General features: G+C 42.1%; 1 protein-coding gene and 1 long non-coding RNA gene across 4 annotated transcripts; one reads left to right on the forward strand and one right to left on the reverse strand.

Annotated features, from left to right (window-relative positions):
• Positions 1 to 39,605: 39,605 nt before the first annotated feature.
• SEL1L (SEL1L adaptor subunit of ERAD E3 ubiquitin ligase) lies at positions 39,606 to 100,233 on the reverse strand. Of its 3 annotated transcripts, none has more exons than XM_039257015.1 (21): positions 100,066 to 100,233; positions 94,410 to 94,447; positions 93,360 to 93,591; positions 78,516 to 78,683; positions 77,040 to 77,145; positions 76,042 to 76,204; positions 73,553 to 73,606; positions 73,405 to 73,464; positions 71,717 to 71,798; positions 71,204 to 71,358; positions 67,885 to 67,941; positions 65,430 to 65,498; positions 64,055 to 64,132; positions 62,922 to 62,984; positions 62,644 to 62,731; positions 62,186 to 62,334; positions 61,262 to 61,427; positions 60,623 to 60,697; positions 58,953 to 59,125; positions 45,147 to 45,223; positions 39,606 to 40,003 (listed from the first exon to the last, which is right to left on the reverse strand). In XM_039257015.1, the coding sequence occupies exons 1-20, from the start codon at positions 100,133 to 100,135 to the stop codon at positions 45,182 to 45,184; spliced, it is 2,088 nt and encodes a 695-aa protein (XP_039112946.1). In that variant the 5' UTR covers positions 100,136 to 100,233; the 3' UTR covers positions 39,606 to 40,003; positions 45,147 to 45,181. The 3 variants fall into 3 exon arrangements, with proteins under 3 accessions (XP_039112946.1, XP_039112944.1, XP_039112945.1); XM_039257013.1 differs by lacking the exons at positions 39,606 to 40,003; positions 45,147 to 45,223 and adding exons at positions 51,938 to 52,425; positions 54,481 to 54,609; XM_039257014.1 differs by lacking the exons at positions 39,606 to 40,003; positions 45,147 to 45,223; positions 78,516 to 78,683 and adding exons at positions 51,938 to 52,425; positions 54,481 to 54,609.
• A 260-nt stretch (positions 100,234 to 100,493) lies between these two features.
• Positions 100,494 to 109,457, forward strand: LOC120248614. The gene is made up of 4 exons (XR_005532622.1): positions 100,494 to 100,595; positions 102,564 to 102,632; positions 103,523 to 103,641; positions 109,220 to 109,457. It is a non-coding gene; the product is annotated as an uncharacterized LOC120248614 (long non-coding RNA).
• The last annotated feature ends 30,937 nt before the right edge of the window (positions 109,458 to 140,394 follow it).

Genomic DNA, 140,394 nt, shown 5'->3' on the forward strand with positions numbered 1-140,394 from the left:
CAGTGCTGGAGATATAAATTGTAAAGTTATTACCCAGAATGGATCGAGTCAACTAGAGAGGCTGTAGCGAAAGAGGAGGGTGGCTCAAGTTCTCATCTTCAGGGCAGTGTGGTGGTATACCACACGACTCAAGTCCAGGGCCCTGTGACTCCAACTGGATAGAAAAGAGGAGGGAGCCCAAGTCAGGAGGTGCTACCATGCTCTGCTCTTCAATATATGGGCACGTGGGGGCCAGAGGTCCTAAACCAACCAGGTCGTTCTATACCCGGCCACATGGAAATAGAAAACGAGTTTGAAGTGGGGCTTTCTCCATGAGACACTTTTTCTCCAGGCTTGGAGAAAAAAAAATTGAAAATGCTTCTAAAGAACTCACTAAATCCAGGGGCAAATATCTTCAGTGCTAACTCTATCAGCAGGAGAGGGGCAGGTACCAGGCATGTTATAACAAAGGCAGGAATTTCCTGAAACCACAGGCAATTTTACAATTCTGAATAACTATGAAATGAGACAAAGTGGGTGAGAGTAGTCAGCAGATTGCAGCATTATTCCAAAAGTAAGGTCTGCACATTGTTATCAAGAAGCAGCAGAATGAGGAAACAGTGAGCACCCTGAAAACAAAGTCAGGTGCTTTGGCAACTCTCCTGGAGCCACCAATCGTTCTTCTGCACGGCTGGTTGCGGAGGCACAGGCCCAGGGAAGGGCAGCAGCTAGACTGGCTCCCTCTTTATTAACAACGATGCCCACAGACCTACCTCTCCCCCAGCCTATCCAAGCACTCTTTATGTGCAAGCTCACTTCTGTCATCCCACAGATGAGGCACATCACCTCCTTTGTTCCTCCAACCAACATTATAAGGTAGGTACTATTAGTAATATCACCAGTTTGGAGATGACAAAAGTTGAGAACAGACTGATTAAGTAACTTGCTCCAGGTCAGGGCTCTAGTAAATGGTAGTGCTGGGATTGTAACCCAAATCATTCTAAGTTCTGAGATTGTTCTCTAACAATCCCTGACTCATTCGTTCTCAACAAGCACTGAAAGCCTACGATGTGCCAATCCCTGACTGTGCTAGTTTTAGGGACAAATAGACAACAGAATCCAAAAAGGCTAATTAGCCAACAGTCTCATACTCATGAAGGACTTGAATATTATTAAAAATATAAGTATACAGGGGCGCCTGGGTGGCTCAGTCGGTTGAGCGGCCGACTTCAGCTCAGGTCATGATCTCACAGTTCGTGGGTTCGAGCCACATGTCGGGCTCTGTGCTGACAGCTCAGAGCCTGGGGCCTGTTTCAGCTTCTGTCTGAATCTGTCCCTCTCTCTCTGACCCTCCCACACTCATGCTGTGTTTCTCTCTGTCTCAATAATAAACATTAAAAAACAACAACAACAACAGAAGTATAGAAGGGCACCTGAGTGGCTCAGTCATTTGAGCATCCAACTTGGGCTCTGGTCATAATTTCACAGGTCATGAGATCGGGCTCCACACCATTCTCATTGCTATCAGCATGGAAATCACTTTGGATCCTCTGTCCTCCCCCCGCCCCCGCCCCTCCCCCGCTTGTCTCTCTCAAAAATAAACACTTTTAAAAATGGAAGCACATATTTAGTCACAGAAATATACTGAAAGGACTGAAAGAGGTACCTGCTACAACCTTCAATTCATGTCCTGTTACCAAACCATTCTGCCTAGAGAGTTCAACGAATATCATTCATAACTCCCATAGTTATCTTGTGTGTAGCAAAATTATATTTTCTGGGTTTCTGTGTGGGTTTCTGTGTTTTTCTGTGTAAGAATATGCATTAAAGGTTTTAATTTGGTTAAATTCAAATACAAAAGAAAGGTTATAATATTTTTCTAACCCTGTCTTAGAACTCTTTCAGTCCTTAATATAATGGGAACCTCTGAAAAAGGAAGGAACATAGGTCTCTCTCTAGTACCTTTAAGAGGTCCTGAACTTGAATGACAGCATGGGTTACTATGGAGGATGACCAAAGGTCACAGGGGTAGAGGAGCTTGGGGAGGCTTCCTAAAAGAGTCTCAGGAAGCTGAATAGTGCACAGATTCAGAGCACAAGCTTTGTGTGGAGTCATGCAGGCCAAGCCCGTCACTGTTCAGTGTAATCATGGGAATGTCTCAAACTCTCCAAAGTTTCAGAGAGTCCTATAGGGATAGAAAGAGATGCTGTGTGTAAGACTTTCAGCACATGAATGATAGGTATCCATTAACGTTAGCTCTTACCATTAGTATTTCTACTAAGGATGAGTAGGAGTTAGCATGGCAAGGAGGGCAGGCAAGAACTTGCTGATTTCATTCCTGTGGTCATGGCATTCAGGAAGTGAAAGTGGAAGGAAGAGGGAGACCTTAGAAATTTGGGGAAAAAAGGAAGTAGTGGTGTGACACAGGAAATGGCCCGGCCAGCTGGATGGGAGGTATTATTAGTTGGCCTGGAAATGTCTCTGGAGAGAAGGTCCAGGACGCAGGGACATTACACAGGACAACTCTGGGACTCCATTTGCATGACTGTCTAAGTGAGCAATGTCTGTGGACATAACCTGTGTGGCCGAAGACAGCACTGGCCTGGACAGGTGCCCCAAGGGTCCTTGCACCGTGGCCACCACAGCTACGTAGCTCCTCCCATTGCTGCTGTGTCCAAACCATCTGGGCTCCTTCAGTAAACAGGGCAGTAGTGCGACCAGCACCGCCACCAACCCTTTTGGGCCACATGGAAACCATATCTAAAAGGGTCCAGTTGTGACAAGAGTACCTGAGATTATTCCAATCTAGTGGCAGCAATGTGGGACCTTCATTTTAGAAACTCCTGCCAATGCTCCCTCTATCAAGAATGACAAGAATTAGAGGAAAATCAAGCTCCAGGCCACAGATCTCAAGTTTGGTGGGTGGCTCTAAATGAGGTTATCTCAGTGCAGATTTAGCTGTTAATAAACACAGAGCTTTATTCTCTCAGGTAGAAGGCAGAGAAAAAAACTATTTCCCTGTATTTCCCTCTTTCACAGAAATAGGACTTTCCTCCTGGGCTGCACTGCCCACCCCCCTTTACTCTGTCTTGGTCACGGAAGTCCTCAGCATCTCTCCCTCCACTCCCCCAGATGCCCTTACCAGCACTCCATCCCCTGGCACCCTAACACCCCCACAGCACCAGGCTGCACAACTCTGGGAGGCGCCATTCACATACATACGATGTGATGGGGAACACTGGCTCCTTATGGGAATACTGCCCCCAGAGCCGTGCAATCCAGCAGCCTGCGCTCATCCACCACTCATTCCCACACTTCAGGAAAAGCAGGAAGATGATAAATGTTCAGGAGAAAACCCTGACTGGGAAAGAAGATGGAAGTAATTGTCTACAGCCATAGGGATCCTTATGCTTCTTCTTCATTCAACAGAACAAAAGAAACCATAGTGATAGGAAATATAACCCATCGGGTTATATTTCCTGGGTGATCAGAAGGATGACAGCTGTACAGAGGGCAGAGAAGGGCCCGGTAAATATCCGAAGGAAAGGAGGAGGGTGGATTAGTTGGCAGTGGAGGTGGACAGGAGTTTTAATTGGGGGTAAGCTGACATTCAAGGATTATGAAACAAAAGGGTAGATACAGAAAATGGAGATCTGGTGCCTAGAGAAAAACAAGGGGTAGAAGGTTAGATTTGGAACACGCATACACACACACCCCCCCCAAAAAAAGATGATACATGAAGCCAAGGAAAGGAACAGGTTACCAACAGAGGAAAAAGACAAAAGAATAGGGCTAAGCCCTGCAGTGTGTCTACATACAGGAAAATGGGGAGGTGAGAAGGAAAAAAGGGGGTGCCCAAAGTGATAGAGCCAGACGATGAGAGAAGAGAAAAGCCAGAGGCCATTGGGTTCATGAGAGCAAGAAAACTCTCAAGAAGGTATGTTTCTCTAGTGTCAAATGTTGTACAGAGTCATGACGGGGACGTGGATGGTCACTGCCGACCCTTCAGAAGGTTAACTGAAGTGACAGCTCCTTGAAGGATGGTCTGTGTCCTTTCTCACTGTATTCCCAAAGCTCACGGCCAGCTACACAGAAGGAAGGCAGCAAGTGTTTGTGGAACAGGGTAAAGCAGCTAGAAGAGAAGGCCTATTGCAAAGAGTTAACAATATACCATGATTACTGTTTAAAGTTTAATGACCCTTAATACAACTTTGTAAAGGAAGGCAAAAGGCTACCAATGTACACACTGTTAATCCCCATTACAAACTCCTATGGAGGAAGTACTTTTTGCCTGGCATGAATTAAAACTCACTTTAGATAAGGAGCAAGAGATTTCCTGGGATCTTCCCTGTCACAAATTCTTTGAATGACCACAGCAAAGTTGCAAAACCTTTCTGCTTTTCTTCCCCACAGATGTATTAATTTGAGATTAATATAAAATTGTTTGCAACCTTGAAAATACTTAAAAGATACTTTTAAATACTGAAAAGATAGGAAATCTATTTAACTAGTCTCAAACCGTGAGTCTCACACGTTGCACAAAATAAAACACCTAGCAGGTAAACACTGCTTCCATGGAAGGGTTTTAGCATGCCTTCCTATCTGTTTCAGCAAGTGTTAAACTAGCCTGAGATTTACCAAAAAAGCCCCTCCTGAAAACCCAATAAAACCTTTAAGGGCTAAAAAAAATATATCACCTTACATTTGTTTCCTACAAAGAGATTAACTCCCTCTCATTCTCAAATTGTACTTTGAAGACAGAATAATAACTACAGGAAATACCTTCTGATAGCTTATTCTGTAAGGCACTGTGCTAGGGGTCTTCCAGGCATTATCTTATCCAATCTTACAACCGTTCCACGAGCATGCTATTGTTAATGCCTATTTCCAGATAAGGAAACTAAAGCCTGGATCGGCTAACTTTCTCAAAGCTACACAAGTTGGAAGTGGTGAAGCGAGGCTTTAAACGCCGAATATGTCACACACCCTCACAGGATCAATTTTCACAGCTGTATCACTGACATTCAAAGATATGTGTCTGATTTTTTTAATTAGAAAGATGTTTAAAAATAGGAAACCACGGAACAGATGGCTAGCCTACACAGGGACCAGATCCATGGGTTCCAAATGATGGACCTTTTACTACTAATAGACCCATCTGCCCATTCCCCCAAATGAGGGCAGCCAGTGCTACATGAAAAGGGAGAAGAGGGGATGTGTGACTGAAGGCTCAGACTCCCAGCTAGGCCCTGTCAGATCCATACACTAGAGCCCATCTGATCTGTTCCTCTCCCTTCTTGTACCTTCACTGGCCCCTGTTTCTCTAGGGAAAGTGTCTTAGGGTGTGGTGTGTTCCTTAGAAATCAGAACCTGAGATCACGCTTCTAGGCCAGTGCTTTATAGTAATCCTGGGGAAGCTTGAGTTAGAAAAAGAAATGAGACAGCAAAATCAAATAAAAACTGGGGCAGGACCAGTCATAGCTTCACGAGAAACATAACTTCTCACTCAGTCATATGGGATACCCCCAGAGAGGCTGGTAGAGACTACAACCTCCCAAAAGTTTCCATTGAAGGGAGTGATGCTCTGAGAGGAAAAGTATCTGCCATCACCTGCCCCTTTCTTATTCCCCACTGGGCCAAGGTTCATTCCATGGTGACCCAACTTCCCCACTTTTGGGGTGTACCATCTTGCTCCTTCAGCAGCAAATAGGGAAGCTAGATCCTGTACACTACAGGGTAGTGTTTCATCTGAGTCCAGAAGTAGTGGGAATAGGCCCCACATGGCCTTCGATGGTAGAATGGTACAGTCCAGCAGAGCTGGTCACCAAGGCAACCCAGAAGGAAGTGGGGTTAAGAGGATTTCAGGTGGTGTGTAAGAGGCAGCCAACAGAAGAAGGTTAAGCTTAGAAATGAACCAGTACTGGTATGCAATGCCACATTAACAGAAAATGGAAGAGATAATCTAATAAATCTTCTTGGATTGTGGGTTATTTGTGCTCATTGATCTTCTGCAGGTTCTGAGAACTCTGACTGTTACAGGACATCGTCCATTCTTCAGTCATTCAACAAGCATTTCTTCAGCATCTCTTATTGCTAGGCATGTCCTAGTGAAATTCTTGAGATAGAGACAGGGCTAAGAGATAGAGAGAAGGGGACAGGCAAATAAACAGATCATCACAACACAGGGAACCCAACAGTGCCATGAGTACACAGAGGAGTGGCACCTAGTCCAATCTTGGGGTCAGTAAAGAATAACTGAGGGAAGGTTATAGCTGGGCAGGGGCTTGAAAGATGAACAGAAATTAGTTGGGGGCAGGGAAAAAGGAGATTCCAAGCTGGCAGTATGGCATAAGAATAAAACAGGACAATGCAACTTAATTAGAGGGTGCCATTTTACTTAGCCATGTTTAAACAGTTGTGTTAACATGCAAAACCACTTTGGTACCAAAAGGTACGTGCAACAGACATCCGTGTCTCTCACATCATCCACAGACCTCCCTGCCACCTAATCCATTCTTGAACATCCCTTATCACTGACCCCAATCCTTAGAGTATGTATGAATCAGCAATGGGGTAGGATCTGGAGATACGAGTAAGGCATGGTGTGAGGGGAAAATGAGGCTAAGAAATGAGGTCAAGTTCAAGGATGGCCTGAGATTCGGGGGTGGTATTAGGAATGGGGCAGGAGGCAAGGATGGGGGTGATGCAGAGCTAGACTGTTTTGTACATGACTTAGAACCTTGAAGTATAATAGTTTTTTAAATAAGTTCTTCAGCTTAAAAACAGCTATAATAAAATGTGATACATTCATACAAAGTGTAGAAGAAGAATGAAAGCATGTTGTGCTTTCTGAACTACAAGCAGCTCAGTTCGAGGAAATAAGCTAGGAGAGAGTAAGGCAAGAGTCTGGAAAGATGAGACGTCAGAGGGCCTTGTAAGTCATGCCAAGAAGGTTGGATTTTGGAGGGCAATGGAGAACAATTAAACAATTTTAAATGAGGAAATGATGATTCAATCATATTTCAGAAAGATCATTCTGGAAGCAATGAGGAAGATGGATAGAGGGCGGGAAGACCAGCTAGTAATTACAGTGATCAGGCATTGCAAGATGAGAGATAAACAGGAGGGATTTTTTTAAATGAGCCATTTAAAATGAAAGATCATCAAGACATGGGGATAAAGTCTATTTGAAGCTCACTTAGATTGAGGGAGTAGTAATGTGGTCAGTGGATGAAAAAGATCCTTAGAAGACTGGAAAGGTTTCTGGCCATTCACCGGCCTTTAGAAGAACTTTATAGGGAAGAATGACTGAGAAATCGTAGGGACATGATGAGTTCACTTTTAAACCCAGTGAGTTTGATGTGCCTGTGGGACCACAGCACGGAGATGTCTTAGGGCCTGTTAAATGGGTCGAGAAGTCAGAAGAAGAGAAGTATTGATCATACAGATTAAAAGGTCATTGGCAGCCATTGGTTTGGAGTGGGTCACCTAGAGAGAATGTGTAATGTGAGGAGAAACAAGAAGCAAGGGTGGGAAGGTCAACATTCACGTGTGGGGCACTGGATCAACAGCCACGTGGGAGTTCACTCACTGTACACGCCTGCTCTCTCACCATCATGAAGGCCGGCATCAAATCCAGCCTTCCATTGCAGGAAACATCAGCCTGGTTTGCTTAGAGCCCAGAGGAAGACCAGGTAAAAGAGGCATTAGTGTTCACTTCAACAAGCTAAACTCTTCAGGTCGTACAGAGTTAAGGGATTTCTGTGTGGGCTCAAGGACAACAGAAAGAGGAGAAGAAGCATTAGAACCGCAGGGATTGTGTATTTCCACATTTCCAGCTTTCCAGCACTGGGAGAGTGAAACCTTCCTCCCCTTTCTTGTGGCACGGGCTTCTGTGCACCTGAGATGTACCCATTTACACCAATACTTCAACTACAATCACGTGTCATCCGCTAGGAAGAGTTCTCTAGTTAGGGTCAAGGCCAAGATGTGTAACTCAAACTTGAACATCTCTCCCTAGAACTGGTTCTTAGCTTTTTTTTTTTTTTAAATACGGATCTCTGGATCTGTCTGAGGTATAATTTAAGCCAGAGACCTTCATCTCGAAGTAAATATACATACATGCAACATACTTATGATTTCTGCTGCTTCACAGACACCTTTGCCCAAGTCCCTCCATGGATCCCCTATGGGTCTCTGGACTCCCTGTTGAAGGCTCCACCCTAGAACAATTTATCTAACACATGTCACTTTCAGAATGTTGAAAACAAAACTAACTCATTCCAGAAGAGAGCACAGCAAAAGGAAGCCAGGCACTGTGGCTTCCACTGACCCTGAACTGATAATTCCTTATTTCCGTTTTCAGTAATGCAGAGGATATCTCCTTCTCTTTTCTAAGAATCCCCGTCCTTCCCCCCAACAAAATAAGACTACAGGCATAGAAACCAAAACAACGCAGGCGAATGTGAAAACTCAGGGCCTCTGCAGCAGGCCGCGTGAGGAGCATTGCCAAGGGCCCCAAGCTGATCGTGACACTATCCTCATGCAGCCATGCCCTTACAAGCAACAAACATCCCTAGTTCAGGTCGGCTGACTGAGGCAGTGGCAAGATGGGGTCTCCAACTGCTGGGGACAGTGGCCAGGAACACAGCCACACTCGGTGGGCTTGGCACAGTGTGAGAGTTGCCTGAGGCCTGGCTCTGCTCTCCTAGAGCAGGGTCTTGGGTTGTGATGAGTGACAGGTACGGCTGACATGCAGTATAGTTTTGAAGGCTGTAAATTTATTTATTTATTTTAATGTTTATTTATCTTTAAAAGAAACCGAGAGACAGAGCATGAGTGGGGGAGGGGCAGAGAGCAGAAGACACCGAATCCAAAGCTGGCTCCAGGCTCCGAGCTATCAGCACAGAGCCGAACGTGGGGCTCAAACTCATGAACCGCAAGACCATGACCTGACCCGAAGTTGGAAGCTTAACCAACTGAGCCACCCAGGTGCCCCAAAGATTGTAAATTTAGACAGCAGATAAGTTAGAAGTGCTACGACTTACAGGACAAAATAATCCTCGTTACAAAATGCAAGCAACTCGGCACCTTTCAACGGAGACAACTCACCCATCTCCACACTCCTAGTAAATTTTCCTCTTCTGCATCTATTTTCTTATATTTTCTATGTATATTTTATTACAAAAGGAACACACTCTCACTAAAGAAAATTTGGGAAATATAGAAAAGTATAACCACCACTGTATTTTTGAAATGATGTGATTTATTTCATCATTTGCATGCACCTTTTCAGCTTCCTAGGGACACTTGCATTGTTCAAGGGTGAGGCATTCCTTTTTGGGGGGGAGAAGGGCTGTCACCAAAGACAAATGGGACAGGATCCTTTGACCTTGTGACTTTCTGGGCTCTCACCTCATGGCCAAGAATTATTTATTCTATTGTTTTTTCCAAGTTGATGGAAATTTCCCACCATTTATGCCTATTCTCTTCACTTCCTCAACCTGAAAGACCAGAAAGAAAAATTTAATCACTGGAAGCTCTTTCCTATTATTTTTTCTGCTTCGGTATTTCAAATGTTTTCTTTCAGCCTTCACACCACCCACTGCCATCTGGAGAAGTTTTCTCAAAAATTCTAGCAGGGATTTAGAAACCAACCACACCGTTACATGTATTTGGTCCCGCCACCACTAATAGTTGTATTTCTTTCGGTGGATGTCTCACTGACAGTAACTCTTGCAAAACAGAAAAGCCACAAGTGCAAAGCATATAAACCATAAGTTCAAACACAGCAGACATGCTAATTAAAGAATCCAGAGAAAAGACTTCAGAATTTGATTCTCCTTGCCTCTGGATTCTTATGTAGCTTTGAGAGGGAGACTTTTTAAAAAATAGATTCAGAATCATATTATTTGCTGAGTGAAATCAAGTTTCTTGAATGCGTTTTCCAACCAAGTGTAAAAACTGGAATTTAAAGCAGTGAGGGAGAGGGGCGCCTGGGTGGCTCAGTCAGTTAAACATCTGACTTCGGCTCAAGTCATGATCTTGGGGTTCATGGGTTCGAGCTCCGCGTTGGGCTCTGTGCTGACGGCTCAGAGCCTGGAGCCTGCTTCAGAATCTGTATCTCGCTTTCTCTCTGCCCCTCTCACGCTTCCACTCTGTCTCTCTCTCTTTCAAAAACAAACACTAAAAATTAAAAAAAAAAAAACAGTAAGAGCATCAGTTAGTTTACTAGACAAAAGTGAGAGCCTTCTCACCTGCCTCACAGTGGTAAAGAGCACACATGAGGTTAGTGTAAATGATATTGAAATACTGTCATTGCTAGGATATCCATTTTTTTTCTGTTTCAGTTTTCTCTGAATACTTGTGTATCTGTGATTCATGTACCAACTGCCACATACACAGGCCAGACTTGATTTCTGGATGCAGTGTTTGAATTATGCTTTCAGAGAAAGCATAAATGGCTGAACTATTGTGTGGAATTTATTGACTATCTTCCTGAGATCTTTTACTTTTAATAAGAACAAAAAAAATAATAGCAGTATGGGTTAAATTAAAATGTGGTTTTCAATTTAGGGGAAATTCAAAGAGCTTTAAAAATGTGTGAGCTGTTACCGCTCCTCACTTCCAACACGCTGGCACGAACAGTGAGAATTTTACAGTGAGAAAGCGAGGAACAGCTTCATAGCACTGACACAGCTACATGCACTGGGCCCTCAAACCCCTGAGACGGGCATTTTTACTACCAGTTACCATCTCCAGATAAGGAAACTGAGACTCAGATGGTAAGTAGTTTGCCCAAGGGCACAAAGGTAGGAAGAAGTCAAGTGGTATCTGACCCTAGTTTATTGACTCAGTAGTCCACGCATCGCAGAGCTCAAATGATAAACTATCCAAAGAAAATGCCAGCATCAAATGGGTCCACACTTCATTTCACTCTAGCAAGTGAAGAAAACAAACCAGAAAAGTAGAGCCGTCTTGACTTTTCGACTAGAGCAGGAATGTCCCCAGATTCAGCCCTAGAGCCCCTTCTCTTCTTGGTCTAGTTTAATCCTTTCATGGCTTTAACTCCCATCTACAGCCAAGGACCCCTACTGAGATGTTTCCAGCCCTGACCTCTCACCTGATGCCCACTGAGTGGCTTCACTGCCGTGTTTAATAGGCCTCTCAAAGGTCACATACCCATAACTGAACAGCAACGTTCCCTCCAAAGTTGCTCTACCAGCAGCCTTCCACATCCAACTCAATGACAGCTTATATTTGCAGTGACGTTGGTCAAAAACATCAAGTCTCCCTGGACTTCCCTCTTCTTCCAACATGGTTTCTCTCATGTTCATTTTATAAGAAGACCGTGTACAAATAGATTTCTCCTATGCTTCTTTAAAACAGCAAGCTCCCCTAGTGCACATAGTAAGACTTCATTTGCACATAAGCCATCAGGAGCACCCTTCCCAGAGCAGTTAAGTGGGCTTCATCAGTCATAGCGCAGCCTACCTACAGGAAGTGATGTTCACCTATCACTTTTTTTTTTTAACGTGCTATTATGTAACACTTTCTATCTCCTAGACATGGATCTCAAAGTGCTTTATGACTAATGAGAGAATTCATGTAATCCTCATAGAAACTCTCTGAAAGAGACACCACTAGTCTCCTCTTTCTGTAGATAAGGAAACTAAGATACAGGAGATTAACCGGCTTGCCCAACACCACACAATTCAAACCTGGACAGTCTGGCTCCCGGGTCCATGCTCTTAACCACTTCACCATGCTCCATCCACGAAATATACTTTTCCCCCTGTAAGTTCAGAAATGAACCTATACTCTTATCTTGCTTTCTTAAGGCCGGGGCCCACCTCTGCCAAGTTCCTGGCCAGAACTGACTGCACCTTCTCTGTCCTCTTCACAGGAAAGTGGCAACGAAATGACAAGGGACCAAAGTTTCTTGTCCCACGAGCACCGGGCTGTGATCAGCCGAGTCATCTAGCTGAATCTAAGACTTGACAGCAGATGACCCTACCTCCTTGGAACTGCCTCCCCAAAGCCTGCTCGGGGATCAGGAACTGAAAGCCAACCAACAGCAGAGCAGGAGAGCTCCAGGCCCTCCAAGTGCGATGGATGGTGCGGCTGGAGGGGCTGCTTTGGAGATTACTGCCCACCCAGGCCAAGGAGGCTGCAGATGAGTGACTGGGATGTGCTGAATGTACCCAAATAGATCCACCCAACAGACACCCCCCTTTTAGATACTACTTTAATATCAAAAATATTAAGGAGAAAGAAACAGGTAAAAGCCCTATTTTCACTTTCACTTGTCAGCCCTGCTGACAGTGAAGCCACAGAGCAAAAACAAGGACAGTTCTTCTGGCAGGATCCCCGTGGGTGTGCCTGGAGTGCACAGATCGCCCCCATTAACTCTTTGGAGCACTTCTCCTTTTGTTTCCAGAAATAATAGTGTCTAAGGGCACAGCTTCTAGAACTAAGAGATTAAGAGGTGGGGGTCAAAGCCCTATCTCCACCACAGCCTCTGACAGATTACTTAACCCTGTTGATACTACTAATCCCCCACCTCACAGAGGCAAAAATTGAGATAATGTGGAGTAAAATGCTAGCAGAAGACCTGGAACACAGTAAAACTCCATGCGTGATGGCTACTTACAGTAATTTTGATAATCTCAATAATAAAAGTTGTTCACACCGTCCAGCTGCTTAGAGGCTTAAGTGGAGGGAAAGTAGGGACAAGGAGTGATGTAGAAAAAAATTAATACTTTATGTTTGGCAAGGATGGGAAAATACAATAGGAAATCTGTATTTGTGATAGCTAAGGTTCCCACATATAAAGAACACTTAACTGAGTAAGCTCACTGCCTATGGATCACCCTAATCTTAGCCACTTAACTATGGTATTATAATTTTTCTCCTTTAAAAACTTAAGTCGAAAAAAACAGACAAATATATTCCGTTTCTAAAGCAAACAGAGGAATAAAATCTGTTTTCATTTAAAGCATCTCCTTTTTTTTTTTTTTTAAAGCAATTAGCTAACTTCAAAGGGCAACCAATGGAGTGATTCTATCAAGCTGGCAAGGGTCTGGTGTCTCACTTCAAAGTTTAGGCAGATTGAAAGCCTCTGATAGACCTGCTATGCTGGCTGGCATCTGGCATGAAAAGTGCTGAGAATACCAATTCATTCAGATGGTGTGTGTGCACAGACCCACAGCACTAAAATGGTACCTCTTTCAAAGAGAGCCAGGGTTAAGCCTGAAAGAGAAGGGTGTAATCGTCCCACCCCCAAATTAAAATTAATGAGGGTTGCTGGGGTTAAGGCTGAGGGCCTCCCTGGGATAAAAGAGTGATGGAGAAAGTCCTAATTGGATGGAAGGGGCCCCAAGTGCTTAGTGAATATCTGTAAAGCAACTTAAGCTGGACACCAGGGGAGGTGGGACCAGTGAGCAGAGGAGTGCCAGGGGAGGCCTGCGCGACTTTAAACAAGCCGCCTGACCTTCCCTGGTCATCTTGCAAGCGGAGTAAGACCAACCCGCCTGCCAGTTTGACAGAGTTTATGACAGGATTAAATTTTATTTATAAAGAGGTTTGACATTCTTAGCTCCAAAGTGGTTTCCTATTAATAAAGTGAACATATAAAGAGAACAAATTAGAGTCCAGAGTACTCATTTGCTAACAAATCACCAGACGGCTTCATTTCTCAGAATATTGGAATTAGATGGTCAGATGGAAGTCAAGAAAGGAAGATTTTAAGAAGTTGTCTACCTCACACTTCCCTGAGGAAGTCTTCTACTTGACTCCTTTGCTCTAGACACAGAAGTCTAGCCACAGATCTGGAACAAGCTTGTGTGGACCTCACCAGAGCTGAGGTCCATTCCCTAAAACCTGATGTGCCCACCTAAACTCCATTTCTACTTCCAATTCAACACAACTGCTCCTCCATGAACCTTCCCAGCCCGGCAAAACCTCAGAAAGATCCCGTGTCTCTGAATTCACAGCTTGTGGCGCCCCCTTTAATTACACAGTTGGCCCCACTATTATTTGGCTACTATTAATTCTTTCACTCCCAGATTAGAGGCTGTCTCCAAAGAATAAGCATTACATTTCTCTGAATTCCTCACAGCTTCCTCAGAGCCTTGCACCCAGAAGATGCCCAGTGCCATTCCCATGAAGCCACCTTCCAAAGATTTTACTGGGCCATTAGCAAGCAGCAGATAGCTTCACACCCATTATAATGACACTGCACAAAGAACATCAAGCGTCTCTTAGCTGTTACCTGTTAGTGAGGCTATCTCAGAGCACACGTCTGGGGTAGTTTGAGGCCAGCTGGGATGATGGGGGTGTACACAACGAACAGAAAATTCAAGGGACTTTGAGTTTTCAATCTTGCCCTTCTATCATCTGTCTATAGAATTTTGGCCATTTGTTTCTCAGTAATCATGTTTCAGAAAAATGACGACAGTGCAAGAAACTTACCTCTTGAAACTGCTAGAGATGTGAAAAATATATATATGTGATACATTTAACACTTATTCAATATAAACACATAGAGAACATACTATTTATGTAGTGGGTTAATGTGTATTTTTCTTAAATATCAAATGGCCGGCTAAATGCTATCCAATGGGGAAGAGTAACACTTTCTAATGTGTTAGATTTTAGATCCCTCCTGGCTAGTTTAAGTCCCTTCTCTCACTGGCTCTCACTCAGGCCTAGGATTTTGTCTGCTACATCTTTGGCAACTTTATTTTTTTTAATGTTTTGTGTATTACTGAGAGAGAGAGAGAGAGAGAGAGAGAGCAGGCGAAGGGCAGAAGGGGGACAAAAGATCAGAAGAGGACTCTGTGCTGTCAGCACAGAGCCTGATGCAGGGCTTGAACTTAGGAACCATGAGATCATGACCTGAGCTGAAGTCAGCCACTGAACTGACAGCTATCCAGGTGCCCCACAACTTTAGATGAAGTTTCCTGGAGACCTGAGCCTGAGGGAGCTACATGGTTTCACTATAGAGCTGACCAAGGGAAGGCCAAGTCTGCAGGAGGAAGCGAAACAGCTGGCTTGCCAAAATTACCTGGAGAGGGAAACAGACCAACAGAGATGGCCTCAGGCCTCCTGGCCAGAGGTCATGGTTCCAAACCTTCTCACCCACCTCTGGACATACGCAGAATCCTAGGGAATTCTCCCGTTTCAGAAAGAACACCTTTAAGGTGTGATCTGTCAAATCTCAATTAGGAAAAGAGGTCTTTTCAAATATTACTCACTTCATTTTATAGCTTGGGCCTACCACGACATTTCTTGTTTTATACAAATTTCCTATGCATACAATTTCTAGTATAGTCTATCCACATCCCACGCTACCTTGAAACAAATACTGTAACCTGCTGGCCAGCACTCAAAATCTTGACTCTGAAAGTTATTTCATATATTCACACAGTGTGGGCAGGCATATCTCTGACTATCTGGTCCCTGGTAGAGTCAAAATTTTTTCCACATCTAGGATTGAGAAAAATAGAGTAAAAAAAAAAAACAAACCTTCACTATGTTCTATTTCTTGTGTCATGTTGTGCACGCCAACATATTTTCTCCTTAACGTCCATTCTTGGAATGTTCTCTCATTACAGGGGTGGTGAGTCACAGTGAAAGGAATTGATGGGACCTGCTCCACCCATTAGTATAAGCTAAACTATGGACATCTTGAATTCTCAGGGGGTTATTTATCTTGGGAGGGTTGATCCCAATTTGCATGATCATATGGTACAGACGTATATTCATGAAGATGACCTCAAGTGAAGCAAAAAATTTCTTGTCTTTTTTACAATTTGGCCAAACATCCACCCAGTGGGCAAACCCCAGTTCCAAAAGAATTAAAATTAGAAGGACAAGAAGTGTGATGGATCAGACAGAGACTGTAATATGCTGAGCTGACAAACTTAAGTGAGATGGCTGGAGCCAGACAAAAGGGTGTGTGCTCAATGACATGACGCTGGTGGTGGGGTGGGGGTGGGCAGTTGTAGTCAGGGCAGAATTACAGGGGATAAAGTAGCACTTGTATGTGTCTTCTGTGACTCCAAGCTCTTACTGCGAGAATTACATCTGCAATTTAATATAAACCTAGGGACTCAGTCACTCTTATAGACCCCAATGCCACTGCCAGCCTTCAGCAAATCTGCCAAATGAAGAATGCTGAGACCTTCCAGACCTCTTCCTCCTTCCATTAGGCCTTTCTCTTCAGGCCTTTCCCTCAACCACAGTTTTCTGAAGTGGGGGGGGGGGGGGGGGCGGGGGGGTTAAGTTGGAAAGTTGTCAAGTGAGAAAGTTTGGTGTTTGACAGTGAGCCCTGAGCGGGAAACTGGGGAGGGGGGGGGGGGGGGGGGGGGGGGGGGGGCTCAAGTGAGCACAAAGCAGAAAGAAAGAAAGAGAGAGAGAGAGAGTGAGAGAGAGAGAAGGACGGCTCATGCTCACCTGAACTGGGTGAGCTCACCCAATGTGGGGCTCAAACTCACAAACTGTGAGATGATGACCTAAGCAGAAGTCAGAAGCTCAGTCAGATGACTGAGCCACCCAGGCACCCTCCCTCAACCACATCTTAATTTCTTCCTTTAGTTCAGTGGTTTGCAAAGTGTGGAAGTTGGTTTGGCAGCATCAGCATCACCTGAGCACTTTTCAAAAATGATAACTCCCAGGCGCCACCCCAGATCTATTGATAAAGAAACTCCAGGGGTGGGACCCACAAATCTATGTTTTCTCAAGGGCTCCAAGTGATTCTGAGCACACTAAAGTTTGAGAACCGCTGCGTTAGATGATACTATAAAATAATGACTTTGGGATGAGGCAGCATGTACAGTTTAGGAAAGGACTTACAAAAGAGAAGTCATTCAAGTGCCTAGAAAATAATCTTCTAACAGTTGAATCTCGAGTCATGTGAAAGATAGTGAGGGAGATTTGAGGCTGCTGAATTCACTGGGGGCACTCACCATCTTTCCCTTTTAATCCTACCTATTTTGGTCTTCTCCCCATATTGCCACTAGAGACAGGTGTTTGGCCTGAAAAAACTGACCATGTCAAACCCCAGCTTAAAACCCTTCAATGGCTGCTCCCTGCCCATAGGATAAAGCCCCAACCCACTGGCACATGTCCAGGGCCCTTCATCATCTGCCTCTGGGCCACTTCCCTTGCCCTGTTCCCTTCTGCACTTTCCCACCTACTCAGCCATTCCTCACTGTCTGCAGAAGGCTTATACTCCCCCATACTCGTGACATCGGGTCTGCCTATGTGACTTACCTTGGCCAACAGCATGAGAGTTGAAGTAATCTCTGCTAGGTATCTCTCAGCAGGTATCAAGGGCCATATTTTTGTTTTATCACATATTTTTGTTCCCTTTTTCCACTTTCCCATAAATGAGATCAGTATTGCCACAGGAAGAGGCTGTTTCTTAGGCCTCTGGGGATCTCAGAAGGAACACAGGTAAGGAGCAAAACCACAACTGACCTACGCTGGACACGCAGCCTAAATGACAAATACACCTCGGTTGTTGTAAGCCACTGAGATTTGGGAATTATTTCTTATTGTGCCTAAGCTGACCATCACAGCACATTTGATCTCCCATAAACCCTCTGCCTGGAATGTCTGTCTCCTCTGCTCCACCTCGCCTTACAACCCCACCTCAATCCTATCTGCATAAGAGACTTGCTCATCATTCTTCACTCAGCTCAGGTGTTATCCTCTCAGTCAAGTCTTTTTTTATTCCCAGATATAACTGATCGGCTCTCACCTGCAGGATGCCCTTTGAATGTCACAGCCCAGTAGCTACGTCCCTGGGACTTTCCATTTATTAGCCCCATCCTTAGAACGACTCCTCTTAAAAAAAGAAAAACTGAGCCCTCATTTTACAGAGTGGGAGACTTTGGTCAGGAAAGCGAAGCAACTTGTCCAGGTTTCCCAGCCATCAGCCACAGAGACAGAGTTTTCACCAAGGGTGGGTCTGGCTCTGATCTCAGCAATCCTTCCTGTGCCCCACTCACCTCCCTCCCTCCTCTATCAGCAAGCTTTCAGATCCTCCTACAGTGGTGGAGAGAGTAAAAGTCTCCTTATCAGCAACTAAAAAGGTTGTGGAATTAATTTGACACTTGAAAGACTTGCATCTGGAAGTGGGCTTCTTACCCCCTGAGAAGATAATCGCTCTCTCTAAGTGGATGGATTTATTCAAAGGCTCCTGGCAAATCAATGCACTGGAGCCTTTGGAGAACTGGGGCACTCTGTGTGCACCTTTCCCAGGTAGTGTGGCGCAGCAAGACAGGTGGACGCCCACTGGCACTGCCCTAGGGAACCTGTGGGAAGGCCCTTTCGGGTTTGCCGCAAGGTAGGATGTTAAGTAGCAGAGAGTTCAAAATTCCAAGTATGTCGACCTCATATAGATGTTTTAGGTAAATGAACAAGGAAAAGAAAAACAAGGACAATAAAGTGACACAGTGGCAAAGAATTGAACCAGACCACCCAAGTCAGACACCAGAATAACCGCCTAAAGTAGGAACTGCAATTTTAGGTTTCTATGAGCTGCTGGCATTTTGCTGTGTGGTTGAGCTTTTTATTTGTTTTTCTCGTCTTCGCTCTCTCTTTAAAGTTGTTTCAGGGAGGAGTTTGGAAAGTAAAAGAACCTTCAAGTCCTCCCCCATCAGACATATTAATAAAAGATGAGAAGCAACAAAACACCAAGATATTCTCCTCACACAACATTCATAACAACTTTTTCAGGGTTCACAAAGCTTTTCTCAGTTACTAGTTGGAATCCATTTATCTCTCTTACCATTCCAATGGAGGTTTTTTTATTCCCTCTAAGGACGTTATTACATTTAAATGATACCACCGGTAACATTAATAATAGCATTTTCCCCTTTGAGTTTAGAAAGCTGTTTAGAGCTCCAGGGGCGCCTGGGTGGCTTAGTTGGTTAAGCGTCCGACTTTCGCTTAGGTCATGATCTCGCGGTTCGTGGGTTCGAGCCCCGCGTCGGGCTCTGTGCTGACGGCCAGCTCAGAGCCTGGAACCTGTTTCAGTCTGTGACTCCCTCTCTCTCTGACCCTCCCCTGCTCACGCTGTCTCTCTCTCTCTCCTAGAAATAAATAAAACATTTAAAAAAAAAAAAAAAGAAAGCTGTTTAGAGCTCCAAATGGTCACTAGGCCAGTTAGGACACGTCTGATTTACTCTTCAAAAGACCATCCACTCCGTATAACAAATACTAAGAGCCAGCATTTACTGGGTACTTAGTGTTGTGCTCAGTGTTTTTCGGGCACTGGTTTATTGTATCCTCAAAGCAAGGCTATATAAGCAGGTGCAATCATTTATGACCACCTTACAGATTAGGAGAGTGAGGTACATAGAGCACGAAGGACCCGCCTGAGAGAAAGGGTGTCTCTCCCTTTCAGAGGCCAGTAGCTGCACAAGACGACAGTTAATGATTCACCCACAGCCCTCAGGGAGCGCCTTTCAGTAAGGGCAACCCATGCATAGTCTCTGTGCGTGTGTCTGTCTGTCTCTCGTCTTCAACTCTCCCTCACCCGTCTGTCTGTCTCTACCTCGCTCTCTCATCTTCAACTCTTTCTCACCCAGAGAGAGGCGGGTGTCCAGCAAATTGCTTGGCAACACGCAGAGGAAACTCCATCCAAAGCCCGGGTCCGCTGGGTCCAGGACGCCTCTGGGCGCTGTCCAGCGGGCAGCGCGCCTGAGGGACCAGGCTGGGGTCCCGTCTCCGGACACCCCGAAGGTGGGGCACAACGCCAGGGCCGGGATGTCGCGCGGTGGGGGGAGGGGTGGGAAAGCCACCGTCCCCAGGGACACCTGTTGTCGCCTCCCCACCCCGGCCAGTGAAGACGTCGCGAGGACTCACATCTCAGGGGAGCCACCCTCGGCAACGTCCGCGTACCGGTGCGGGGTTCGCAGGTGTCTTCCCCCACCCCTGCCGCCCCTTGGTCCGCCTCAGACGGGCTCACCTCACTCCCTCCCACCCCCGGACGCCGGCAGCCAGTGCAAGTGCCGCGCCTCCGCGGGGCTCCGGCGGACGCACGCGCGGAGGCGCGGGGGACACGCGGGGCGAGGGGCAGCCCCCGCGGCGCTAGGACCTCGCGGCCGGCCCGCCCCCGCCCCCGCCCCCGCCCCCACTCCTCGCCGGCTCCACCTGCGGAGCCCCTCCGGCGGGGCGCGCTGGCCCTCCGCCGCCGGGTCCGGGCGCGGTTACCTGCGACGCCGCCCGCAAGGTCCTAAGTGTCGGCCGGAAAGTCGCCGCCGCAGAGCCCCCGCTGCGGCCCGAGGGTCCTCGCCCAGCCCCACGGCTCCCGCTGCCCTCCGTCGCGGCCGCAGCGCCGCCGCCGACTCCGACTCTCCAGGCTCGCTCCGCGCCCGCGGCTCGGGGCTCCTCTCCCGCAGCTCCCGATTGGCCGCGGCGCGCGCCCGAGCCGCGCCCTGATTGGGCGGCCGCGAGCCGGGGCGGGGGGACGGGCCCGGCGCCGCCCGGACCTGCTCAGGGTGCCCCCCGCGCCGCCGCCTCGCGTCCGCGCAGCGCCTCGCGGCCGCGCTCCAGAAGCCGAAAGCGGGGTCCCGCCCTCTGCGCCGAGCGCGGTCGGCTGTCCAGGCACCGGGCGCGGCAGCGGAAAGCGGCGGAGTAGCGGGGCGCGGGGGGGATGGGTATCGCCTGGGAGTCTCTCCCACACTCCGTACCAAGGCTGGACTCCTACACGCGGTTTTGACTCCGTGTTTAATTTTACACTTTTTACTGTAAAAAGGACGTAGGACGCAGGACTGGCTTGTAAACGGTGGGCGCCAAAATGTGCTTGTGGACTTAGAGTGGACTTGACGCATCATCCCTATGTGGACCAACCAGAGTTCGTGAAGGGGAAGCAACTTGTGCGAGGTCTTCGGCTTGTCAACAAATTAGTAAGAGGGAGAAAGGTGGTGACATAGATCTTCACTTATAAGGAATACCTAGCTAGGGAGATGAGGCTGAATAATTGTGGTAATAGTAATAATAGTAATAATGCCCCTAACGTTTCCGTGGCACTTATTATTTGCCGGGCACTTTTCTAAGTGCCTTACATATATTAATACAGAAATACAGGAAGACAGCTGACATAAGGATGTCCACCTGTCCTGTGAAATGTGTGGACAAGTGACATCGGTTCTGAGTACGAGAGATTTTTATCCGGAAGACACCCCAGCAGTCATTCCGCACTGCGGTGAAAAGGCAGAAGGAAGAACGGAGAGAGAGCATTGGAATTTAAAATTGTTCCCATCTTCTATTTTTCCCATAGCTCTGTAGCCCTCCGAACATTTTGTCTCAACGGCACTGGGCCTTTCTTTCTTTCTTTTTAATTTATTTATTTCTGAGAGAGAGAGAGAGAGAGGCAGTGTGAGCAGGGGAGGGTCAGAGAGAGAGGGAGTCACAGACTCTGAAACAGGCTCCAGGCTCTGAGCTGTCAGCGCAGAGCCCGACGCGGGGCTCGAACCCACGACCGTGAGTTCATGACCTGAGCTGAAGTCAGAGGCTTAACGGACTGAGCCACCGAAGCGCCCCAGCACTGGGCCTTTCTAAAGAATGAGAGCAACCACTATAAATCAGGATGCCACCAGAACTTTGTTTTTCCACTCATAAAAGGACCCCCCCCTCCCCTGCCCCCTAGCATTCAGGTAACCGTGAGTAGAAATAATTAGCACAGGTTATATTTTAGCACTTTTGACTTTGGTTGCATTCCTACCTTGAAAGCAAGTGTGTAACCATTTTCCACAAGTATCTCCCCTCATTCTATCCTCCTATGTTGACAGGACCCTAGAGGGAGAAATTGGGTTGGTAGAGAAATAGTTAAACCCAGAGTGAAAACCAAATTGACCTACTCTGAATAGCCTGATTTTTACCCTCATGTATGCTTAAAGTCACTACTTTGAGGATCCCAAGACCCTTGGAGGAAATTAGCTCAGTTTTCCCAGTTTGTATCAGTGGACAAGCAAGCAGCTCACTCTGTACTGAAGGGATGGCCTGGCATGGGTAGAGCCTTACCTGGTAAGAACACCAGAGCAAAATACACTGTCAGCATGGCTCCTGTACCAGCTACATCTCCAAGCTTCAGAAGCACATGAAGACGTTGGCCCATCATTTCAGTTGCTTACTTTTCACAGTGGTGGCTTTTGCCAAAGCAGAAGTTCCATTTGGATTGGTCACCCTCTCTCTCCAAAGAAGAAGGGTTATTTTAGCTGGAGAACTAGGTTGACCCAAGATGATGTCTTAAATTCATAGCCCTGGTTGGATCACACTAAACTTAGCTTTCTGAGGGATGAGAAGTGAAAGAAGAATCTGGTTTCTACTATGTCCACCCTGGATTGGTCTTGTGGGCAGGAACTTTTTGTGTATCTGTCTACCCCTAGTTTCTTTCTTTTTTTAACTTTTAAAAAAATGTTTATTTATTTTTGAAAGAGAGAGAGAGAGCGCAGGAAAGGGGCAGGGGGGGTGCGGGGAATAGAGGGTCCTAAACCAGCTCTGTGCTGACAGCAGAGAGCCTGATGTGGGGCTTGACCTCACAAACCGTGAGATCATGACCTGAGCTGAAGTTGGACTCAACCAACTGAGCCATCCCATTTCAACCCTCCCAAAATGCTTTGCTTAGTTGTGCCTCCCATGTTGCATTTCTTCTGTGGCAAATCCTATTTATCAGTCAAGACTCAACTAAAATGTCCGTCTGTGAGGCTTTCGTTAACTCTCCCAGGCAAAGATAGTGATCCCCTTGCCCACGTTATATTCTTATTACAGCACAAAGCAACAATATTCTAGTGACCCATTTACATGGCCACCCCTCCAATTATTTATTACCAATGCCTGGCCTAGTTCATAGAACTCAGTAGTAAGTACTCAATAAACTTGAACTGATGGACTAAAATCCCTTACAGGCTAATAGGGTGGCATTAAGGAGACTTGGGCCATACCCCTAGGCTATTCAACAAGGCATCCTCAAGTTCCAGGCTAGATGGACATTTGATGTGAATCAAAGTGATCATCTACCCAGTCTAATAGGGAAAGGGTAGTTTCTGTATGCCAGGCACTATCAGGTAAAGAAAAGAATAAGGTCTCTCTCATATGTACACAAGATGAAATGATGCAGCTGGTTTAGAAAATAATTTGGCAATTCCTCAAAGAACTAAATACAGAGTTACCATAAGACCCAGTAATTCTATTCCTAGGTACATACTCAAGAGAATTTAAAACATATACCCATTCAGAAACTTGCTCATGAATATTCATAGGAACATTATTTATAATAGCTGAAAAATGTAAACAACCCAAATATCTATTAACTGGCAAATAGATAAACAAAATGTGGTACATCCGTACAATGGAATGAATAGAAAGGAGTGAATACTGATATATGCTACAACATGGGTGAACCTGGGAAACGTTATGCTGAATGAAAGAAGCCAGACACAAAAGGCCACATATTGTGTGATTCCATTGAGATGAAATATCCAGACTAGGCAAATCTATTTAGACTGAAAGCAGATTAGTAGTTGCCAAGGGATCAGGGGAAGGAGGAATGGAGAGTGACTACTTAGTGGATATTGGGTTTCCTTTGGGGTTGATGAAAATGTTCTGGAATTAAATAGTGGTTATGGGCACACAACTTTGTGAGTATATTAAAAACCACCGAGTTGTTAAAAACAAAGCAAAACACACATAGCAGGCCTTCAGAGAGTTTAGAAACCATCAATGAAAGAAATGTTAGTTAAATCCTAAAGTGTTAGTAGCTAACAGTGCAAAAGTGTAGAGAAACAGAAACACCTGTCCTCTTTTTTTTTTTATTTTTAATGTTTATTTATTTTGAGGGACAGAGAGAGAGACAGAGTGTGAGCAGGGGAAGGGAAGAGAGAGAGAGGGAGACACAGAATCCGAAGCAGGCTTCAGGCTCTGAGCTGTCAGCACAGAGCCCAATGCAGTGCTCAAATCTATGAACCATGAGATCATGACTTGAGCTGAAGTCAGACGCTTAACTGACCGAGCCATCCAGGTGCCGCTAGGACTCTCTTAAATGTACACATGATGAAATGATGCAGCTGGTTTAGACAATACTTTGACAATTCCTCAAAGAGTTAAACACGAAGTTACCATAAGACCCAGTAATTCTATTCCTAGGTACATACTCAAGAGAATTTAAAACATATACCCATACAGAAACTTTGAATATGAATATGAATATTCATAGAAATGTTATTTATGTATGTAAAAGTGTAGAGGAACAGAAAAGCCTGTAAAACACAGTGAAAAGTTGGTTTGTCTCTCCCTCATGCTCCCACCTTCAGTTACTTAGAGTAAATCTACTCCTTAGATCTGCATTGTCCAGTTGAACATTCTATGATAATGGAAATCTTCTTTATCTGAGCTACTCAATATGAAAGCCACTAATGTGGTTAGTGCAGCTGAAGAACTTAATTTTAACTTGTACTTAAATTTAAATAGCCACATGTGGCTAGCGGCTACTGGCAGTGTAGCTTTTGCTGGTTTAGAGGACTGGAAGCCATCTTATCTGGAAGTTTGGGATAATACTGGAGGATATACGAGTGGAAGAGTCAATGTCTTTATGTTCCATAGCCTGACCCAAGCCTCTATCCACTAGAAAGCCTTCAATAGGATCTCACTGCTCCCACCCTTCTCCCTTCTATGAACTTTTCATGAACTTCAGTCAATAATACAGCTTTTAGTTTTGTCTTTATGGCAAAGTGCTTTTATTCCACAAATATTTACGGAACACACACTACGTGGAATTCTGGGAAGAGGAAGGATTGTAGACAATGTCATCCAAATTCCAAAGGGTTGGTGTTGAGAAGGCCGACAGGGAGAAGGGACAAGATAAATCCCTTATAAGTACCTGGCTCCTTCCTTCCTTCCCTCGAACACACCCCATTAACACATACACATACTCTTTCATGTGGGAGATCTTGCTATTAAGATGCTGAAGTGATGCTGAAGAATCCTTAGTTAGATTTCCTGTTTCCAACTCCAGCCTTGTAACATCCTTAACTCCTTCAATATGCCTTTCAGTTTATGTTGATCTTTCCCTGCTTTGAACTTCCACTGAATTTGAAATCAATAGAATGTAATGACTTTCTAAGTGTTCTTCCTTATAATGTGGTGTCCGCACAGCAAGATTCATTTGTTGCACAAATGTTTATTGAGCTCCTGCTTATTTTTGTACCAGAACATTCCTAGGAGCTGTGGATAAAAACAAAGACAGGGTCTCTGGGCAGTTTAGAGCCTAATGCAGAGGCACACAAAGAAACTGTTCTGCAAAGTTTGTCCTAAATGTATAGGAAGTTCACTGAAAGCACAGGACAAGCAGCAGCTGGGTGTACACAGAGAAATCAGGGAAAGCATCTCAGAGGAGGTGACATTTAAGCTAAAGAAACTTGAAGGATAAGTAAGAGTTTTAAAACATTTTCTTAAATTTAATTCATTTATACTGTTCACTTTCCAAAATTGGATTTGGGGTAGTGTGTTAGAAGTTTTAGAGACCAGCATTTGAAAGAATTAACAACAAGATCCAGCTCAGTATCTGTGACAATGTTTTGCATTGCTAACAAGGGTCCTAAATGGACAGTTATTCTTACTGCCCTCAAGGCTTATTCCTGAGTGAAAAAATTATATATAGTATATACATGGTGTGTGTATATATATATATATATATTACATAGCACATTATATATATATACTAGATATAGAATATGCTATATACAGAATATACATAGTATATATAATATACTATATATAATATACAGAGTGTATATATATACTACTTTATATACTATATAAACTATATATATATACATATATATATAGTAAGTCTCTCTGATCTCAAGGAATTTAAAAATCTCGCCTCTACTATTGCAATATCTTTCTTAATAGTTTCTTGTGCTTAATCTTATTTTCTTCTTTTCCTATTATCCCAATCTCAGCCATCTATGCCCTGCTGTCACCAATCTTTCCATATCCATGTATCATCTGCACCATTATGTACTTGTTTCTTTACATTGGCTCTCATCTTGCTCAACTTCATTGAAAAGGAATTTGTGTCTCGTTATCGTCAGTGAAAAACTAGTATCACTTGCCATAAATAGAATGTTAACCACAAAAATAATACAATGAAAGTAAAACTACATTATCTCATCTTAGCTGGATAGTGTTGGCTGCCAAAAGTTCTGAGTTTGAGGCCCTGCAATTTCTTTCATAAAGAAAAAGATTATCAAGATTTAGAGAGGGTTAAAGACATACCAGCACCAAACATTTCTCCTTGGTTAAATCAAATTGATTGAACGAGAATTGAAAAAAAGAATAACTCCTGGGGTGTTTGGATGGCTCATTCAGTTAAGTGTCTGACTCTGGCTCATGTCATGATTTCACGGTTCATGGATTCAAGCCCTGTATTAGGCTCCACAGTAACGGTGTGGAGGGATTCTGTCTCTCCCTCTCTATTTTTCTCTCCTGCATTCACCCTCTCTCTCCCTCAAAATAAATAAACTTTTAAAAAATTTAAAAAAAGAAAGAAGAATAACTCTCTCACTACATAAGCCAATGAAATTTAATGTCCCTCTTGCATTCCTCTTAAAACCAGCTTCTGCACCAAATAAAGTCCGCTCATCCTGGGCACCACATACTTGTAAACACTGCTCTGATCCATCCCCATCAGAATGATCTAACTCAATGCTATCATTTCTCTCTCCTATTCAAACTACTTCAATGGCTCCTCATTACCAAAGGGAAGAAATCTTAGTTCCTTACCATGAGGTACAAGATCTCCTGGATCAGGCTTAGCCTACCTCTCCACCTTCAACTTTTGTCATCCTACACTTTAACTTTATGCCACCAACGCTGAACTTTTTGTAGTTCTCAGAATGCACCATGTATTCTCATGTCTCTGTGCTGTTCCCTCTACCCGGTATGCTGTTCCCCAACTACAACATCATCTTCCATTTCCCTTCTCTGCTCATTTCTATTTATCTGCCTAGTGCCCTGCACACACACACACACACACACACACACACACACACACACTTCAGCTATAACAAGATTCCTTCCAAAACCACCTCCCTCTTTCTTCTGGGGCATCTTCCTCCACTGCCTCACCCATGTGTCTCTGACAAAGCAATGACAAGTTCTCACATTATTACAACCGACTGGCCTACAGGTGACCTATGGAACCAAGGTGAACCAGCCAGAGTTCCTGAGAATTTCCTATCAGGAGCAAAAAATTGGAGTCACTCTTTCTCTGTTTTAAGATGCAGGGAGAAACAGAGGCAAGCAAAGCAGAGTGACAGTCTTCCAAGCCCACAAAGGTGCCTCTTCTCTTATGCCTTCCTGCATCTTTTAACACTGGACCCCATGACCAGCAAGTATCTTTGTAAACTTGACATTTTGGTGTGAGAAATAGTGTATTCTGTCTTCTTTGCCTGTTTTGATTATTCCATTTACCACCTGATGGGAAGGGAAACTTAGAACATAGCAACCTATTGATATTGTGCCCTAAATAAAGTCAATATTGAAGGGGAAAAAAAGCTTTTAAGTTTTAGCTGCTTCACCATGAAGATTTTTTTAACCAAGTTTAATCCTAAGAACTTTAAAAATGTGCCAACTGTAAGAGCTCTCCTCTGCTACCGCCCCCCCAAGGATAGAACTAGAAATGCACCCCATAAATAGCAACCACCAAGGGGGAGGTGGCATCTGGAGATGCAGCAGGAAGGACTGAGGAACACACAGAGAGGAGGGTCAGAGGGAAAAGGGAGGTCCGGGAGAGAAGGACCTTAGGAGTCCCATCTGTCACTGAATCTTTGTGAATGAAAAGGAAGCTCCATAAAGAAATGGTTTCCCACCATCCATGAACTTCCATCTGTGATCAAATTTGGCCAGATAAGACTGACTTCTTGTAGGTAGTTGATTGAACCCATGTACTCTTTCAAGTGTTAAGAGGCAGCATGGGGTCATACCTGTATATTTATCTCATTTCTAGACTGGAAGCTCCTTTTCAAAAGAGATTCTTTCAATCTTGGCATGTGAGCATCAGCATCTAGCCCACTCTTGAGTTGGACTTCAATATTTATAGTCTATATTTAAGTTAAGAATGCTTCCCAGCTGCAAGTGTCAGAATAACCAGTTAAAATGGTTCAAGTGGTAAAGACATGTAATTATTGGACACAAACATTCTGGATGCTGGCAGCCCCAAGGTACAAGGCTCCGTGATAACTAAAGGACCTAGGCTCTTTCTGCTCTTCCATCCTTGGCTTTTTAGCTTTCTATTAGGCTGATTGCCTTGTGAATGAAACATGGGTGCCACAACTCCAGGCTTCTCCTCTTCGGAAAAGAATGTACGAGGAAAAAAAGGAAGTGGACTGAGCTGGGAAGGAAATTTTCCTTTATCAGGGAGGAAAATCTTTCTCAAACACCCCTTCCTCCCCATCTGGTGAAATTCTCCTTATATACCATTGGCTGGAAATGAGCACATGGCCATCGCGAGCTGCAAGAGAGGCTACAGAAACTAGTACAGTCTAGGACTTTTCCAGCCATAACTGTGAGAAGTGCTTGTAGTACTACTGGCAGTATTGCCTTTAGGCAGGCAACTGGGGCACTGGCTTTCCCCACAATTTTCTTATTTGTACCCCAGACTGGTTGGGGCTAACAGTGCTATGCAGATGGGATATTCTGAGCATAGGCTAGGACCCAAATGTGCCTCTTTCCCTCATTACTATTTCTTGGTTGAGGCACTCTTGGACCCTCTATTCTGCACATGGCATTGATCAGGGACCCTGAAAAGCCAGTTAGATTCATACCCATGGGGTCTTTTGAGTTGCGTGTGGCTGGATCCTTCATGCAGGAGCGTGACCTGGACATACCGCCTCGCTGGCCTGTGTGTCACTTCTTTTGCAGGATCGCACAAGATTGGGCGTCCAGAATGATGCTGGCATGCTGATTTGGGGTGACTCTCACGTCATACAAAGGATGAATTTAGGGCTCTGGGCTATATATTTTAGCGTGAGCTGTATATGTGGGCCCACACACTGGTCTTAATTGGCCACGTCCCACTGCTGTGCGGTCTCTGCCCTACCTGAGGGAGCAGGAACGGGGCAGGTGTTCTTCACTCTGCGCTGGCACCCAGGGCAGCTGCCCCAGCCTCTCCATCGGTTCCCCACCAGGTTTTCAGGGTGGTCACGCCGATTTCCTCCTGGAGATTTCCAGCCCATTGCTCCACAATGCCAGCACGCCCTTCTTTCTGGTTGGTGTCCTCTTTTGCCACTGACCAGTGCAGTGACATCATGCCATCCCTGGTCGGTCTTCAGCCATGTAGACAAGGGATAGTCGTTCCTTGTGCTCTTCTCATCCATCTCCTCTTCCCCACTGGGGGGCAGTGCGTGCAGGCAGGGGTGTAGTCCACACTGAAAAAGATCACATTCTAAGAATTCTGTGGAGTTCGAGAGAAGACCTGGCTGGAATAAGACGTTTTCTACCTTGATATGGTTTCTGGGAGAGTCAGATGAAACTGAGTCCCAGAGACTCCTTTGTGGTCTAGACAACTGCACACAGATATTAGTTATTTTTATTAGTTTCACTTGAAATATAAGAAAACTAAAAAGGAGGAAAGCTAAGTGACACTCCATCCCCCTCCCAACCAAGATGAAGAGGCACGATGGAAGTATTTTTGAGAGAGAGAACTCTGATTTCAGACGACCTGGTATTGACACCCAGCTCTGCCTTCTTCCAGCTGTAGGGTGCTAGTTTGGTTTCTGGGCCCCAGTTCCATATTTATAAAGTGGGGATAATAATTTACGTACATCAGAGGATTGGGGTAAGCATTAAATGAGGAAATACTTATAAAGAACTTAACACTGTTCCTGACGCATAGTGGGTACTTGATAAATACTAACTATTATTCCTATTTTACTACACAGATATTTGTCACAGAGCTACAGATCTCCTGGATTACGGCCCTGTTGTGCACTAGGGATATGTCAAAAGAAAGCATTTTCGAAATGAGACCACAGAGACCGCACCAATATGTTAGGGTATCTGGCATTTGAGAGATAAGCTAGCACCAGGTGGGTAGGAGCACAGAGCTGGGAGCCAGGAGGCTTGGGTTTGAATCCAGGCTCAGTCGTGTCATAGCTGTAAGACCCTTGGCAAATTGCTTCGCCTCTCTCTGTGCCTCAGTCTCTTCATCTGAAAAATGAGTCCTTGCGAGGAGTGAATGAGTTAAGGTACATCAAGTGTCTAGGATAGTGGCTGGCACTTGGTGTTAGGAATTATTCAATACTATTGACATTAGTATTTTGAACTCATCTTTAATTCAAAATAAAATGTGTTCTTAAAAGTCCCACCCAGCTTTTATTTCAAGGGGCCTACATTTTAGCGACTGAAAAAAAAAAAGCACAGAGATAAACCCGTGTCTGTGCCATTACCTGTGCCATCCCCTTTGAAGTCTCTCCTCTGGCCCCATAAAACCATTACACGTTCTCCGCTGCCCCAGGGCCAGGGCTGGTTCATTTACACCCCCATCTCTCAAACAGGACTCACGCCTACTTTTTACTCATCTGTGTATTTCCTGACATTCTTGATAAATATTTCTTTGATGGAAAGGTGGAAGAGAGTAAGGGGAATGTTTGAAACTCTTGTATTTTGCAGAGAAACACGGAATTGTGGTTGGTAGTGGAACGGACCCCCTTCCTCCCAGTAGATGAAAGGGCCGGCAGAGTACTGTGGGAGACAGCACCTCTAAACACCCGCAGGAAAACACGCTAAGAGTATCCAGCCATCCCATCTTGAACTAGAGGAGCTCCAGCTCTCATGGCTGCAACGGTCAGGTAAAGTGAACCCAAGTGGGCTGCGGACCCAAGAAGGCGTTCGTCTGAATCCACCATCTGTCATTCGGTGGCTGGTTGGTCTTCGAGCCAAACATCCGAGCCTATTTTCTTACCTATAAAATTAGGGTAGTACCAGCCTCAAGGGGTAATTTGGATGATAAAATGAGACAGTGCAATACCTGGCACATAGGAAGTGCTTAATTAATGTTAAGTGAATGAACAGTTCTTAAGACAACTACAACTACAATAAAAACAAAAAACCAAAAACCCAGCACCATCATTGGATGAAGCTGTGTCACCCCTGAAAGCACAGCATTGTTTGAAATTGTCCATGGCTCGTCCTTTTCAGCATGTCATTCCCCAAACCATCTTGTCTACGACTTGTCCTTATCCTCATATTGTTCCCCAGACCGTCAGGGAGGGCTTCACATGGCTTCTCAGACTCTCAGTCTGGGGTTAATCTGCGATCAGGAAGCCCAGGCAGGCGGACCTTTGGCAAACACCCTCCCCAAACCCTTCCCCTCTCCAGCTGGCCGGGAGAAGCTTTGCATTTGCGGCCTCCGTGGCAATTACAAGAACCTACTCCCTCTTATTGTTTTTCTTTTTCTAACGATGGAGCAATCACATGGTTTCTACAGGAAAAACAACTCTGGAATCAGAGACCGACTGTCTGGATTGAGCCACACACTTTCTGGTCTCCGAGTCTGAGTCCCTAGAGAGAAAAGACCTCTGATGCTGGAGGGGAAGGGGGATGAGCTGGACAAAAAGCATGGCCAGAACATGCTCACCACAGGCAGGCCGACTGAAGGGTTCTGTTTCAGGATTAAAAACACTATGATCCTAACTAGGAGCTCGTGTTTACCGAGTGCTGAGGACCAGGCACTTTACAGGCATTGTCAAGCTTAATCATCACAAGGATCCAAGAAGTGTGTGTTTTTTATCTTCGTTATACTGGTGGGAAGAATGAGGCTCAGAGAGGGGCCTCTGAGGGGCACACAGGAGTCAAGGGCTTTGCTAGCATTCCACACCTTTCTGCAAGCCCCCAGAGCCCATGTGTTCAGTCTCCTAGCCTCCCCAAACCCTAAAGAGCACACAGATCTCCTGGGATCTCCGGGAAGTGCAAAGTTCTGATTACTAGGTCCAGATTCGGGCCGGAGACTTCGTGTCTCTAAGAGACTTCCAGGGAGTGGGGCAGATCCAGGGCCTTAAACTGCATGGGTAAGGCCACTGGTCTCCAGCCTGGGCTGTCCATTGGGATTACCGGGCGCTTTCGAAACGCTGATGCCAAGGCCCGGTCCTAGAGATTGCGATGTGATAGGGGACAGCTCTGCCCAGGACTGCCAAAACTCCCTGGGGACTGACTGCATGTGCTACCAGGGTTGAGACACCCTTCCCTGGAGCTGGGGCTGATATCTGCAGGCTCCCGAGGCTCCGGGGTCACCCGGCGCTCCCCTCTCCCAGCACAGAGGCTCTCCGGGCTCTGAGGTCGCCCTTCCAGAGGCCTCTCTCAGCAAACTCCCAGCCTAGGACCAGCCCGGAGCCGCCACCTGTTTCCTTGAAATAGTTCGCAGCTGTGCTGGTGACCTCACCGCCCTGGCTCTGGCTCTGGCCACGCTGAGATCTGGAAAAGTCCTCCTCCCCCAGTCGTTTCTTCTAGTCGGCCTCGGGCTCCCCCTTGCGGCCGGGCGGCGGAGGGACAAGAGTCTGGCGAGGCGGGCGCCGCAGGGCTGGGGCGGGCGGAGCTGGGAATGGCTCGGCTGCACCAGGGGACCCCAGCTGGCCCATCTGTGAGCACAGCTGGCAGCCTCACCCTTGCCTGCCTCCCCAACACTTGGGAACTGATGAAATCACAAGTTCTCCTCCTCCCTTTAAATGATGTATAAACAAACAAAAGTTGGAGCGCAAATGAAAATGGAAAGTACTCGCCTCTTCCCTTTATGCTTCCCAGAGGTGACCATGGCTAGCCGTCGGCTCATATTCATCCGGGCTTTTTGCTGTGCCTAAAATATGTATATTTACACACACACACACACACACACACACACACACTACTGTTTTATAAACAGAAATCATCATGTAATATTTTTCCAACACCATCTTGGGTTATCTTTTACACACACACACACACACACACAAATTATTTTAGTGTGTCTCCAACTTGTCTGGAAATCAGAATGTCTTGGGGGCACTTTTGAAACGTAGTCTCACCCTGGACCTGCTGAGCCAGAATTTCTCAGAAGCCTGAGAGGTTGTTATGGATTTGTATTTTAATAAGTGTCTTGGGTGGTTCTTCTTCTTCTTATTTTTTTTAGAGAGAGAGACAGCGTGAGCAGGGGAGGGTCAGAGAGAGAGGGAGATACAGACTCTGAAACAGGTTCCAGGCTCTGAGCTGGCAGTCAGCACAGAGCCCGATGTGGGGCTCTAACTGATGAACAGAGAGATCATGACCTGAGCGAAAGTTGGACGCTCAACCGATTAAGCCACCCAGGAGACCCCTTTTTAATTTTTAAAGTTAATTTTTTTATTTTGAGAGAGAGAGAGAGAGAGAGAGAATGAGCTGGGGAAGGCCAGAGAGAGAGGGAGAGAGAGAGAATCCCCAGCAGTCTCTGCACTGACAGCATGGAGCGTGATGCAGGGCTTGGAATCACGAACCCTGACATCATGACCTGAGCCAAAACCAAGAGTCAGACGCTTAACTGACTGAGCCACCCAGGCAGCTCCCCCTTTTTAAAAAAATTTTTAAATTTTTAGACGTGCCTGGCTGGCTTAGGTGGAAGAGCATGCAACTCTTGGTCTTGGGGTCATGAGTCTGAGCTCCCTGTTGGGTATAGAGATTTCTTCATTTAAAAAAATTTTTAAGTTGAGATATAATTGACATATAATATTGTTTTAGTTTCAGGTGCAACATTTCAGGTGGTTCTTATGGAAAATGTCTTGTCTTTTTAATAACTGCACATGCCTGATGCAAGGATGTACCATTGTTTATTTGCCAGTCCTCCATCATTGAACAGTTAGGTTGTTTCCAGTATTTTCTTCAAGCTATACACAATACTACAAACATCTGCACATTGTACAGGGAGCTGTGAATGTGTTTCTGAAGGATAGTTTCCCAGGAGCACAATACCTAAATCCCAAGCTTCCTTGGAACTTCTTTTCCCATCTCAGAGTGCTTATGTTTGGAACATGGGACCTCATAGCAGAAGAGAAACTGAAAACCTGCATAGTCAGGACCAGCATTGTCTAAGGAAAATATAATGTGAGTCATATACATCACTTACAATTTTCAGTAACCACACTCATTTTAATATCTTTTATTTAAGCTGATAAATCAAAAATAGCGTCTCAACATATAATCAAATGAAAATTATTAATAAAATATTTTACATCTCCTTTTCATGTTAAATCTTTGAAAATCGGTCTGAATTTTATACTCAACAGCACACCTCACCTCCAACTAGTCACATTTCAAATGTTCACCTGTCACATGGGGCAAATGGCTATTGTATTGGAAAGTGCAGATCTAGATCTTTTATTTTACTGGGGAGATAATTTTGGGGGACAAGAAACAAACAATTGTATAGCAGCCACAATCTACTTATCCATGAAGGGGCACTTAACATTCATTATCGTTAAGTGAGGGGTGAGGTCTCTGCAGAAGATTAAGCTGAATAATATTTCAGGTTATGGGGCGCCTGGGTGGCTTAGTCGGTTAAGCGTCCGACTTTCGCTCAGGTCATGATCTCGCGGTTCATGGGTTCGAGCCCCGCGTCCGGCTCTGTGCTGACTGCCAGCTCAGAGCCAGGAGCCTGTTTCAGTCTGTGACTCCCTCTCTCTCTGACCCTCCCCTGCTCACGCTGTCTCTCTCTCTCCTAGAGATAAATAAAAACATTAAAAACAAACAAACATTATCTCTTCAGGAGCGGCTGGGTGACTCAGTTGGTTAAATGTCTGACTGTGGCTCAGGTCATGATCTTCCAGTTTGTGAGTTTGAGCCCCATGTCAGACTCTGTGCTGACAGCTCAGAGCCTGGAGCCTGCCTGGGATTCTGTGTCTCCCTCTCTCTCTGCCCCTTCCCCTCACACTCTGTCTTTCTCTCCTTCTCAGGAAATTAATAAACATTTAAAAGAACAACTTAAAGACACTGTCTCTTCAGAACAACCCTATGAAGAAGGCAGGACATTGTTACAAGGTGACCCGTGTTTCATCTTGAGGTTGATAATTTGTGTAGATCACAGAGCCACCAACACAGAGGTGGAACCAGAATCATGTCTTCAGATTTCAGGGCCTGTGTTTGTTTTGTTTTGTTTTGTTTTGTTTTGTTTTTTAATCCCACATATCTCTCGACGACAGTTATTCAAAGCCCATTCTTATATTAATGGCGAAGAGAGACCTGGCAACAAATTAAGTGAATTATTATTAGAAGTCACATCCTCAATCGAATCTAAACAGTAAACCATTCGGTAGACCGGTGTTTAAAAACGTGTGTGCTGACGCCGCCTGGTGGAAGTCAGAGTTATTGCAAGCCACTAGAAATGCCTTAGAGGGCCTTCCTAGCTCATGAACTGAATATACAAAAATATGACTATTACGTAAAGGTCATGAAAATTGAAAAAGAATGATTCCCCATACTGGGAGAAGTTGGGAATCATTGAAATAGATTTTTTTGTCTCAGACTATCAGAAGGACTGTCACAAACGGTGAATAGTTGCAGGTTGTGCCTCATATATGTCTTCTTTTTTAATTTTTAAAGTGTATATGGTTGTACTTGGTCATTTCTAAGTTTCTAAGTTTACTAATGGGTGTGTTAGTGTGTCTGTTCTCCAGCTAGGGTGTCAGCTCCTCAGGGGGGAAAGACTTGAAGTCTTAGTTTATGGCTCTGGACATTCTGGACACTTGAAAGGATATTGTAGATGGCCCGAGGGAAAGATGATTTAAGAGCACAAAATAAATATGGCATTTGTAATGGAATCTATTGATTTTGCCTGCTCAGAATCCTTTTCTCCCCGCCCCCCCCCAACCAACTGCACAGCCCTAGTGAGGCTGTCAGTCAAGTACCCTGCTTCTCCTAGTTGACAGGTGGGCCTAGAGATTTGAGCTTTACAGAATGACAGAGGTAATGCTTCATCTTCAACGGCTGGACTAACAATTTCAATTAGCTAGGCTTTTAGAGCTCTCTGATGGAACATCTTTTGTAGTGTGATTCTGAGACCTACACCACAGCCTAATGATACATTTATTTTTCATTATTTCCAGAATAAATCTAAAATATAATATATTGCATTTCAATCTAATTCTGCTTCCATTTGGAAATTTGAACAAGTTCTCATAAGCATCCTAGGAATGGAAGACTTCCAGTTGTCAAGCGTACAACTGGCTATTTTCCTCCGGAGTTCAAAATGAAAACTAACAACTAATTTGATAAGAATTGTCTTATAGGAGCGCCTGGGTGGCTCAGTCGGTTGAACGTCCGGCTCTTGATCTCAGCTCAGGTCTTGATCTCAGGGTTGTGAGTTGAAGACCTGTGTTGGGTTCTGCACTTGGTGTGAAGCCTTCTTTAAAAAAAAAAAAAAAAAAAAAGTTACACTACAGTTTGGTAGTCTCTAAGGGCTTGGGGCACCAGCAAGGCCTGTTAGACGATGACAGTGAGAAACTCTTTGTGAAGAAGGTGGAATGGCTTCAGACTGGTGCCTATAGAAGCTGAAGACTGGAAGTTCGGGCTCCTGATACTGGAGCCACACTGCACCCTCTTTTTTCATTAACCGTGATTGCAGCAGGCTGACTTGGGGAACTAGGGCCACCATCACTCAAAAGAGACCCACTGAAGTCAGCTGCCCTGCTGACGCTGTGGGTCCTGCACACCCCTTATGACCTCTCCCTCCCTACTGACCCCATGCTCCTGACCCACCACAACCTCCACTAACCTCAACAGGAAGGGCCACATCCTTACCTCCACCCACAGATCCTCAGATTGTGTCCCCACTCTTGGCCAGGCTCCATTGACCAGAGAAAGAACTGGGTCCTTCCACCAAAGCTAAGGCGGCAGCACGGAATTATTGCTGAAGACTGTATTCTTAAGTATTAAAAAAATCGGATATCGACAAATTCAAGGTGATATGACAACGATACCAATACAATGATGTCACCACTGCTAACTGCTAATAGCTGTAGACAAGCTACCATATTCATACAGCTTCCACACCCTAGGAAAAGAGTGTCAGTGATTTCCATGGAGTTTTGGGTTTTGCCCATGATCCTATATAATTGTCAACCAAATGCTTCAGTAGTGGCTTTCGGACTAAGCCATGGGTTCTATCAAGAGCGGAACCAGCACTGAGTCCATGAATCCATGCTGAACACTCAATATCTGTTGATGGCAACCTGATGGCTAAGTTTAGAGAAGAGCTTAGTGAGGCTTCATCCAAATGGGTGACAACCTTAATGACAGAAAGGGGAAGGGTCCAGCACACTGTACATACAAGGAACTCCTCATTGGCTGACAATCTTCCACGCCTAGAACGTGGGTCCTTGAAGGCAGGAATGTTTGGGGGAAATTTTGGCTGTGGAATATTCACCAGATCAGGCAGGGACTCTTTGCCCAAGGTCAGAGGTTACTATGGCAAGTGTGAAAAGTCATTGTGTCAACAACAGCGGGGACAAGCCACATCTGGCCATTGGGAGTTACCTGTGTGCTTGGGTAGAGAGATGAAAATTGAAGTCCAGGAAGCTCCATTTACCAGCCCCACACGGAGATTTCTCCCAGTTGCGGACGTGTTATGGAAACCCCCGCGATGATAAAAATCTTACTCCTATGATGTAGAAACAGAAAATGGAGACAAATGCCACTTGCTGTACTGCCAGTTCCTTCAGTCTAGTTACTGAGAGAATCCTTCATTTGGTGATATAAAAGTGGAACCCTACTAATTTTGCAAGCACTAATGTTTCAAGAAGATCCATCAGAAAGTACAAATGCTGTTGCATTCGTATTTTTAACTTTTTTTCCATTTTATTTATTTGAGAGAGAGAGAGAGAGACAGCACAAGCAGAGGAGGGGTAGAAGGAGAGAGCGAATCTTAAGCAGGCCCCATGCTCAGCACAGAGCTCGATGTGGGGCTCGAACCCACGACCCTGGGATCATGATCTGAGCCAAAATCAAGAGTTGAACGCTCAACCGATTGAGCCACTCAGGCGCCCCTAAATATCTTAGAATTTTATATGGCAATTATACCTCAACAAAGCTGAAATTAAAAAAAATCTTGTGAGTCCTTTTCCACTTCAAGGCTGGTTAACACAGGACAGCATTTATCCTCGGAAGACATGTGGGAAGACATATCGTCACATATATGTGAGCCTCCTTGTTTGTTTTGGATCCCCTTTCAGTGGCACACGCACAGATGGGGGCGCGTTTCCCTCACCACACCCAGCAGTTTCCTTTCTCAGTCCATCACACTTGTTTTTCTCCTCACAAATGATTGCCAACCCTTGCCCAGCCTTCCTGGAGCTGAACCGGCTTCCTGCTTCTGACCCACGTCTATTCTTTTTGTTCATCAGGAGCTGAGCCAGGTTGGAGGGTTGGCCAGAGGGGAGGGGATCCCTCAGGTCCCAAGGGGCAAGAAAATGTCACCAAAATGCTAAAACACCCATGAAATGCAACCAGATGAAGAATTGCTCTCAGGGAGGGTGCATCTGGAGGAGGGGACGGGACCCCTCCCTGCCCACGGCACCTGCTCCAGGAAACCTGGTGGCCGTCAGCTGCCTTCCAGGGAGGAGGGTCCCATTGACAGAGAGCGCGTTTCCTGTTTGAGGAATGCACATTCAGGGCGAGCCGGACTGCTCAGGAGGGTGCAGGGAGGCTGAGCTGCCTCCCACCTTCACCCTCTCCACCCTCTCCACCATCCACCTTATTCTCTAAATGAATTCATTTTATAGCAAGAGGTTAATTTCCTTCATATATAGAAAGCTCATAGAAATCAATGAGGATCAACAATCCCACTAAGAAAAGCGAGCAAACGACATGAGTAATGGGTTCACAGAGAGAGTTGCATGTGACCTCCGGTACGTGGAGATGGTCAGTCTTACTCATAAAAGAAACGCAAGCTGGGGCGCCTGGGTGGCTCCGTCTGTTAAGCATCTGACTTCGGCTCAGGTCATGATCTCACAGTTTGTGAGTTTAAGCCCCACATCGGGCTCTGTGCTGACAGCTTGCAGCCTGGAGCCTCCTTTGGATTCTGTCTCCCTCTCTCTCTGCCCCTCCCCACTCACACTCTGCCTCTCACTCTGTCTCTCAAAAATGAATAAACATTAAAAAAAAGAAAGAAAAGAAACATGAGCTAAAACAACACCGAGAGGCTCTGGGAGGCTCTGGAGAGTCTTACTGAGAAAATGCGAACATCTTATATGGCAGACATTCTCCCCACCCATTGTAAGTTACCTGTAGTGAGAGGCACTTGCTGTACACAAATAGGTAAACTGAGGCAAGCTTTGACAGATGAGTTTATTCGGGAATAGCAGAGGAATTGCAATTTGGGACAAATGAACTGTAGCAAGTCGTGGGTGAGTCCGCTGAGGGTTTGGAGTAGCTGTGTTTATGGCCAGGGAATGGAAAGAAGGGAGAGCTCAAGGTAAGTAACTTCAAAAACAAAACAAAGCAAAATGGAGACCAGCACTGAAAGCTTCCCGAGCAGACAGAACTACTCCAGTCACACAAACACGGCTCGAGTCAGCACGTGCTGCGGGACCAAGCCGGCCCGGTCCTCTGCTGATGTGAGACAATCTCTGAGCAGCTTCTCATCATCCAAGAAAGTTCCAGCACTATCACTTGTCTGTAAATCAGGCACCTGTGGGAAGTCTGTCTCCTAGTCCTCAAGTTTTGTCTTCCTGAGGGCACATGCGTGACACATTTCCATTCTGTTTCTTCCAGTTCTATTTTAGATCGGAATTCTTTTACACTCACAACAAGTGCCCCCTTCTGTCTGCTTCTCAGCTTCTCCAGGTGTGGAAGGAACAAGATGGAGAGAGGGCAAGGAGGTCTAGGGAAGCGGTGTATGGAGGGACCTCCGGGAATTGGGCTTTGCCTCCCATGTCCTGTGTTCAAGGCTAGGTAGCCAGGATGACTTGTCCAGTTGCCATCAGACAGTCTCTGTCCCCTGTCACCTCAGTGTCTTTAAAAACAAAACAAAACAGCACAAAAGAGGCAAGGAGACAACATCGATGATGACAAAGCGATGCCCAGACGATAAACACAATGAATTTGGAGGATGGAAAAATGTCTGTGGGTGGAGGTGAAGGAACTCTCCAGCGTGCGTGCCTTGAGGGCCAGATATGTAGGGGGTGAGGGGGCTAAGATTGAGAATCTAAGCTGTTATTTGCTGAGGATCCTTCCTTGTGTCAGGATCTTCATGGGAAAGAACGCACTGAGAGAAGCTGAAGCATGAAGATATGTACCAGGGAGGGCTGCCTGGGTGGCTCAGTCGGTTAAGCGTCCGACTTCAGCTCAGGTCATGATCTCGCGGTTCGCAGGTTCGAGCCCCATGTCGGGCTCTGTGTGGACAGCTCGGAGCCTGGAGCCTGCTTCAGATTCTGTGTCTCCCTCTCTCTCTGTCCCTCCCCCTCTCACGCTCTGTCTCTCTCTTTCTAAAATGAATAAACATCGAAAAAATATAAGATGTGTACCAAGGACAATGGACTAGAGATGGAGGAGAGGACAAATTTAAATATAGCCTGGGGTCTGGCACTTAGTCTGTGTCCCAGCTTCCTGCGAGGGTCTTGAGGGGCGATGATCAAACTGGAGGGAGTGCTTCTTAGACACTTCTCTTCACAAAGGCAGCACCCCATGAAGCTGCTTTGAAGACAGTGAATGGAACGGGGCTGAGGGACACATTCTCCCCGGAGTGTAACTCAGAGCACTTGGGGGCAGGCACCCACATCATACAAAGGAATATCACCCACTGGAGAAGACAGGAGACATTACTCTAGTTAGCAGGAGATTCTAAGAGCACACAACTCTTATCTCAGGGTCATGAGTTCAAGCCCCACGTTGGGTGTGGAGCCTGCTTTAAAAAATAAAATAGGAGTGCCTGGGTGGCTCCATCAGTTAAGTGTCCGACTCTTGATATCAACTCAGGTCATGACCTCACAGTCGTGGGTCAAGCCCCACATGGGGCTCTGTGCTGAGTGTGGAGCCTGCTTGGGACTCTCTCTCTCTCCCTCTTTCTGCGACCCTCTTCCCTTGAAATAAATAAATAAACATAAAAAAAACCCAAAATGCCTATTTCTGAGGGGGAAAAACCTCATAGGTTCTAGTTTTTTTACTTTTCTGACAGTGCAGAGCCTGCTTCGGATTCTCTCTCTCCAGCTCTCTCATGCTTTCAAAAATAAATAAATAAACTCTAAAAAAGTTTTCCTCCTTTGGGGGCCGAGTCAGCCCCATTGAGAATACATGGTGTGGGTGATTGTATTTGTTTCTCTGGACTGTTGTAACAAATTGCCACAAACATGGTGGCTTAAAACAGCAGAAATTTATTGTCTGACCGTTCTGGAGCCCAGGGGTCCAAAATTAAGGTGTCAGCAGGGCTGTGCTCCCCCCAGGGCGCAAGGGGAGAATTCTTCCTTGGCTTCATCTAGTTTCTGGTGGCTCCAGGCACTTGCTGGCTTGTATCTGCGTTACTCCAATCTCTGCTTTGACTTCCCACGGACCCACTCCTGTCTTCCCCTCTTCTGTCTGCATCAAGTCTCTTTCTGTCTTTCTCTCAGAAGGACACTTGTCACTGGACTCAGGGCCCGCCCTGATCATCCAGAATCTCATTTTCAGATTTTTAACTTTTTCCAGAAAAGGCCATATTGACAGGTGCCAGGGTTAAGTTATGAAAATGTCTTTTTCGGAAGCACCATTGGACTTGCTATGGTGACTAAAATATTTTAGGTGGCAGAGGCAAGAAAGCTTTGTGAGCATTTCACAACTCACAGTGCTGGTCTGGTGCGGTTATTAAAGTTCTGATTTTACTGGGGGAAGCTGGGAATATAGGTCCCTGAGACTTTCCCCAGAAAAGACTTCTGCCCAATTTCCTCCGGTGTGGCCCTTTGGCGCCCTCTAGTGGATCTTGTGGTAACTACGGAGTCTTAATTTTCCAAAGAAAAGAATCAGATTTTAGATGATTAGTTAGGAGAGCCATAGAATAGCAATTAAACCATGGCGGAAGGGACTTGGAGCAGTTACATTATAACTCAACACACCTTACTGTACACCCTCGGAGCAGTGGTCCTGGGCAGAGGACACGGGCTGCGCTGTGGCTTTCGTACTAATGTTTCCTGCTTTTCAGTTTGCAAAGGGCTGTGTCACTTCAATGGGCTACCTTCCGTGCAGCACCCTCCTGCCCTCTGTCTGGAGCACAGCCACCCCTCCCACAGCCTGTGGAAGCACCCACTTGCTCTCCCTCCCCTATGAGCGGCTTGCTAGCAGGGGTTTCTCCTCCCTGGGTGGCAACAGGGAGAACAGCGCAGGGGAATTTACTCCAAGTGAGTAAATCACACACTAATAAACCCTTCAAGTACATCTGCATTTAAGCAAGTGTTCTCAAGAGCTGACTCGGGATCTTAACTATCTTTTATAATGTTATTTTTAAGTCTGTCCACGAATTCCAACATTAACTGAATTGATTTGTGTGTCCTGCATCATGCAGGGCTCTGGGCCCACACTGGTGAATAAGAGGGAAATGTCTGTCTTCTTCAGATTCACCAACAGGGAGACCTAGAATGGACAGCCCCTGTGAATAATCAATGATAAGAAGTGCCATAAAGGGAAAATAGAGGGGAGTGCATAACAGGTGTACCTGGTTTAATGGGGGGCTAGGCAAGGAACTGAACCAAGCCCTGTCAGAACACTGCACAGGCACACACTCATCCACACTGGCTCTGTTAATCGTTTTCACCAGTTCAGCTATTTCAGGAAAGCAGATGTGGGAGGTCTCTGGCTAAATTTGCAGACAAATCAGGTGGAAGAACCTACAGCTGAATTAGAAGCTCTTAAAAATTGGAATTGGGGAAAGCAGCTTTGATTGTGAGAAGCTCTAGGAGGCCATTAAAAATTGTTTTTAAATTTATTTTGAGGGGGAGGCACAGAGAGGGAGAGAGAGAAAATCCCAAGCAGGCTTTGTGCTGTCAGCATGGAGCCGGACGTGGGGCTCCAACTCACGAACCAGGAGATCTTGGTCTGAGCTGAAATCAAGAGCTCGAGGCCAGACTCAACAGACTGAGCCATCCAGGCCCGCTCTTGGAGGTAATTAATTTTTGGAGGAAAAATGAAGTTCTTTTTTTTTTTAATGTGTTATTTATTTCTGAGAGAGAGAGACAGCATGAGCAGGGGAGGGTCAGAGAGAGAGGGAGACAGAATCCGAAGCAGGGTCCAGGCTCTGAGCTGGCTGTCAGCACAGAGCCCGACGCGGGGCTCGAACCCACGAACTGTGAGAACATGACCCGAGCCGAAGTTGGACACTTACCTGACTGAGCCACCCAAGTGGCCCCCCCTTTTTTTTTAAATAAATGAAGTTCTTGAGGATGGGCCTAATGTCTGATTCGAGTCCCCCCGTTTTCCCATAATTAATAGCAGGAGTTTTACAGAGAGAAGTTATCTAAAAGCAGGTCAGACACTGATATTTCCATAACAAACAGACTATTTATTAAATTCGAAGGTGACTGATGCCACGGAGGAGAACACAGGTGTGGCTGTGGCCGCCTGTCTCCAACATGGTTGCCATCATTTGCTTCCCTCTCTGCCTGCCCTTCTGATTCTTCCCTGGCAGGTGGCACCTGCTTCTGTGCACCACACCCGATGGATCCGGGCTGGCCTAGGTGACTCACTGACCCACAGGATGCAGTGGAAATGATGTTTGGGATTTCCAAGGCCAAGTCCTGAGAAGCCTTGCAGCTCCACCAGGCTCTTGGGATGCTCTGGACCCTGAGACCCCCACATACGGAGAGGGTGATGCCAGCCAGCGCCCAGCTGTTTTGGCCATTGCAGCCCAGGCACCAGGTGTGAGTGAGGGAATGGTCTTGGATATTCTGGCTCTGGGATATGTTAAACAGAAGCTATTCAAGCCACCCCAGGAGAGGCCCCAGACAGATGGAACAGACATGAGCCAACCTCCATGTGCTCTAGATGTTTTTTCGTGCCTTTACATTTGTAAAGCAGCAGTAGAAGCCTGTGAACACTGCTTTAGCAACACATGCTGGAAATAGCACAGCATGTTAGCAGGGACCAGAACAAGGCTGACGTGCACAAGAGAATGTTGTGCATCTTGTTGTTACTTGTTCCTGTTACACTCCCCCCCCCAGCACCGTGTTCACACCTCCACTATAAACCTCCCCATGCCGCACTGAGACGGCATAGCACACTGCTCAAGGGCTCGGATTTGATGGCAAAGAGAGTCTCTTATTTGAATTCCAGTTTTATAACTTACACTAGCTCAGTGGCCTTGAGCAAATTGCTTAGCCTGGACTTCAGTTTCCTCATCTGTTAAATGGAAATGATACAAATAGTACCAACATCATGGTGTATTTGAGACTAATAATGCATGTAAAGAACTTAGGGCCTGTCACGCATGCACATTTTGTGGTCAGTTAGTCAAATGGTGATTGGGAGTGATCCCAGGAGCACAAGGGCCTGATCTTACTCACCATTTTTTGGTAAATTTGTTTGTTTGTTTGTTTATTGAGAGAGAGAGGAAGAGAGAGAGAAGCAGAAAGGGAGAGAGAGAATCCCAAGCTGGCTCTGCATTGTCAGCACAGAGCCTGATCCGGAGCTCGATCCCATGACCATGAGATCATGACCTGAGCCTAAATCAAGGAGTTGGTCGCTTAAGTGATTGAGCCACCCAGGTGCCCCTTCTCTTACACATCTTTAAACTCGATGTACATTTCAGTGTCTGAACAGTGATTAATAAAAGCTGTTGCATGAATGACAAAGTGAAACCCTATGTTATAAACGTTAAGATTTTTTAATAAAAATTTTTAAATGTTTATTTTTGAGAGAGAGCACGGGCAGAGGTGGGGAAGATTGATCTTTTCAACATAAAGGAGAACTTTGTAAATTCTTTGGAGCCAAGCACTTTAGGTCAGTGGAAAAATAATTCAATTCAATTGCTGTTGATAGTTAAGGCTTCCAAGGGCTGGATAGGACCTTAAGGACCATCCCTGATGCCCCTTCTCACGATGCATATGTAAAGTGAGTGGCTTGCGCCAGGCCACCCACTTGCTGTGGGGGCAAGAGCTACTTCCCGCTTATGCTGGTGATGGTGATGGCATCCTTACCCTCTTCCTTGGCACTTCGGGGCCATTCAGTGTGGTCAGGACTGATCACTAATCTCTTCTTTGAAGAGACTGGGCACCTTGGGAGATGCAAAGGGAGAACCTGTCAGAGATGCAAGACCCACCCGCGGGCCATGCAGATTGGGGGGGGGGGGAACCCTTCCTTTCTGCATCTGTCCTCACTCGTCATCATGACTTGCACTGAAACAATGACTCACCACTAAAAAGTCCCTTTATTATTAATAGTAAGTCTGCTGGGATGCAATTTAATTTTTCTGTAATTAAGGTTGTGGTTTCATCCTAGTTCTTAGGCCTTTCTTCTAGTGTTTCACTGCTTTACGGCATAAACGTCCCATTTCTAACTTACTTTATTGTGTCTGGTGACATCTACTAGATTCATCTTCGGTTTGGCAAACGAGGACACAAAGTAGCAGGTAACTTAGTTACGTAGTTCTAAGTGCTTTTAAGTTCCAAATGAGTGAGGAAATACAGATACCAATGAAACAAACTTTGGGCTTCATCAATTACTTTTTTCCCCCTTGCCTTTGAAATACTAGAGGCTGTGGCTTGCCGTTCCTGTGTGGACTGTTCCTTCATCATCCTTATTTCATCTAGAGTCAAAATAGGGACCGTAGGCGAATAGTGCACTGTTTTCACCCCTGTGTTCTGGCAGCAAATTTCCAGGCATCATCTAAGATGTCTCCAAAGAACACTGCCCACATAGTATGGAGAAGAAAATAACTTATTTGTATAGGTTGGAAAAATTCAAGTCAATTCTTCGTTAGGACCTAAGGGAAACAAGATGGTCTGGATGATTCCCTGACCTTCCCCTCTTCCCTTGCACAAACAAGAAGGATTAGTTTCTATTTGTTTCAAAATATTTCAGTTAGAACAAAAAATTAATGAAATTTTTCTTAGGAAAAAGGTTACAGGCAAAGGCATGGGAGGTAAGTGGGGAAACCCAGATGTGCTGACTCTGAAACCCACAGCTGCGCTGTCAGATCTTGAAATAAATCTGTTTCCAAGAACAAAGTTTCTGTTGTTCACATTTAAATCTTGAATCATGCAAAACATCGGATGACGGCTTTATGTTCAAAGTTAAGAATCCTTATTTAGGATACTTGAACCTTATACCTAGCACTTACTTCTGAGACATTCTTTTCAATCCTGACAGGCTAATTAATTAATAGAGTTCTACTGAGAGGTAGGGAGAAGGCAAAGGGAAAATGCATTCAGCAACAATGTAAGAAATTTACACGAATGTTCTGAAGTCAACTAACTGGCCACAGTCTACTCACATTATAGGAGAAGAAAGTGTGTGGGGTTTTAAGAGTTTAATACACAATTCAGCACTAACACTAGGTTGCATTTAAAAGAAATTAATCTAGATCCTCCCCTCCCCCCATGTGGACACTAGGAAGATCAACAGTTTTGCTCAAAATGTAATACTAACAATAAGTTATAAGGTTGGTAGAATTTTCAGGACTCAATTATAAGGTTAACCTGACTGATGACTTTCTAAGTAGAGGCCGAAATACATGGGAAGAAAAATAGAAGATGCATAAACACCACAGCACCTCTCTTTGAACCGGCAGGTTCTAAAGCTCTTTTTTACTTGTCTAATTATCCAAAATATAAAAATACGTGTTTTTTCCATAGTTTCCACTACAGAAATTGCTTCTAATTATTTACTTGCATATATTCATGTATCTGCTGTTACACAGTATTGGCAAATGTAAAGGCTAGTATAACCGATCAAAATTAGTATAAAGGATGTTAAAGGAGCGAGGCTGTTTTTCATCCAGTTGCAGACCAAGGACCCATTTTAATGATTTGTGAGAAAGAGACTAATCAGTAAATAGTATTGCCCCCAAGCTGAATGGTCAAACCCCTGATGTTACAGCTCTGATGTCCACCTTCTCCACGTTAATTATAGCCAAGGTCAGTCAGGGTCATGTGGGGTGGCTGATTGCACTCCCAGAAGCAAAATTTGAGATCCAATTTCTCACTTGCCACAATTTGCATCATCCAGACGGACATTTTATCCAAGGATCTGATGCTCCCAAACTGGTAACATTTTAGCTCAGTTTACTGTTTGATCTGGCTGCTGGAAAGTTCGGGCCAGATTTGTAGCCCATCTCGAACGCGCATGTTGGGTACAAAGTTCACTCCTGGTTTAATGTTTTCACTTCCTCTTTACTTAGATCACCTTAATCTATGTAAACTTTATCATTGTATGAGACTCTGTAAGCTCTCAAAAACCTTTCTGGAACAAGGCAAAGCATAAAACACACTTTAGTTACATTTCACTATGTACCACAGGCTGGTTCAGGTCAAAGAGCTCAGGGATTTAAAAAGTGGTAATGTTGTGGCGCCTGGCTGGCTCAGTCAGTAGAGCATGTGACTCTTGAACTCAGGGTTGTGAGTTCGAGCTCCATGATGGGTGTACAGATTACTTAAAAAGTGGTAGTAGGGCAAAATAGGTCAAGGGGATTAAGAGGCATAAACTTCCAGTTATAAATGAGTCAGTCATGAGGATATAACCTACAGCATAGGGGTCATGGCCAATAACACCGAGGTAACTTTGTATAATGACAGACAGTAACTAGACTTATGGTGGCAATTTTATAATGTAAAAAAAATTTTTAAAGGTAACATTTCTTAGCGTATTTATATTATCCCCAGGGCAAAATTCAACTTATAAAAATCTGAATTTAGGGAGTTAAAAGCCAATGAAAGACAGATTCAAACTACCTCAAGTCAATGTTCCCAGATGCTTCTAAAAGTCCAGAAAGGGCCATTAAAAATGGAATCATTCAGGTTTAAAAAAAAAAAAAGTCTGCCTGGAAAGGTGCTGGGTCATGGTACATCACAGCATACAGGAAAACCAGAGGTGGATTCTTTATTTCACAAGTTTCAAGATACAGTACAAAACGAATCTGTACATCTCTCTATTAACAGGATTTGTTTACACAATTATATTACACTTCACCAGCCTTTATACCGTATTTAATTAAATACAAAATAAATTTACAAAAAAGTCTACTATGGTGTTCCTTCCAATGCCAGCTTATGGTCTTTTTAAACTTCTCCTAAATAGATAGTGGTTATACCTTGATCGAATCGACACTGATTTTTTTTTTAAACCAAAGAGACTAGTGTCAGCTTGTTTTCATTGCAAATAGGAAAACCAGTGCGAGTAAGAGGACTCCCTGCACATCGCCAAGACCTCCTTCCCATGCACACAAAATTGGAGTTTTGCTTGTGCAAATAGTCGTTTTAAAATACAAATCATTTTTACTTGGGGTAATTTAGGTTTTCCTGAACTACTAAGTGGAAGGAGAAGTTTAGCTGCTTTTCAATGACTGCCACACATTTAAAATATCAGGTAGTGCCTCAGACAGTGTGGTGTTCAGCAAATTTCCATTTTCATCTATACTGGAGGGCAATGAAGAGGAAAACGATTTTCATGAAAATCGTTTTCTCTTGCTTTGTTTCTTGCATTCTCCTAGTCATAATGTGGTGCAACACATATTAAACTCACTTCCAGAACAAATACTAGCTGTCATCGGGGCAAAAGTAGCCCATTCCGCTCTTCTTGGCAGGTGAAGGGGCTGTTTATCTGACACCGTTTTTGAAATGTGCATGTGAAACGTCAGTCCAAACCTCTGTGAGGGAAGTTCTTTTGCAGATGGAGCTAGACAGTAATACACATGCTACACACATGAAGAGCTGTGGTCTCCATTGACAGGCTTGCATGCATACTTCCAAAACACTGGTTTGAAGAACAAATATGAACAGCAAAGAAAGGAGGGAAAAACGAAGCAAGAAAAAAAAAATCCTATACAAAATACTTAAGTTTCCTGGAGGCAACAGCAGCTCCTTAATTAAATAAGCATCAGATCATGGCCAGATCGTGGTAGAAGTTTCTACAACTTCCCAACGGTTCAGAGACGGAACAGCTTAGCAGTAAAGCTTTCACAAATTAACCTTATATGCACAAGGGTAAACAAATCCTCAAGAGTATTACGATAAGCGATTCCCAAGTTAATCTCATTTCAGTGCTAAATAAGGAATTATGGAAAAAAGAAAAGGGGGGGAGGGTTACTTTTTCTGTGTCATCGAGTGTTAACCAAAACTAAGGTAAGCCTTACTCAGAAAACAAAAACAGAAAAATACAACCACAGAAAGAAACAAAAACGAAACAACCCCAAACACCAACGCTACCTTTGTGACATAAAACAGAAGCAAAAGGGTGGTCTCAAGACTCTGAAGCAGTTGACAAGCCACAAAGCAAATGCACAGAATATACGCTAAGTAGAGTACTACTGTCGTCACCTCTGATGGCAGGAAGACAGGCTATTAAAGGGGTCAGGAGACAGGCTACCATGGAGAAATGGAGCTGCACTCGATCTGCTAACTCTAAGTTCTAACATTAAAACTCCTGAATCCTGGAGTTAGTTTAATGTCACTGACATTAACTAGCTTTAGTTACTGTCATTTTATTCAAATGGATGCCATTTGATTAGGTAAGTATTGAGCATTATTTTAGGAGAAACACCAAACCCAGTTCCTACTTGCCTAGGAATTATGTCCCGTGAGCAGAAAAGAAAAAGGGAGCAGAGTATTTTGAGACAGTCATGAGGACTGAAGTCCCAAAGCCATACAGGAAGTTAAGTTATTTTAACTAGACTGTTCAAATTTCCAGTAGCAAATGACCCAAGGGTATGGCAGGAGGGAAGGGAAAAAAAAAAAAGCCAAGAAAAGGGTGGGCATATTAGTGATAAAAAGGACCTGGCAAGTAGTGGTAAACTGACAAGGAGTTTGTTATTGCGTGAAGAACAAGACCGCGCGTTCCCAGCTGGCGTCGGGTGGTACGCACTACTTTATGAAATGTCTTCTCCAAGTACTACCGGAGGGAAGGAAAGCTAAGGATAAAAATGTTGTTAAAGGAGAAATCGGGTGGGTGGAAGAGGAAAGAAACAGTTATTTAGTCATCTTAGAGGGATTTTTAAACATTTAAATAAGTTACAATAGTTCCTTTGAAAAGAAATGTGGCTGCTACCGTGAATTACACTCCGTTCTGAAGGGTGAGGAGAAGACAGTGGTGAAGACACCTGCATACTGTCCCAACTGCTCTCAGACCTCCCTGTGTAAGACAGCAAACGAGTCTTCATATTTAAGAGCTGCCCAGAGCAACACGATGCTTCTGAGATGGACATTTCCTACCTTTCGGATGCGCATATAGACACACGGTTCTCTCTGTGGCCACCTCTTCAAATTTGGAAGCAACTGTGTGGGAGTAAAGTTTGCTTACCAGGTTTCTCATAAGCCTCTAAACACGCACAAAAAGCATACAACTTCGCATTTAAAGCCTTCGTGTTCATTACAGACTAATTAAATCTAGTTCTAAATACAATCCCAACTTCAAAACCCAAAGTCTTACAACTCTACAGGTAATAAACTCTTCAAGTTTTCTGGCAGATGAGGGATTATGGAAAGAGTATAATAAGGTTAATATAAACAGACTGAGGTCAGGAGGCATAGAAAGCCTGCTCAGATACTAATGTAGTCTCAGACTAGACACAGGCTGGTGAATACCACCATCTGATAGTAAAAAGAAATACAAATTCAGTTTAGTTTAAATTTCTTCATTTGTATGATATGTGAAATCCTTGGTTTTCTTTGTTGCTGCATTTCACACTATTTAACCAGACTACTCTGAAGTGTAATGGCCTTGATTTTCCTAACGTTAACAGTGGGAGGGGTGGTGAACAGGACAGTTAACAAAGTGGCTGACTTTCTACTGGAATATAAAACTGCAGAAGTAAAAATCTACCTGAACAGTATAAACAGGCTTTGGCTTTCCTCAACCACTGAGTTTAATACGTCTTAGATTCTCTGAGTTTTAGTTTTATAATGGTAGTCACTGTATGCCATATCTTGGCAACAAGATTACAAATTTAAAGAATTCAGGAGAGTGTGAACAGTTCTTTTGCAATAAAAAAAAATTGCAAAGTAAAATAAACCCTGGGAACAAATGCTTCCTCTTTCGGGAAAGTGTGTCTATCACCTTGGGACCCCACCCAGAGTTCTTTAATATTGTTCTAATTTCTCCCACTTAGTCCATCCTCTGGCTTCCGGATCAAAGCTCTGTATACTCAAAAACAAACAAGCAAATTACATTGAGTAAGTGGGGCAAATTCACATGTTAGCTCAAGGAGTCAGTTCACAATGTTTTATATATTCCATTCCAGAGAAGTGAAGTTCACATAAAACTCTTTAACAGGCCTTTCAGTCTTTGAAGGAGAGAAGTATGGTATCAAGTGTGACAATCACCAATAAGAAGAAACGTCCCAGCCTCCCCTGTTAAAATAACAAATATGTTGAGTATGTATACTTGCATGTGGATTGGTAAAAGTTTCTCAGTTATTGCAGTTCTGAAACACTTTGAAGACTTTTTTTTTTTTTTTTTTTTTACTTAAAAGGCAAGTTCTATTTTCAGACCTTCAAACGTGTTAAGGTCAAACTTGCAACTAACTGGTTTTTTCCTTTTTACAAAGTGATCAGGTTTTAGTGTTGATGCACAAGACCTTAAAGGTGGCTGATAGAACTTCTGCACATTGAGAGAGTGACCAGAAGGACCCAAGAAAGACGGCTGGGTACAGCTGACATTGGGTCTCACATGTTTCCAGAAAAAAAAAAAGGGGGGGGGNCTGAGGGTAGCCCCTATTTTAAGAAATTAAGTCATAGTGAAGGAGTTAAAACAGAGAGAAAACCATTTCCCTTTTCAGAAAAAAAAAAAGGGGGGGGGGGGGGGGGGTGGAGAGGGGGAAAGCCACTGAGAGCTGTTATTCCATACGGCACTGAAACAAACCTTCAACTCAGTTTAGGTAAGAGTTACTTATCCCTGAAAATAAAGGCATCAGATTCTAAGCAGCTTTAGGAATTCAAGGTTTCCTTGTGCCTCTTCTAGGAGGTGACCACCGAGCCCAAGTCCTAAATCCAATGCAAGTGTTCGCAGCAAACGATTTCCTAGGTTGTTACTGGTCAAGGCTGGACACGGTGGCTGTTACTGTGGTGGCTGCTGCTCAGGCGGCCCCTCCTGCTGTGGTGGCCCCGGCCGTGGCCCTGGGGGCCGGGGCAGAGGCATGTCCTGGTGCTGCCTCTGCCTGTAAGCTATGACTGTTCCCAGCAGCAACGCGATGATGGTCATGAGGTAAAGGTCCCACTCAGGTCCCAAAAGCTGGTCCATGTCAAGCTGGGTGAACAGATCTCGAATCTTAATGAGAATGATAGAAGAGTCATTATGATCACTAAAATGTCAGAGAAGGAACCAGGAAAAAGTCACGTCACAAATTAGAGATGAGCACAGAACTTATTAAAATAATTGGTTTTAGGAATGTTTTGCAATGCCTTAAAAAAAGAGGCTTTAAAAGCCTTCAACTCAAAAAATAATGCGTCTCAGGAACTGAGTTATTATTTTGTGACCGTAGATGATACAGAGTGTCCAGCTGGCCTCCTTTCCAACCATTTTCACAGAAAAGATTTGCAAGGAATACTGGGGGCAACTGAAGTCCACTGCGGGGGGGGGGTGTTAGTGGGGGGGGGGACCACCTATCTGTGGTGACGGCAGCCCTGCTCCCATGACACCGGGGTTATTTTACTTCTTCCCTCGTATAACTGGAGATGGCAGGAATTCAAGTGTTTAATAGTTGAATGATTAATGCTTTTCAAGTAGGATTTCACTAAATATTTAATACTTTTGAATTTGAACTTAAAAGTTATGTTCTTAGTCCACGATACCTTGTTTTAGTTAGTGTCCCTTAGAAGTTATTCCTGAAATTTTCTGACTGCTACTTACCTACAAGGGAAGTAAACATGGAGTATAATCCTTTATATTGAAATAAAGGTCCCCATAATATATATTTATAGATGCAGGTGCTAATTTTCCTAGAAAAAGATTCTAAGAAACCATTAACTGTGTTTCCTGGGGTGGGATCTGTGATGGGAGATTTTTGTGTTTTCTGCACTGACTTTCTCGCCATCGATACTTAGTAACTCGTTTTTTTTTTGTTTTTGTTTTTGTTTTTTTTTTTGGTTGGAATATCTAATTGGTAGGATTATGGAGCATTTTATTGTCTTCTTTATGCTTCTGTATTAAAAAAACAACAAAGACAGGATACACTTAGTATGGTATAAGTATGACTAAATCCTAGACTGTAATTAACAGTTTATTAGTCTTACGAACTGTGAGAGACGAGGGTCTGAAATAGCCCTGAGAGAGAAAAGCAGCAGGCTGCCACACTGTTAGCTCTTTAGTGAAAGGAACAAAGGTTGTTTCCACCAGGGGACAGTACAGCACGCCTGGCTCTGGCTATCAAGAAGTTATGAATGTGCCATTACAAGCATGTAAGCAATCGGGAGGCCAGAGCCCAACACGCCGGGTCCCCCGGAGCCCTATGCGCAGAGACCTCCGTACACAAAGACAGGGCTGCAGACAGGAATGGCACCAGTTACACCGGGGTCACACAGGAGGAAAAGCCCTTTCTGGAATCTAATGCGAAACGGTGTATCAGCCTGTTCTGAACAAATTCAACAAAAGATTGAAACGTCATCCTGTTCTGGTCTGGAGTAAATTAACATTACAGAGCCCTTCTTTCTGCACACATTTCAGGCCTCTTGGAGTTAAATGCTTTCCAGTTAATCCATTATGAGGAAGTACAGGTAAGCCAAATGTGAACCGGGAGAACCCAAGAGCACCGACGCAGAAATACTGGTAAATAAGGTCAGCAGTTCTGGAAGGAATGGGGAGCCCAACTCTCGTCTAGGTTCTACCATGAGCTTACGGAAAGTAGTTCAAGGTATTTTTAGAGAACAAAGTTCGAGACGTGTTTTTAACATGTTTCTCGCTATTAGAACAATCTGACCTACAACAGCCTGGGCACGTTCTCAGGTTCTCCTTCTCCCTTTGTAAGGGTCTTGTCCGAGCCACTGCCAGGCAGTCAGTCACCTGATTTAATGTGGACTGAATTTAGTTAACTGCTGCTTCAAATCGCCAAGGGCTGGTCTCCGTTTTCTCTAAACCAGAAAACACCTGCATCAGTGGAAACTGCTTCAGCACCTGGAACCATCAACTGCTACCTGAAAACATACTGCTCTGTGGCTTCGTTCCCCCACAGCGGATGCGGTCTCCTGGTCCTTCACCTGGGGCAGGAGGGAAAGGACCCGACACCCGCAGGGCACTTGTCCCTTCTCCCTGAACTTTCAATACAAACTTCTGGAGCAGGCGGCTGACATCACTTATATTTTAGTTAAAAGAGGCACGGACACTTACATTTGTCTCCCGGATGTACTGCAAGAAATACACCACAGCCAGCTTGCACAGTGCTAGGAAGACCGGTACCTGCGCGTCTGGGCTGGCTTCGGCCGCCATGTCATAAAAGCGTTTTGCAAGGTGAATATCCTATAATACAGGCAATAAACCAAAATTCACCTCTTGGTAAAATAAGTAAAATAATATTATTTAGCTCATATATTCATATTATATCAGTTTATACACTCAGAACATTGATTTTGCCTTTCAAGTTTTCATTTAAAAATTTCCCTTACTTGAAGGATAAACCCCACCTGTAACTGGGTAATATATAACGGCTTAATTTTTAAGAATCTAACTGAAAAATGTTAAGATTTAACCTCCTGTCTGACATCCCATCTGCTGTGCAGATACGCTGGCTACAGCTGTATACCAATGCATAACACTGTTACTCTGAAGAATCCTGGGGGCGACCTGCAAGTCTCAAGTTCTAGGTCAAGCAAGTTAAGTAAGTTTCTTACTTAAAACTTCAGTGTAAACAATTCCTGGTTTCTCTTTGGAGCAGTGATCCTTAAACTGGGAACACACTCAAAGATTTTTTCAAAGGGCACTTGCATGGATAGTGTTAAAGGACCCACATGCTGGGTTCCCCTGCCTTAGACATATTCCATAAAGGGTGAAACGAGTCCTGATGAATCCGGGCCCAGACTGGAATGCTCTGATTCCGACAAATGCAGAATGGCAGGGAGAGATGCGGTGAAATTTGCATTTAACAACCTCACTTTCTCCATGTCCTGACTACTGTCAAAGAATATCAGACTCCAGGGCAAGAATTCCATGAGACATGATAAAGAAAGACTAAACATTAAAAAGGACTTTCCCACCTAGTTCAGTATAAGCAGTTACTGTCAGCTCTCCCCTATGCTGTCCCTAGGGGGCGTCGTTAGCAAAGAAGAAAGCACTTTCCAACAACAGTATTGGTAGAGTCAGTGTCTTTGAGTTTTTTTAAAAAAGGTAAGAAACGTTTTTTTGGACTACCACATTCTTCAAGATCATGGATCAAACTTTATGTGATAAGATAGACTTTTGTGTGGATGATTCAAAGGGGTAACCACATCTTATCAATCACATCTTGAATTATTTATTCTGTATATAACACCAATCCTCATGTAATCCTTAATATTTTCTAACTGTATTACATGCTGGACTGATTAGTTTTTAGTAGCGCATATGTTTCCTTCTTTGAAAAATGGGAAAAAGTAAGAAAAGGTGATCATGATGTCTTACAAAAACTAATGGAATCATTCTTTTAACACATGACTAATTACTCCTAAAAGCTGTATCCCAGGGTTCTGTCCTCATTCTTGTCAAAGAAATTACCATAGTCTTTATTCGCAAGAATTTATATAAGCTACACATAACATTATATTGCAAATTAAATTATGAGAATGTACACTGATTAATTTTCTTGGTTTTGATCTATTATGAAACAGGCTGTCAGAGTTCTATCACTTTAATTTTGATTGCTTTCAGTACATTATTATGAAGTGTATTCCCAAAAAAACACAGCTTACGCACTATCTTTATATTAGTCATCAGACACACATTGACTTTATTTGCATTAAGAAAATGAAGTCAGACTTGCTGACAGAAGTAAGCCTGATCTGGCTGAGTGGTCTGATATAAAGAGAGGCTCTGGGAACATGGCAAAGATGGTCTGCACACTGACTGCACTCCATCTGCAGTTCCAGAGTCTTGATAAAACTATATTCAAGTATCTAATATTAACATAAATGCAAAATATGAAAATTTACATATTGGGATTAAAATAAAACAAATATTAAAATGTGGTCAAATAAAAGGCACTTTGATAAAAAATAGTGCATTAGCAAAATGAAAATGAGTAACTTGCCCTTAAGCACTTTAGGTCAACAGAGTGTCTCTAAGTGATGAGGTAAGGAATATATTTAGTTATTTGATTAGCCTGGGTAAAGCCTTTCGGCATTCTACCCAAAAACTGAGAAAATGAATGACTCCAGTGACCAGGGAACAAACAAACATACCCTTTGCCAATTCTTTGCTTTCAACAAGACTGAAGGCAGACCTAACCAAGTTGTCAGTGACAGATCATTGAAAATAATTTTAGTGACAGATCGCTCTGACTTTTGGCATATGTTATAGACTAAATGTGCCCCATCCCCCCCCTAAATTTCTATGTGCAAACTCTACTCTCTCTCAAGTGATGGCTAGAACTAGGAAGTGAGGCCTTCGAGAGGTTATTAGGGTTAGACGAGGTTAAAGGGGTAGAGCTTTCATGAACGGGATTAGGGTTCTTCAAAGAATACCTAAGTACTTGCTGCTTCTCTCCTGTTCTTTGCTCAGATGAGGACAAAAGACAGAAGACAGTGGTCTCTGACCAGGAAGTAGGGCCTCCTTGCCAGACACCAAACCTGCTGCCACCCTGAACTTCAACTTCCCAGCCTCCAGAACTGTGAGAAATTCTATTATTTAAGCCACCCTGCCTATGGTACCCCATGTAGCAGCCTGTAGGAGAACAGCATGCAACTCTAAAGCAGTTTAAAGAACTAAGTGAGTGTAGATAGAATAAAATTCTCCCAATTCCATTACTTGTTTATGTGAACAAGGCTCCAGCCATATATTTATAAAAATGAGGGGCGCCTGGGCAGCTCAGTTGGTTAAGTGTCCAACTCTTGAGATCGAGCCCTGTGTTGGGCTTCGTGCTGATGGCATGGAGCCTGCCTGGGGTTCTCTCTCCCCTCTCCCTCTGCTCCTATCCCACTCACAGTCTCTCACACTCACAAAATAAATAAACTTAAAAAAAAAAATTAATTCTATATCTACTCAATGATACTTAAATTAATTTTTACAAGATGCTCCATTCATCTCATTAAAAAATGCATTTTCAGTAATTATCACAGAAAGTAAAATTTTAGTGAAATTCATAGTATTATGTTGACTTGTTCAATACTATATTGATAAATAACCAACTGTGACTAGTATATCATGAATTTTTCATAACACTTAGAGCCTATAATCATAGGAAATAAAATCCAAAATTTGAATTTACATACTTTGTTTCAGGTAAGTAGATTAAGTAATCAGTAAAATATCTAGGCATTAAAAACATTACATTTGTATGCAATCTATGAAAATATGACCTGAAAAAATGAATTCAGGAAGAAAAGCAAAAGATACAATTTTCATTTAATAAATTTGCTGTGTATTTAAACAATGTATAATGAGGATATCAAAATTTTGGTATTTAGTGTAAATTAGTCATTTTATTTTAAAAAAGGTGTTGCCTAAAATAGACAGAACTTAGACCCTTTGAAGCTTATGATGAAAAATTTTAAATGTCAAAGTAAAAATGTGCAGGAGAGGGGCACCTGGGTGGTTCAGTTGGTTGAGTGTCTGAGAGAGAGACACAGAATCCGAAACAGGCTCCAGGCTCTGAGCTAGCTGTCAGCACAGAGCCCGACCCGGGGCTCGAACTCATGAACTGTGAGATCATGACCTGAGCCAAAGTCAGACGCTTAACCGACTGAGCCACCCAGGCGCCCCGAGTGTCCAACTCTTTTTTTTTTTTTTTTTTAATTTTTTAAAAAATGTTTTATTTATTTCTAGAAGAGAGAGAGAGACAGCATGAGCAGGGGAGGGTCAGAGAGAGAGGGAGTCACAGACTGAAACAGGCTCCAGGCTCTGAGCTGGCAGTCAGCACAGAGCCCGATGCCGGGCTCGAACCCACGAACCGCGAGATCATGACCTAAGTGAAAGTTGGACGCTTAACCGACTAAGCCACGCAGGCGCCCCCCGAGTGTCCTACTCTTGATTTCGGTTCAGATCGTGACCCCAGGGTCGTGAGATCGAGCCCTGCATTGGTCTCCACAGGGTGTGGAGCCTGCCTGGGATTTTCTTTCTCTCCCTCTGCCCCTTTACCCCTGTCCGAGCTCACCCTAATTAAAAAGAAAAAGAGAAAATAAACAAATAAACAAATAAAATGTGCAGGACGAAACACAGTTTTTCAAAATATACAGGCAAAAACTTAAGACCGTGGGTCTAAAGAATGTTTGATTCTATTAGGAAGGCTAAGAGTCAGGAATAAGTTTATCAGTAGCAAACATCTTACTTCATTTCAAAGTACTTTAGAAAGAACAGAATTTGGCTGAAGATGGGCAGAGTTTCTCAAATAAGGAGTGACCGATAGAGGCTGCGCCACGTTTCCGTTTCAACGCATCTGTTTTTGGCTCCCTGTCGTAAAACAGCAGGTGCGTGTGACAGAAACACATGTGGGCCCCACAACGGGAGAGAGCACAGGCGGGCTTCTGAAGCATCACAAAACTGCCCCATAACTTAGTACCTGAAATCGGAGGAGCACACTCCAAAGCAAGCCTATTTTCTAGAGGGAAAAATGCAGACATTTCCCCCAAATCACAATTACATCATTCAGACATCTGTTTGGAAGCCAGGCCCACCTGTTTGATGCCCAGTCCTTTCTCGTGCATGTACCCCAGGTTAAACATAGCCTGTGCGCTGTGCTGCTGCTCGGAGGCCAGGCGGTAATGAATGAACGCGGTCTCGTAGTCCACGTCGGTGCCAAACCCATAGAAGTGGTAGTCTCCGAGCTTAATTCTAGCCACTGTATAGCCTTAAACAGAAATTAAATCAAAACTGCCAATAAATAAAGTGTGTTTAAAACAGAAAAAAATTGTTATTTCTCCTTCTGTTAACATGCTTACAGAAGACAGAATTTTAGGTTGTAGTGCATAAACTTCATAACAAATCCTTCAGTCAAGCTATAAATTCAATAAAGACTGAAACTCGAGGCATTGCTCTTCTGAAGCAGGTTTTGCAACAGAGACAGGTCAACAAGGTGGGTGCTGCTCCCCATGTCACAATGGGACTCTTCAAACAAGCACCTTCTGGTCTATCATGCCATTTACATTTTCTTTTCTTTTTCTAATTTAAATTCTAGTTAGTTAACATACAGTGCAATATTGGTTTTAGGAGCAGAATTCAGTGATTCATCATATACAACACCCAGTGCTCATCATAACAAGTGCCCTCTTTAATGCCCACCCCCCATCTAGCCTATCCCCCACCCACCTGCCTCCACCAACCCTCAGTTTGTTCTCTATCACTAGCAGTCTCTTGTGGTTTGTTTCCTTCTCTTCTCTTTGTCCCCAATTCCCATAAATTCTGTTTTGTTTCTTAAATTCCACACGAGTGAAATCATACGGTATTTATCTTTCTCTGACTTATTTTGCTTAGCTTAATGCATTCTAGCTCCAGCTACATCACTGCAAATGGCAAGATTTCTTTTTTTTTTTTGATGGCTAATATTCTGCTGTTTACATTTTAAAGTAGTTCAACTGGACTATTGTTTAGGTTTGAAGAAGGGATAGCTAGGCACTGTTGAGAGGAGTATGTGTGAGAAGAAAATAGTCAAACCAAAAAAGGTGGGTAAAGGTTAAAATCCTTTTGTGTTTTAGAGTTATATTTTATTATACGTTCCATGTGATTCACTGTATCCAATATAACTGGCTTCAAACTAAATACCAAAGAGTAAACCATAACATGATATAAATGACCAATCACAATTCAATTTAGAAACCCTGCGACCAGAATTTCCCCTTTTTTTAAATTTCCCCCTTTTTTTAAAATAGTTTGTCAAGTCGGTTTCCATATAACACTCAGTGCTCATCCCCACAAGTGCCCTCCTCCATGCCCATTACCTCCCTTCCCCTCCTCCCCACCCCCATCAGCCCTCAGTTTGTTCTCAGCATTGAAGAGTCTTTCATGGTTTGCCTCCCTCCTTCTCCCCCATTATTTTTCCCTTCTTCTCCCCCATGGTCCCCCGTTAAGTTCCTCCTAATCCTCCTATATGTGCAAACATATGGTATCTGTCCTTCTCTGCCTGACTTATTCCCCTCAGCATAACATCCCCAAGTTCCACCCATGTTGCTACACATGGCCAGATTTCCAGAGTTTCCCTTTTAAGAGTAGATAAATCATGATGCAAGTTAGGCAACAATTAGTATGCTGATGCATGACATTATTTTAATTTTTGTGAGAGACTCAAAACAAAAACAGTACAGAAAGATCCCTGGGTGTAGCTCTTGGCCTAGAATGAGCGGCTACTCACCTTGGGAGGCAGCCCTGTTCCAGTGCAGCAAAGCTCTGGGGTAAGTTTCATTCTCGCCTACAATGGTCGCTTCTCCTTCAAGGAAGATGAAATAAATACAACTCAGGCATTTAAGGAAAGGCACTAGACTTTTAGGCCTCATTTACATGCTAGGGTGGATATGTGGAGCATAACTGAGACGTAACAAGTATTAAATGACAAAAGTATTGTATTGAAATTAAACAAGTATTAGAAAGAAACACTGAGTTCAAAGGAATCACTGCATAGAGGACACTATTTTCTGCAATGTGTTTTATCCACAGAACTACTATGGAGAGTAATTACGGAGCCACACACCTGGGATCTGCACACCCCTGGAAAAACGAGGTTCTTCTATCTGCTGTAGTTTGAAAAATGTGTTTACTAAAAGCGGTTAATTTTGTGACAAATGGCAAATTGATTTCTACTGTCAACTCTAATTGCAAACCTAACTTGGATGGCTTAGGGAGCTGAGGTAAAGTACTCATGCAGGTGTGTTGTTAAGGTCTATTTACAACAATAAAGAAGTTTCTTTGTGGCTTTTCTATTTAAAACAAAAATGAACTACCTGATGTGAGCCTTCGTATTCTAAACCCAGGGCAGGACGAAAGTGAACCTTACTCTGATCGAGAATGAAGGCTGCATTGCTCTGCGCCACTTCATAGCCCTGTTCGGCCAGCAGGAGGTACTGGATCACTGCGGCGTTGTAGTCGCCGTCTTTGTAGCTGTTATAGGCAGTCATTAGCCTCTCGGACCAACGACCTCGTTCACACACATTCTTAAATAACTGTGAGAGCAGAAAAAAACAAAAACAATAAACACAAAAACCCCCAGTAATAAAATAAGGAACATATGCCAGGATATCATGTTTGCACTTTGGCTACAAGTGATTATTAAGCTATCTCTTTGAATCTCTGATAACTTTACTAAATATATATAAAAGTCTGGGATATTTATTTGAAGCTTTCAGTTAGTCTTTAGAGCAGGTTTATAAAAACAACAGTAACAGTTGTATACCATTAGCCCCGCCAGACACCGTTCTTGGGCTCTATGTACAGTGTGTGCGGAAACTCCCTTACAGCTCCCCTGAGGTTCATGGGGGGCATTTTACAAAGCAAATCCTATGAATAGCCTCATTTTACATCTGAGGAAACTGAAGCACAGAGAGGTTTAGAAACTGTGCTAAGCACTTATCAAATGCCACTCTGCGGTGTCAGTTATGAGAGCACTGAAGAGGAAAAGTTCCATTCAGGAGACATCAGCATTGCCCACTGCAACATTCGCTCAACACAGACTTTTTGGTGCTGTCTCCGATTCTGTCTAGGTGCTCGAGGGACTGCAGACACCACCACCTGTCCTTACAAACGTGGGGACGCAAATGAAATAGCGTGAGGATGACACACAGGCCCTCAGCATCTTCCCTCCGTGTATCCAAGCTACTAGGTCGAGTCTCTTTCTCCTCTAGAAGAAGCACGCAGAGAAAACGAGAGACGCTCCTCCTGGGAAAGGAGGTTGCCGTGCACAAGCTGCCGGAGCAGCCCTTACCTCCACCGCAGTGTGGCACGACCGCATCACGCCTGTGCCGCTGGCATGCATCTGCGCGAGGTTGTAGAAAGCCAAGATGTGGCCTCCCTGAGAAGCTAAATTAAAATACTTCAAGGCCTGCTTATAATCCCTCTTGACGCCAATGCCATCTGTAAGGAAAATCACATGAAAGGTCAGAAATAGTCCTATTTAAGATTTAACAGAAGCACCAGAGCAGCCTTACATAAGGAGTAAAATCAAGTGAAATTCAAAATTCTTACTCAGGAAAGATGTGAACCTTAACAATACAGATTTGTATATTAATACAGATTCACCTAATTCACAATGAAAAACAAGATGCACAGAGTATTGAAGTGGGACAACATTAATCAGCCCGATTTCCACATCATAGTGGCATCTAATGGAAAATAGGCAATTTAAACGTCGGTGGACACAACATTTAACTGCAACATACTTACTGTAGTACATAGAGCCAAGCTGCAGCTGCCCGTCCACCCAGCCTTGTTCAGCAGCCTTCTGGAAATACTTTAGTGCCAGATCATAATTCTGTAGGAAAAGGGGTCACATGATCACATGATGCGAAAGCTCAGAAGGCTGATATACTTAGATTCATTTATTAAAAAGAGTTAATAAAAAACATACAGAGAGGATTTCACCCAGGCTGGAAGCTAGTTATACTTCCCTAACTCACCAGCTGACCGCCTGTTTAAGTCAGAATGTTGGACTGAAAACTTACAACTTGAACGCCTCGCCCGTAGAGGTAGGCCATTCCGAGTCCACTCTGCCCCACGGGGTTGCCCTGCAAACCAGACACAAGAGAGTGAATAGATTCATTAAAAAACAAAACAAAACAAAACAAAACACAGGCAAGAATAAATGACTGCAAAAGAAATAATTTACAAGCATGTTCAAAAAATGTCTCTGCATTTTCAATCAAAATTCTCCTTCCCATTAGGCTAAATGTAATGCTGACTTTTAGAGATTTGGGAGTCCAATAATTTGCTGAAAAAGAGCAAATAGTAAATGTATCTAGAATTAAATTTTGGTGGCTTATGACCATCTGTTCCATGAGTTTATGATAGAAAACATGATTAACGTATTTCTTTTTAATTAAAAGTAGGTCACTATTTTTGGTAGTTTTTCATTGGTAACCGCCCTCCCCAGTAAAGAAGGAAGACGCTGTGGTGTCACGTCAACAACCATGTAAAACAGCAACACTGGGATCAGGTGGCAAAGATACGCTAAAGATGACTGGAGTCTCACAGAACAAAGATAATCATTGTTTTGAGACCTGAAAGAGAAAAATCTAAAATTCAGCCTAAACTAATAGGGACAGAGGCATCTGTTAAAAAGTGTCACAGCAGTGCTTTGGGAAATACTCAACTGACATTTAGAACTAAAGTAACACGTAGTTGGCAAGGAGATAAGCACACACACTGGACGCATACGGGGTCTTAAAAATTCATATGTAGTTTTCTCGGGGCCAAAGAAAGCCCAAATTATGTATTTATGATTGTTGAAAGTACCTAGTTGTGTGTTTCAAACCTCAAGTTGTAATACAAATAGGGTAAATTATATGACTTTCAGTTGCATTACTAAAATCAGTATTTTCCTGATCAGGAAACTTCTCAATGAAATGCAAACAGAGGCTTAATATTCAATAACTTGGTCCTCTCCATGCCTCCCCCCCATAAATTGCTTTTTTGGGGGGAAGTTTTTTCTAGCCAATCCATTCACAGAAATCACATTTACACAGGTGCTTTCAATAATTTGAGGCATGAGTTGGGTATAACTAATCCTTCAGTATAATAAACTTCTTAAAGTAATAATATGGCACACATTTCAACAGATTAAGTCATGAGATCTTACCATGTCAGCAGCTTTCTTAAAGTAGTGAAGAGCTGTCTCATTACTCTGTGGGACAATATCACTTCCCTCTGAATACATCTACAAAACAAAGCCTAATTTTATTAAGTTACAACCCTCTCTCCTATAATGGTTTCAAGCTCATCTTATTCTGGTTTTTGAGAGGGATCACAAAGTATTTCAACAAAGTTTAAAATTCTCCAAAGGACATTTTAGAATTAAAAGCAAAGCATTAAAAGTAAACATTTTAAAATTATATACTGTCATATAAATATGAATTCTCTATAAACATGAATACATTAAAATCAGCTCATGGATCAATCTCAGGAGGGGAAATCAAACTCAAGGTAAATCTTTACTCTCACTCTATCCCAAGGCAGTCAAATGGTTGTTAATTGCTTGGGATCAGTGATTAAAGGAGAAAAAGGAGTGCTATTAGCAATATCTGCTTCCATTTCTCTTCCACCGCTTTTCTCCGCAGGGTAAGATAATGGGTAGGTCTTAAGTTCAGGAAAAGAAAGAACTAAAAGATTTAAAAGGTTTCAAACACTGAATGATCAGAGTACCAGGAATGGAAAATGATGAAAGGGCCAAGAGATAGAAGAACAGAAGATTAATGCTTAAGCAAAAATACATGGGCAATACCAAATTCTATGTTACAATAGATGGGGTGTCTAAACGTAAAGTTCTCAGGCCCTGAATGACTCATTGCAATTATGTGGCAAACACTGCTGAGATTTTTCTATTTGCAAGAACGTCTGTGACATATTTATTCTATTGGAGCATCCTAACCTTAGGATTGGGTGATAGATGAAAATACCCATTGGTTTATACTGTATTTGTTTTCAAAATAATGAAAAAGGAAGTTTTAAGACTGTGCCACGTCCTGTGGAATCTATTCATTAGATTTCTAGGCTTCAGTGGTCCCTTGCTTGGAACAATAACCATGCTGGGAGGTGGGTGATGGCACTCACACTGAAGGTAAGCAAAAGGTCTGCAGACAAAGTTCAACAAACTCGAGTTGCTTCTATTCGGCATGGAAGAAACCAGGCAATTATGACAGACTGAGCCAAAAACCACACAGCATAAAGAATAAATTCTTCATTATTGCGTATTCACTGACTCACAGAAAGCAAGACCTCAGTGACAGCTTATTTCACAAGAGAATTCACATACTGATGAGGAAACACTGCTTCCCTTATGTTACCTAAGAAAATCCCTCAAAACAGCACTTACTTTGCCATAAGACACAAGGTCCTTGTATTGGAAACTTCATTTCCACTTTATCTTTGGCAAACTGTAGATCCTAACCACAACATGTGCTTATTATGCAAACAACTCTTGCTATTACGTAGTCTGTTCACAAGACGTACAGTACCTTTCCCAAGAAGGCCATAGCGTGTGAATTGCCAGCATTGGCTGCTAAATTGAAGTAGTCAAATGCTCTCTGTGAGAAAAGAATTTATTAAGATAGTTAGTTTTTATACAAGCTATCTGCCTTTGGTGTTTAACCAAAATAATTATCTCAGGATCATCTAAAAAATCTGGTAACATTGCAGTTATCTCAGTTTAAGTAAATAGCAACATGACATCTCTTGGCTGCTTAAGGTACCCACGCCCCTTGAATCTCATATCCGATCCTTCACAGAGTCCTGTAACTTTCACCAGGAAATTCCTCTTGAATCCACCTACAGTCACCCACTACCACCATTCTAGGCTAAGGTACACTATCTGGCCCCTGAACTTCTGGACCACTCCCTTCCTTGATCTCCCAGCTTTTATTCTTGGGTCACTCAAAGCAGCAGTTCAAAAAACTCAACATGCTGGTCCTTACAGCCCCTGGCAGTCTGCAGGGGACACAGATGTGATCAGACATTGCTGATCTCAGTAGTGCTTCAGTTTGCTCTCTGTACTCTGGTCCTTCCTGCCTCAGGACCTATACACATACTGTTGTTTTTGGACTGGAATGATCTTACTTCCAGGTTCAACTTAAATGTCATCCATTTCTCCTCAGAAACAATTGCCACCTCCCACTTATGAACCTATTACTGGACCCTTCCATTCTCCTTAGTAACAACAATCACTATTACATATTTGTTAGTATGACCATTTAAAAAATATTTAATGTCCTAGTTCTATTAAACTTGAAGCTCTGTCAGGACAAAAACATCAAAGCTATTTTGTCTGGCATTGCATCCTGAATGCCCAGTAGTGAATAGGCACTTAGCAGGTATTCAAATATTTGCTGAGTTAATGCAAATATGTACTGGGAACTCAATTTATTTCTTCTGTGAAGCTGGTGAAAAAACTGATCTCTGTGTGGATGTTTCACAAGTAGGCAGTACTTGTATGAAAGGTATGCAGCAAACTCATCATCCAGAGTTCTGTACCTGACATTTTTATTAATTGATTCATCTGGCCTAATGATATATATTTTAATGACCTACAGAAAATGAAAGCTGTCAAAATGTTGTTTGAATAAAATAGCATGGATATCTGGTATAGTTTTAAGTATACTCTGTTATGATCTAATTCTTAAATTTGATGGGATATGGGAATGAAATAACCTTAATTAGAATATTTAACTGTTATGGCAGAATAACAGTTTTATTAGTCTGACAAACATCTATCAAGAACTATGTGCTAGGCATTGTCAGGTGCTGGGAATAAAGTGGCAAAGTCCATGCTCTTTTGCAACTTAAGTTCTAGCAGAGGAAACAATTTAATTACATAATTAACAAATTTACAATGGGAAAGGGTTATAAATACAGATTTTCAGAAATTGTAACTGTACACCATTTATTCCTGGAGTGGGGTGAGGGGTCCAGGGAGATATTTTGGGTAAGAGATACTGGAGTTGAATTCTGCAGGCTAAGCAGGAATTAGCTATATAAAGAATAGAAGTGGGATAATATTCACTCTAGACACAGGGACTAGTATTCCAGAAATCTGGAGGTAGGGAGGTTCTTGATATTTTCAAAGACCTGAAAAAAGGTCCATGTGCCTGTGACTCAGGTTTCGGTTTTTAAGTCACTGGAAAGTGTGGGTCACTCAAGAGTTTTAAGCAAGGGAACCACAGGTTCAGGTGTGTGGTTTACAAAGGCAGGCTACTGCTTAGCAAATGCAAGCAGGCGATGATTCACACAAGTGGTAGGTATACTTATGGAAGGGAAGAGAGGAGTCAGATTTTGGGCACCGAGCAGACAAAACTTGGTAACTGGATATGGATTTGACTGCTATAGTCATATACTCCTTACTTTTCACAAATTCAACAATGACTTTTCCTCAGTTCTATGAAATATTTTCTTTTATTTCTTTAATGTTTGTTTATTTTTGAGAGAGAGAGAGAGATAGAGTGCAAGAGGGAAAGATGCAGAGAGGGAAACACAGAATCTGAAGCAGGCGCCAGGCTCTGAGCTGTCAGCACAAAGCTCAATGTGGGCCTTGGACTCAAGAACTGTGAGATCATGACTTGAGACAAAGTTGGATGCTTAACAGACTGAGCTGCTGAGATACCCCTGAAATATTTTCTAATGGGAGTTTTAAGACACACTTCTGTCACATACTGTAGGAACCCAAGACACTGTGTATGTATGTTTGGCAGTACTGAGAACTAGGTTTCAGAATTAAAGAGGTCTTTCCCACCACTATGAGGTATAATCACATTTTTAACCTTCAGCTTTCTCAGGGGTTAGCTGGATCTTGAAAGATCTTTTGTGAAGACTGTCTAAATAACACAAACTTGATAATGTCACTGACTGACAAGAAATACATCTGGGGTATCAGTTCCGTCTACGACATAAAGAGCAAAGCCCTGGGAACAGGACAGTTACCTGATGATTTTGTTCTACTCCACGGCCTCCGTGCAGATGCAGTTGTCCCAGACCAACCTGCAAATTAACAAAAGTGAGCAGAAGTAAATGGTAGCATCTGGCGTGTAATCACAATTACAAAAAGGTTTCTGTTCATAATTCAAAAATTTAAAGACTTAGTCTTAACTCTTAAGATATTACTCTACTTTAACCTCATTTTTTAAAAACTGAAAATGCCTGCTTTTAATTAAAGGCATCTTTCTGAAATCAAGGCATTTGTAGGCAAACTAAAACTGAACTTGTCACCAGTGAACCTACTCTAAAGGAAATGCTAATGGATCTGCTTTAGGAGGTAGAAAATTTATCCTGGGAAGCCTAAAGATGCAGTAAGAAATAAAGAGCAATGGAAAGTTAAATTTGTGAATAAATCTAAATGATATGGACTGTATAAAATTGTATCTTGTAGGATTCAAAAATATACAGAATTAAAACGTATAGAATACTCTATAAAGTTTCCACTGTCCAATAAATGGTAAAAAAAAAAAAAGTGCTCATTCATACTAGACTTTGAAAAAAGAACAGTAGAACAAAGTCCATCTATCATGTTAGTAGAGGCAGGGGAGATGCAATAGCAAAAACACTCAAACCAAAAGAAGAGAGGAGATATAAAGAAGCATGGAAAAGCAAAACGAAAGGAAGTAAGATAGAAAATTTAAACCCAAATATATCACAAACTACTTTCAACTAAAACACGGTCAGACGGATAAAAATATAAAAAAGACTACTTTATATATATGACTACATATGACTATATGATGCTTCCAAGAGACATATCTTAAACATAAGAGGTTGAATACAAAGAACAGGAAAGATACTTCATATAAATACTAACCCCAAAAAAGTGGCATGGGTAGTAGCAGGCAGAGTACAAAAGCAAAAAACATTTCTGGACCTAAATGAGGACATTTTGTGATATACAAGCTAGTTTAACAAAAAGATAACAATATTAAGTCTAAATGCACTCCAGCTGGCCTAAAAGATATAAATCCAAATTGACAGAACTAGAAGAAGAGAGACAAATCCACACCAAAGTGGGAAATGTAAACAATGCTGTCTCAGCACTAGACAGAAAAAGCAAATTCAGTAAGGATTCATGAGGTTTGAACAACAGCATTAAGAAACATGACTCAATTGATACATAAAGAACACTATACCCAAAGACTGGAAAATTCATATTCCTTTCAGCACACAATATTTACCTAAACTGATCAAGTGACAGACCTTAAAGCAAGTCTCAGGACATCTCAAACAACTGAAATCATACAGAGCATATTCTGACCATGATGATTAAGCCAGAACTCAACAAAAAAGTAGAAAATCCCCATTTATATGAAAACTAAGCAATTCACTTCTACATTTACACATGGGTCACAAGAAACCATAATGAAAATTAGAGCTAAATATAATGAGAAAATGACAGTGGGAGAATGTATTCTACCAGGTATCAAGATCCATTAAAGCTGTAGAAATTTGAGACACGCAAGAGAGTATGCACAGAGCATTATTTGCAATAGCCCAAATCTGGGGAAGAGTAAAGTGGGTAGGTAAATTGTGGGATTTTATACAATGAAATACCACAGGGCAACATAAATGAATGAATTACAGCTATAAGAAAACACATGGATTGATTTCATAAACAATGCTGAGCAAAACAAGCAGATACCAAAAAATGTGTCAGATTTTTACAAAATTTGTTTATTTTTGACATAAAACCAATCCATAGTGTTAGAAGTCAGTTCAGTGGGTTACCCCTGGGGGTGGGGGGCTCTGGGATGCTAGCTGTGCTACATAGGAGGCTCACTTGGTGATAATTCGGGGGGTCGTATGCTTCAGATTTATGTACTTTTCTATATTAAGGTCATAATTTGAGTAGTAAAAAGAAAAAAATGATACATAATACCACACATGGGTTTTTTTTTTCACTTGAGTTTTCCACTGAATATGCTGAAGTATTCTACATAGTTTTTGATGGCTGCATAGAATTCCATTACGTGGAAGTGTCATATTTGAAATAAATAGTTCTGTTTTGAAGCATTTAGATGGTTTTGGATTTTAACTGGCTTCTGATCTAAAAGAAAGATGTTTAATTAGACAAGATAACTTTATTATAATTTCCATGAGCTAAGATTTAGATCTTCCACTGCGGGTTTTAAATTTTTAAAATGTTTAATGTTTATTTTTGAAAGAGAGAGAGAAAGAGCAAGGGAAGGGCAGAGAGAGACGAGGACAGAGAACCTGAAGTGGGCTCTGTGCTGACAGCAGAGCACTGAATGCTGGGCCTGAACTTTGAAACCGTGAGATCATGACCTGAGCAGAAGCTGGGACACTTAACCAACAGAGCCACCCAGGTGCCCCAGTTTTTATTTATTTTTTTCAAATGTAAGATTTCCTTCTGTTAAGTCTTAATATTAACTCCTCTCAAAAAGTATCTAATATTTCCCTCTCTAAATTTCTAAATCAGAAAAGATCTGTTAAATTTCATAGAAGAAAACAGGCAGGTGTTGAAGTTCTCCTTTTTGTTTTAGGATTATCAAATTATCCATGAAATAACAAATTATACATGGTGCTTTGATGGGTATATTGTATAATTTACATTGAACTGGGCTACTTCTGTTGCTGACCTTGAGGAAATTACAGTCTAAGACAAGCAAAGAAAACATGAACAGTAAGTGGCTCTGAAGGGCATCTGAAATTACAAATGTTCCAGAGACATTCTGTTTAAAGAAAGTAGTTTTCATCCTTGGTGACTCCAATGAGAGCCTCATCATCTGTAAAACTCTGCTCTATTCAAACAGTGGTTTTCAATCCTGGTGCAATCGCCTGGCCAGCTAGGAACACGTGCCTAGGCAACATCCCAGATGAATCCTAATGGAAGTTTTTTGTTTTGTTTTTAAGTTTATTTTAGAGAGAGAGTGAGCACACAGGACAAGATCAGAGAGGAGAGACAGAATCCCTAGTAGGCTCCATGCTTAGCACAGAGCCTGATGAGGGGCTTGAACTCATGAAATGTGAGATCATGACCTGAGGTGAGACAAAGAGTTGGATGCTTAACTGACTGTACCACCCAGGTGCCCCCCAAATGGAAAGGTCTTGAGAGTGTGGGACTCCTGGTAACTTAAAAAAAAAAAAAAAAGAAAAAAAGCAGCTCCTCAGGTGATTCTAATACGTAGTTAGCAACTGCTCAGAGCAATGAAAATGTTTCTAATAGATGCTAAGTGTTTTCCCTGAGATTGTAGTATAAAACGCAGTAAGATGTACCGTGAGATGTTTAAACACATACCTGTGCTTGTACATCACCTTTTTCAGCTAGGAACTGGTAATACTGAATCAGATCTTCTTCCAGCATTCCACTGTTCATTCCTGGATTTTCCACCTCGTCAGGCAGCCGTATTCTCTGTACTACTGAGCCTCCTGTCAGGGAGATGTCACTAGCAACTGAAACGAGGGGACGAAGTAATAACATGGAGGAAGGTCAGAAGGACTGCTCCACAGAAAGAAGTATCATTTCAGCTGCCAAATGTTGACAGACACTATGCAAATAGTAATCTACAGATTACAAAACAGTAGTCTACACAAGCCTAGTCTTTTCTACAACATATTTAAGTGGAACCCAAAGCACGTATGCACATATACACACGAGTTCTTAGTCAACTAGCATAAAGACTGTCCCACTTAGGAGAGTCAGTCATGATCATTTCAAGTAGTCCAACAAAAACAGATGTATTTAAAGTTAAATCCATTTTGGATTTTGTTTCTTTTGATAAGGTAAAAGGCAAAAAAAAAAAGTAGGTACCATGATTGGCAACAAGACGATAGTGAGTCAGGGCCGATTCACAGCTCTGGAGGACTCCGATGCCGGCCCAGTACCGGTAACCCTGCGAGACAATCTCTGGTGAGAAGCCTGCGGTTTCATCGGCGCTCTCGTTGTAACAAAGAAAGCCACCCACACTCAGGATGTAATTCTGTGATCCCCTGATCCCAGTACCTCACCACATCATTTATCCTGAGTTTTCAGGTCAGCAATTCCAACAACCAGACTATAGCTGAGCACTAGGAAATAATGAAGTTCCCACAGAAATCAAATCAGATGCTGTGAACTTTATGCATGAGCTCTGCGTATCTAACATGTGAGAGAAAATTACTTTGGCTCTTGCTTAGAACACATTCTAATCTTATTTTAGACAGGATTTTAACCAAAAAAGGGGTTGATTTACCAAAGCAGCAAAGAAGGAACAATTAGCAAAACAGGGAAGACAAAAGGCTACTGGAGGCAGGTACAATACCACCAGCAAAAAATGACTGCAGGAGGGGAAAGTAAAGGCTCGAGTCATTTAGCACAGACTCAACTTTACAAACTTAGGGCATTGTTGTATAATAATGTGTAAAATATTTAATGTTTTCATCCTTAGGGCATTACTGTATAGTAATGTGTATAATATTTAATGTTTTTATCTTTAGGGCGTTACTGTATAATAATGTATGTAATATTTAATATTTTCATCCTGTAACCACTATTTAAGAAGATTGGCAAATAAAAAAACATACCTGTCAAAAATATTTAACATGCTTTTGCTACACAAAAATAGTCTTCAAATTTCTGGAAAATTAATCTAAATGGAACTTTTCAATTACTGTTTGAGGAATAAATGTTACCATAGATGAAAAAAATCAATGGAAAAAAAGCTCCAGAGTTAGTGAGGAATGTTTCAGAAAGCCAGAATAAGCAATAAGCCCCTGTGGCTTCAACTACCTTAGCAGTTTGCGTGTGTCGCAGACAAGGTCTGAGCTCCGTGGCAGGATGCAGAGCCCCCTAACATGATTCCTGGTGCTGTTCCCGGCATTCTGCTCTCCAGCCACCGAAAAACCTTGTATATTCTTGCAAGCACCATGTTTCCTGTCACTATTCCTCTCTATACATCGCTCCTGCTGTCTGGACGCCCTTCTGCTTCTATTCACTTACTACTATTTATCCCTCAAAAATTACTTTAGTTGTTTCTTTCCTCAAGTATCTCCTTTAATTTCTCCTTCTGACGCCAGTGCGGCAAGTGCCTGTCTAGGTGATTCCTGTACTGTAATGATCTCCTTCCTTGTGTGAATATCAATGTAAAACAAATCAATTTTCAATGTAAAAATCAACTCAAATGTAAAATCTGAAACCTCAACCTAGGAAATGATTCTGACAAATAATCCCAACTTCCTGAAAATAAAAAAAAAAAAGAGCCATTTAACAGATCTCTATTTTAAGGGCAATCAGCCAAACTAATCATTTTAAAGAAAACTGTGGACTCTACAAATTTTCATCCACATGTAGATGCAAGTGTTATATCCATTAATAAGAATTTAAAGGATGTTCAACTGAATATTTGATCTGAATGAATATAAGCAGTTCTTGTTCATGAAAGCTAGAAAAGTTATGGCCCCTCAGAAACCAAAACTTCTGCTACTCAACGTTTCTAAGTCTTCCCCTGAAATCTTACTTACCAAAACCATGTGTGCTATCAGGTTACCCCCGAGTGCTCCAAAAGTGTAATACACTAGGGCCTGTGAAAGAATAAAAGACACTTAACTGATCATAGGCACACTGACCCCATTCAAATGGTAGCATGCGATAAAGTTTTAATATTATTACCTTTGCCTGACTTGAATTGACACCAAGTCCAGAGGCATAGAGAAAGCCAAGAGCCTGAAATAAAATGATAAAAGTAAGAATTCCTCCCGAGTGGTGGTTTATCCAGCAGAGACATAGTTTTATGAACTATGAAAAGATGCAACAATCTTTAGATGCTTAAAGACTTGAACCACCTAAGTATGCACAACTGTGGAACTAAAAAGAAGTGCATTCAAGGTTTTACACAATGAAATACAAAATCAAACAAATCAAAACATTTACCTTGAAGATTAAAGACAACTTAATAAAATATTAACTAGAAAAACAAAGCTGAACACACTTAAACATGGCTTTTGCTTTATCTTGATGGATATTTTGAGAACCAAAGAACCCCTATAATGATATAATGATCAACACATTACCTGGCAAAAGAGAACACACAATGAAAATGGTAAGAGACTACCAAGGGAAACTATCCTAGAAATGAAAAGGGGCAGTAAGGGTCAAGTTAAAGGGGTCAACAGAGAAAGGTCACTTTACAGTGCTAAAGCACACACACTTTTTCATAAAAACAACAACAACAAAAAAAACCCAAAACAAAAAAACTCCAACCAACCAAAAAATGCACTGATAAGGTTCTAACCTTTGCCTTCTGAGGACCATCCTTGATGAATATGAGAGTGTAAGCTAAAGTTAGAAAGGCAGGTATGTCACGTGCCAGTGCTCATCAAAATCCATGAGCTCTCTTTCTCTTACATTTCTCAGCCTTCCTTGTACTTGGGTAGGGCCACGTGTCTAGGATGCGGTAAAGAGATGTGAACCATTTTTAGGCGGGGCCATTAAAAACTTTCCAGAGAATCCTCCAGCTCTCACTTCTCCTTTTATGATGGCTCAAAAGCCCCATGTTCCAGACAGTGCATCTATGTGGCAGAAGCAGCCCTTGACTGAGTCATCATCTGGAAGACAGGACGCAGGCAGGGGAACTGCACCGACCCCGGTGTGAACAAGGAGTAGCTAGCTCTCTGTTGTGCTGACCACTGTGATCTGGGGGCTGTGCCTGTTACATCAGCTAGAATTAATTACCACAGACAGAGTGCTTTGCAATGTATAGTGTGAAGCACCGTGACATTGTAAGGTGCTATTATAGAGGGAAAAGATGCCTTACAAGTAAAACCATACTTCAGAGCCAAATGTGTCTGCTGGTATGTGTGAATTTTACACAAAGAAGGGAAAAAAAGCTTTGAAAACAAAGGAGGAGCAATTAAGATATAACCTGCTTATAAATGAAACCAAGACTGTGTAAGAGCTGCAGACTGGTTAGGTATTCGGTCCTATAGAAAACAATGGTCACAATTCCTGTTATTGTTGAAACAATCTGAAAACAGACCTCCTCTAACTGTGACTAGAAATTTTATGTTTAAGCATATCCCACACCTTCAACAAACCTGAATTATTGAGAGCATTTAAAAGACATGGGGTGGCCCCCTAAAGCCATCTGTCAATCTTACTATTACCAAGGGGAATCCAGCAGGTAATGTGTGCCAACTGGTGTGATGCAGTATGGGATACAGAACACCCCCCCATACGGCGGTCTGGGCCCAAAGTATTTTCCTTGCATTCATCAACCTTGAGCTGTGACATCCTCTGTAGGAAACCCAGATGATGAAGAATAAACTAAAGGGCACAAGGAAGAAGGAAACAGACAAAATGAAGTAGGCCATTCTGCAGAGGCCCTATCTCTGACACAGATAAGAAAGAAAGGTAGGGACTATGCTAGGAATAATAACCAAATATAAGGTGTAGGCCTAGACTGGATGCTGCTTTGGACACAAGAGGTATGAAGAACATGTTCTGGTTCAACACCCTATGAATACTGTGTGGGTATTACATTAACTGGAGTGGAACAGTGAGGGCTATTCACTGGAAGAGCAAGTAATGGACCAGGAGACAGTGACATTTCATTGTAATAAAAAATTCACAAGTATAAATACACAAAGAAAAGGTCAAGAAGGGTGCACATGCACTAACACGTTACCAATGTTCAGGTCTGGGTGGTACAGGTAAGATGTTTACTTTCTTAGTTTTTTTAGTTATTTCTAGTTTCCTATAATGAACATGTACTGCTCCTGTAATAAAATATATTTTTTTAGAAAACCACCCAGATTACCAAAAGCTGCAGCATCTGAACTTTGGAAAAAGGGCAATGGGGAGTGATTTCACATAAAAAATAATTACCTTTAGGTTTCACTCTTTACAGACTGAATTTGGAAAACTACAAATACAATTGTGGTAAGATGCAACCGCAAGAGCGCCGTAGGTGACCAGTGTTCTCAGACTAAGGAAGAGGATTGTCCAAGAGGACTGGTAAAATGATCTGCTGCAAAATCAGTATTTAAAGATATTTTACCTCCCAGCCATCCTTACTAAAGGAAGGCCGAGCACAAAGAGTAAGCTGCTGTGACAATAAACAAGTGCTGTGTGCCAAGGCCATGCCATGGAAGTACACTTACAGTCTGTCCCTTAGGAGAGCCTTCCTCGGTCAGTTTCTCAAACATCTCTTTAGCTGCCTGGATATTCTGGGTCAGGTAATCGCCAAACAAAAGAGCATATGACACTCTCTCCAGGGCCTTGGTATGGTTCATGCCTGCTGCCTTTTGAAGATACCGATATGCTCTTTAAACATAAGCAATTAACAAAACAAAACAAAACAAATTAGCAATATTTTGGAACTGCCAATAAAACATCTTGTTTTTACAAAATCTGGGGCACCTGGCTGCCTCAGTCAGAAAAGTGTGGAACTCTTGATCTGGGGGTTCTGTGTTCAAGTTCCAGATTGGGTGTCGAGATTACTAAAATAAAAACAAACTTGAAAGTTTCTGTTTTTGTTTTTTTTACAAAATCTAAAATGCAGAAAAATTAATTTCCCTGTTCTATAGAATCCTTTCGATGTTTGACTTCTACTAAATTGTGTTACTTATATATGTAGAAAGCATTCTGGCTACTTTTGTTTTATATAAGGTACCAGTGCTGTTATTCCAATATTTTAAAACAGTCTAATTCTAAAAACTTGTAGTAAAAAAAGTTATCTAGATTAGCAGTGAGAGGATTATAATAACGTGGTACCCAATAAATAATCCAACAACAACCATGGCAATTTCCTTTTAAAATCTTTGCACAGACTATAACAAAAGTCAGCTGAAAGTAAGGCACATAAAATGTTGGAAGACAGTCAACTTATTTTATATTCTTTCCAAATTCCTGTCTTTGTTTGCTAGACTAAGACTGTTGCTCTATATTCTAATATTTCATATTATCTAATATAATGAATCTATTCATTAGAATATATTTCATATATTCTAACATTTCATATTAGGTTTTCTTATAGTACAACTTAAGAAATCCTGTGTTCTGCAGTACACTTCAAAAAGAAAAAAAATACTGTACTTTAGCTTTTTATCTCCATAATGGCCTGTATGAGGGGAGGAAAGGACTTGGTAGTGCTACCTACTCTCGTTTTTGGCTTTTCTTATTGCTTCCATTGAGGATTTTCATCCCAGTCTGGTACATCATTTCTGCTTCCTGCATTTGCCGTCTTTTAGCAGCCTCTTCTTCAGCTAAAAGCAGAATGGCAGATGCTTTTAAATGGGTTTTAATTTTATACCAGTTATTTATCAAACAATATATATTCTTTCTTTTCGGCAGTCATACAAACACAATATTTCACTATTTCCAAATTTGACTTTAAAAGACACATGGTTTTTATGTGTGGCCTTTATCTGATGAAAGAGGACTGTAAAAAACTAAATAAATAAAACTCACTGAAATCGCTTTCTTGTAAAGAAAGCAATATCAACCTGTTTTTAGAAGGTGCTTTCCTGCTAGTAATTATAAAACTTTTTATATAATTCAACTAAAATTCCAGTAGGGCCTTATGATTATATACCAAGCTAGAACCAGGACAGAAGAACAGTAAAAAACAATAGTCAAAAAAATATTGTTGTAGTCAACCTCACCTGAGAAGTTGCATCTTTACAAGGAGAAAATATCTGACTAATAACATAACAAAAAATTAGTTTAAAAAAAGGATTTTTATTGGAGATCTTTCATTAATATTCAAGTTCTCTGTTCTTTCCAATGTATTGATGTAACACTGGAAATCAGATAATTGGAGTAGATGCCCCCCAAATTATTTTGCTACTATAATGGAGCATTTTAACAGAAATCTAGAACTCATCAAGAGACATTTGAATGGTTTGTTTGGAATATCTGTAAACTACTTCTTGTGATATAAAACCAAAATTTGATGTATTAAACAGGAATACCTAAATCATACTGGCCCATATCCAAAGGTGGACTATATTTAGTGATATCTCTACAGAATGCCTAAATATTCTATCAGAGCCATTATTTTGAATATGTTACCTGGTAACAAAGGAGGTATGTTCAAGGTTTTCTGTCGTTCGGTAACAGAAAGTTTTACCTGAAAACACAGCTTGCCTTTAGAGGCAATACTGACATTAGCACTTTGGACGGTTAAATATAATTTATCTCCCAAATACTACCTTAGCACAGCACATTCCACTTAAAGTTATTTTAAAAAGGTTATTATCTATTTTTCTTCTAAGCATTATTAATTAACCTTCAGCATAATGTTCTGTTTCTGTCATTGCCAAAAACCATTTTACATTAATTAATTGAGCGGCCTGAGGGTTTACAGAACACCTGTATACATGTAACACCTGTGCATACCAACGGGAGATCACCTCTAAATAAAACACCAGTGGGAGAAGCTGCCCAAGTGGCAGCCGGAAGTAAGTACATCGCATGCTTCCTGCTCTTAAGTCTCGTCTTTAGGACCATAACTACGTCATCAGCACTGACCACTTCTGACCAACGTGGAAAAGGAATGGCTAGAAAAAGGCCTCAAAAATGTTGTCCAAGGCCTAGACCAATGTGGACACGCCTCCTACTGAGCAATACTTACTTTCACAAAAGCCCCACTTTTCATCTGCCTTGTAGTCATAGGTTGTAGCGCACCATAATCTGCCATCCTCCCTCCCATCTGATGTACACTCATCGTATTCCTTATCCAGGAACAGGAAAGGGAAGTGGCAGGGCTCCCCATGTGCTGTGCCTTCGATGGCAGTCAGAGCTGAAAAGATAAGAAAGACTCTAACCATGAAGGGCACCTCTGGTATTCATGGATACGTTACTGTCCATTCTAAAGATTAGAATCTGAAGACAAAAATACATAATTTGAAATGGAGAACATGAAAGGACCAGCATCAGTTTTCTGTAGAGACAGCTTGAGGGTGGGTCAACTTAGTGGACATGGCTGATTGATTTCCCAGCTCTATATCTAGCTTAGAATCTCTGAAGGTCTTGAGAGCTGATAACCTTGGAATGTTAAAAATCTACTGTAAAACTCCTAGCTAACTAGTGAGCAAAAAATAAGGCAAAGCAACTGAATCAATTCCGTTGCTTAGCACAACTCTCCTTTTTTTCTATCTGAATGTTGTAAGTCAATTTCTTTAATAGTGTAAACTTATACAGGGAAAATGCTCCCACAGGTAAAGTTAATCACTCATGCACACTTCTGTGATCCCACAGCATTTTATCAGAGTACTTATCATATGTGTTGAGCTTCTTTCTTTACCGTATTCTAGCTTCCACTAGACCCTGAGCTTGTTAAAAGTAGAGACCATATCTCTAATTTGTTCTTTTTTTAGTTTTTTTTTTTCCACATTTATTCATTTTTGAGAGAGAGAGACAGAGCATGAGCAGGGGTCAGACAGAGAGGGATACGCAGAATCTGAAGCAGGCTCCAGGCTCTGAGCTCTCAGCACAGAGTCTGACGTGGGGCTTGAACCCATGAGTCAGTCGTGAGATCATGACCTGAGCTGAAGTCAGATGATTAACTGACTGAGCCATCCAGGCACCCCTCTAATTTGTTCTTAAGTCTTTTTGAGTATCTTCTAGGTGCTGGAAACAAGGTGGAGCAGAGGCCTCTGCTGTATACAACTTACTGCCTGGCAAGGAAAAGTGACATGAAACAAAAGTGTGATCGATGATATGAATAGGAAAGCCTCCCCTGTCAGGAACTGAGGTTTACACTGAACTTCACAAATGTGTAGGAGATGAGGGTGGATGAATTGCTTCAGGGTGGGTGGCAGAAATATTATAGGCAAAGGGAACCTTGTGTGCTAAGAATCAAATGAAAGATAGCACGGTACAGCAGAAAAAAATACAAAAAGTTCAGTAAGTTAGAACATGTGGATGAGAGAAGAGGCTAAAAGCTAAATCGGCCTAAAGAAGCCAGAGTAGGAAGACCTTGACACATGTAAGTAAGGAGTCTGGACTTTATCCTGAGAACAATGGAAATTCACTTAAGAGTTTTAAACAGGAATGACATGCTCATACTTGCATTTTTATTAAGAGAGTGGACAACGGAAAAGAGAGAAGCAAGGCTAGATGCAAGGTGACCAGTTTAAAGGTTGTGACAGTAGCCTAATCAAGAGGTAAGGGTAGCCTGAAGAGGATAATGGAATGAAAGAAGTGATGGGGCGCCTGGGTGGCTCAGTCGAGCGTCCGACTTTGGCTCAGGTCATGATCTCACGGTTCGTGGGTTTGAGCCCCGCGTCGGGCTCTGCGCTGACAGCTCGGAGCCTGGAGTCTGCTTCAGATTCTGTGTCTCCCTATCTCTCTGCCTCTCCCCACCTCAAGCTCTGTCTCTTTCTGTCTCAAAAATAAATAAACATTGAAAAAAAAAAAAAAGAAAGAAGTGGATGTACTCAAGTGATGTTGAGGAAGTAGAAACGGTATCACTTTCTGCTAGGTGCAGATGAGAGGAAAGAGGGGTCATGGAACAGTCCTAGATATTAGGCTTCAGGAAGTGAGGAGATGGCTGTCCTCACTAAGAGAACACTAAAGGAGGAGGTTATTGGGTAGGGATGAAAGGGATCAGGGCAGACACAAGTTAAGTTTTGATCCTGCTACATTCAAAGTGACTACAAAACAAAAAACAAAAAGCAAAACACAAGTAAAGATGTTTTAAGACAACTGGAGAAAGTTTTCCAGTTCCTAGATACACTGGAAGCCAAGAGTATGCATAAGAATGCTAAATGAGAAGTACAGGAGAAGACCAGAAGGCCAGGGTTGAGCCTAGAAGCATACATTTTAAGTGTGAGTACACATCAACTTCCACTAGTTGGTTTTACATGGAGAATTTAATTAGGCAGCAGAGCTTAGTGATCAAGGGTACAGATTTCTGGAGTTAGAATGCCTGATTCAAACCCTACCATTTATTAGCTGTACACTTTGAGCAAATTATTTAATCTCTTCACTTATCTGTAAAATGATTTGCAGATAACTGCCTTATCTACAAATAGAGATAACAGTCCTTGCTGCATAGAGTTATTCACAAAGATGAACTGAACTAATACATGTAAAGGACCCATCATGGTGGCTGCCACTTAAGGTAATAAGCGATACAACTACTATTATTACTGGAACACCTGCTCTGAAAGGCTAGAAAATGTGCGCTCCTTCTTTCCAGGGCAAAGAAGAATACATACGAAAATACTAATTTGAAAATTATTTTCAGTTAAGTTATAAAAGGCAAAATTAAATTCACACAGTTCACCACCAGATAAATGTCATTCACCATGCTGGTAATCACTACCAGAGGCAAACACTTTGACTTGCCCATGTTTATAATATGATCTTTAGTACAGCGTGTCCTTTAGCACCAACCTCAGAGTGGTGACTTTAACTACAGGGTTTGAAAAAGGCACTCCTATGTACTGCTACTAGATTCAAATTTGCTTGAGAAAAATAGTATTTGTAAAACAGCGGTTTGTAAACTTGAATTTCAAATTAAATAAGTTTAAAAGAGTATTTGATTTTTTTTTGGCGACAGAAATTTAAAAAAAAAAAGTAGCTTGTCCTAAGAATTCTGATTTGTCAAAGCTTTCTAAGTGGTGCAAATATACGAAAAAAATTCTCTTTCACGTAATGAAACCATACACCAGCAAAGAAACTGGAAAGAACTCAAAGATTTTTGGCAACCAAAGGTTTTAACCCAAGGCTGATTCAGCACTAACTTAAGTAGAAAGAACCCCCAGGGTGCATGTGCTTCACCAATTTAGTTAAAGTGAATCATGGTCTAAATAATGTGTTTATTAGGAAGTAAGTGGAAAGAAAATCTGTACGTTTCAGCTATGTTCTCTAAGCCAAATCACAACAGGGAATTGCTACTACCTTTTAAACTGGTTGTAAAGTCTTCTAAAAGTTACTGACCAGGACTTGCTAGTTCTAAGTCGATTATCTCGTGTAGATATTCTGTACAATAGCATTATTATTCAGTTAATTTTCTTTCCATGAAGAAATTCAAGAGTTTCAAAGCTACCATTTTAAAAACTGCCATAAAACACAGTACCAGCTTTAAAAACAATGGTAATCACTGCTCTGACACAATGAAGCAGGCTGATTATGCAATTTAAGTTAATGAGAGCCAACAGTCAAACCTGACTCTCGAAAGGGGGGAAAAATGTGTCCTTAAGTCAGTTCTGTGCCTTCCTGTGAAAAACCACATTTTTAGAGAAGGAATCATATTTTGACTCTACAATGATGACACAGTACCACTATCTATTTAAACCTTGACAGTAAGATATTTATGATTTGTTTATGAGAACTTAATTAACAGGCTGCTTTATATTTAAACTAGTAAAGATTTGCTCTTGCAAAGTCAGTAAAAATCATTCAAGAAAGCTAGAAAGAGAGGAAAAAAAAAAAGACAATCCAAAACAACAACCCCAAAGTCATTCAGTGCTGGCCAGAGTCTGGGTACAGAAGAACCTTCACACTGCTGGTAGGAGTATAAATTAGGACAAGCTTTTCAAGAGCGACCTTTAGGAATACCTATTAGCATTTAAAACGGCCCATACTTTGGAAGCCCATTTTTCCACTTCTGGATGTTACCTGTAGAAATGGTCCCATAAGGATGCAAAGAGATATGTGTAAGAGAGTGTGTATAAAGTTATCAAACCAACAACAACTCAAAGGTTTATCAGTAGGAGATTGGTTAAATCTTGACAGTGTAGCTGTTACAAGAAAACCTGGGCAGCAATACAGATGGAAGAATAGATGGAGCAGAGGATCAAAAGCTGGGTGTCAGGGCAACCCTGTATCTGAAGGTGAGGCAGATTCCAGGGAATGAGCAGCTAAGTGAAGAAAGCATCTTCAGAGTAGGAAAAAAGATGTGAGGGGTTGGTAAGATGAGGACCAAGAACTGACCATCGTCCAGCAATGAGAACACGACTGGAGCCAGAGGACTGACAGGTCTTGAGGGGACCAGAGCATCGCCGAAGTCGGATGAGAGAATGGGAAGAGAGGAAGTGAATACAGACAACTCTTCCAAAGAACACTGTTAGAAAGAGGGGAATAGGGAAGGAGAGAGGTTGCTAGAAGGGGTTTTGGTTTTTAAAATATAAGCTATTACAGCATTTCTGAATGATCATGGAAAGAATCCGAGAGAGAGGGGGCAATGTAAGTTGGGCTAGAATGTTGCTGTATGAACTGAATTAAATGTCCTGGGAATAGCAACACCTAATAGCTTTTCCTCATTTCTAATGGTAAAATCAAAATGAAACCCAGAAAAGTCAACTTCTTGATTCATAAAGATAAAATCAAGGAATTTAGTTTTGCAAATTTCTCTTAACAGCTTTTACACTGCCATTAAAGACTGATACTGTATCTATAAGTTTAGATAAGTGCCCTATTAATCGTGCTGCTTGTTTGAAGCAATCCTGTACTTCCAAGCATACAACAGTAAGTAGCATTTTAGTCAAATATATTTATAGTAGAAAATAGCTGCAATACAATCATTTAATGTTAAAAAGCTATCAACCTCAACACAACTGTCATACAGTGTCCATCAAGTTTAGTAAACAGCAAGATAAAAACTCAACCAACCAACCATCATCGAAAATCCCCAAAGTACTAAGAACAAAACACAAGTATAGATGATTCAAAGCAAACCCTACTTGAGACAGAGCAAATGGTATAGGCCAAAAAAAGATATTTACTGTGGAAATATGGAACAGCATTCTCTTAGGGAAATTACTAATATTATATAATTTGCTATAGACATTGTTTTCACCCAGTGCTGAGAATTACTAACTACAGTTGAGAAATTACATATGTTAATGAAGAAAGGGAGGAAGGAAGGAAAGAGAAGCCCTGACTATGCAGGAAGGCCTTGCTTTAAGGATTAAAACAATTTTCAGAACAGGAATGAAATGATATGGAGAATGAAGAAAACATTAATATCAGAACTCACAAACTCACTTCTCTCTGTGAGAATTTTAAAGGAGAAAAGACAAGGAAGCACTGGCTCATGGTGCCCAAAAGTGACAAGTTTCACGACACTTAAGTGACGGGCACGATCAGAAACCATACAGAGTGAAACTGGCTCACGAGAACTGCTATTTAAGAAGAGTGAGCTTCTCTGAATAATGGCTTTAAAGACAGTTCTTAGAGTTTCCACAGCCCCTGGTGGGTGTGCTGTTCCACAAAGATGGTCTTCTAAAGGAGTTTTCTTGCACAATGAATTTCTTGTACAACCGAACAAAATAAAATAAAACAACAAAATCTTATTAAAGTCACAACCTGCTGTAGGGAATGACCTATGTTTCCTGAGCCATCTACCTTCTGTTACATCTGATCACTAAATTAAGGTTTGTTTATTCCCAGCCACCTCCATGCAAAGTGACAATGAGGTAGAAATGCCATCCCATTACTCAACTTATTTCAGAGCTCAACTTAAGCATGATTTAGCAAGTTTAAACTCAGTTCCTTTTGTGCCATTTGAAATAAAGCAAGATGCTCAATATTTGACTTTTCCTTTTTTAAGACTATCTGGATAACGTGTTTATTGTTGCAAAGACAATCCCAGTGATAGGAAATACAAAATCAAAGAAAAATGACAGTCATTTGTAGGTGTCACTGCAAATTCCCTTTTTTCTTCTGAGGTAAACGACTGTTAGAAAAGTAGTTCACTTTTCTGTTTCACTTGCAAGTATATGGAGAAAAAAAACCCAAAGCTTATCTTTACAAAAGGGACCGGTGATGGTTAATTGTATCAACTCAGCTGAGCCACAGTGCCCGGATAGTTGATCAAAAATTATTCTGGATGTTTCTGTGAAGGTATTTGTGGAGGACATTAACATTTAAATCAGTGGATTCTGAGTAAAGCAGATTACCCTCCATAACATGGGTGGGCCTCATTCAATTAGTTGAAGGCCCAACAGAACAAATACTGACCTGCCTTGAGCAAGCAGGAATTCTGCCACCGGGCAGCCTTTGGTTTCCTTTCTCTGGAGAACCGTGACCAATATAAGGATCACACTAAGTGAATTACTGGCAAGATGACCTTCCTGCTTTACACTACTATTCTTGCAGGTGGCAGACTGCGGACTGGCTCACTCTCAACCCTTTCCTCACCTTCTGTAGCGCTAGGTATGGTCAAATGATTGTCTTGGTACTTTTACTAGTGACTCCTGGGGAGGCTCCTGCCCTTCCGATGCAGGTATCACTTCTTCCTGAGGACCCAGGACCTGGGGGTACATCCACCATCAGGTGTGATCACGTGGATCCAACATGACGATGAAGCTCATTTACTAAGGAGACAGAGGAGCTGGAGTCCACGATGGCATGAGCTGAATACAGTATGGAACCAAAATAAACCTCTGCCTTTGCCACCTTTTAATGGATTTTGTTATCTGCAATAAAAATGTGCCTTTTAAAATAACCACAAATATTCTATAATAGGAAACACCACAATGTAATCACTTCCCCTCTCGATGGCCATTTGTTTATTCATTTGCAAAAAACATTTACTGGGATAACGTGCAAAAAACAGTCACCACTGGCATGGCTGTTTTCCTTTGAAAGGTGGGCCCTTGGCTAGAATCAGGGAGCTTACATTTTGGGAGGGTTCCCACTACCCTAACAGAGAGAAGTGACTCACTGGGCCTAAACTGTACAAACAATGTGGTTTACACTCAACATCTGTCTTCCTTCTGGGAGCCTGCAATTTTGGTGCATGCAAGGCAGAGAGTGATTACATGACTAGTCTGCATTAAAAATTCCAAGCACTGGGTCTCAAACAAACTTCCCTGGAAGATAACGTTTCACCTGTGTTGCCACACGTGCTCGGGGAATGAAGTACATCCTTGGAGTCCCCTGGGAGACTGCTGCAAACTAGCACCTTGCTTCCTTTGGGCTTCACCTCATGTCAATTTTGCTTCGTATCCCTTTTGCTAGAATCACCCAAAGCTGTGAGTACAACTGCTTGCTGAATCCTCCCAGCAAATCATGCAACCTGGAGAGGCCTTGGGGACTCCCGAAATCAGCGGGCATCAGAAGCAGGATTCGTTAGGATGACCCCGACTCACTGAAACATGGTGAAAGCACTATTTGGGAAAGGAAAGACAGTGGACAGGCTCTGACCAATCTCTGGTGGCCAGGTGGCCACAGGGTCATCCGTGGGGTGCAGCGGCTGAGCCGCTCTCTGTTGTGAGAGGTAAACATTACCTGTGGAGCCTGAAAATGATAGATCCAACTCCAGGGGTGCAGGCTCGCTGCTTTTGGCCACAGTGGCTGAAGTGATGACTTTGGGTTTTATGCCCTCCTCCAGACAGGAGAAAGGGTCCCCAAATTTCCAAAGGTGAATGGGCCAAAAATGTTAAAAGTATATAGTGCTCTCTCCTCCAAGCCTGGTGGAGAGGCAGGATGGGGGGATGGGGGGGGGGAGGGAATAAAACCAGGACCTAGGGCTGGAGCAGAACTTTAGAGAAACCAGAAAGAAAAGGGAGGAAGGGAGGGAGCACCCCAGCAGTGTTTTGCTTTCAGTCTAAATGCCGCTACAGTAGCCTCCCCTACCCCTCTTCCTCCCTTGAATTCCAGCCTGGGATCTTCCCCAGCAGCTGTGATGTTAAACATGCAAATGCTGAATTTACTTCCTGGCAGTTTAAGTAAATTTGCAATAAGAAAAAAAAAAAAAAAGAGTTTCTCTGATAGCTTTGTACTTTGTGGCTATCACAACTGGATGCCTGATATAATTGATATATAGTGTTTAGTGTTTATAATTCCATACATGCCTGAGGAATCATCCTGATCAGGCGAAGCTGCAAAAAAAGAAATGTGTTAGTAGGACACAACTTCCTTGCTTTTTGCCACCAGTGGGCGGGTTGGAATTTAAACTCTTTTGAGTACTGGAAACTGAACAAGTCTCTGTAATTGTTGGGCTTTGCTACGGAAGATTTGGATGTTTGCTTAGTGGAGTCCCTATAAAAAGGGAGACAGTTAAGAAAGAGGTGATCTACAGATAGAGACACACTTTTGAAGTTCTAAAGAGCAGGTTTTAGTTGGCTAAGGAGGGCTTGTGAAAGCAGAGATCTGACCTTAGGGCCTGAAATGCATGCCAGTGGGGGTGGGGGGAGGGAGAGAAGAGAGGGGAGACCAGGAGAGAGAGAGACCAACAACACAAAAGGTGTAGCAAAGCCACTTTGCAGGGCACTTGGAATTTCTGGCCCTGCCATCTTGCCTTTGTTGCTGAAAAAAAGCCTCTGGCTTTTAAAAAATCCTGAATTCACAGATGCTAGTCGCCTGGACTTGATTCTAAGCTAAAACCTGATGCTATCTGGGAAAGGCGTCCAGCTTCAGTATGAGCTGGACTGACCTGAAAGCAGGAAGAGGCTCAATAAACAGAACTCAGACTCTGTGACCTCTGTACTTCAGGCCTCCTGTCTGTGGGTCCCCACATTGTGAGGAAATCGTGAATGCTTAGCTGGACTGTCTGGTCACATACAAATGCTCACAGGTAAGGAACTCTTCTTCAACGGGATGACTTGAAATCAAGCTGCTGACGGGTGCGTAATTAACTTGTGACTGTTGCCCGAGCTGCAGTTTGGGAGGGGACAGGGTACGTCACAGGACCTCTGAGCCTTAGAGGTAGAGTGGACTCCCCGCATGTCTCAACTGTGTCTGGCTCTCACATAAGCCGCCATCTCCACCCCGGGACTGATTCCCTGACTGCTTCCCTCACCTCTGTCCGGTGCGCACACCTTACTGCAATCTGATTAGCCACTGCAGCTGTGCTCAGAGAAGGGCTGGTCTTTTCTAGGCTGCTCACTGGTCACGTGATCAGGGTGAAAGGGGTGGGAGGTTATGTAAACCTCCAAAAGCTTTGAAAATTCTGAAATTTTTTGAAAATTCAGCATTTTGTCCTGACCAATTTTTGAACATGGTGGTTTTCTGGCTCAGTTCTATAAAATGTTCTTCTGAGAAGTTGTTTGGCCCCTCTTACACAGAGCCCCTCCAAGTGAAAGGTGTGGATGAGAGTAGGGGATGACTCAGAAAATATAGAATTATGATTGCTAAATGGAAACACTGACTTTGTAACAACCAAGGAAAATAAACTGAAACCCCTGCACTTGGAGAGGCATGGGTGAGGGGAGAAGACATGATGATGTTTGTTTTTTGAAACTATTTCTGGAAGCTTCTTCCCATTCCTCGCACCTTTCCAAGCTGTTGAGAGGGCTCTGCATTCAGAATGCTGAGCCTGTGCTCCTACCGGACAGGGCCGACCATGAGGCAGCAGCAGGAGGGCCTTGCGCTTGCCATGCAGAAAACTTGCAGATATTGTCCCCGCTCATTAGGTGGATGCACTGGTGTCACGGACAACAAAACTGTTCAGAACTGCCTGGCAGTCCCCTCTGAAACTAAAGACTGAGCTAAGTGACTTGGACTGGAAATCCCAGGACAAGAAGCCCATGGTACTGCCTAGCATATGCCCTGCTTGCAGTGGCCCAAAGATGGTAACCTCTCTGTTCTCAGGGTTCCCACATGTGCCCTCTGGGACTATATTTCTGTATGTGCACCCTATCACGACACTGCCTCAGCTTCAACTTACTGGCCGGTTGTGCTGGGCCTGAACTGATGCTTAAGGCCAGGTAAAAAGGGTTAATGCAGATATTTCAGGAGGAAGCCACCTGGCTAAGACAGGCCTTTATGATTACTGGCATTTGTTGACTGGCTGAGTCCAGGACCCATGAAGGGCATAACTGAAATCAAGACTGCAGACTGGTCTCCTGCTGTCTGGGTCTTACTGAGGGTAACTTTGCTATAAAGCCAATATGGCCAATGACCAAGGGGATAGACTGTGCAGAGAAGGGTTCACAGAGCAGGCTTAAACTTCTGCCCTTGACAAGACCTGCTTATAAGGTTAGTCCTTGGCTGGTGTCTGGGAACTTAAGATTTTGGAAGGGTTCCCGCTACCCTGTTAGGAGTGACTCATTCCAACTGCACAAACAATATGGTTTATGGTGAACACCTGCTTTCCTTCCACGAGTCTGCAGTTTTGGTCTGTGCTAGGCACAGCACAGAGTCCCTACATGACCGGCCTCCTAAAACAACTCTAGGTATAGGTCTCTCATGAGTTTCCCTGGTAGACAGCATGTCACACATGTTGTCACAACTTGTTGCTGGAGAAATTAAACACGTTATGTGTGACTCCCCAGGGTGAGGGCCACAGGGAGCTTATATCCAGTTAGCCCCCAGGATTCACCTATGCATATTTCTCTTTATTGATTATATTTTGTGTTCTTCTGCTGTGATAAATCAAAGCTATAAATAGGGCAACATGCTCAGTCCTATGAGTCTCATGGAAAGTCATCGAGCCTGGAGATGTGGCCCTGGGGATCCCAGAAACAGTTGGAATTAAGTGTAAAATATTTAACAATAAGAAGGCGAGTGTGGCTGGAATCATGTGAGTGAAGGGAAGTGGCAGAAGATAAAGTCGGAGAGATAGTAGGGGCTTGATCGTGGAAGGCCTTATTTGGACTTTATTCTAAATGTGATCGGACGTCACTGGAGGCTCTGAACAGGAAGGAAAACTGGTCTGGCTGCTGTTAGAGAAGTGACATAAAGGAGAAAGCAGGGACACCAGGCAGGAAGTTCTTACAGACATGAGACTCTTCAACTGCCCTTTGGTGGTTCAGATCCACTTCAGAAAAGAGAAACTTAAGTTCATCTTTAAGGATAAGGAGAAATAGGATCAATTTGGGCAAGGGGGTGAGGAAGGTAATCCATGCAGCAGGAAGAACTTGTACAAAGACCTAGAGGCATAAACTGCACGGTGTATCTGAAGAATGGTAATGGGTCCGATATCGCTGAAAGAGGGTCCTGGGCAGAGACGCAAAGACAAAGTCACAGAAGCCAGCAGGCATGTTGCCCATGGAAGATCTTGGGAATCATGTTAAGGGGCTTATGCTTCATCTCACGGTCAAATAGGGAGATATGGAAGGGTTGTAAATAGGGGAGTTACGGATCAAATTTGGGTTTTAGGAAGCTCAAATGGCAGAGATGTGGATGAGAGAACAACAAAGGAAGCACGTCTAAAAGTAAGTATCATATTACCCAGTTCTAACCTAGTTGGGACTGCATACAAAACCGTGCATATATAATTTATGTTATACAGAAACAGAGAGGAGACATGATCACCTGACAAAAGCCTTCCGTCAAACACACTAAAGGTATTTACAACCAGGCGGGTCCTTCCTACCTATGGAATGCTTTAACAGGATGCATGTGGTATGTCTATACTGCTCATTGTACATAAACCTAGGATGTATATATTCATGAGGAATGACTTCCTAGAAAATATCACACGAGCTATGCAGTTATCAGAGAATAAACTAGAGATGTTTCATAACTGAAATAGCTCCCATTCATGGACGTGACATTCCACATGCATCACTTAGAGGCTTCGTATGTTAAAATCTGGGCCAGAGTACATCCTAGTTGAGGCCAGCGGTAGCTGGGAGCAGCCCTGACAGTCATGGACTTCTCTCCAGTTCACCTGTGTCTTGTGATAATTCTATCTTTGAACACACTAGTCAGGTTTGGCACTGGGCAAGATCTCTGATTCTTTGGGGTCCAATGTGTCAATCTGACCCACTGGGTTTTCTCACAATATTTAACTTGAACTGGAAGAATCAGGAAGAATGATACATTTCCTAACCATACCTACCAAAAAGGGCTACGAGTACTGACAACTCAGCTGCAGTGCATGTCCCTGTTGCCTAGATTGTAGTGTCTAAATACAATTTCCCACTAACAGGAATCTGGTTTTTTTTTTGGGGGGGGGGAGGAGGATGATTGATTCATTTCTGGGTTAGAAAATGTAGAAGATGAATTTAAGACATCCTATCCTGCCTGAAAAGAAAAATGTTTAAAAGTTACCTACAATTAGCCAAAAGAACAAAGGAATGAACTCAAAGGGATTCTCAACAGGCACAGCTGGGGTCACATGAGCAATGAAGAAGCATGACTGCAATAACGTGAAGCATAAACATGTAAAACCCATGGGTCTGTAATGATACTCAGAAGCAAAGCAAAAGCAAAGCAAACAGAAACAAACAAACAAAAAACGTACTCGATGGCCTCCTCTGGAGGTTGCTAGGGCACCAAATTATTATTTGAAAATACTACAAGGGAAAAGCTTAAGCCTTTATCCTGTTTGTAAGGACTATGTTTCAAGGTAGCCAAATACTTGATGAGGGAAAGTTTTTCTTTATAAAAGAATTCTAGGTAACAAACGCAGGTGGAATTATACGTTAGAAAGCCATCACTTTGCAACTCTTAGTGAACTCCAGACAACAAACAAAATGGTTGCCAAAACCTCTATGTGAAATGTTTGAGGAACTTTCGCGTGGCTGGATCAGGCCAGCACCACCCAACTTCACTGGTTAATCACTAGAAGTGGGACAATCAGGTATCATATGCAATGGAACGTGAAAGGAAGTACACAACACTATGAGATCTCAATAAAAAGCCAGAGCTAAACCTACCCAAGTCTGTAGAGCTAACTCCCAGTTTATAACCTAGAAAACAGACAATGGACATGTTACATGACTTTACAAGGATGCGACCAACTTGATTCAGAATATGGGAAACTGTATAGCACAAAGGACATTATTTAACAAATAAAATGAAATAAAAAACAAGGGAGAGAGAACTGTTATAGATTAAGAGAAATCTACGATCACAGTGTGGATACTGAATCAAACAAATCAGTTCTAAGAAGATATGTGAAACAGCTGGAAACGGAGAGCCTAGGGATTGAGTGATTAAAGGGATAACAGCTAATTTTGTCGGTGTTCTAATACTATTGTGGTATTGTTGGGGGAAAAAAACCCATACTTTTAGAGATACATATGTAGGTGAAATAACATGTGGAATCTGCTGTAAATACTCTAGGAAAGAAAGGAGTTAACGTGTGTGGGGAGGCAGAGACTCAACAGGAAAAAGATGGTGGAGGGCCACTGACTCTGGGAGATGAGCACAGGGGCCCATTACATCCTCTACTTTTGTGCATGTTTCAAAGTCTCCCTTATAAAACATAAAAAAGAATGAATTAAGTAAGCTATAGTATTTGGCAAAAACTTAAAAAGACTTAATACACACTTGGCAGAGGCGGAGGAAAAGGAGCAGTTTCAAAGGAAGCAAACAGAATTATTTTCCTAAGAACAATTTAACAGTATGTATCAAGCTTCTTTTAAAATTTTACATTTAGTCCAGCAAATTTACTTTAAAAAATTAATTCTCAGAAACTTTTCATAGATGTGCACAAAGATACATCTAAAATGATCGCCCAGCAAATAGACACTGTAAACAATCTATTTCTAACTTATGATATATTTACATGTTAATTTTTTTTTAAGTTTTATTTAAATAATCTCTATACCCAAGACCAAGTTGTGTGTTGTTCTTCTGACCCAGCCAGCCAGGCACCCTGACATGTAAAATTTTTTATAGTCATTAACCATCAAATTGTAAAAGAATACTAAATGATAAAAGAAATTGTTCAAGATAAACTGTTAAGGCACAAAATATGGGCTGTAAAATAGAATATACATTTTGACCCAATTCAGTCTTCTGAAAACTATGCATTTAGAAAAGATCCTGAGTTTTCTCCATGATGTTAACAGCTGTTATGTCTAGCTGATGGAATTAAGATGCTTTTAATTTATTTAAACACAGTTTTTCTACTTGCAAGTATGGGTATTTGTAATAAAAAAATTATATTTTTGAAAGGTCAAATCTGGATCAATTTCTAAAAGTAGCTAGTAACGGAATAATAAGTGGGTATGGTGGTGATGTCTGAAATAATAAACTGAATGACAGAAGGCTGATGGGACAGAACAGAGTGGATTTATTAACAGTTAATTTTAGAAGGACAGGTATTTAGCACACTCTATTGTGAGAAAGAGCAAGTTGTAAATTTAAAAAGAGAGGGTGTCAAGAAGGTGAAAGTTAGAAAAGAATTAAAGTGTACGTGTATTTTTCAATTAGAAACATAAACACCTACATCAATTTCCTAGGGTGATAGGGAAGGTTATTGTAGCAAAAATCTTTACACAATTCTGAAAATAACCAGAGCAGCATATCAGACAATCTTTCTTAAGTTTCTATTTTGTGTACCACGCGGGCAGATAATTATACACTTGAGTACAAAAAGAAATGTTAGGATATTACTGTAATACAAATGCAATTGTGATCATCAAATTCAGCTTATGTAACAGGTCAAATCTGTTAAATGAATAACTCTGATATATAAAAATCTAAAAAATCCTATACTACCACACTTTATATATTATATATAGTTCAAAATCAGAAACCAGACATTTGCATCTTTCTACACTGGCTTAAGTTTCAGTTGTCTCCTTCCTAAATCAGGCAAAAGCAAAGAAAATGTCCAGACTACCTTGTTTCCGTACATTTGTTGATTCTTCGTAGTCCTTGTTTTCTGGATTCGGAGATTCTAGAAAGGTGGTTTCTTCTGTGACCCTTTCCCCTTCTTGGCTCCTGAGGCTGTCTTCCTCTTCTTGAATAGGTGATTCTAATTCTGATTCTTCTGAATCAAGAAATATCTGACCGGCGACTACTCTGCCTGCTGTGCTGTGGTCCTTTACCGACTCATCTGATGGCAAAGGGGTCTGAGAAAGTAATATATTTTTAGTTTTCAAATAGTATCGAGATGGTCTCCAACCTAATTTGACCATTACTTTTATTAACCCAGATACATCGCCTTCAGCTGTGAACGTGCCATACCTGGTTGTCTCTCTAAACTTTGGTATGTGTTCATCACACGCCTTCATCACTTGCCTAACCTGACTCTTCCGATTTTAACTTAGATGTTACTTCCCCCAGGAAGTCTTCCTTAATTCCTGAAGTCTGAATTAGGGACTTTCCCTCCAAACTCCCAACATATCTTATACTTACCCTTATGCTAGCCCTGTACTACAACTTTCTGGTTCTTATCTGTGTTTCCTCAAATCTACAGATCAGAGATCATAACTGAATGGTCTCCGTGGATACATAATAATCAGCCTCATTCACTCAACTAGCCAATTTAAATGCATTAACTCAACAGACTTATAAAAATTGATATATAAATGGAAACAAATGGCAGAGGTTAAGCCTTCAAAAGTAAAAAAACTAAAAAAAAAAGGAATAAAATCAATCTCTCATTAGGCAGTAAAAATGTTACTGCTGTCAGGCTCTTAGCACATTTATGTTAAAATTAAACCTAATAACCAACACTCTGAATGAAAACACAGTATTTATTATTCTCCTTCCTACAGGTCAGTGATTCCTCCCCACCCAGAAGAACTAGTACACTGATATCAGCTATGCTCTTCTTAATCCAGCTCTGTTGTCAAAAGGTGCAGATTTCATATCCTTTTTAAGATACATGAATTCATGCTTTTAAGCTGGGCATCAAATAGTAGTCAATGCAAATTTTCATACACACCTTGGAATCTAAGGATTCATCCTGACTGCCCTCTTCATCTGTAAAGAAATTTTAAGACAATTTTAGTCATCCTTCTCATTGGGAAATTGCAGATATTGTTAAAGCACTTGAAAAGGATAACAAATAATCAGACACTTGATAAAGACATCTAGAATTACCTAAAAATTGGCTGTGTTCAGCAACTGCTCAGAAAAGACTAGGTGAAAGGAAAACAAGGGGCTGGATGGGGTAGTTCTTCCTCTCTCCCCGGGCCCGACGGCAGCTCCACCTGTTATGCGGGCAGGAAGACCAGCTACCACTACCACCACCACCAAAACCAGACACTGCTACACATAACCATCCAATTCTTCTGTACAGATTGAGTCTACTACTAAGAAGGTGTTACTAAAGTTATAAAAATAAATCTCTGATTTTGTGGTTCAGGATACCACCTATTATTTTCCTCTGCTCAGAATCTAGAGTTACAGAGCTTATTTTAGTGCTGATTAGCATCTTATTGTTCACTGAGACTAGCAAAGATGGACACTGAGAATTATTATGTGAGAGCAGAATTGCCAGGGTAAGATATTTAGGATTTGCATTCTACTCTACTAAACAGATAACCAGATACAAGTAGAAAGTTGCATCAAGCCATCCTGTACATACTCACGTGAGATTTATAAAGAAATTAAGATCTCATATTAAATAAACAATGACTCCAGACCCTGGTTACACCTTTCTTCCAAACTCCTATCTGCTGCTTTGGCTCTGTCCAGGTACATTAATCTTCCTTCTGGTACTCTTTTTGTGCTTTCCTATTACTTCTATTCTAGCAACTTGTTATTCTTTTTTCTGCTCTTATACAAACACACTCAACAACCTGTTGTCTGTATGCATATGTTTGATCTTTGTATTCCTGGCCAGTTTAAAAATAACTGTCACGTGATCTATAAGTTTCCTTCTTAGTCTTAAAATTACCTGATTTTATCCAGGAGTGAGCTTCTATATTGCCTGCTCCATAAGTTATATGGGAAATTAACCAGCAGACAACATGCCATAAAACCATGTGCTTTCACCAAAAAATCAGGTGTTCTGGTTGTCATTTATCCTTACTTCCTATGGTTATGCCCTAAATATTATTCATAACTTGCAACTCTTTGAAGCATAATAAAAACATGCTTTGGCATTTGTAGTATCAAAGTAGTGAGCTAACTTTAAGAAGTATAACCAGCTCATTAGGTACAAAATACACAACACTATTTTCACAGTATTTCTTTTGAATATTTGAGAAAACTAGTCTACTACTGAGGTTTTGCCATATTAAGAAAAGTGCTGTCAATTCAAAGAACACTTAAACTATAGCTACTTTCGCATTCAGTACTTTCAGGTGGCCTTCCAAATATGTTTTATTTCTGATGAGTGGGGAAGAGAGAGTATAGCATGTATTAGTGCCACAGTGCCCATAGCATTTAGGTAGTGATGCCAGTTAATTAACAGTCATCCTTCATGCTAACTTCTTCACAAGTCTTACCCAAACACACAGTTCAAATTCCATTCTCAGCAAACCTTTGGATAAAGGAAAAAAATTCTTCATTATATATCAAAGTTGTAAGCATTGGGGCACCTGAGTGGCTCAGTGGGTTAAGTGTCTGACTTCGGCTCAGGTCATGATCTCACGGTTCGTGGGTTCCAGCCCCGCACTGGGCTCTGTGCTGACAGCTCAGAGCCTGGAGCCTGCTTCGTATTCTGTGTCTTCCTCTCTCTCTGTCCCTCCCCAGCTCACGGTCTATCTCTTTCTCTCTCTCTCTCAAAAATAAACATTAAAAAGAAAGTTGTATGGATGGATGTGTTTAATTAATCACAAACATTAACTAGCTAATATATCAAGGATGTATTAATGTATCAAACATTAAATGTGCAAATGTATACAGTTTATACCTAAATACTGAAACTTTAGACAAGCTGGAACTCTTAAATTACTAATCACTAAATCATGAAATTTAGTACCTCCTCAACACAGGTCACATACGTAGCTAACAGGTATATAATATAGATACCTAAAAATAAATTTTAAAACACGTACATTTGACACATTTGAGTAGCAAAATGTGTTTCTGAACTCCAAGAGACATGGAAACTTGTGACATCAGGGTTATTTCATGTGAATTGCATCATGCTTCTCTCTCTGTCTCTTTTCTCTTCAAACTAGGAATATATACCAAGGTTACTGGTAAATAAGAGAACTCTTTCTCATTTACTAAACTGGGAAAGACTACTCCAGATGGTAGTCTTAAAGCATAAGCTATTTTCTCTTTCAAACTGATATATCCATTCATGTAACAGTTTTATAGAAGTTGTTTATAATCTTAGAAACTTCTCACAATTGTAGCCAGGTAACAACTAAAGACACTGAAGTTATGTATAAATAAAAACATAATAATGCTTTTATCAGCACATAGACATCAAGAAAACAATGCAAAAGAATTCAACGAAGAGTTACAGGTGTCTCCTTCAACAGCAACACATCCAAAACATAATTGTCTACATGTTAGTAATGTTAGTTAGTAACTGTACACCTTCTTCTGAAAAAGACAATATTCATTTTTATTATATCAGCTAACCAAACTGCAAAAAGTACCAGGGATATTCTTTCAGAGGAAAGTAATCATCACAGATTCATTTTCCAATTTGTTATGTAAACAAAGCAGACTGATAGACCTTCAAACCGGAAAGTACTGAGTTTGGTGAAAAGAGAGCAGACATCCTATTTTCTGCTTTGCCACTGATTCTGTGCAGATCCCACAATATTCCTGATTTTTAATCACTCCCAAATCGAGGCCTGGAGAGTTACGTTTGAAACCTGGCTTCATTACATGTTAATTTTACATATGTGGTTCAATACAGCAAGCTTGCTCAGCCTTTTTCTCAATGTGTCAAAGGAGAATAGTAACACCTGTCCTGTTGACTCACAATAATGTCCTAAGGAACAAAAGACAACGAAATTAAACATCCTCTGCAACGTGAAATTTACTCTTTGAATATGAAAATAGAACTATTACCTGAAATGCTTAGCAAAGAATCTAATTTAAAGGATTCTGTAACATTGTTTGGCATAAAGAAAAAAAGTAAACTATCTCTTCCTGTTGAAAATTTAAAAATACATGTTTTTTTTAATGTTTTTGTTTTTGAGAGAGAGAGAGACAGAGTGTGAGTGGGGGAGGGGCAGAGAGAGAGAGAGATGGAGACACAGAATCTGAAACAGGCTCCAGGCTCTGAGCTGTCAGCAGAGCCAGATGCGAGGCTTCAACCCATGAACCATGAGATCATGACCTAAGCCAAAGTTGGATGCTTAACCCACTGAGCCACCCAGACACCCCAAGAAAGCATGTATTTCTAAGTGAGAAAAATCATAGCATTTTTCATTATTGAGTGAATGAAGGAGAAATACCTTTTTAATGCCCTCTTTTATTTATTCACAGGAAAAAGAAAACGTTTCCAATAAAAGTTTCATATTTTTATGTGCCTCTGAGACAAGATACGAAATAATAGCTATTAACAGTGACAGGACAGATTCCCTTTGTTGGCTGATTATGTTCTACCTGGTAATAAATGCAACTTGCCCTAGGTAACCACTAATTCTCAAAGTTTAAGTCAACACAAACTATGACCCAACACTTGAGTTTTAAATAGGAGCAAATCTCTACATCTAAACTAATAATGAGGCGGACTTCCTGTATGAATAAGCAATTTAATGAATAAAAAAAATCAACCAAAAATCCATGTACTCAATTTCTAAAACTTTATCTCACAAAAGTGTTTTTGCCATATTTGTGCTTCATGTGAGTATGGTACTGTCCTTATTACCTGTCAGCAGCACATCCACACAGTTTCAGCTCTGGCTAAGTATGGATTTTGCCTCTGCCAGAGAAACGTTCTGGCACAGTTTAACTTATGATGAAAATCGGAGCAGAACTTTCTTGAACCCAGTACTCCGCTTACATCAACACAATCCAGTGACTTAACATTTCAGTATTGATAATCTCCTATTATAACTACCCAAGAATCCCAATTGTTGCTAAAATGACTTCTTCAAGTATTATCTCCACTGACATGAAGCTCTAAGTATGTGAAATCTAGCTAACAGAAGATGCAGGAAAATGTTTGTACGCTTTAATTTTCCTTAAAATCTGCACACTGAATTCAGAGGAATATTTACCTTATTCCTTAAGTAGTTCTTATACTTTAGTGTGAAGAAATCACTGGTGAACCTTGTTAAACGACAGATGTCTGACCTCTTCCAGACCTAAAACTGCATGTTTAACAAACTCCCAAGAGGAATTCTGACTCAAGTGGTCTGTGGTCCATCAGTTACTCTATCCATTACACTCAACAGTTTCATTTCATACTTCCTTTGGTCAAATAATTGCTAGCAGGGCTTCCAGAGTTAGGTAGAGTTTTTCAAGATTTGGTGATGAATACAAACCATCACTAAACGGGGATAAGGCAGACCTCAAAGCATAATGCTGGCAGTCAAGTAACTAGCATATGCTTGTTGCTTTTGAAATGGTATCTCGAACCACATTATGGATAGAATTTTAGGTTTAAACCTCTTATTTTAGAAACAGAATGACGTTATGGCATTGACTTACAACTAGGACAGATAATTTGGGGATTCAAATAACCATCTGGGAAATTTTCTGTTGGGAAAAAAAAAAAGAGTTGACATTTATACCCTGCCTTGTTCCAAAAAAATTTAAAGCCGTAGAACAGCTGTCTTGTTAGCTAAACTGATTAAAATTCAAAAGCTTTATTGTACTAATTGTTTCTTTACAAACAGAAACACTGCTTCTTTATCAACATTTTCAAAATAGAAGTTTTCAGACGTAGGCGGATTAAACTATTAGAAAAGAAAAACCAGAACCATAGTATAAATCAGCTAACTGGAAAATCAATTCAAAGTCACATATCTTTCTGCATCTATTCAAAAAATGAAAACCAGCTGCTGTACATTTTAAATTTATAGGGACCAAATTTTCTCAAAAGTCATAAAGTTACTGTCCACAAACATGGGGCAACCCCAACACTGTGACTGAGGTAAACAGCACTTTCTCAGGAATATTTCTTAAAAAGAGGTGGAGAGTGGGCACAGTTACATCAAAAGTCATCACTTTTAAGTAGATAAAGAGACAAGGGACCCCCTCATGTGCTAAGCAAATGCACCAAACCACTGTCAACATCCTGGTTTTGATGGACCTTACTCGGCTCAGTGACAGCCCCAGGTGTGTCACTTACTTAGTTTACAAATCCCAAGCACATAATCTGTATGAGAGCCGAGGAGGTTCCAGTAAGGTTCAGGTGCCTCTGTGGATCTGAGCCAGCTGTTGGGATTCATTCCCACAGTCAATTCCTCATTCGCGAGGAGTCGCGTAAAGTTTGTTAAGTGAGGAGAGGTGTGGGCAGGGTGACCGCCCCTTCTTTTCCTCCCCTCTCTAGCTCCCTAAATACTCGCTCTAGCCCAAGCCAGCCCAAGTCCAAGGAATGACAGCGAGTGACAGGCTAGTGCAAGGTGTGACCAGAGACAGTGGAGTCTCCAGCTTGAGCCTCCACGGCCCTGCCCCGGGCTGGAGGCCGGGGGGCGGTGGCTCCCGGCCTCCAATCCGAGGGGGCGGATACTGACCCGAGGACGCCGAGGCCGAGCCCAGCAGCACCGCACAGAGCAGCAGCAGCAGCCCAACCCGGACTCGCATCCTGCTCTCGCGGCCGCTGCCACCCTCTGGAGCTGTCGCTTTCACCTCTGCCACCACCGACTCAGCCACCGCCACCGCCTCGCCGCTGCTCTTCCGGCTCTGGTCTCCTTCCTCCGCCCCTTCCCAGGCCTCCCTGCCCTACCGCGCAGCCAATCCCCGCCCGCCGCCGCGGGCTCCGTGCCCAATCGTCGCAGTCTTCCCGCCCACTTTGTTGCCCCGCCCCCGGGGTCATGCATTGACCAATCATTTTGCGAGGTTCCCACACGGGCTTTCCCGGTAGGACCACGGCCTCATCGACATGGCCCCAGCTAATTGGTAGATCCTGGGTTCAACCCTCCCGGAATCGGAGCGTGGGTCCAGGGCCGGGAAGAAAAGAAAGTGACCCAGGACTACAATTCCCGCAATGCACTTCATGGGCTTCTCTCGACGTGTGCTCTTGCAAAACGTAGTCCGCTGTGGGGTAAGATTTAAAAGTGCAGGTGGCTGTTGAAGTTGAGAGAACTTACTTAACTAACATCTGGGGCAGACGTTAACTCAAGGCCACGAACCCACAGCCCCTTTTTTTTTGAGCCAAAATATATATGAGGCAACACACATTGTAAGGTTAAGAGTTTGTAATGTATTAAGCTCTTATTCCTCTTTGTTTTATTTAGAAAATTTGAATTGGACGTAGTGATATCAACACCGAGGAAAAATATAACAGCTAGACTGAGTTCGAGGGTTTTTTCTGAAATTAAATAAAACAGTGCCGTATATACAGAAACTAGGATAGAACTCACTACCTGCCCTCCTTTCCCTAACAAAACAAAAGGATAAAACCCCATTCAGTGCAGATCATTTCAATGCTAGTGTTTATTTTTAGGAGGGCCACCAGATAATAATTATCTGGAAGACGCACCAACAGCCTTTGCAAAAACCCTTTCACACACGTGTCCTTATCCCTTTCTTTGTACAGTGTAATCTTTGTAAGTTACACTGTTCTCTTCTTCATTGACGAAGTTCGGGAGGCAGGGTTGATGTATTTGGAGATAAAGGTGATGGTGAATTGCATTGCAGAAAATGAAATAGTCCTCTATATTAAGTACTGACTTCAGGCATGCTCCCACTGGGTAGCAGGGCAGTAGCTTGGTGTTCTTGCCCTTTCATCTAATTGTGTCAGTTTGTTTTCCCTAGAGTCCACCCACTGTCAACTCAGTCCTGGCACTGAGTTGAGCTCAGTTTGAGGTCAGGGTTCTGGAGACGTCCACACTGGCCACATATCTTAACACCTGAGACATTTCTTCCATCTTCCAGGACAAGGATAAAAAGCTCACTGCTGGAAAGCAAAAAACAAAAAAGCTAACTGCTGTTCTGCATTCACATCGGAGGGGATGAAGGAAAAATATTGACCAATTACTATTCCACTACTACCTCCTTGGCACTCAGCTCTGTTTTTGTCACTAACAGTGTTTCCTCAGAGTTCCTCTGATTTTAAATCATAGAGTAAAATCTGGTGTATTTTCCTCCCTTTTTCATTTTATCGATCATTGCATCCTAATAATTTGAGCTATGTAATTACTCTTTTATGCGAGTGCTTTTCTCTTTCTCATTCAAAACTTCCCTCCTGGGTCTCATTTTCTTACCTGCATGATGCTCCTGAGTTCTAGCTGTATTCACCAACATCATTTTCTCTTGACTCTTACCTAAGCCTCATATGGCCAGATTCATTTTCCTTTCAAAATTCAATATCGATTCAATTGAAATTAAATTAAAATTCCTGCTCAAAAATTTTCAATGACTGCCTTTGTCATTGAATCAAAAAATACTAGAATTTCTCCTGACAAAATAGGAACTTGTGCTGACAGTTTTATTTTCTTGAGGAAATACTGTGAAGAAATTTTTCTGCCCTCTACAAAAGAAGCAGGGATTATCTGTTTGATAGATTAGGGAATGACTGTTCACTGCCTGAGACTCAGCTTCCCTTTTTATCTTCTTCTTTCCTAAGTGCTTCTTATATTGAAGGTCCTGGGCTACATGCATGAGGACATTTCCCACTTCCCCGGTTTCCACATGAACACACTCTTGCCTTGTCATGGTTCCTTTATTCTCTCCCCACTGTCCTTCCTTCTTCTTACCCGCAGCCATGGCATCCTTCCCACTTTCACTTGGATTTCATCTTGGCTGAGCCTTCTCTGACCAGGCCAGTTCTCATTATTCTTTATGTCTCTAAGGGTACACAGAACATTCACAAACTTGCCTTTTAAATGGGATGTAAACTTTCTGAGGCCAAAGACAATTATGTAATTCTGTGCATGGGTATATAGCTTTGGACTTGCCACTAACTAATTTTTGTTGATTGATAGTCCACCTTACTTATAAAGTATTTTAATAGTGAGATCTTCAACATACTTGCTATCTATTATAAGTTCAATCTTAAAATATTTTACAGGGAAATATCAAGGAGCATTTGCACTCCTAGTATAAGGAAATTTACTTCACTCCTCTGCAGCTCTGTAAAGTGAGTATATTAATAACGTCTTTTTCACTAGGTCTGTTGTGAGGTTCATATCTCAAAAGAGATATGCAGGAAAAAAGTATTTCTTTAATTACAGAATGTTCTACAAATATTATTTCTGATTGATTGCTTGGTTGAAACAAAGAAGGAAACAAAAATATTAGTTTTTATTAAGACTAATAAAACTAGTTCTATTCCCTTAATTTGAAAATGGTTTAGAGTGCTAGAGTTACACTGTCTTCAGCCAACAACGAATAATTGACGTCTTCTGAGAATGCTCACAGGACCTTGACTTTGTGGGGAAATTCCAATTCTCCTAAACAGGTCTAGTGGGGGAATACTGGTGTGGGAAAGCCAGATGTTATTGGCCTGCTAGACTGCATGATGATTAATTAGTGAAAAGGTTGTGAATTCTCCATGGCCTTATCTAGTCCAAGCAAACATTCATCAAGTTTCTTGCCAACATTCCCAGTTAAACTTATGTACTCACTCTACTTACACAAAATGTTAATATTATTTATTAATTCATAGACTTCTTTAATATTTGCTCAGCTGTCTGTACTCTTTTTAACTTGTCCATATCAGCATTCTGGGTCACTGTCATAGATTTCCAAGTTGTAGAAAACCTGTTTGCTCGGCATTACAACACAGCATAGGACCCAATGGAGGTAGATAATAAGCGCTTTTTCATGCAGAGGACACTGATGTGACCTTATTTCATTGAAATGAATCAAACAATCAATATGTATTGAGAATCTCCAGAAAGTATTGAGGTCATAAATCTAGTTTGCTTTTTGCTTATGGATGATAAGACAACCCCCAGACCCTTTTCCTAAGAATGCCATGATTGTCACTAACTCTATTCAAGTGTATCCTTTCTGTGCTATTCTTAGGCATCTATTTGGTTGGCCATGTACACAAGCTGTCAGTGCTTGAACCAACATATCTGCCAGGGGAGGATTAGGGAGAGACAAGGAGCAGAATATTTTCCCCTTAGAGCTTAGAGAAGAAGGTACGTTCTTTGCTATAGATGAGGTAAATTCAAGTCATTGTTTTTGTGTTCATTTCTCATGGATAAATGAAAATTGAAATCCTTGCACCAAATCACGATTTGGAACCTGGCGTCTCCTCATAAACATTCTGAGCTCCTTGAGTAAATGGGCAACAGGCTCTTTACTTCACTGTATTAACTATGATTCCAGGATTGTTTATAGTAGGCACATAATTAATCATCAAATATGCTTTGAATGTACTTATAGCTTTTTAAGATTATAATTGTCATAAAGGTCAGAGTGTAGATCCCGACTGCAGAGCACAGTGTTCAACATACCTAAGCTCTGATGCTGATAGAATGAATAGGGTGTGGCGTGTGTATCTGCGAGTGCGTGTGTGTGTGTATGTGTGTGCACGTGTTCAGGCTCTACCAAGTTCCATCCTGAAGTGACATTTATTTTGGAGGTGTGTATGCTTTCTAAGTAGTGTTGATTCATACCAGATAAAGGAAAGGCTGGAATACCTTTATACCCTGGAGGAATGGACAGGCATCTTTTGGTCTAATTTTTTCATAGATTTATTAACTACCAGTTCTGGAGAGAGAGACTGGATTAAAACTGGATTAAAAAATATTTCAATAAGAACTTGATTAAGTGAACCTCATAAGGTGGAGATAAACAGCTTAGAGCTCCCATTAAATTCACACTACTTAACTGAGTAGATGGCAATGTATTTAATCAGTGAATGTTGTATTAAGAACATAATATTCATAAGATAACCTTTCCTTCCTTCCCTCTTTCCTTCCTTCCTTCCTTCCTTCCTTCCTTCCTTCCTTCCTTCCTTTATTCAACAAATATTGTCTGGGCACAGTCAATGCCTCCAGCTAAAGACGACAGTGTAGTTGAACACATTAGGTTTAGTACTTACTGCAACGAGGAGAAACACATGCATGGCATGTCTCTGTGCATGGGGGCTTTAGAAATAACCTATTATAGGATTTGCACTTTGGTTGGGTAATTGGTGGGAGGATCTAGGGAATCTGGGTTTGTTCTAGATTGGATGCTGTTAGAAGTACCCCAGATTTCTATGGTTTGGTAGAAATCAATCAGTAAATCTTACCTAAAGGAGAGATTAGAATGAGGATAAAGCAATCATTGGTGAATAAACAGTAGTTACTTATTTTAGCCAAGAGAGGAAGTGCTTGGTACTTTGTGGTGACACAGGGAACTTGTTTCTGTCTGTGCTTAGATAAAATCATGAAATGGTTTGTTTTGTTTCATTTTATCTTAGTTGCAGAATAACTGGTCTGTGGTTGGTATTCTGAGATTGTGGATGTCCTATAGAAGAATAACATGGTCTGGTTGTGTGTGTCAGGCCAGCTTCTGATTGTCAAGGGCCCCTCTTTTTCTTTCTCAGCACCGACTGTTCAGATACACCAGGTTCTTGGTGCTGAGGATTCAACAATCAATACAACAGACAAAATTCATAGAGTGTACATTCTAGCCATGGGAGAAATAGAATAAATAAAAAATTATTTATTAGAAAGTGCTAAGTACTATAGAGAAAAAACATAAAGCGAGGAAGGGGAATAGGGTTCTGGGGGGTGAGTGGGGACTGCCATTTACATTTAAAGCAGGGAGGTCAGGGAAGACTTCCCTGTTTAGCTCACATTTGAGCAGAGACTTAGGAGGAATGAACCATAAAGACATGGAGTGGAGCTAGCCATTGTGATAGGTGTAAGGTGATATCTCATTGTGGTTTTGATTTGTGTAACATCTTAAATAAATATAGCACTTATGTTAATTACCCTTCAAATAGAAAATAAAAAGTTTTTTAAAAATACTGTGGGCATGAAGAGCCTTTCAGGAATAAGGAGCGACCCCAATAAAGGTTCTAATGCAAGAGCATGTCTCTTATGCTCCAAGAATAGCAAGGAATTATGTGGCTGCAGAAGTACATGAAGGAGGGCAGGAGAAAGGGAGCAGGGGAAATCAGAGAGCGACTGGGGCCAGATGGTTTAGTGATTTTAGGTCAATAGTAAGGGGCAGTCATAATGCTACTTTTTATCACTCTGAGACTGGCTCTCTTGAAGTGTGGCTTGGATAGTGGCCTGGAGCTTCCCCCCGTCCTGCATGAGAATGAGCTAATCACATAATCCTTTTTATTAATAGTTGGGATATAATGATAAAGTGACCAATTAAAACAATTGTACTCAAAAGTTTGATTCAGCACGAGTTTATATACTCGTTAGAAATTGAGACGGTAAGTACAAAATTAAGATGGTAAAAGAGAAAGATCTTCAAATAAGGGTCCTCAGAGTATTCAAATAATATTATTGTAAATGGAAGTCACTCGGTAGTAAATTTAGAAAACATTTACAATGCAAAATAAGTTTTTTAAAAGTTTATTTATTTTGAGGAGCCCATGCATGCACAAGTGGGGGAGGGGCAGAGAGAGAGGGAGAAAGAATCCCAGACAGGCTCTGCACTGTCACTGCAGAGTCCTACACAGGGGCTTGAACTCACATACTGTGAGATCATGACCTGAGCCAAATCAAGAGCCATATGCTTAACCGATTGAGCCACCCAGGTGTCCTTTGATCATTTTCTAGTCTTAAAACAATTTTTTTTAATGTCTTATTTTTATTTTTGAGAGAGAGAGAAGGAGAGAGAGAAGGAGACAGAGAATCTGAAGCATACTTCACACTGACAGCAGAGAGCCAGATGCAGGGCTAGAACTCACAAACCATGATATCATGACGTGAGCTGAAATCTGACACTTAACTGACTGAGCCACCCAGGCACCCTGATCATTTCCTATTTTTGAATAGGCTCCCAACTATGCCATGTTGACTTCACATAAATCCAACTTGGAGGTCTGCATTAACAACAGCAACAGAAAGAAATATATGTGTTACATATATACTAAGATGTATAATGAATACATATTTCACATATGCATGAAAAATGTATACACTGGCACAATGTATACAATTAAAACAACTGAGAATAAGTTGCAAGCATGTTGCTTCTTTATCCCTAAATATGTTAGTAGCTCCTGAAAACAAGGAATTCTGTAACATAGCCACAGAACTGTGATCAAAATTAGAAACTTCACACTGGTTCAATACTATCATCTAATCTACAGACTTTATTCATAGTGTGCTGACTTGCCACAATGATGTCCTTTCTAAAATAGAAAACCCAACGTTGCCATTTGCATCCAGTTTGTCACATCTCATTAGTGTCCTTTAACCCGGAAGAGTTCTTGAAGGGATGTGTGTTCCTGAACTTCTTGCTACTAGTAATTTTTAAGTGTATAAATAAGTTATTTCATAGAATGTAACTTAATGTCAATTTGTGTCATGATTACATTCAGATTATGTACATTTGGGAAGACCACCACAGAAATGTTGCTGAATTCTCTTAGTGAATCATGTCAGGAGCCAAATGCTGTTAGTTAGTCCGAATTCTGGCAATGATAATGTTGATCAATTGGTTAAGGAGGTGTTTCCATTGTATTTACCTTTTGCAGTTGATATGTATCTTGAAGAAGATAGTTTGAAATTCTGCAAATATCTCACTATTCCTTAAACATTCACCCACTAGTTTTACCATGTATATTCATGATTCTTGCCTGAATCAATAATTGCTATGACAGCTGCCAAATGGTGGTTTTCTAATTCTATCATTCTTTCTACATTTATTATTAGCTTTCTAGTGTAGGCAGAGATTTTTCTTATTTATTTTTTCATGTAATTGATTAATTTACATTGTTATAGACTCACCCATTTTTTATTCAATACTTTATAATCCTACCTATCATCATTTTGATGTTCAGATTATCTCAGATTTAGCCAGTGAGGGCTTCTTCAAACTGACTATTGTATCTTTTTGAGAGCATTCTTACATTTTTGCACTATTTATATTTTTCTACTTTCCTTGATCCAGCCCTGGAATCAGCTATTTCTCCAAGAAGACCTGTTTTCTTTCAGTGGAGAATGGTGTTTATATTCTAGGAGTATTCATTACTACTGGGTTGTTAATGTTTCTAAAATCTCTTAACAGACAGAGCTAGGAAGTGTGTGTGTGTCTGTGTGTCTGTGTGTGTGTGTGTGTGTGTGTGTACGTAGGTATAGATGTATGTTTAGGTGTGCATATGTTTGTTTATTTTAAGAGAGGGAAAGAGGGAGCAGGAGAGGGCAGAGAGAGAAGGAGGGAGAGAATCCCAAGCAGGCTCTGCACAGTGCAGAGCCTGATATGAGACTTGAACTCACATACCTGAGATCATGACCTGAGCCAAAAACAAGAGTTGGATGCTTAACCAACTGAGCCATTCAGGCACTCCCATTTCTATATCTATCTATCTCTTTCTATATATTAAAATCTTTTAGAAGATGAATGAATGAGCCACAGAGATAACAGGAGGAAATATTTTCAGTGCATATATCTTAAAAGGAATTTGTGTCCAAAATGTGTTAAGAACTCGATAGTAAACACATAATGAATATATTTTTTAAAACTATCCAGGCTATAAACATAGAAATAAAATAAATATGAATTACATAATATGAATAACATAAATATAACATATATTATGAATATATTAATGTAATAAATAGAAATACAATAATAAATATACAAATAAAATAAAACATACACAAATGGAAAAGATTTGAACATACCGCTGCAAAGAAAATAGATAAATAGACGATAAGCACATGAAAAGGTGTTCAGATCACAACAAAGTATCTCTTACTCCCCTTAAAATGGCTGAACTTTTAAACAATGACTAATGTTGATGAGGATGTAGAGCAATTGGAACTCATAGGGCTGGAAAAGGGTACATCTGCTGAGTAAATTTTTTAACCATTGTTCTTGTGCATGTAAACATACACCAACACTGTAATTTAACATTTCTGTTGTTAAGTACTTGCTCAAGAGAGATGAAATCTTACGCTCATGAAATGTTTCATGAAATAATGTTAATCGTAGCTAAATTCATGATAGGGAAGATCTCAGAATAACTTACAATGTTCACCTTGTAGTGAATGGATAAGCCAACTGTGATATATTCATACAATGGAATATTACTTGGCAGCAGAAAGGAGAGAATTACTGATACGTGCATATCATGGACGAATCTCAAAAACATGCTGAGCAAAAGAAAACAGACATGAATGACAACATCCTTTATGATTCCATTCCTATGGAGCTCAACAGCAGTTACAACTAACCTGTAGTGATAGAGTTCAGACTCGCAGTTGCTTAGGAGTTAGAGTGGGAAGAGAAAAATGGCCAGGAAAGGAGCAAGAGGGAACTTTTGGTTAACGGAAATCATCTATAGTCTAATTACCTTGCGGGTCACATAAGTGACAGAGATACATCTGTCAAAACTCATAGAACCATGCCCTTAAGATCAACGCATTTTAATGTATATAGATGATACCTTGTGGCAGGCAGAATAATGCACCGCCCCCCAAGATGTTCCTAATTCCCAAATCTGTGTATACGTTGTTACCTTTGAAGGCATCGGACTTTGCTGATGTAATTAAGTGAGTATGGATAGTCATAATATAATTGTAAACATTCTTACAGGAAGGAGACAGGAGGGCCAGAGTCAAAGAGAGAAGAGATGCTAGTTTTGAAAGAGGTCCATGAGCCAAAGAATGCAGACATACTTTAGAATATAGAAACAGCAAAGAGTGGATTATCCCCTGGAGCCTCCGGAAGAAACACAGCCCTGCCCACTTCTTGATTTTGGCCTTGGAAGGCCCATTTTTGGACTTCTGATATTCAGAACTGTAAGATAATAAATTTGTGTGGTTTTAAGTCACTATGTTTGTGGAAATTGGTAATAGGCGACAATAGGAAAGAAACTATTAATAAGGCATACCTTATTTTTTTGTGTGTTTCACGGGTATTGGATTTTTTTAAAAAGGTGAAGGCTTGTGGCAACTGGCATGGATCAAGTTTATTGGCATCATTTTTCCAACAGCATCTGCTCTGTGTCACATTTTGGTAATTCTCGAAATATTTCAAACTTTTCCATTGGGCACTCACAATGTGCCTATTATATTTGTTACAGTGATCTGTGGTCAGTGATTAACATCGAAAGCTCAGGGAAGGGTAGTTAGCATCTTTTAGCCATATTTTTAAACTAAGGTATGTACATTTTTTTACAACATATGCTGTTGCACACTTAATAGGCTATAGTGTAAACATAATTTATATGCACTGGGAAACCAAAAATTCATTTGACTCAGTTTTTTGCAATGTTTGCTTTTTTTTGTAAAATTGGCTTTATTGCAGTGTGCCAGAACCGAAGCTGAGGTATGCCTGTACTTCATTTTGAAAAAAAAGGTATTAAAAAATGAATGTGGGGTGCCTCAGTCAGTTAAGTGTTCAACTCTTGATTTTGGCTCAGGTCATGATCTCATGAGATCATGTTGTGAGATCGAGCCCCATGCCCAGCATGGAGCCTGCTTGGGATTCTCTTTCTGCCCCTCCCTCTCTCACATGTGATCTCTCTCTCAAAAAAATAAAAATAAAAATAAAAAATGCACTTAAATGAGCAGTCTCATGTGCTACCAAAAAATAAATAAAAGATAAAGCCATATTGTGGAACAGACCTGGGCACTACTCTGATTTGTGACATGTGCCAACTCAGCAGTTCAGCTACGGAAACCTTGGAAAGTTATATAATATTCCTGAGGCTCAGTTTCTTAATCTACAAAATCAGGATTATTTTACTTTGGTTTACCTCTCAGAGCTGTCATGAGGATTAAAAGCAATAAAATAAGAAAGCACTCTAACAACAAAAGACCAAAAAAGTAAAGCTTTTTTTCAGTTAAAAATTTTTTTTGATGTTTATTTATTTTAGAGAGAGAGAGAAGGAGAGTGAGGGGGGTAGTGGCAGAGAGAGAGGGAGACACAGAATCTGAAGCAGGCTCGAGGCTCTGAGCTGTCAGCACAGAGCCTGATGCAGGGCTTGAACTCACGGACTTTGGGATCATCACCAGAGCTGTAGCTGCACACTTAACCCACTGAGCCACCCAGGCACCCCAAAACAGTGAGCATTTTTAACAAATTTGAAAAAAAATATTTATTTTGAGAGAGAGAAGGAGAGTAGGAGTGCACGAGTGTGAGTGAGCATAGGAGGGGTAGAGAGAGAGGGAGAGAAGGGGAGAGAGAGAGAGAATCCTAAGTAGGCTCCACACTGTCAGTGCAGACAGAACCTGACTTGGGGCTCAAACTCATAAACCGTGAGATCATGACCTGAGCCAAAAATCAAGAGTCAGACGCTTAACCAACTGAGCCACCCAGGCACCCCTAGCAATTTTTTTAGCACTGATTAGGGGCACCTAAGAAAGAGGTCAGCCTGAGTATTCTGTTCTTCAGTAGTCCAATTAAAGATCAAACAACCTTTTCAATTTTTTATTGATTCTCCAGAAAACTGAGAGGCTTGCTGGTGAGCATGGGAGATAGGTGCCTCTGTTAAAGAGGGCCAGGTTCCTTTGTCAATTCCTCATTAATTAGCCAGATGCCCACCATGTTCCTTATCAGAATTTCTCATTTGTTGAGCTTAAGGAATGAGTTCATTATTTAATAATAATTAAATTTATTTTGAAGTCCTGGCAATTCATGTCGTTTAATGTTTCTTGGAAGTTCTGCTTCCAATCTTTTGCACGGTCACCATCCTAATCATAGCCCTCATAACTTCATATCACATAAACTTGCTGATGAGATCATCATCAGACTCATTTTCCTCCATCTCTCCGGCTCAGGAAGTCACAAGGACTTCTTATAACCTTGGGTAATGAATTCAAACTCTCTGCATGGCCACCAAACATCTTTTTCCCTTCTCTCCTCTACATCTCCAATCCTATTTTTCCCTTTCCCCTAATACATATGTATTACTCAGCTAAGGCTGCTGTAAGAAAATACCCCAGACCAGTGGCTTAGAGAACAGAAATTTATTTCTCATAGTTCTGAAGGCTGGAGGTCTGAGATCAGGGTGCTGCTGTGGTCAGGCTCCGGTGAGAGCTTTCTTGCAGACAGGTGCCTTTTGCTATGTCCTCATGTGGCCATAAGGGAGACTGAGCACGCTGTCAGGTTCTGGTGTCTCTTTTTATGAGGACAGTAATCCCAGTGGAAGGCGCCACCCTCATGACCCATCTGAACCGAATCTCCCAAAGGAGGCGATCCCCATCTCCAAATACCATCACATATGAATCTGGGAGGGGGAACACAGTTCAGTCTGTAGAAACATATATTCTGTTTCAGATGCGGTTTTACCTGCTTGTTTAATCCTGCTTTCTCCTTTCTTCAGGTTGGGCTGCTTGCTTTTATTTTCTAATTCTCTTCCTTTTCAAAATCCAATTCTAAATTCTAAGAAGCACACTTCCAGTTGAATCCTTCTTTTGTTGGGCTTTCTCCTTTTCATAAAATACTCCTTTGTGCCATTTTAGTTTGTGTATACTTGATCTTAAGCATTTTGCTATCTATTTTTATTCTGAAATTACAATTGGGTTGTAGTAAGGCAAGTGCCATATTTTGAAGAACAAATACTGCTATAAAGAGCATCTCTTTATTATCAAAAGATTTTGACAGCCTTACTAACAGGTTACCTATCTTTAGAACTACAAGACTCCATCATAAGCAAGAGGAGAAAAGCACAGTAACTGAGAGCTGATTGTGGCAAGATTTAGAATCATAGGATTTTCAAGCCTTTGTCTCTTATTACTTATTTAAAACCTCACACCTTAAGAAGTGACTTGTTTAAGATCATAGGTAGTTAATGGTGATGATACAGACCCAGATCTCTCTTTCCATTCTATGTCTTACTTATTTATTTTTTCTTTAAGTTTATTTATTTATTTTGGGACAGAGAGAATCCCAAGCAGGCTCTGCACTGTGGCGTTCAAAGCCACAAACCTCGAGATCCTGAACGAAACCGAAACCAAGAGTCAGACACTCAACTGACTGAGCCACCCAGGTACCCCTATGGTTTATTTATTAAAATGCATTTTTCTACTGAAAGCCTAGTTGGATCTATTCATGTTCTGTTGGTGCTTAACAAGTTATGACAAATTAAGCAGCTTAAAACAGACATTTATTATCCCATAGTTTCCATGTTTTAGGAGTCTCAGCACGGTGGAAATGAACCCTCTGCTCAGGGTCTCACAGGCTGCAACTAAGGTGTTTGAGACCTGGGGCCCTCCTCCAAGCCCATGTGAATACTGGCAGAATTCATTTCCTTGCAGATGTAAAATTCATAGCAATAACAAATTGCTTCTTCAAGGCCAGCAGGAGAGTCTATTGCTTCCTATCTCTGGCCTGTAAAACCTCCTTTAAAAGGCTTCCTGGGGCATCTGGGTGGTTCAGTCAGTTAAGTGCCCAGCTCTTGACTTCAGCTCAGAGTCATGATCTCATGGTTCGTGAGATCTAGCCCCATGTCAGGCTCTGTGGAGCCTGCTTGGGATTCTTCCTCTTTTCCTTTCTCTCTGCTCCTCCCCCGCTTGTGCGCTCTCTCTCTCTCTCTCTCAATAAATAAATAAGCATTTTTAAAGGCTTACCTGATTCGGTCAGGTCCTCTCAGGATAATCTTCCTTTTGATGAACTCAAAGTCAGTTGATTAGGGACCTGATATTTGTAAAACTCTCTTCACTTCTGTCATATAATGTAACTTAATCATGGAAGGGACACCCATCATATTTGAAGGGCTCACCCACATTGTAGGCCAGAGGGTTATACTGGGTATTATATTGGGTTAATTTTTAAAAATTAGGAAAGGCAACAACAGAGAAAAACAAAATCATTTCTGATTTGGTTTTGTTTCTTTCTAGTCATTTGTTCTTTTTGATCCTCCCTATTCCCCTTCGGTTTCCCCCTATACTTTAAGAATAGAGTCACATAGTATGTAAAACTAAATTTGAGACTTGATTCATTTGGTATTATTTTGTAAGAATTGTTCTATATCACCCCCATAGACATAATCTTTTCCTTTAATAAACATGTCTCTTCAGTGTGGGAGAAATGGAAAGTATAGATAAGCAAAAAGGGAAAGCAAATCAAATTGCAATTTCCGAATTAAGCCTTAGTAACATTTTGTGTTATACACCTTCAGATTTTTTTTTTTTAAATTTTGGTCTGAGTATTTGAGTACACTCATATATATATTTCAAGGTGGAGAAAATTTTTGTATCTTCCCTCTCTGCATTCGAATTTCCCTTTGGGGAAGATGTCATGGTATTTAAAAAAAAACATTCTGATAATTCCTTGGGCTGTAAGATGGGATCCTGAGTTCCAGGACATTGGATGATGTAAAAATTTCAGAGAAGGAGAAAGCTACTTGGCAAGGTGGAGCTCCCAGGAGGTGTGGGAGGTGGGAGTGGAGAGCTGACGGAGGGAGAGAGGGGGACAGAGAGGTGATGGTCACTGCTGGACACTGTGCAATGTCCCTGTCCCCAGCTCATTTGCATTACATCTGCTAAAATTTTGAATCCTCAGTGTGAAGGATTTGTTGATGCAATGCCAGGCTTCTCAACCTGGGGACCACTGACATTTTGGGGCTGGATAATTCTTTGTCATGCAGTCCCTGTGCATTGAAGAGTGCTTAGTGGCATCCTTGACCTCTACCAGCTAGAGGCCACTGGCAGCCCACCTTCCATTTATGACAGCTCAAAGTATCTCTAGACATTGCCAAATATCCCATGGTGGCAAACTCAGCTGAGAACCCCTGTTGCAATGGAAATGGGGCTACATTTCGTTTTGGGTGACTATGTTGGCTTTGTAGCATGCCTACTTGTCTGGGCTGAACTGCTTTCTCTAGAATCCCTTTTCCTGGGTTTTTCTGGTCAGGGGAGGTTTCTGGTCACCCTGTTGGTGTGAAGCAGCCGCTGGGTGTGCAACTGCTCTAATCTCCTTGAACCCTCCTTCAGCATCTCTGACTCCCGGATGTATGAAGTTTCATGGGGAAGGGCCGTGGCTTCTGTGGGACGCCCCTGTCGTTGTATTAGTTTGCTGGGGCTGCCATAAGGAAATACCGCAGACCCGGTAGCCGAGCCAACGGGAGTGTATTTTCCCACAGTTCTGAGGTGATGAGTCTGAGACCAAGGTGGTGGCTGGGTTGGTTTCTTCTAAGCCTCTCTCCTTGGCTTGTAGGTGGCATCTTCTCTCTGTGTCTTCATATCACATTCCCTTGGTGTGTGTGTGTGTGTTTGAATTCTAATTTCCTCTTCTTAAAGGGACACCAGCCATATTAAATCATGGCCCACCCTACTAAGTAATTTTAACTTACTTATCTTATTAAAGCAACTATCTCCAAATATAGTCACATGCTAAGGCACTGGGGAGTATTCGTCAGGGTTCTCTGGAAAAACGGAACCAATAAGAGCCCCCAAAATACATAAGTAAGATATAAATGTATTATAGATACATGTGTCTACATTAATAGTAATATTAATAATATCTGCTTATAGATATATCCTATTTATGCTATATTAATTATAATTATATAAGATACATTTTTATATTATTCATATTATATATATAATAATTTATATGTATAAAAGGAGATTTATTATAAAGAATCAGGCTCATGCAATTATAGAGGCTGAGAAGTTCCAGGATCTGTCCCCTGGAAGCTGGAGAATACAGAAAAGATAAGAGTGTCATTATAGTCTGAGTCTAAAGGCCTGCGAACTAGGGGAAAGCATGGGGTAAATCTCAGTTCAAGGGCAGGAAGAGACTGATGTTCCAGCTCAAGCAGGCAGAGAATTCATCTCTTCTTCCACTTTTTGTCCTGCTCAGGCCCTCAGCTGATTGGATGATGCCCACTCACACTGGGGGGGGGGTCCATCTACTTTGCTGAGTCTACCCATTCAAATGCTAATCTCATCTGGAAGCAACCTGTAGACCCATCCATATAATATTTAATCTGGGCACCCTGCATCCCAGTCACGTTGATACATGACATTAACCATCGTGTGGGAGTGAGGACTTCAACGTGTGAGTTTGGGGATAACGCAGTTCAGCCCAGAGCAATTATCAAAGTCAGCGGCCACAAGAACTGGTGTGGGCTTAGCCTGCCATTGTGGACCCTGGCTCATTCATGTGGGCTCCCCTACATCCTCTCCACACCTTACTCCATCTTCCCTTCCAGCTTTTCTGCCTTGTGGACTTCAAATTCTAATATCAGATGCAAAGGCGGAGTATTTAATCAACTCCCACAATTGTGTAAGATCACACCTCTGTAGCAAGTATGTATATATATGTAAATACCCACATTTGAAATCTGCTTCTCTAATTGAATCCTGACTGATATATAGCCAGGCAGAGACAGAACACCAAGGAGACAGAGACTGAGAGCAGGAAGGGCAAAGGGAGATGTGGATCCACCCTCCCCTGCTCCGGAAGCGGCTTGCAGGAAGCTTCACACTGCACCAGGGTAGACAATTAGAGGGGGTCAAAGAACTCTGAAGAAAGCTCATGGGTAGGGTGTACTACCTGCGATTTCGTTCACACAGATAAACACAGAAACAATTTTAGTGGCTCTATGGTTTGCCTGAGTGGCTGTTCTGTATTTAGCTTTTATTCTGTGGTTTATTTTTTTTTAAGTTTATTTATTTTGAGAAAGAGAGAATGAGAGGGAGAGAGAGAGAAAGAGAGAGAGAGAGAGAGAGAGAATCCCAAGAAGGCTGCACAGTCAGCACGGAGTCCAACAAGGGGGCTCAATGCCACATCCCAGGAACTGTGAGATCATGACCTGAGCTGAGATAAGAGTTGGACACTTAATTGACTGTGCCACCCAGGGGCCCCTTGAGGTTGAATATTCAAGTTGTTTTCACCCTCTTCCCCTGTCCCCCTCATTATAAATAATGCTTTGATAAATTTTTTTGTCGGGTCTTATTTTAAATTAAGAATTCCCTTTTTATAAGAGTGAAATTACTCAGTCAGCTTGTGTCTCTGAGAAGCAGATGTAGGCGGAGGGGGAGAATCTTGCGAAGGATAAGTTAGGGAGGGAGCAGGAGTGTTAGGGCAAGCCCTCCGGCCATGATGCAGAGCCAACACCGGTGAAGGGAGGGATGGAAGTGACTGGGTCAGAGGGGTCCTGAGGAAGTCTCAGTTGACTGGACACCTGGGGCAAAAGCTGATGCGCCTGTGTTTGGGCAGAAGTGGCCTGACTCAAGTCCCCCGTGTGCTCAGCCATTGGCCGGGGCCAGCTTGGGAGAAGCATAGCCTCCACATGAATTCATGATGGACCAAGGTTGCCCTTTGCAAGCAGCTCTTTTTGAGAAAGGGTTCAGCATTGTGCACCCTTGCACTGGGCCATAGGCTATGTATTAAGATCAGTCACTAACTCGTTTTCCACAAGGGTTGTAGATGTGGGCACATTAAGCAATGCAAGTCTTGCTACTTTGGAGTCAGCTACACATAGGCTATGACAAACCTGAAGTGATCACACTCTGCAGATGGGTGGCTGCTGGATCTCTCCTGAGCATTGCCCTGCTCATGCTCATTGCCATGCCCCACGGGGCATGTATGAGCTTCTGCTCGCTGCCTTCAGACAGTCTTCACTTCCATGGCCACCCACCCTGCCTCCACACGCCCCGGCCCAGTCCCCAACCCAGGCCATGATTTGGCAAAGCAGGATTTAAGAGACAGAGAGAGACAGAGCGCAAGCGGGGGAGGGGCAGAGAGAGAGGGAGACACAGATTCCCAAGCAAGCTCCAGGCTCTGAGCTGTCAGCACAGAGACTGATGTGAGGCTCTAACTCACGAATGGTGAGATCATGACCAGAGCTGAAGTTGGACGCTTAAGCGACTGAGCCACCCAGGTGCCCACTTCTTAAATGTTTAAAGTACAGTGATTCTAACCTCTTACCTGCCCTCATTAGCCTAAAACCATTTCCTTTTTCTAGCATTCTTTTCTTGAAAGCCGGTGTGGTTAAGAGTCTTTTAAAGTATTAATTGAGGCCCCATTTTTTTCACATGCCAAAAATAGCTGTCCTTCTTCTTTGTTTGGTAGCTGTGGGAACAATTTACAGGGTGAGACAAAGATGCCAAGTTCATGATTCCTATCACTCTAATGTAAGGCAGGCTGGATTTTGATGTGGCACAGAGAAAAGAATTTATTTTCTGTTCCAGGAATAGGAGGGAAGAGAGAGGTAAAAGGAGCCCCTATCTGCCACAGCAGAGCTGATGAGCTGCCCTGAGGAGAGGAGGGGTGTTCTGCGTGACCCCACCCTGCCTCTCCCCACGCAGATCCGCAGATCCGTCATGGGGTTGTATGTGTGCCTGAGGGGGATGGGCTGTCGGCTGTCATGAGGAATGTCCGGGACAGGAGAAAAATTCCTTGCATTGGAGGGTTCCAAATAAAGACATTTTGTGCCTCGTTTTCTGCCTGGGCCTTTTGAGATACTATCTTAGTCTGTCTGGGCTGCCATAACAAGATACCTTAGTCTGGAACACTCATCAACAACAGAAATTGATTATTTCCCACCGTTCTGGAGGCTGGAAGTCTGAGATCAGGGGGCCAGCTGAGGTGGGTTCTCTCTTCCGAGTTGCAGACTGCTGCCTTCTCATGGGATCCATGCATGGCTGCGCAGAGAGGGAGGAAGCTCTCTGGGGATCCTTACCAGGCACCAATCCCCTTTATGAGGGCTCTGTTCTCTTGACCTCATCCAAACCTAGTCACATCCCAAAGGCCCCACCTCCTAATGCCATCATGTAGGTGGGGAGGGCTTAATATATGAATTCTCGGAGGCCACCAACCCTATAGATTTCTCCTCATACCACTAGGCATGGAGAAGCCGTGAAAATGGGGACATGGCACGTCTATTCACAGGAGGGTCCAGAGTGTGGTTGCGGGTGCGGAGGGGATCTGAATGCTCTCATGTACCTGGGCAGAGGGAAAGTGGGACACCAGCAGGCTGGTTGCAGGGAACAGAGGGGTGGACAACCATAAAATACATGGCTGAGGTCTCACAGAATCTTCTGTGTCTCAGGGCCAACCTGTGGGCCGGGTCAGCAGGGGGAGCTAAGAGCCATCGCTGGACGGAGAGAACAGGGGAGGAGATGAGCAGCCAAGACGGAAGCCTAGCTTCCCCCTCGATGTCACTTTGTGATGTAAACATTCCCGGAAGGATCGTCTGCTACTAGTGAAGGGGCTGGCACAAGAGTTCAGAAATTAAAATGAGTTGCAATGCAGTTTATTCGCTGCTGTGACGTTGGCCGTGCACACCTAGTGTGTTCTCGGTCAGCCTGGCAATCCTTACCCTGACCTGAAAAATCAAAAGCGTGGTTGTCCTGTGGCTGGTACTTTCCACATCCCCTTCCAGGGCTCCATCTGGGGCTCTTCCTGGCCTCACGCGCCCCCTTGTGGTCCTTGCTAGATATGGCCCCGCTCTGGGTGGGAGGAGGAAGCTCCTTCACTCAGTCTGAATCCGTCAAGGTGGCTCATAGCGAAAATGGCCTGAGGTTCCCAGGCTTATGGATGGCTCTTGGTGACATACACATGGCTACTTCCGGCAAAGTATGTCCATGACAGCAGGATGGCTGAGACAAGATGAATCACTGCCTATTGTGCCCAGACAGGTTTCTCCTAGGACGGTCTGAGCCCTGGGATGATTGTGCCATCATCTTTTCTATGGTGAGTGTCTTCTTAGCTTCTCCTTTCCTGCTAGGAGACCTCATCTGAGGCCATTTTGTCCTTCTGACATATTCTATCACATTAAAATAAATATATATGATATATGGATATATCATATATATATATATATATATATATATAAACCTTTAGCCTTAGAATAGTTTTAAATTTTACAGAGAAGTTGCAAAGATAGCAGAGTTCCAATATATTCCATGCCCAGTTTCTCCTATTAGTAACATCCTACATTCCTAAAGGGCATATGTCACAACAAATGAGCCAGTATTGATACACTATTATTAACTAAAGTCCGTACCTCATTCAGCTTTCCCTAGGCTTTTTATTTTTATTTATTTATTTTTTTATTTTATTTTATTTTATTTTATTTTATTTTATTTTATTTTATTTATTTATTTTCTTACCTAATGTCCTTTTCCCATTCCAGGATCCCACCCAGGGATATCACATTGCATTTAATCATGTCTCCTTAGGAACCTCTGGCCTGTGGCAGTTTCTCAGGTCTCCTTTGCTTTTGATGAGATTGACAATTTAGAGGGATACTGGCAGAGTATTTTGTCGAATGTCCCTCAACTGGGACTTGACTAGACTGAGGTTATGCATTTTGTGAGGAAGACCAGAGGTAAAGACCCTCTTCATCACATTGTATCAAGGGTACACACGATCAATATGACTCATCACTGTTGATGTTGACCTTGATCGCTCACGGCTGAGGCAGTGTTCATCAGGTTTCTCTAAAATAAAGTTCTCTTTTTCTCCTTTCCATGCTGTACTCTTAGGAAGGACGTCACCGTACACAGTCCTATTCTATCACGTTTGAATCTAAGTGAGAAAGACCCTATGTCTCCAGCGGTTGCTGTGTTTTTCAGAGTCATTCCATAAGCAATTTATTATTCGTGGTACAAGGCACAATAAGAAAATAGAAAATATTAATCAAAAAGCCTTTAAGGACTTCATGGCAATTCAAATTGTTACAGCCTCAGCAGAGTATCTTCCCAAAATTAGAGTTAAAAAATTATGTAAGCACTTCAATGACTCAAGAAAAATCACATCATTTGGCATGACCATCAATAGAACAGAAATTTTGTGGAAAATATGATTAAACAACATAATTAGAGACATTGCTGAAATTAAGACAAGAAAAATAAATATTTAGGAATTCATGTGTAATTTGCAAATTACATATGTCTGTACGTTATGACTCACCCAAACTTGACCGGCAACAGGACCCAGGCATGTGCAGTGATAATTAAATTCAGATGTCTGATATTTGCCCCCTTGCAGTTGTGGATTTTCATGAAGGTGTATTTGTTTTGACAGGAAGGTAGAACATATTTAACTTAATGCATAACGTTTAGCTTATTAGAGACATGGGATATCGGCTTCCATTCATACTCACGGCCAGAGCCCCACAACGCTAGGGGTGGGTGTGTCCGTTTGCAGGAACACGACCGTGGCCTCAGCATTGCCGGTGGAAAGCTCCCTGGCTACTTTGTATCTAGTTTGATTCTATATTTGTTAATGTGCCTTAATAGAACTAGAGGAGGAGAGAACTGATTTACAGCTGATGGGTTGGAAGCCAGGGGCATCTGAAGCTGGGGGGCGGGGCAGTCGTGTGGGACAGAGCCCTTCACCTGAGGCGTCTGATGCTATCTCCAGGTAGATAGTGTCATTTTTGAGTTAATTGTAGACCACGCGGCTGGGGTCACAGAAATGTTTGGTGTGGGGGGACCCCCCCCAATCTGGTGTCAGAAGTGTAGGAAGTGTGGTAGTCCTGAGAGAGTAGGGGAGAAACCCAGGAGGATTGAGGCTTTTCTCACTCACTCAGTTATATTCCACGGCACTCATCCCAGCTTGCGGTTAACTTTTAGTTTATCTACTATCTGTTTAATATTTGTTTTCCTTGTTGAGGCTTGAGGAAGAATCTCACCTTCTTCCTTCTCTGGGTTCAGAGTCAATTAAGAAATAAGACACAGGAGTCAGACAGAGATAAAACGTCAGCATTATTACTGGTGACAAAACTACTCTGACAAGTTTGCTCATTGCTGACACTTAGGACTCATTCCACTCATTCCAAGAGAGATGCCTTAATTTTTACAGTTCGAAGATAACCTTAGAGGATGTAAGCACCGCTCAAAATTGCCCATTCCCCACTTCTTGCAGGAGGTAGTATAAACATTTCCAAGGATTAAAAAAATTCATGTAAGTCTCTTTTAATGAAAACAATTGTCATGTGGCATGCTGGGAGTGGAATGGCAAGAGAGAGGACATAGTGTGCCGAACAGGATGGGGGCTGGGAGATAATGGACAGTGTGTGCACAGCACCTGCATATACATGGCTATTGTACATAGGGGTGCTTCTTAGGAAGCACAGGGGGCCACTTGCAGAATGCTGGGCTGGGGGTGATGGAGATGGGTATTTAGGGAGGAAAATCACCCCATATTACAGAGTCCTGAGCCTGTAGGCACCCTGGAGTCTCAGGGGTACCTTGAGAGAGTTAGTGAGATTGTGTGAGATTGTGCGAGGTTGCCAGGGGCTGTGGACTGGGAGAGATAAGAAGAGAGTAGATAGAAATAAATCGGGGTAACTCATAAAGAATGTTCCAAGAATAGAAACTTTATATATTGATTGAAAGTAAGTAAAGAAAGCCACCTTAATGCTTACAGTGAGACTGTGGACTGGGAAAGATCAGCCCTTGCTGGACTGAGGAGGTGAGGTGACGAGGTGGAGGTGTGCCTGTCAGCCGCATTTGAAGAAGGTAAATTAGAGGGAGGAGGTATGGGAAGATGTGGCCTTGCCTGGCTGACAGATAAGAGACAAAAAAAAAACCTATAAACACTTTTACCTGTAAAGGTGGGGCTCAGATCCTGCTGCACACCTGGTGGGGGTTCCTGTTAGTGCGACAAACTAATAGCTTGTGGTACTCAAATGGGAGTTGAGTAGAAAGCCACTGCTAGAAGGAATGTAAACAAAATGGCCAGGTAGGCCCACAGAAAAGCATTTTATGTGTTTGAGGCTTAAGAAACAATGGTTCAAGGTCAAGGTTATGTGGAGTTTTAAGCTAATAGTCAGTATGGTTTACTTTAGAAGGGCATCTTTATGCACAACCAAATGACCCAAATAAGGCAGGCACTATGGAGCTCAGGCAATGGGTAGGTAAGCCGTTCTGTTCACAATGGGCATCTCAGCCATTCCTTTTTATGTACCTAGTTTCACTTTAGAGTCCAGTTTTACTAGGAATATAGGAGGAAATGTAATAAAGCCAACCTTAGGGACAGAGTGGTCTTGAAAAATGTAGGTAGCAATCAAGCAAATTACACGGCTTGTGCAATTTTGTGAGTGAGTTGGTGGGAAGGTGGAACTGAGTTTGCAAATTTGCAGCTTCCAAGGCCTTCTCTGTTGAAGGCTACGGGGTTACCTAGGATGGCAGTTTTCTTTTACTTCTTTAAAAGGGAAGTTTAGGGCTAGATCAGCCCTTTGATGTCATCTACTCCTACCCTGTCATTTTAGGAAAGTTAACAGACCCAGAGAGGTCAGAGTTTTGCTAAAGGTCACAACACCTAGCTAGCAGTTGGCTAGGATTCCAGCAATCCAAAGGTGTGCTTTGATAAGACTGGAATATGGGGAATCTACACCTGTGGGGTATGAGTGACAAGCTGGCCAGCAGGCTCTCCTGAGGGTGACTTCAAATCCCTCAACCCACTTGTCCCCACGCATAGGTCTTGTGGGAATCTCTAGCTCCCCTGACAGCCACCAGGGTGACTTGGGAGAGGCCCTAGGCCCATCAGTGAGTCCCACATGAATGGTTTCCTGCATGGATGACCTTCCTACTGCCGCTACTTGGCCTCTGGCTGCTGCCGGGGCCAACTGGCTAGGAGGACAGCAGAGGCTTTTGTGCCATTTTCTTTCCTTAGCAATGTCTCAGGAAAAGAGAGAGCTTATACGTAGGCTAGTGACCCTTGGGGATGGGAGGATTCAGCTTTAGAGACTCAGACATCAGAACTGAGAAGGGGGAAGGTCAATGAATCCTGCAGTTGATCAACTAAGTCTACAAGACTCACCTCGCTGTCTGTCTCCTTCTCATGGCCACTTTTTAGGCAGAACATCGTTAGGGTTTAAATCACCACTGGAGCCTCCCCCTCTGTCCCTCTCGGGCACACTTTGCGGCCTTTTGGAAAGGTGCTTACCTACTGTAAGAGAGAGAGCAACACCCAGGGATGACAAAGAGCTGACGGTGGAAGGGAAAATATAAAACAATGATGTCAGCTTTCCTTCCATTTCAAATCCAACCCCAAAGCTATATGAAGCTAGTGCACACAGCATTATTCGACAGATCTTTGTTGATTGAATGAAAACATTTGCAGTAACAAAGAGAAGATTGAGATTTCAGAACATAGTCAGGTATGTTTAACATTGATTCTCTGATCTCAGGGCAAAGAAAACAGAAAGGCAATTTTCATGCAATTTCAATCAGAATATTCTGGAGATGAAAGGGATCTTAGTGATTATTTGGTTTCTTTGTTGTTTTACAAATAGGAATTTAATGACTTACATTTCTTACTCTCTGAGCCTTGGTTCAATAACATATACTTAAATATTTTCGTTTTTGAATTGAATGGAATATATATTGGATAGATACTCAGTTTGCCCTTCTCTCAAATTTCCCATTCCCTGCTCATGTTTCCTGAATGTTTCATTGTGGAGTGACTCGTTAAGCTGGGAAACAGGTGGTAGCTATGGGGTCTTAATGCTTTACTCCTACATTTGGCCATTCCTAAGTGGGCCCCCTTGACAGTTACAGAAACTGTGGGATGGTCAGATTTACAAATTCCAACAGTGTTGGCCAGGTCTGTTTTGATGAGTGCAATTATTTTTAACAACACACAGGCTCCACCCTCTTCTCTTTTTTCTTTTAAAGCTATTACATACTCCTATTAAGTAATTTAGATAATCTAGAAGGCTAATAATCAAGACCCATGCTCCAAAACACCACAAAACAAATAGATGCAGGATTTCAGTCCAGTTCCAGCTCTTAGAGAAGTGAAGGGAAAGGCAGAAAACTGCCTCCAAGGCTTTAGGGACATCATTCAAATTGTTGAAGCCTTGCCGTAGCCGGAACCATGTTTGGTACACAGTAGGTTCTTATACTTGTTAAGTGATGAAGGCGTATATCTGTATAGAGAGAGTACTTAAATGCTTTTCAATAAGGAGCTGAAAACTATATCAGAATATGTCTTAACCTTGCCCTGCACAATCAGATGATATGTGTCCATGGCGGGCATTCAACACATTGTAGACACTGTTACAAAGTTACAACTGCTACTTCTGTCATTCACCCACTGAACAAACATTTAGTGAGTATCCACTACATGTAAGACACCAGAGATATAACTCTGAACAAATTATTATTGGTAATAATAATGTAGGAGAGGATATGGGCTTTGGAATTGGATCCACCTGGGTCTGGATATGGTCTCACTACCTCTAGGGTGAACTGGGGCATACCAACTTTGAGCCTCACTTTTCACATCTGTAATATGGAGATATTAGTAGTATACATGAAAGTTGGGTTGTTATGGAGATTAAATATAAAATAAAGAACATCTGTAACACTTACAAAGTCACAGAAAGTGGTCAGTACACCTTTATTACTGGCGGTACCAGCAGTGTAGGAAGTTTTTCCCAGAAATGTTTCGGATGCTATGGCATTTCACCACTAGAGGGAGGCATAACCACACTATTTGGAACACACCCTTCTCCTCACAATCCCCACACAGATGGCTCTCAGCACTCAACACAGTGTTACTCCCGTATTGTGAGTTTAACGCAACATTTAAAGGCCTAAATAGCTTAGTATAATATTTTAAAAGTGGCAGGTTCTAACCTCCAGGCTTCTATTCAACTGGGTATTGATAGGAACGATCAATTAAGTATTCCGCATTCCAGATGTTGAGAATATTTTTGTAATTAGGACTCAGCTGGATCTGAATTGTTGAGTCTTAAAAATTAGGCCAAGTTATCTAAGAGCATCAGGCTGTCTTTGGCTAAATCCAGAATTTCATGGAATTGGTCAAGCTGTTAAACTTAGGCCTCCTGGCTGCCATTTGAGATTTGTATAAAGTCTTTACTCTGAGACATTCTAGATAGAAGATACAAAGATGCAGTCTTTCACTCAACATATATTTATTGTGGACCTACTCCAGGTGTTTTCAGTGCTTACAATTCAGCAGGAGATTTTAAAAATTTAAGTCAAATTAAGGCATTATCACCATCATGAAGGAATATCAGATTTATCAAGGTCCTAAATGGAAAGTAACAAGAAAGGAGCAGCCAATGTGCTGAAACATTAGGGCAGGAGAGCTGGTTCTTGCGTCAGGGCCCCTGTCTCTGATCCCTTCGTTGGAGTGGCCCAGTGCTGGCCCTTGCTCTTGGTTGATGCTTGGATTTGACTAATGCAACATCCCAGCAGCGAATGTTTGCATTAGTGATTCTAAATCTTCGAGCCATGACACACAGGTGTAAACTGGGGACTGTAAGGAGTAAATAAGGGAACCTTTGCTATTCCTCAGGATCTCAGCCTGGAACTCAGGCAGCCCAAACTGTAGCCTGCTTCCTCCTCCTGAGTCATTCTCATTTCATTTTGTTCCCTCCTTCCGTTGGAATGGCCGAAACTTCCTTTAGTCATTTCTGAGGCGGGTGGTGCGGGAGGGGGCAGAGGGTGACGTGAAGACCCTGGTGTGTGCACAGAGGCAATCTTTTAAGCCCTGGATGTCATCTGGGCCGTGGATATCTGTTGAGAAGTCCATTACTCATCTGGTCCCTGGTTATCGGTTCACTCAGATTGCCAAGGAGACATCCATCCTCTCTTCCGTAAGTTTCAGATTCATTAGCTCATTCACCTACCGCCTGTGCCTTTAGAGGTACAGAGATTGCCTTGCCCTACTCTGTGAAGCTGCTGAGGGTGCTGTGGCCCTGACAACTGTCCCAGAAACCCCACACAGCTCTTTCTTCTCTGAATCTTGTTGCCTCCCAGAGTTCTTCTCTAAGAGTAGAGAGCCTCTGCCCTGCTATCTGATGCCTCATTTCAAGCCTGCCTGGGGATTTCAGTGCCTCCCTGGGATTGGCCCAGAGTAGGTCCTTCTTCTGCATCCTCAGCTTCTATGATCTCTCTGCTTCCCTTGAGGCTTTCTATCTCAATCTTGGGAAATATTTCTAAATTTAGGAGTGGGAGGGAGCCTTGCTTCTTTATTCATGATTTCTCCCTAAAAAACAATAACCTAAATTCTCTATTTTGCTTAATGCTTTGTCTTTTGGAAAAACCAAAATCTGGGATTGCTGGGAGCAGCACATGCCTCGCTGGATGACAGTCACAGCGAGAAAATGGCAGCATTTGCAGAGCTCCTGCCATGAGAAACGAAAACTGGTATCTCCTTCTGCTACTACTGGCTTATATTGTAAATGAGGCTGCTGGTATTGACCAGGCCTCACAATATTCCAGATCAGACCGATATTCCCCACACAGATTGCTCATAAGGAAAAACATATACCTGCCTTTTCAAAAGATATTTCAGATGAAAACATTGTGGATGATTGTCAAAAGGCTCTTCCTAAGGGCCTTGCAGATCCAAGACTTACATAATAAAGGGGGCTAAGAACACAAGAGTTATAATTGAGTCTGGCCCTGAGACAAAGAGCCTAATTTAGAGTTAGGGACAGATATCTACCCCTACCCAATTGTTTCTGCTTGGAGCACCGGTCCCCCAAGGCATTTGTGAGTGACTTATTCTGGCCTTGAATATGCTGATTGCTCCCTGTGAAAGAACCTATTGAAGAACTTCTTTTGTGATTATGGGAGCAAAGGTGTTTCCTGAAAGACCTGTTTTTCTTAATACTCCTTAAACAAGCTATTGACCCCTGCTCACGAAGAAGTAACTTCACCCTTTTTATGCTAAAAACTTTGTCTTGTATGCTAAAGATACCTTCCTTCCCCATAGGAAAAGCATCTAAATTACCTACCTCAATCACTATTGATAAAGGTTATGCAGGAGTCTTCTACAAATCTATGTTCTGGGAAATTCTTACATATCAAAGAAGTTTGTCATCAGATATCATTGTCTAAGCAAATGCCACTTCTGTGCTGTCCCCCAACACTTAATTATAAAATAAAGTTGAGCCCCAGTCAGAGTGGAGATGCCTGCCTGGTGACTAGAAAGATTCTCGGGGGTCTCTCTCCCGCCCCCCCCCCCCCCCCGACACCGTCCATCCTTCAGGGACCCCTGGACCCAACTGGAGCCGGCCTCCGACATGGAATGAATCTTGAAGGCTGTTTGATTTTCTCCTTGCTGTGTCTCTCTGCCTCCCATCTCCCCACAAAACAAGTCCTGGCTAACCGAGCCACAGAAGGATAGAAAGGTGAAAAGGGATACTGAGAAAAACGATTGGTTAATATTTCAAATATATTATCCTGCCATACCAATAATAAAGTACCAACATTTGTGAATGATTTATCTTTTTTATAAATTGGAGTGGTTTCAAGGTTATCCCTATAATAACGTCCAACCTATTGTTCTTTTGGATTTCAGTTTGATCATTTCTTCCTCAGGGGAGGGTCTCCTGACCTACCCTCTTCTCTGCTTTCACAGCACTGCTTTTCTTCCTCTCATAACACTTACTTTCATTTTTAATAATTGTGGTAAAGTGCATATAACAAAACTTGCCATCTTAACCATTGATTTATTTATTTATTTTATTTGAGAGAGAGAGAGGAAAGGGGAAGAGGGAGAGAGGGAGAGAGAGAGAGAGAGAGAGAGAGAGAGAATTCTAAGTAGGCTCTATGCTCAATGTGGAGACCCTGGGATCATGACCTGAGTTGAGATTAAGTTGGAAGTTCAACTGCATAAGCCACCAGGAGCCCCCATCTTAACCATTTTTAAGCATAGAGTTCAGTGGCATTAAATACATTTACTGTGATCACCAATCCATCCACAGTGTTCTTTTCATCTTACAAACCTGAAATCGTTTTAACATTGTGTGATTCTTTGATTAACGTTTGCCTGCTTCACGAGGCTCTCTGCTCCATGATGGTTATGACTGTGCTCCGTTCTCCTCATTGCTGTATTTCAGTATCTGGCACAGTGTATTCCATGGAGTAGTTGCTCACCCAGTATTTACTGAATGAGTGGGTGGCTCTCATTTCCTTTCTTATATGGATTCTTGAGTAGGAGAGAAAGGAAATAGGTACAGCTAGCATGCCAGAAACTTCTCACAACCCTGGGTGCGCGTGGGAGTATGTTGTACAATTTAACAACATCTAGAGAAATTTGTGTGTTTTGGGTTAGTATGGTAGACTCACACTGTATCTTTTTCCCAAAACTTAATGAAATGAGGCAAAATCGTAAAAGCAAAAAGAAACAAAAGAACAGTACCCAAGCGAGGAAAGAGACATAGTATATATCAATAAGGTTAAAGAACTAGCCACTATGGGGAGTCTCAGAAGATGCTGGAACATTGGGGTGCCTGAGTGGCTCAGTTGGTTAAGCGTCCAACTTCGGTTCAGGTCACGATCTCACAGTTCATGGGTTCGAGCCCCACGTCAGGCTCTGTGCTGACAGCTAGCTCAGAGCCCGGAGCCTTTCGGATTCTGTATCTCCCTCTTTCTCTGACCCTCCCCTGCTCACGCTGTCTCTCTCTCTCTTTTCCTCTCAGAAATAAATAAAACATTAAAAAAAATTTGTTTTAAAAAGAAGAAAATGCTGGAACAGAGTAGAATCCCAGACTGCTCTGGACTGTCTAGAAGCCAGACCCTCTAGAAGACAGCCTGGATAAGCCAGAGGCAATAAAACTCTGAGAAATCTCATGAATAACCCCAATTTGAAAAGAAGGCAACTGAGTAAACCGACCTTATATTTTTCTTCATCTGACTGAGAAATAGTGGGAATGAATCCTGAAAAAAAGAGGGCTGTGGTGGTCAGTAGCTCCAAGGTGAAGCATGGAACTGGAGGAATCCACTGAAGTGCATGCTCACCTAGCAATGGGAACGAGGTACACGTATTATCAAAGGGAGGGCCTTTGGACAGTACAGATATTAAGATGGTGGAAGAGAGCAAGGTTAAGTTTTCTAACCAACACTGCTGTACCCACCTACTCAGGTGAGCTCTCTCATCTGTGTTTTGGACAGGAAACTAAAGTTTCCTGATACTTCAGTCAGATACAGTGGGAAGAGTGCCAAGAAGCCAGTCCACTACAAAAGACCAGCTAGAAAGTCCAGTCAGGGCTGTCGACCATGAACAAAATATGTGGCAGGACAGGAATGTAAACCTTGTTCAGCAGAAGACACCACAAACAAACTACAGACCAAAGTGAGTAAGCAAGAAGCAAATTATGCAGAATCTGTTTTAGAAATAAACAGAAGGAACAGAAGAAAATTCTTTGCAGTCTGTGTTATAGAACAATTTGACTTTATAAGAGAACAAATATAATAAATTGGTAACTCAAACATGATAAAACAATGGAGTACAATCCAGGAGTTATGGAAACCTGTGGAATTCAGGTTAAGAACTAAATGATATCATTATGGAACTAATAATTGGGAGTAGCAAAGAACAACATTTAAAAATGGCTAAAATTTATTTATTTATTAATATAGAAGAAAGGCTTGAGACAATTTAGGCAAATGTAATGAAAAAGATAAAAATTAAAGCAATCAAATCGAAGTTAATAGATGTAAAATGCAAAAAAAGAAATCAACATAAAAGTATTGGGTATCCCTGAAGAAATATTCAAAGAAATAATGAAGAACCTGTTTTCTGAACCAAATATAAAACTGAGTATGGAAATCCAAAGGGTATACTATGTTCTAGAAAAATTAGAAGCTGAAACTCAATAATAAAAAACAATTCTTTAGGACTCTAGAGAGAAAGAGCAAGTCCTTTACAAGGAGAAAAAAAACCTAGGCTGGTCTCAGGTTTTCCCACAGTATTTAATGGCAGAAGACAATAGAACTAGAACTCTAAAATCTTACTAGGGAAACATTTGACTTGAATTCTTTTACTTGTCTAAGATGATGTTCAGGTATAAAGGGATTTTGAAACACAGAATAATTTATTTTACTTTATTTTATCTTTCCAAATTTTTATTTCAATTCTAGTTAGTTAATGTATCATGTAATATTGGTTTCAGGAGTAGAATTTAGTGATTCATCACTTACGTGCAACACCCAGTGCTCATCATAACACGTGTGCTCCTTAATGCCCGTCATTCATTTGGTCTATCCTCCACCCACCTCCCTCCATCAACCCTCTGTTTGTTCGCTATCATTAAGAGTCTCTTAAGGTTTGTTTCTCTCTCTCTGTACCCCACTTCTCATATGTTCATCTGTTCTGTTTTTTTAATTTCACATATGAGTGAAATCATATGATATTTTCTTTTTCTTTTTCTGACTGACATTTTGCTTAGCATAATCCATTCTAGTTCCATCCACATCATTGAAAATGGCAAGATTTCATTCTTTTTGATGGCTGAGTAGTATTCCATTATATATATATGCCACATCTTCTTTATCCATTTGTCAGTCAATGGACATTTGGGTTCCTTCCATAATTTGGCTATTGTTGATAGTGCTGCTGTAAACAATGAGGTGCACGTGTGTCGGAGGCCAGCTCTGGCAGGTCCAGGGGTCCCTGAAGGATGGACGGTGTTGGTGAGAGAGAGAGTGAGAGAGCCCCGAGATTCTTTCTTTCTTTTTTTTTTAATGTTTTTTTATTTATTTCTAGGAGAGAGAGAGAGAGACAGCGTGAGCAGGGGAGGGTCAGAGAGAGAGGGAGTCACTGAAACAGGCTCCAGGCTCCAGGCTCTGAGCTGGCAGTCAGCACAGAGCCCAATGTGGGGCTCGAACCCACGAACCGCGAGATCATCACCTAAGCGAAAGTCGGACGCTTAACCGACTAAGCCACCCATGCACCCCGCCCCGAGATTCTTTCTGATCACCAGGCAGGCATCTCTGTCCTGTCGGTTTTGGTGTCTTTATTTATAGGTTAAATGATAACATGACATCAGAAAAAGGAATTTTTACAATGGATAACTCTTTGTGATAAGATGCTTTGGAAAGTGTACAGAAGCAGGTTTTACAGAAATATTCTTGCAGAACTATTCCAATTATAGTGAGGTTAAAGGCGAAAGATTTATACGATCTGAATTATAGTGAGGTTAAGTAAATCTTATAACTAAAGAATTAACAGGGTATTCTTAGTAAAAGACAGTATACATATTTGTTCTAAGTTAATAACACTAAGGTTAGGTCATAGGTTAAGTGTATAGATGGGCTAAGAGTCATTCTGTCTGGCTCTCAAGAGGATGAATGTTTTTGAGTTGGTTAATAAGTCGTTTGTGGAAACCTATTTGATGCTGAATGTGTGAACACCATGGAGGCCCTAAATGTGTCAGCCTTTTGTTTGTGGGTAATGTTTTAGCTACTCTTATCTATCCTCATCCCAGCCACCTGTAAGGGAGGGTGTTTGCAGAAAGTAGGCCTTGAGGAAGGGACTGCTATACATCACCAATTAGCAAAGATATATGTCGTAACTATGTTCTGCCCCTATCTGTACCTTAACTCTAAATTAGGCTATTTGTCTCGGGGCCAGGCTCAATTGTAACTCCTGTGTTCTTAACCCCCTTTATTATCTAAGTCTTGGATCTGCAAGGCCCATAGGAAGAGCCTTTTGACAATCATCCATAGAGCTTTCATCTAAAATCTCTTTTGTAAAGGCAGGAATATGCTTTTCCTTATGAGGTATCTGTGTTCGGAATATGGGTCTCATCTGGAATATTGTGAGGCCTGGTCAATACCAGCAGGCTTATTATATCCAACATGAGCCAGTAGTAACAGAAAGAGATACCAGTTTTCATTTCTCATGGCAGGAGCTATGCAAACACTGCCATCTCCTCGCTGTGACTGCCATCCAGCGAGGCCGGTGCAGCTCCTGGCACACGTGCCCTTTTGAATCTGTACTTTTGTATCCTTTGGATAAATCCCTATTAGTGCAATTGCTGGATCATAGTATAGTTCTATTTTTAATTTTTTAAGGGACCTCCATACTGTTCTCCAGAGTGGCTGCACCAAATTGCATTCCCACCAACAGTGTAAGAGGGCTCCTCTTTCTCTGCATCTTCACCAACAGCTGTTGTTTCCTGTGTTGTTAACTTTAGCCATTCTGACAGGGAAACACAGAGGAATGTAAAGAATGCCATATCTATATGAGCTTCTTTGGGGAAAAAAAAAACTGCATGCAATTACAGCCAGCCACGTAATGTATGAATCAAAATACAGAATACAGGAACGTAGAAGCCCTAGCAAATACTGTGTTGAACACTGAATTCATATAAATGTAGAATTCATGTTAAACAGCTATGAGACTTATGAGTAAAGAACAAAATGTGTGTGTTGTAAACATGGACAATTTAGAAATGATAATGTAGCAAATATCAGGAAGAGGGGAGAGGATAGGAAGATATGTGAGAATATGAAAGTCTTCATGTTTCACAGCAAATAGCAGAGAGTGAAAAGAAATCATATCAAAATAAGTAGCTTTAAAAAGCCTGCAATCCTCAGATTTTTTTAAAGTTTATTTATTTTGAGAGAGAGAAAAAGTACATGAGGGCAGAGAGAGGGGGAGAGAGAGAATCCCAAGCAGGCTCTGCACTGGCAGCACAGAGTGTAATGCAGGGCTTGAACTCCTGAAATGTGAGATCATGACCTGAGCTGAAATCAAGAGTTGGATGCCCAGCCAGCTGAGCCACCCAGGCACCCTGACGTGTGAGATCATTTTAACTTAATGTTAACAGCTATTCATGGCTGTGGGATTTTGATTTTTTTTCAAACTTTGGCTTTATGTTTTCTACATTCTTTACATTTTCATAATAGGCTTTAGCATTTTCTGAAAATGAGTGATTTTTTTAAAATTTAAAAAACAAAGGGAAAAGTGGAAGTCAACATGACATATTAAGAGTGACCAACTCGGGGCGCCCGGGTGGCGTAGTTGGTAAAGCGTCCGACTTTCGCTCGGGTCATGATCTCGCGGTTCGTGGGTTCGAGCCCCGCGTCGGGCTCTGCGCTGACTGCCAGCTCAGAGCCTGGAGCCTGTTTCAGTCTGTGACTCCCTCTCTCTCTGACCCTCCCCTGCTCACGCTGTCTCTTTCTCTCTCTCTCCTAGAAATAAATAAAACATTTAAAAAGAAAAAAAAAAAAAAAAAGAGTGACCAACTCTACGTGGCTGGAGATTGGGTGATTGTTACATGTTTCCTTTGTACTTTTCTGAATTTATTTAGGGTTTTAAAGACTTGTAGAGAAAAAAATAAAAAGGATAAGTTGAGAATATTTGTTTCATGTCAACTGAATAGCAATTGTGCTGGCCTCATTTATGGGCTGCCTAAGATAAATAGGGACAGTTTGATAGAAGGACTGGCTGGCTCAAATGGGTGGTAGGATCTCTCATAATAAGCTTCAGGGTAACAGGCTGGTGTGGCACATGGCCACTCTTGGGTGGTCTAGGAGAAAAGTGACAGTGTCTTGGTATTGGGAGTCTCTTTTGAGGGACTAGGAGAGTTAAAGAGATATCAAGAGAACAGTCAGACCTATTCATCACTGCATATACTTAAATATGCCATGACTCAATTTTCCCCTTGAAGCATAACACCTAGTAAAGTCTGGGAACACTTATAGGTGTTAATTTTTTCATTGACTTTGTAATGGAATTTTATTCTACTTATTAAGCATTTGACACAGAGGGAAATACATCAATGAAAACCAGTGAAACAATAAAAGTTTTATACCAAAAATAAGAGCAGATTTTGTTATATTAATAGGAAGAGGATATGGTGCCTAAACAGTAGGTAAAACACAAAACTACTATGGCTAAAAAGTAGCTGCGTGTCCATAATATACTAACCGTGCTGGTCTGATCCTTTACTTGGTGCTCCAGACAGGTAGGCATAGCAGAGTCAAAAGAGCATGAAGGTTAATGTCAAATTCCTGCTCCTCCACCTACAGTTTTCCTCTCCAGGAAGTGGAGAGACTAAAGCTGACATTGTTGAGTTGGATTCAGATGACGTGTGTGTAAAGCACGATGAATGATTTAGTGGAGGCCATTATTACTGAAGCACATTGATGAGCAGGGCAAACCTGCTCCTCCTCTTCTCTAGAATGACCACCGACTATCTGTTACTCGAAAGGTACTGTCTTTATTTCCCACTGGGCCAGTTACCAACCAGTACAGGGAGTCCACTGCAAAATTAAACATGAATTAAACTTTAGGGGCGCCTGGGTGGCTCACTTGGTTAAGCATCCCACTCTTGATTTTGTTTCAGGTCATGATCTTATGGTTTGAGAGATTAAGCCCCACTGTTAGCATGGAGCCTGCTTGGGATTCTCTCCCTCTCTGTCTGCCTCTCTCTCTCTCTAAAAACAAACAAATAAAAGCTTAAAGAGAAACATGAATTACATTTTTAAAACTTTTTAAAATGTTTTTATTTTATTTCTGAGAGAGAGAGACAGCATGAGCAGGGGAGGGTCAGAGAGAGAGGGAGTCACAGAATCTGAAACAGGCTCCAGGCTCTGAGCTAGTTGTCAGCACAGAGCCTGACATGGGGCTCGAATCCTGGAACCGTGATATTATGACCTGAGCCGAAGTTGGATGCTTAACCGACTTAGTCCAGGCGCCCCTGAATTAAATTTTATTCAGAGGGAGAGGTTGGATGTTCTAGATGATGACCCTGAAACTGTAAAGACAAGAGCATGTGTGTGAGGCCCATATGTTAATCTCATGTACCGAGAGCTAGAGGGAACACAGAGAGGAGCTGGTTCACTGTCCTCACTTTCTAGGTAAAGACACTGAGACCCAGAGAAGTGAAGGCTTGCTCAGGCTCATACCTCTACTTTGGCTAACACGGAAGTTTGAATCGAAGGACCTGCTTATGGAGAAGCATAGAAGTTCAGAAACTAGACTGGGGAAAAGGAGTTGACCCTGAAACCTTCCTGGTGGAGCCCATGTGCCATTCATCAGGAAGCTGTAATTCCAGCAGCCTGTGTGTCCTTGGGGTGAAATGGCCACTCCATGTTGTCAGGAAGCCTTGCTATCTTTTCTCCTCTCCTCGCTTCATCTGCTGATGAGCATATTGTCTAATTCTAGAAGGCTCACTGGTCAATAGCTGTTATTGGTGTTGTGTTCATGGAGGAGAACTGAACATTCTTGAACCGCAAAGAAGACCGTGTTGAGGAACAGAGCCAGAGCTGGACCCCGGAGTGCTCCTGAGTCCAGAAGCAAGGGGCCACAGGCCAGCCACTGCTGGGCAATGAAGGAGTTGGGGAAAGTGCCCTCAGGAATGAAGATAGGGCACTCTACGTGGTGGTGTGGCCTCACCTGGAGGGGTTTACTTCAAGGCCCCAGGAAGGAGCGGCTCAGTGATGAAGTGGCGCAGGTAGGACATGGGTCCATGGAGACTTGGGAACAGATGGGAGTTACAGTGACTGCCTCTTTCCCTTCTTAGACACAGGTCTTTAGCCTGAAGTTGGCAGAATTGGCCGACCTTATTCCCTCATGTGGGGATTAAGAGTCTGTATCTGGGAAGTATGTGCTTCTTTCCAGATGAGCCCTTGGCAGAGACTTGGACAGAGGTGGGCTGAAGGTCCACTTTTTATGTTCAGCTCCCTACCCACCCCGTCACTCCTCACCCTTCCTTTCTCCAGGGTCTTCCCGTTTGCAAAATCGAGAAAGCACAAACTTAGCCACTCCAGGAGAACAGAACAAAGATACTTTATGAAAAAGAGACATGATCTCATAGAAGAGGGATGTTTATTTACCCCAGCCCTGGAGAAGTTCATTCTAAGGGCACAATTTTAAAGCCAATGAGACAAATACCTGTCGGGGAGCTGGGTGCTTAAAGTAAATTAGGACAAAGGAATGGTCATTGCCTTAGGGCCCTAAAATCTAAAGGAACTAGCATAGGATTTAAAGACAAACTCTCAAAGTTACCTTTTTCCTCCCCACTGACTTTAATTTTTCATTTTTGCTGTTTTTCCTGAAGTCCTTTTTATATTTGGAGAGAAGAATGTCCTTGGGGAGTTGGAAGAATTGGGTTAAAGCTAGCAGCTGTGGACGTCAGGTGTAAGCAGTGAATCTCAGAGCGAGTCACAACGGAAGAGGGTGGGTATGGAGTTGGGGCTTAGACTTTGCTCCCCTCCAGGCCCATTTTCCCCAGAATCTACCTTTCTCTTACCTTGTACCTGTTTTCTCCTCCTACTGAGGCTGCGGCATATCCATTGGTTTATTTAAAAGTTTTTTTTTAATGTTTTTTATTTATTTTTGAGAGTCAGAGACAGCGCAAGCAGGGAGGGTCAGAGAGAGAGATACAGAATCTGAAGACAGGCTTCAGGCTCTGAGCTAGCTATCAGCACAGAGCCTAATGCGGGGCTCAAACCCATGAACTGTGAGATCATGACCTGAGCCAAAGTCGGACATTTAACCAACTGAGCCACCCAGATACCCCTCCATTGATTTAGTCTGTCTTTTACACACTGAGCTAAGGATTCCATAAACAAGGTCACCTCCCAGCTCTTGAAACAGTCTGTTGTCAGGCTTAACACATAGTAGGTTCTCAGATATTCACTAAAGCAGTAAGTTAATAAGTTTTAGGTTTAACACAAACAGAGAAACTGAGGCTCAGAGACATACTCATTGACTGTCCAAGGTTGTATCTTAGCAAGTAACAGAACTTACAGTCTGGTTGAAGCCAGGGAAAATGTACATGAAAATAGTGAATTGTGGACACAGGGTATTGTCAGTGTCCACATGATGAGGACAGGGCATTAGCCATTGACTCACAGGAGGGCAGTGTGGGCTGAAGCCACCAGTAAGACTTCCTGGAAAAGGTGGGGCTTGGGTCAAAAGAGAATCAGTGAGAAAGTGGGAGGGAGAGGAGTGGGGTATTCCAGGCAGGAGGTAAGCTTTGAGCCAAGGCTTAGGGGCAGTAATGTTTGTGAATTATTTAGGGAATACCTGGTAGACTGATTTGGCTGACAAAGTCTGAGTAGAGGTGCTGTGGCAGATGAGGCTGGAGAAGTCAGCAGATGCCTGGCTGGGAAGTGCTGGCCATCCTTGTCATTTGCATCGTTTTGGTTCTTGATTCCCAGGATGAAGTGGACCCTTGAGTATGCACTGCTCATATGCCACCTTCAGGACATAGTTGAGTTTCTCCCCCAAAATGAACTTCCTCATTCAATATCATGACTAGTTGAGGTGGGGATACAAAGGTCCAGTCCCTTTGCCTCAGAGGTGGGTTAACTCTAAAGAACCATCCCACCTTCAGAACTCCTGTGTGATGTGCTGAGGTCTCTGCCACCTCCACCCCCACCCCGCCCCCAGCAATGTTTCCCTCTGCCCATTTCTGCTCCTCACTCTCTTACAGATATGTTTCAGGAGAGCACTCCCCCAATGCTTTCTGCATGGAAATCTGCTGTTTCAGCATCTCTTTCCTAGGGACCTGACTTAAGCCAGTTGAGACACAAATGTTTCTAGGAAGCAGACTCTGAGAAAATTGAGAACAATGAAAGCCCCATTGCCTGTGGCATGTGGAGTCATGCTAGCCCTTGGCCTGCTGGAATTGTGCAATCATTAGAACTTGGCCAGTGCTGAGAGAGAACACTGGTGGTTCAATAGCTTAAGCACAGGAAAGGTTTGGGGAAAGTGGTAATGATAAGGACGTGTAATTGAATAACTCTTGCTGGGGGTGGAGGGTGGCTACTGATGCACCGGGGAAAGTCTGAGGATGATCAATGACCAGTTTAAGTCAGTGACTAGTGAAAGCTAGAGGTTCCCCTTGGTAGGTATAAATCTCTTCTTCTTCTTCTTCTTCTTCTTCTTCTTCTTCTTCTTCTTCTTCTTTTTAATGTTTATTCATTTTTGAGAAAGGGACACACACACAGAGTGTGAGCAGGGGAGGGGCAGAGAGAGGCAGACGCAGAATCTGAAACAGGCTCCAGACTGAGCTGTCAGCACAGAGCCCAACACGGGGCTGGAACTCACAAATCTTGAGTTCGGGAGCTGAGCTGAAGTCAGACACCCAACCAACTGGGCCAACCAAGCACCCCGGTAAGTATAAATATTCTTGACTATTGTGGTTGGAGGGCAGGAAAGTTAAAGAGAAGGCTCGGTATTTAATTATAAGATCTGTGGATCTCTAGAGAAGGTTGAATTCACAGTCCAGCAGGTTTCCTTTACCGGGTCAAGACCCTGACTAGGAGGAAGGAGGACTCTGAAATTTGACATGGCGACGTTTGAGCTGATGCACTCAGAATTTTTTAACTCCCACGACCCCCTGAACCATTTGGGTCTGCAGAAGTAGCCGACTCTGCCTCGCAGTTATCTGAGGATTGATGGGTTGAAATGTGGGACTAGGAAGGTTATAAGACTAGAAATGAGGGGAAGGTTGTGGGAGATGATGGGAAGGAATGAGGTTTGCGTTCCGGTGGTCTAATGCTTCAATGACTACTGGAGTAGGAGGCGATTTAATACATTGATTAATAAGGTATTGTAATAGAAATAAATATGGTTTGTCTATGTGCAGATTAGGTATAGTAAATCTCACATGTCCTCAAGATAGAATGTATTTTTCTCTTTCCTATTTTCCAATTTCCATTCTCAGTTTTATGTCATGAAATAATAATAACAATTCTTGCAACAGTGATTACACTAATAAATAACATTGTGCATTAGTGCATGAGAATGAAGAATGTACATTATAAATAATAATAGTTTATTTATGATACTGTCTCTACTCCCCCTTTCTATTCTCTCAGCAAGGTGCTTGGGGGATCTCAAAAAGCTACCACATACCCCTGCACACACATATATCCAGAGGAAGTATTGTTACATACATATTTCACAAAAAAGGAATCCTCCAAATGACAGTTAATAAAGAAAATGGTAATCCTGGAATAAAAATCATTAAAGATGGTGGACATTTATTAAATTTATATACTACGGAAACTTGGTTTTAGGAATCTGAAACTTAATTTAGACATTTTTGAAATACAAATAGATAAAGATCTTAGTAAAACATTATTCACTTCAGGTAGAAAAATACACTCACATGGCATTTTTTTCTGGTAAAGCTATGCATATCTTTTCAATTTCAGTGGTTTACAGATGTTTGGATTTTTGGACCAACACATTACAAACCCCCAACATTTTGAAGACCAATATTGGCTGCAATCTATTTTGTGAATTAAGTTTATATGAAAAAAAGAGCCAGTGTTCTTTTTTTTTTTTTTACAGTAAAACAAATTTTATTCGTTTTTACTTGCTCATGAAAAAATAAATGTGGCATGCTTTAAATTATTGATAAAAATAATATTGGATATTATGTACTAATTTATTTATTTCTGCATTCTTAGAAAAGAAGTACCAAAATGCCAGTTGAAATTGAGCAATATAAATAGAAAAAATAAATCATAAATTCACTTTAATTTGTATACATAGTAAGTGGAATAGATGTTCATGTATCTCGTAGGAATATTGTTTTTAGTAAATGTTAGTTACATACAGAACATGAAAACTTTGATGAGCATTGCTTGGAGAATGTGTACCGATGCTGGTCAACAGGGGATGCTTTTGCCAAATACAAGTACAAGCAGGAAATGACTTCCCACATACTGAGTTTTCTAATGTTTTCCTCATTGTTCAACATACAAAACACAGACACCACACAGTTAGGCTACAGAGATCCAGAAGGCCATAGCATCATGAGGCTACAGTCGTTAACCAGTAACATGGGCAGCCAGAATTTCACACAGCACGCTGGAGAGAACAATCTCCAATAGAAGTCAGTGAGGGAAAACATTGAGCATGAAGATTCTGTTTGTTATCATAAAAAAATATCAGTGACTTCCAGCAATTAGGAAGAAGAGCCAGGGGCAAGGAGGTACCAAATAAGTATCCTCTAAAATAGAAAAAAACCCAAGACTTCACCGTAATGGGATATTTTTCCTGGGCCACTAATTAAATTCTACTTAGTGTTCCTTAATACAAGAACATAGCAGGAAATAATGATTTTT

Source organism: Hyaena hyaena, unplaced genomic scaffold, assembly GCF_003009895.1.
Source record: "Hyaena hyaena isolate Hyena2069 unplaced genomic scaffold, ASM300989v1 scaffold_597, whole genome shotgun sequence".
Taxonomy (NCBI): domain Eukaryota; kingdom Metazoa; phylum Chordata; class Mammalia; order Carnivora; family Hyaenidae; genus Hyaena; species Hyaena hyaena.

What these genes read in the sequence shown, in the direction of transcription:
- SEL1L (XM_039257013.1), bottom strand. Translation starts at nt 100,135, where the DNA reads ATGCGAGTCCGGGTTGGGCTGCTGCTGCTGCTCTGTGCGGTGCTGCTG. An exon ending in TGATAGCACACATGGTTTTG is followed by an intron (nt 71,799 to 73,404) that starts GTAAGTAAGATT and finishes ATTGTCTCGCAG; the next exon opens with GGTTACCGGTACTGGGCCGG. An exon ending in AGTACATCCGGGAGACAAAT is followed by an intron (nt 52,426 to 54,480) that starts GTAAGTGTCCGT and finishes ATTCTCATTAAG; the next exon opens with ATTCGAGATCTGTTCACCCA.